This window comes from Passer domesticus, chromosome Z (assembly GCF_036417665.1).
Source record: "Passer domesticus isolate bPasDom1 chromosome Z, bPasDom1.hap1, whole genome shotgun sequence".
Classification (NCBI taxonomy): domain Eukaryota; kingdom Metazoa; phylum Chordata; class Aves; order Passeriformes; family Passeridae; genus Passer; species Passer domesticus.
In genome coordinates, this window is record NC_087512.1 from 5017730 (window position 1) to 5161908 (window position 144179).

A 144179-nucleotide genomic window follows, 5' to 3' on the forward strand; every position below is an offset into this window, starting at 1 on the left:
TACTTTGGAAATGTTGATCAGCTTAAAAGAATTTTAATAAATATGCATCTGAACTAGTTCTTTTGTGTCCCTAAACCAAAATAGCTCTACTTTGTGGAAAATAAATGCAAACTCAGGAAGTTCTGTCAAACTGACAATGATTTATCTGACTGATGCTCATTTATGTTCCCTTTATCAGAAAATGCAATCCATACACTTCTAGAGTGTCACTACTTTTCCCTCCATTTCACACTGAGATTTTCTACACTCAGTAAATAAGTCAAACAAGGATCATTAAAACTAAAAAATTACCTACAGTCAAAAGGTGTATAACTGTGAATTTACTAGATATTATAATCTCTTAAATGCTGTCAAGGATGTTAAAAAAATTTGGATAAAAAAACCAGGGATAGATAGTTGTTGGAAACAATGCTATTAATATTTTAATAGTCTGTAATCTTAATATAGTTTTGGTTACACAATAACGCCTATCATACAGTAAAGGGCAGTTTTGCTCCTGGATATGCTATCATTCAGCTGTAACATAAAATTGAGATGCTGATCAAATGTGGTCATGGTGATAGTGGAATAATTAAGAAATATTTTGTGTGCTCAAATTGTCTTGGACCATCAATTAAATAAAATTAATTACTCTGTTTCAGAAAGTCTATCTGTGATTATGGATTTTTTTTTTTCATATATTTTACTAAAGCACAGATGATGCTTCCACTGAACTTTGCGCAATTACTTCCTGTAAATAACTGGTAGCTACCAAGACAGATTAAACGGTTGGTGTTGACTTGGGGGTGTTAATACTAAGAGTGTGTGATTTTGTTACCAACTGAGTGTGACATTCAGAAAGCAGCACACAGAATCGGTTTTTTATACAGTTTTATATTTTTAAATAAGGCCTTTTCTTTGCACAGCAAAACAGTGGACACAAAGGACAGAAGGTCAACCAGGCAAATAGCTATGAGATTCAAGGAAAAAATTCTTCAGTCTGAGAGTGACAAAACGCTGGAGCCACATCCCAGGAGCTTTAAAGAACTTCCATCATTGAAGACATTAACAATCATGCAGACAAGGCTATGAACACCTCATGCATGAGAAATTAAGGGTTGTTGCTTGAGCATGGCACTAAGCTGGATGTTGCCTAGATGTCCCACCCAACTGAAATTGTTCTGCAATTCTATGATTCTGAACTTTCAGGTTGTCCCTTCCTACAGCGTGGAGGCATCCAGGATTTCCAAGCAGAATGACATTTCCCTCCTGGGCAGCCAGGTTCAAAGTTCAGCTAATTCACACTGAAACCACTTCTCCACAACAGCATCCCACAGCTCACTTTTGACTAAATAGCTTGGCATACAAACCCAACTTGGATCCTAAACTAAAAATCTAGAAGAACAGAAAATTTGCTGATGGATAACTGAGTTTCTGAATGCCCTTTCTGATTCACTGTAGTCTTCACAAGCATTACAAAAGGAGAGTATGTCTTTAATGGGACTTTTTCATTATGGAAATTTGAGTCTTATTTCCAGTCCTCTAAATACTTAGTTTGGATCTGGCCATGACTCTTACTTCTTTCTCACAGGCAGAAAGGGGATGTAGCAGTTACCTTTCCTAAATGCATGTAGTAGAGCCTAATTCATTTATTTTTATTTGCTTTTAGACCCTTAAATGCAACCTGGCATGCTGAAGTATAGCTATAAGGTGATGATAAAAGGCAGATAATTTTTGAGATTATGAGAAGGAATGACTGCGTTTAGAACGACTAGGAAAAATGTACTATTTAAAGTTATTTTTTCTCTTTTTCCCCCTTGAAAGCATGTCCCCCCCTCCAATCTCTCTGTTCCTGCTGTGTATGAGTACTACCTTGCTGTCTACCTTTATTAGATCTCTGTAAAAAAAAAAAAAAGGCAATTAATATTTTAAGAGACCTTCTTTTAAAATAAAGGCTAAATCAAGAAAAAAATAACAATATAAATAAATTATGAATTCTGATCTTGTTCTGGAAAAGCTAGTGCCATGTAAATTTAAAGCCAGTGTTGTAGCATTTTCAAGTTGCATTTGAGAAGTTACAAGGTGTACACCTGACTGCTTTATTCATCTGTTCTGTGGAGGAAAATCTTGTTCTTTCAAAAACAGTTGTTAATGTTCCTCTATTTATAATCTCAATTATAAATTAAGATTAATTAATGTTGTGATTATTGCTAATAGCAACTTGCTTTTGTACTTTGGGTTTTCCTTCAACCCAAGTTTGATGCAATAGGTAAATGGATGATGTCAATTAAAGAATTACTTTTGATCCATCACCTTAGGAGCTATTGCTAAGGACAAAACTATTCATTTGCCATATGTAAGTACTCATGCCTAACTTTAGGCAGATATATTTTAAAATAGTGACTCTTTTTTAAATAAACTGAAGAAAAAAAGGAATATCAATGTTTTTTTAAAGCCAAATCATCACAATACTTGACTGTTAAACAATAAAATTTTGAAAAAGTTTCATCCACAGCAACCTTATGCTAATAAATGCCTTATAAATATTAATTCACAAAAAGTTAAAGAAAAAAAGCACAGATGTTTTCACCTTTTGGGAATAGTATTTAATGATCCTCAAGTAAATTCATTTGGCCAAAAAATAATCTTGCACTTATTCCCTATTTTGAGAGCAAACATGAAGAGGATGTTCAAATATTATTTAATACACACAAAATATTCTCTAATTTAATTTTTATTTTAATTTAATTTTAATTAAATCTCAGCTGTAATAAGGAAAGGGTAAGAATGTTCTAGCTGTACAGAAATACTATAAAGTGCACCATTCCTCTAATTCATCCTTACACTGAAGTAGCAGTCTTGGTTCCCAAGCTGAATACAAAGTTGATGGTTTTATATTAAACATGACTGTGGTGTAATTGGAATTACACATGCATATGTTTGGCCCAATGACTTTATTAACTTTCATACATAGGCAGTTATTGAAAAGAATATTGCCAGCTCTGCTTACTTAAAATGAAGTGTGCTTCCTGTTTTGAATCCTTCTTGGATGAGAGGAAAGGGAAAAAAAAAAAAGTAATGATTTGGCCTGTTCCCAGATTCTGAACACTGTGTTATTCAATTTCAATTAAAAGTAATAGGAAAAAAAAGGTGGGTTTTTTTGGTATTGTTGTTGCTTAGCAAAACATGAAATAAGCTCAGGGCTTGCTTTCTGCATCTTGTCTCTCAGATATGTATTTTTTTGTATTTCCAAATATGAATCAAGACTTGCAGCTACATTGAATCTTGATGTTGTTTGGAATAGTATCCTTTCATCCCATTTTACCAGCTTTTTTGTCATCATGACTATGACAAGAGTAGCTCTTGGTATTTAAATGTTGATGAAAGAAAATTAAGCCTGGTCCCATCTTGTGCAACTTCAGGTCTTTGTGACAGAGCTCCCCATTTCTCAGTGGTCAGCTGCAGTGGTATTTCCATCCCTTTTCCTGTCCATGATCAAAAGTAGGTACTCTCAAGGTGCAATCTGTCTGAGCCATCACAGATATCTCTGTTGAAATGACATGGACCTAATTTCCAAATTATATGTTCCTTTCATTGTCACTGGAGGGAAAGTAGGAGTGCCGATAAGACACAGATGTTGGGCCCCTGAATACCAAAATTTGATTACATAAACCCCTAGGTACTTTCCTGATTTTATAGTTATTGTAGCACATTCATGCCCTAATTGAGGTCAGGGCTCCATTTTGTGGGTGCAGTCCCGAAGAATAATGGGATCCCATTTGTATTGATAAAAAACAGTCTCCTGATAGACAAGATAAACAAAGTAAAATGGACATAAGGTGACCTGCCCCAGATTAGTGGTAGAATCTTGGAGAAAGCTAATGTCTCAGTTCAGTACCCGAACTATAGAAATACATTACAATTTGGGACACAAATCACTGAAATCACTGAACTGGCTTGCAGTGCATTAAGGCAGTGTTGCAGCAGGATATCTTTGTTTGTTATAACATCCTGATGAATGAGGTTCTGTTGATGCTGGGTGATACTAACCCACACTCAGATTCTTCCTTCCAAGAAGTGACTCCATACACAGTGAGACACAACCCATGGGGATCAGTTTTTGTCCACATCATCATCCTGAGAGACATTTTCTTGAGTTGCATGTTCAGCAGGAAGTGATTTCTGACCAAAAGTTTTGTGGGAGCTGGGACAATGGGAAATCATGGACTGAACCAATGAACTGGCAGGTCCAGACACATAGTGACCTGAAAATAAAAAGGTCTGGAAGGGAATTTCACTGGGAGAAGATGGAGTTCCCCGAAGGTGGAAGGGAGAGGATGCTGACTTTAGAAATCAGGGACATTGCAGTGTGGAGAGAGAAGGCCTGATGTATGGAATAGCTGCCTTTGATTGATGGTTTAATAGGTAAGCATAACTGCTGATTATATTGGCAGAGTGGATATATGGTAAAACATTAAGAATAGCCAAATTCTGGTGATTTACTAGTCACAACTACTTGCAATAAATATAAGAAAAAAACCTGCATAGAAGATGCAAAGGGTATAAAACCATCATTCTAGGAAATTTCACACCAATTTTCCACTAGGCTTTAAAAAAAAAAAGTGCCTAGAATGATAATTATGGAGTTGCATTCAGAATCTTCCAGAATTATTGATAAACGATGATAGATTGCACCAGAAAGGAAAAAAAAAAAGAAAGGAAGAAAGAAGAGCATAAAAAATCCACTGTCAGTTACTTGATAATTGCAAATCTACAAAAAAGACGAGCAGGGAGTGGAAGAAAAAATCCCAGACTTGTATCTTTATTAGGAGCTCAAAATGTCACATATAAGCAAGGAATACTACATAAAATATTAAGCGACTCTAATGCTGACTGGGAAAATTTATAGAGTTGGAGCTGTCTGTCTTAAATCATGCCCTCAAGTTATCTGTGCTTCATCTTGCCTAACTTGCATTCTCTAAGGACTGTGCAAGTTTTTAATTCTGTGTATTTATAAAAAATTTACAAAGGATTAATTTAAGCACTACATTAAGATAATAGTAATAATAATGATAATAATCTGAGATGCACACGGGGAGGGAGAGAGATGTTGCAGGAAGGAAAGTTTACCAAACAGTAGTTACAAAGATATAGCTTTATTTTTTTCTCTTATTTGTTTGCTTGGTTTTTAATGAAAACTGATGTTTTCACATCTAGAAAAGTAATTATTTTGCAGTTTGGCAGTTTCTTGCTCTATTATGAAGAACTACTGTATATCATTGTGGTTGAAACTAGCCTTTCATTACAGCTTTAATAATGATTTTCTACCGGCCACTGCCAGTAAAATCAACTTCAGTGAAGATTCTTATAGACTTGCACCTGACTAAATTATATGTTTTGGTGTTTGTTTTTAGGTTTTCTTGTTGTTAGGTTTTCTTGTTGTTTCTTTTTGTTTGATTGGTTTGCTGCTGTTTGGTTGGTTGTTAGTTGTTTTTTTTTTTGTTGTAGTTTCTTTTATCACATTTTTTTTACAAAACTGATAAAATAAAATAAATAACATGTCCAAATTTATGGGACTGCAGTGGAGTAAACTCACTTTTTGTGTATATATTCCAAACCTTCATTTCACAAATTCTCCAAAAACCTTGAAATTTCCACATAAACCCAAGATTTGGTGATATTTGGCACGTCTTGGCTTAATTAATTAGAGCACTAAGTGCCTACCTGTGGGTTTACTGTTATCCCAGACAGTGTAAACCCACAAGTGAGATCCTAATCTCCAGCACTTCAGCTCAATAAGCATCATGGACAGAAAAGGGCCAAGCTGGAGAAACCACAAAATGTATTAAACTTTCCATGACGAAGTAGTAAGGGGAATATACAGTTTTACATGTAAGAGGAAATTACCTCTAGAGCTGGGATATGAGCAAAAAGAATAAAGACACTCCTTTTTGCTTATAACAAATTTATTCTGAGAAAAGAAACCCAAACTCCCAAACTCCTAAATCTCCAAATCCTCCAAATATGTCCTTTTCTGCTTGTCACAAGCAGGATAGGAGTCAAGTAGAGGACATGAATGTGTTGACAGCAATGTGAACTTTTAACTTCAGTGAATTCTGTGTAAGATTCTTAAAACAAGCAACAAATCTTTTGAGGGAAAGAAATTGTTAAACTGGGAATCACAAGTTCAGGTGTCTAACTTGGCTGAAATAAAAATTCTGTCCATGTAGGATTGATTTGCAAAGTTACTCTTGTTGTTTTCCCATGTATTTGGAATAGGAAAACACAGCCTTAGAAGCAGGAGACATGCAGGGAACATGTGAAACAGCTCTTCATAGACTTCTTTAGAAAATGCATTCCCCTTACAATCCTCCACATGATATCTCCAGGCTATAACTCTCAGCAAGCATTCAGAATAGTCAGTTCAGTCTATCCCCGCACAGGGAAAACATTTAAAAATCTATCCGTCTTAATTATTTTTGTTAACAAAGGTATTCTGGTCTTTCAGGGTTTTGGGTTCTTGTTTCAGGATGAAAGTGATGTGAATACATTAGACTTGAAAACTCAGATCTTTGACCAGCTCATTTTTCTTATTGCTCTTTCATTTTCATTCTTACTTTACTGTGGTATGGAAAGATGAAGTTCCTTAGTAGGTAAATTATACACATTGAACCTTGTACAGGAAGATGAGAAGACAGTTTCTTCATGGGATTTCTTTAAGATCAGATCAGTTACAAAGATGTTGGAAAAAAGGGAAATGTTATTATCCCCTGGATTATGGTTAAGGAAATTAGATTACAGGAGTTAATTTAAATAAAGCAATCCAGAAGCACAACTGTGGTAGAAGCAGGAACGATTTGTCAGAAAATATCCTTGGCACTCTGTCTTTAAATAATTCCTTTTTTATTTTCTGAAACCTAAGCTAACATTTGTGGCACATGGCCAAGGCTGAGAAGATCCCTCCTTTGCCAGTGGAACCTGAGTGTGCTGTCTGTTCCATGGCCTGTAAGATCCAAGAGCCCTCTGCCATAAATCACACAAGGATGGGAAGAGACCTTTCTTATGCACCCCATAAGGCATGGACTTACTTGTCTAGAATATTTCCCTGTCTTCCTTAAATACAAAATGGTGTTACAGAATAACAGGGATTCGTGGAAGAGAGGGAGGGAAAAGAAAAAAGGAAAGAGAAGAGACAAGGTACCACCCCATTTTGTAAACTGAAAGGACTTCAGCTAATGCTCCATAAAAACTGGCTTAATATACAGTTTTTACAAAGCTTCAGTTTTTTGACAGATTAAGTGCTATTAAATCACTTTGCTCTGAAGGCACTAAAAGGTCACAAGATGAATTAGTTCAGGCCGTCTTAGCCTACTCCTCAAACGTTGCTTCACTCAGACGAGAGAGGAGCGAAAAAAAAGAAAACTGAACTGCAAATTATGACCCTCTAAATGTCTACAGGATGCGAAGCTGTGAAGAATGACAGTGCCTTGTCAAAAGCAGGCAGATGGGCTTTTATCAGCTTGCAGGGCAATTTTCTTCCCTTTTCTCTCTCTCTCTTTTTTTTTTTTTTTTTTTTTTTTTTTTTTGAGTAGCTGTTTTAATAGGAAAACCTCCCCTTCTAAGGGGGATTTTACATGTGTTTTTGGCAAGGCTGGCACCTCGTGCACAGTGGTGTTTTATTTTTTTTGTTTTTCTCAGGGCACCACTGAAATCTGACAAAGACTGAAGTTGTGTGTTGTTACCAGTACTCTCTTCTCCATGCAGATTGATCACTCTGCCCTCAGTGAAGTTATTCCAGTTTTGCAAGGTCAGTGTAAATGGGATCAAAACCAAATCCTTGATGAAGCTTTCAATAAGTTACTGATACATTTTTGGCTTCAGCCTCAGCAGGAATGGCCCCTGCCTTTGGGAATTGCATAGTGACACCGTTAGGGGTTTAATTTCACTCCAGAAATCAGAAAAAGATTGGTACTCAAGAAGACTCTGTCCTTAGTTCACCCCACTGGGGCCTAAAAGTTGTCGATGGCACATTGTATTTCTGTACTGAGCGTTTGAGAACAGCAGGGGATCTTTACATTCAATAGGCCATGAGCTGCATTACTTCAGCACAATTGATGAAGAAAGGATGGAACAGTGACCTTCTCTTTTTGGATTTCTTTACATTTTTATGGATGAATGTCATGACTGTCACATCTTTTCAAGGCTGTTTTTTCCATTATCATTCCTCAGGGTTTTTTTGGTTTTTTTTTTCTCCTTTCTTTCCATTTTGTGGATCTAAGCCTTACTTCCTACTCACTAATGACTTGCTCTCAGCAGCTCAGAGGGCACTGATGCTCTTTGTGCTAACCACCTTATTTTACAGCTAAGAACAATCTTGACTCAGCAAAGTACTTAAATATGTCCCCAACTTTACATATACAAAGAGTGAGAGTAAAGTCAATGGAAGTAATTTTGGCATGTGTTTAAGTACTTTTCTGCACTGGGTGTTCCTGTGTATCAAAAACCTGTTGGTATGACAGCACCCCTCCCTCAAAGCCCTTATTGATCACCTGGATCAATCTTTATCACAGATAGAGGAGTAATCATGTAAACAAAGAAATTCTGTGTTCTCCTCCTGAAAAATGAAAACACTGTTCAAATGAGGCAGCTCCCTCTTTAACAAACAACCTGAGTGCTCAAGCAAGTGTCCAGCTTAAGGTGAGAACATTTGCAACAGAAGTAAGGTAGGAGTAAGGAGAGATCAAGGGCAATCCAAGGCACAGCTGAAATACTGGCACATGAAGACTTAGCTTCTAAATCCAGCTGTTCTACCAAAGCTACTTTTTGATCCCAGTTTCCAATAACAGGAATTCATATGGAGAGACATTTTTTCCCCCATGGAAGCAATCTCAACATTAAACATGTATTTTCTAAGTGCAGAGATTTGCTCGTGCACAAAAAAAAATATGCAGAAGAGTTATAAAAATATGCTGAATGAGAAAAAATTTACATGAAAACTTTTAATTGCAGTAATTTATTAAAAGGAAAATTCATGAACAGTAACAACTTGGGGAATAGATTATTTCCATCTGGATTATATCTTCTGGTGATTATAATATTCACAATTTATTTATTTTCTCACAAAAAAGACTAACAGTATTGAGCCCTGTTTCTTTGAAAATCATTCTTTCTATATTGAGTCCTGTCCCCTAGAGACAAGTAAGGATTGACACCACTCTAAACCTAAACTAGACTTTCCCAATCACAAACTAGACATGCAAAAGTAAAGTCTTACCTACTCTGGACAGTCATCACTATAGATGAGAAAATGAAATTATAGTTGAACATCACTTCAAAAAGGACAGCTACTTTTGCCTAATCATGAGACTCAGCTTTTCAAGAGAAGCCCTAAAGCTTGTCTTTTCCCATTAATTTCAATGATCTTTTGCTCTTGGCCTGACTAATAATATAGTATATGTTACATATTTTAGAAATTAATTGATTGACAGTTAAAGCACTGTCAAGAAAACACATGAAGTAAATTTTCTTCCGGAAGAAAGGAAGAAAGGAAGAAAGGAAGAAAGGAAGAAAGGAAGAAAGAAAGAAAGAAAGAAAGAAAGAAAGAAAGAAAGAAAGAAAGAAAGACCTTTTCCAATAGAGATAAAGGTTTTTTGGGTGGGGTTGACCACTTTTTTTTCAAGAGAACTGTTGATCTTCCTGCAGATATTAAGGATTTTGCACTGTAAAATTTTAAATTTTAATTAAAAATAATGGATTTAGTCTCAGATGTCACATAAAAATAGGAAAACCTGTATTTAGATTTAAAGCATGAAGATAACCACTGTATAAACCACAAAGAGGATGTATTCTGAATCACAGTGCTGATGCAGAAACAGGGTCAGCCATAGCACCTGACTTTCAGTAAAACTTATTGAGACCTTGTAAATTTCTGGTAGGACTTACTTAGATTAAAAACTCTGAGGTTGAATAAACTAAATGGTAAAAACTAAGCAGTAGCAGTTCATCTGGACTGAAGCAGCTTGGGTAGATTGATATAACCTGAGTGTCAATCTAGTTAATTTGCACAGTTGATGTGCTAATATGGTCATATTGGCCCTTGCTCCCATTCTGGGACATCAGAGGTTGGTGTATGGGTTAGTCTGGGTTACACAGATTTTTCCTGAGGTGAATTTGCTCTCATGGATGCATTGACAACACTGCTAATGTCAATATTAGTTGTTTCTCTGCTCATCTCTTCAGCTGATGAAAGGTGAGATAGGGGAAAGAAATGGAAATTGCTGAAAACTAAGGGAACGCCATGAGGAAAATAAAATGCTGCAGTGGGACAAAGAAAAGGGTATGAAGCAGAGGAAAAGAAGGCAGGAAAAGAAAAGGGCATTTCTTGTGGCAGTAAAGAGGTTAATAAATGCCTGGAATCAAAGAGAACTCTGACAGTATTCCAGACTTGACCTTTGTCCACTGCTATCAGCTGATCTTTTCTTATAGTTGGGAGTGATATTACTGTCTCCAGTTTCTAATCCTATCCACAGACTTCTATAAAGAAGTTTGACTCTTCTGTCCAGAAAGTTTGATAGCTATGGCCTGTGGGAGTCAAGAAGCACAAGCTGGGGTACCCAGTGGTTGTCATTTACACAAGGTTGTCATTGCACAAGGTGAGCAAAGCGCAAAAGAGAAAAGATGAAACTCAAACTCCTTAAGTTCAAAGCAAAACCAACACGTTCCCCCCTGCCAAAGTTTGTGTAGCATTTTTTCCATGACATTTTCTTCACTGAAAATGGCAACAGGTCCTAAAATCCATACTAAACCACAAATTCCTCTCTTTATGAATAACAATTCCACTGGGGGACATAACATACAAATATGAAATTGACATTATCTAACACTGTAAAACTTTCATGTGATCTTGTGATTTTAGAGTCAACAAACGACGTGAAAACAAAATATATTTAATTTGAGAATTTTACTCTGCTGTTATCTCTTTTGAAATCTGCATGTATTCTATTTTATATTTATCCTCATAAACACTGCTGCAGAAATTTTGAATTTTGACAGATACTAATTTGCTGTTTTAATTCACCTTAGGAGAAAGGCAAAAAGATTAGCAAGTAAAATTAAGCTTATTTAAACATTTTTGCTCTTTAAATGAATTCCACTTCTTAAGAATGGGCAAAAGTTCACTAACTACAAGAGAGATGGATTTTCTCATTAACACTGTGAATATTTGATGTAGTATTTTTGAACACAGACCTCTGAGCCAGGTAAATGTTAGTCAATAAAGAAGCTTTCTGAAAGATTACATGTGGACTTGTATGCAAGCTGCCCATTGCCTTTAAGAAAAAATGTCTATATGATATTCTAGCAGTGATTAAAATGCTGCAAATTAGCGCACACAAGCCAGTAACAACCATGACAAATCATGGAACTAAGGTCATGCAAAGAAGAAGAAAAAAAGAAAAAATAGTTTCTTAGAGATTGAAGTGGCTCATTTCTTCAGGTAAGAGGCACAGAGAAAGCTGGTGACAAAACGACTTAGACTTACAACACAATTTAGTACACTCTGGACATGGCATTATCTGAACTGGGGTGCACTGGAATAATCCATCCTCAAGGGTTAATTTGCTACCATAGTGAGGGAGACACAATTGCTCACCCAGAAAAAAATCTGTGGTGTATTACAGAGGGCTTACACGTGTATATACAAAATATAATCTCAGCCTTTAGGCAGTGGAGAGCAGAGAGACTGGTCCAAGTTGTATAACTGAGCACCTAAACTGGTGTCAGCTTTGGATGATCTCTAGTGGGGCCTCTGCCTCCCTCCATTGATATGGATGTGGCTCAGAAATTCCATTTTTGTCAAAAGCATCTGGATCTAATAGCAACAGGAAGGCAACAGTGTCACTGTGATATTTTATGAAAATCCTTTCGCGTGGATTTTCTCCTGAGAAGCTGAGAAGCCTCAGAAAAGAAATGTGAACAATAACTATCTGATGGCTGTGGAATGTGGTCTGGAGATGCTTTACTAACAGGTGCATCTGTGATTGGTCTCATGTGAGCTGTTTTTATTTGATGACCAATCATGGTCCAGCTGTGTCAAGGCTCTGAGCAGTCACGAGTTTTTATTATTCATTCTTTTCCTAGCCTTCTGATGTATTCCTTTCCCTCTATAGTTTAGTATAGCTTTAGTACAACATTTTAAATATAACATAATAAAATGAATATAATATAATGAATATAATATAACAAAATACAATGCAATACAATATAATATAATACAATATAATATAATAATATCAGCCATCTAAGAAATATGGAGTCAGATTAATCTCTTCCCTTGTCCTGGGACCCACGAACCCACACACAGAACAGCATCTTGGCTGGCAGAAGACACTTAACAACCAGTGAAGAGCACCAAAAGCTCACACTGGAGAAGTTTAAGCCCAATTTGTTTTCCCTGATATGTCCATGGAGAGAATGTGAAAAAGGAGAAAAAAAAATAGATTGAGAAGACTTTTTTGGGGTTTTCATATACAGCTGAACAATCTTGTTTCTTTAGGTTTCTAGATTTATCTTTTTCCTCCCTCACTCTCATATCCCTGTCTCTAAAGGTTTATATCCTAATTGTTCCACTTTTATTTTTTTCTGATTTCCCAACTTCCCTCCCTTCTGTTTCTCTCATATTTTTAATCAATGCATTTAATTCCATTTCCCCACTACATAAGAAAAATAAGAAAAAAATAAGAAAAAATATTATTTTTTAATTCTAAGGTCATTTGCTATGCAAATACTATTCCTAATTAGATGGCAAGTTCTCTGAGGACTCACGAATTTGAAGAGTACGTGATTTAGCTCCAGTCCTGATTCAGCCCTCCAGGCATAACTGTAAACAGAAATTCCTGGGTGCTAATCCTGTCACCCAGGAATGATATTTCTGCTACCAAAAAGGAATTGCATGCATGCAAAAAGAGGAAAGGCAAAATCTCTTTATAGTCAGCCTCTCAAGTTACTTCTTAAGACACATATAAAATCAGGCAAATAGATTGCTTAGCACTGTTATCAAAAAATATGTACTTGTGAAGAAATAAATATATTTTTACTTCAGTGGAGTGTCAAAATAAAGTTTTCTTTGTTTCTTTATGATAGAGATAAGCATGAACAAATCTTTGTTTTCTGCACAATCCTAGGCACTACTGAAGTCAATGGCAACTGAGACAAACCAGTACCTGATGGGTATTACAATTTTTCTTGTTATTTTATCTTGCCCTCCTGGTCTGGTCTTTTGATTCTCTCTATATTTTTCAGCTGTCAGTAGGATGTTAATGTGTTATAACATACTCATCATATCACAAAGGAAAAAATGATTCATCTCAGAGATCATACCTATCTCATAATTATACATAGACTATAGCAAATCAAAATAAATTATTCCTTAGAATACACATACACATTATACATTGACTACACATGAGCACCTGTGGGCATGTATGTGTGCAGGGAACAATAAAATAAAATTAAATTAGAATTGCAAGGAACTGGTGGTTGACATATCTCAAAAGTAAACTATTTGAAATATCTCATTTTTTGACAAGGCAGGTTCTATATCTCCCCTCTTCCCTTGGTGTCAGGTTTCCCTGTGTCTAAAATTTCTGGGTCTACCATAGCTCACATGCACACACATATGCACACACACATATTTCTCCTGAGGAAAGGCTTTAACTTTTGTAGCAAAACTGAAGAAAGTGTGTCATGAGGCTGTTGGGGAAACAAAAAAAAAACAAACAAACAAAAAAAAAAACAAAAACAAAAACAAAAACAAAAACAACAAAAAAAACAAACAAAAAAAACCCGAAACAACAAACCACCCAAAAACAACAGCCAAAAAAAAAAACAGTTTCTGTCCTACAATTGTATTTGGATTCTGCCCAAAATTCACCCTCACTGCCTTTTACTCTTGACACATTTTCCCCATGGAGTCAATTTTTTTTATTATTATTTTTTAAACAACTGGCAGATTTTAGGTTGTGCACCTCCATTGCTGTCTGGGATTCTGAGACTCAGAGAGCAGTGACTCTATATTCATGTCGATATTAAATAAGCATGGCATTTAAAGACAACTGTGGGCAACTTTTTCTTTTGATGCTATCTTGGGATTTTTTTAAAAGGGTTTTATATAAGACATCAAATAGTTACGAGGAATGTGGCTGTGCTTTTTATAACACAAGAAAGGTTAAGAGCAGAAATCTTTATAGACATTGTAAGAAGTTCCAGGGGAACAGAAAGCTCTGTGGACTCAGAAGATGGATTTCACCTTCAAGACTAGGATTCAAGTTCACCAGAGGAATCTCAAAGTAGCAAGTGTTTTGATTTCAGCTCAGTTCTTCAGGGTTTTGTGTGTGTGTATATGTGTGTGTGTATACCTGTGTGTTGGTTTCTCAGAAATGGCTATGTTTTTGCATCTAATCTGAAGAGGTTAGTTCCCTATAGATTAAAATTCAAATGACAGGGAAAATACTTAAAGCTTCTCTGTAGACTGAAACCATTCAAAGTTTTGGGAGAACTCACCTGCTTCCAGACATTCCAGCTTCATGAACTATCATTAATTGGCTTTGGTGCTGCTTCTCTTTCCTGGGCGTTTGGTTGTTCATGCTGCTTCTACCTCTCTTGTGTTGCATGGATACATATCCATCAAGAAACTTGAGATGGGTTTGAGTCTTGATATCAAGAAGAGAAAAAGGAAAGAAAGCCTTGTGTAGGCATGCAAAGGAATGTGACCATCCTGGACTAAAAAAGAGAAGGAAATCAGAGTGCAGTGTGTTGGCTCCATTAAAAGAGGCAGATACTTAAGGACTACTCCATGAAAGCAGAACAGTCTTGAAAGCAGGTTGTGGAACAGGTGAGATAAGGAGAGGCATTTCATTTAGCATCTGTATGCACTATAGAGGAAAAAGAGTCTTTGAAAGAAAGATCAGGTCCAGGGAAGAATATAAAGAGTACTTGAGTCAACCCTATGAACAGGCATGGAGAAAGCACAGACTTACAAAAAAATAAAGGAGAGAAAAGGAAATGGTCTCCAATGGGTAAAATGCCAGTGAACAATTCTGCAGTGAGCAGAAGAGATTGTTAGCGATACTACCAGGGGAAGGCCATTAATTAGTTGGTTTTCAGACTAGGAGATTGCTAACTCTGTACATAAACACATAAAAAATTATTAATATGTAAATCCTACACAATGTCCTATTTTTTGAGATTCTATTTTGCATTTATATTTGCTAAACCTTTCTTTTCATGATAAAAAATAATAAAAAAAAAAAAAAAAAAAACCCAAAAAAACTCCAGATTAATACAAAGATTAATATATTTCTGGGTCTTCCCCTTTGTTTTCCTCCAATGTTCTTCAAATCAAACAGTTTCTGGTCAGAGCAAAACCATACCCAGTGTGATTTTTCACCTTTCCTTATTTCTAAATTCCACTAGACTTTTCAGTGACTCAGAGAAATGATAAAATGTGGAAGAAACAGAGGTGATGGAAACCAGATAACTACAGATCAACACTGGCTCAACAAACCAAACTCTGGAAGGCTTTGCCTGATTTAGATGAGCATCTAGAGGTCAATGCACTAGAAGTTGATTCTATATGGTGGTGCAACCATGTTCAACTATGTTTAGGTTTAGCAAGAACAAGTGGGCAATGAAGATCTCAATTCAGTTGTCTGCATTTAGGCGTCTGATGCCAATGGTTGTGACTCAGGTTATCCTGTCCTTTGTCCAATAGCCCCTCTATCAGCTGCAGGTATCCCTTAAAAGCTATGCCACGTGTACCAGTGATATTTAAATATTTTGGATGTTTCAAGCTATCACCAACAGGTACACATGCTTAAGCTGTCTGGTGAGATCCAGCTCTTGTCTGACATGCCAGTGTCTGGGTGTTGACTAAATTTTGGCTGCCATTATGAATATTTAAATAACAGAATATACATTCTGCTATGGGATAGCAGAATCTATTATCTCTAGACTCTGCTGACTGCACTGTCAACAACCTCAAGTCTAAGAGGACTTTGGAGAAACAAAGTGCATGTAAAGAATCTCCTGCACCAACAACAGCTAAAACTAGCTGCTCAAACCTACAAACTGAATCCCAGCAATTTACAGTCTGACCTGTGAGAGCCTGGACTAAATTAATTTGTTTAAGCATAGGAATCTAGTCTTGTTTGAGAAGCCCTGAGCTATCTGAAACATTCTCTCAGATGTGTGACAAACCTCACAAAAGACTTTGCAAAAGATTTTTTGATGGCCAGGTGGGAGTCTGAAGACAGATAATGTAGTCCAAGTCGTGTCTATAAATAAGTGAATCAAGCTTCAAATATCTGAGCTTCAGTCAGCAAAATGTTGTCTACCAGAATATAAATGGAAGGGAGAAATCACCATGAAACAAAGAAAATTGTTAAGGAATGATGCCTGGTTGTGGTTTTGGAAAATTACATTAATTCTTATTAGCAAAATAATCATTAGTCCCTGATTATGAATATGAACTGCATTTATTAATGAAAACACAAGCTTTTCAACATATGCTCTGTCAGAGAAAATATTAAATTGAAAAGAAAAATAGTCTGGGGCAATCATTCTCACCCTGGGACTTAGAAAATACAGGTTTAATTGCCAGCTCTGCCACAGCTTCCTCATACCATTCTTTTATTATTTGTATTACTGTTGACTCAAGTATACCTAGTCATGTTGCGTTTTAAATTCTTTGCCCTTTAGTTTTACATCCCCAGAAATTAGAACAGCAATTATTTTTTTGATTGTTTTGCATTTATCATATTTATTTTGTTTGCAATGGCCTTCGTGTGGTCGCTTTCTCAAGTCCTAGTTACTAGGACTAGTCGCTGTGTTTTAGTGGCAGCAGTCTCCTGCCTGGTGCACTGTGGGACAGTGCAATTTCTTTTACACTGGAATAAATTGCTCCTATGGAGAATGGGTTGAGGGGACTGTGCTGGTGAATGAGAAGTTCAATGTAGCACAGCAATGTGCACTGGCAGCCCAGAAAGCCCCAGCTGTGTCCTGGGCTGATCCCACAGCATGAGAAGAGGGTCTGGGAGGCAATTCTGCCCCACACCTTTGCTCTGGCTGACACCCACCTGCAGTGCTGCACCCAGATTTGAGGACTCCAGCACAGGAAGACCAAGCCCCAGAGAAGGCCACAACACTCTCAGAGGGCTGGAGAACCTCTGCTAAGCAAATGGGCTGAGAGAGTTGGGTTTCTCATCCTGGTGAAGAAAAGGCTCCAGGGAGAACTTAGAGCATCTTCCAGAACCTAAAGGAGATCCAAGACCTCTGAAGGGGGACTTTTTACAAGAGCCTGGAGTGATAAGACAAGGAGGAATAGTCTCAAGGAGGAACAGTCTCAAGTCTGAAGATGGGTAGGTTTAAATTGTGTATTAAGAAGAAGTTCTTGGCTGTGAGGGTGGTGTGACACAGGAACAGATTGCACAGAGAAGCTGTGGCTACTCCATCCCTGGAAGTGTTCAGGACCAGGCTGGATGGGGCTTGGAGGAACCTGGGATAGTGGAAGGTGTCCCTGCTCATTGCAGGGTAATTGTCCCAGATAACTTTAAGAGGCCACTCCCTATCCCTATTCCCCATCCTGTTCTATGATATGCGAAGCAGAGATCTTGTGATTTGGCAGTTTGCTTCCAGTACAAGGTACAAGTCACCTGATATAGCCCCTTTCTACCACACCGATGGAGCAGCTTGCAACTGGCACCATACTTTTTACACATACACAGAATGACCTCATTGTGCAATTGCATCTCTCAGAAAGCATCCCCAGGCCTCCCCAGATGCAGCAGGACTTCGCAATCTCAAATTGTATATGCAGTCTTGCCATGCCCTTCCCATTTGTTGTAAAGGAAAACCTTACCTTACTACAAGAAATAATAATGAGCATCTTTAGGACAATACATGTGTGTCCCAGCTATTTTTTCCTGGCAGGACATGCTAATGAGGAATTTCCAGTCTTTAAATCCACTGGAAGACAGTGTGTTGGTTCTGGTATGGTGAGTTACATTGCTCTACCACTGTGGTAGAAGAAGCTGTAGTGTTTGGAATCTGAGAATTTTAAATTTCTCAGGAAAAGTTATCAACAGAAGAATTATAATTTTTAACCTTTTGGGACAGCTGAGGATGGGTTTGCAAAACAAAAATGTCTGGATAACATCAGCCTAGTAGAAATAGCTGCACTGTGTTGTATTCTGACACAGAAACAGTTAAATGGATAGATTCAGGAAATAAAAAGAAAGCAGCAACTCTGTAATATTGCAATTGTTGACACAATATAATGCAGATGTTGGCAAAACACCATGTTCACAGGGAGAAGTGAGTCAGTCCACACACCATCTGACCATTCGTTGCACCATGGAAGCCTTTGGAGTGCATTCAGTACAGCAAGCACAGCACTGTTCTAGCTGATTAAGTTGCACCCTGTATTTCAGGCTCTCAAGGCCATAAGACAGAGATGCCAACTTTAACAAAAAGGTTTTTCTGCAGGAAGGAAGCAGGGTATTATTATATATTACATTTCTTGACAAGGCAACTGGAAAAAGTGCCTGCATGCTCTCTGACGCAGTGCCAGCTTGTTAGCTGGATATGAAACAAAGGGATATTGAAGATTTTCTCTGTTTTCAGAGTATCTAGGAGCAATGGGGTACTTGCTCCTGTGTAATGAAGCCCCTTTGCATCATGGTCCAGAATGATCTTTGGGTGGCACCATGAAGGAAAGAGAAAACATGGGAAAATCCAGGGATGCTGCTGGGATTAGTCCATCAGAAAGCTCTGGCTGTTTGGTGGGTTTCAATAAAGTCTGTCCATATTTTGGACTGAGAGAATACCTCAGTGTATGGGGTAGGCACAGATGGAGGGAAGAGACAAAAAAATGTCAGTCATTCAAGTCTTCTAAAAAACATTTAAAAATATCTATACTCCTTTATGCAAAATGAGACTGATAACTTTGGCAGCAGCAGGGAGGGCAACTCTTTCTGTGAATGATTATTTACATGGGTGGAGCTGCCACAGGAAGTTCTTTCCTTCTCCCCTTCAGGAAGCCTCCATAACCTGCTAGACAGGAAACTCTTCCAAGAGAAAATAAAATTTGTCCCTGTATCTGTGGTGGGTAAGTACTCTCAGAAGCAGGACATCAATTCATGTTTATCTTCCAGTTTGGTGAAAATCTTGCCTTCTTATATACAAATAATTACTTCAGGTGTACTTCAGACATGTTTTCAAGTAATTATTCTCAATTCTCAGGGCTAAGAAAATGACTTGAAAAGCAGAGTAGACCCCTTTGCTAACTCATGGAACTCCAAGAGCTAAAATCTATCCCCACAGGAGAGTCTGCCCAGTAACATGAGTTACATGTGACATTGTTATGTTTGCATACACAGATTCAAAGATTTTTAAAGGGTGCAAGTAAAAGTATTGTTAGAACTTTCAGAAGCTAAAAAAGAATATTCTAACTATAATTTTAAGTATATTTTTTCTTTTAAATTTGAACTTTAAATTTCAATTTTGAGAATTGTTTCGGTTACCTGATGAATGGTTTTGCTGGTGTATTAGTAATCTTATGCTGTAAAGACTTTCTTTTAAAATAACTTATAAAGTACTCTTTTTCAATACAGAATTGTGCAGAGCCCACTCTGTGGTAACCATACAATAAATAAAGAAAACTCCCAACAAATAAATAATAATAAACATCATTCATGGTGTTCTCTGAACCTCTAAAGCATTGTGGCCTCTAACAATCCTTTTTCCTCTGGCATCTGTTCCTCTAGTGATGCATTTCAACACACTGAAAGAACAGCTTACTCTTTTGACACGTTTTTTGTAATATCCAGGATTGCTACTGCTTCAGTGGTGCATTATTGTAATACTTTATCAAAACAATGCCTGCCAGGAATCTGTCCCAGGAGAAATTTTATATAGTTCTTTTAAATGACAGGAAAGAAAGCCCAGTTTATGGAATTTCTTGGTGATCCTCACATAATCGTGAACACCATGGAGTCATTGTGTCTGGAAGCCTTTCACTAAGTTATTTTGCCATTTCATCCTGAAGAGGAAACTAAATTTTACAGACAATTTGCTGTAGAAAAGAGACTAAATCCTTAAAGTCTGGGGAGCTTTCTGAGACCTCAGATCCCCAAGGTTTCTAATAAGATGATGAAAATGAGAATAATTCTGTTTTTCATCCTATTATCGAGCCAAGTTCTTCAGCAAGAATACGAAGGTTTTGCCCCAGAATTCTTCCAAATACAGCTGTTTTTTTCATTGAGTCTTCCTTACCTGGACACAATTCCTGTGCATTTAGGACCTATCAGCAGATTTTTCTTCCATATATTTGGATATTGTCCCTTCACACATGTTGAAACTTTTATCATCCATCTTTGGAAAGAGTTACACAGGTCATCTCACAACTGTTATTCTAATTGAGTGAAGGCAGAACTCCTGCTACATATTTTGAATCCTGGTCTTGGAAGCTTACTTTGATTCCACTTGTTTGTTTTGGTTTTTTTCTGTCTTTGTTTTGTTTTGGTTTGTTGTTTTTTTTTCCCCTAAAGTCAATGAACAACCAATACTTACTTCTCATCACCAAAACTTTCATGATTATGTTGGGTTCTGTCACAACTCCTGTACCTCAACCCTTTTACAAAGTAAAAAATAGTGGAAAATACATGATAACTTTTACCACATGCACATGTTATCATTTTATGATTCTTTTAACCTGTTTTCCTCATTATTATGATGAGGATATAAACACACACAGAACTGCAGATATGCTTGAACCATTTCTGTTTCCAAATGTCTAAATCAATTTTCTGTTTCATTTTCCATTATTTCCTAATGATTTTTAGCATTAGATTTGCCTTTTTCTTGACCACTACTGAACACAGAGCTGACATTTTCATAAAACTTTCTATCATAACCCCTAGGTCTCATACCTGAATGGTAATGATCATATCAGAAGAGTGGCATTTAAGAAACTACATTTAACCTACATTCAAATGGCAAAATAAACAGCTTGTACAAAACACCAAGGAAGGTTTTCACTGGTAAAAACTCTAAAGCTGCCACCGGCACCTGAGGTGTTCCACAGCACATTCCAAGAGGTGTCAGCATTTTGGTTGGACCAAGAACCTTAGGAACCTAAATTCATTTGGATCCTGGATATTAGGCAAACTCCATTTTCTTGCCTAATCATATACTCACAAAAAGTAATTGAATTAAGTAGAAGGTATGTCCACATCCAATTTATTAAAACCAGCCAACCAAGCCTAACAGTCTAAGGAGCGACATTTTTCTTAAATTAAGCATAAGCAGCAGCTATTCAGAAGTGGCAGAAGAGAGTATTAAAATCTACTCGCCTTCAGGTTTACAACTCCAAGTTTAAGAAAAAATCCTTAAGAAAATTATCCTTAAGAAGAGGCCAATCTAGAGGGAGTAGGTCTAGATGGGATTATGCATTTCTCTTCCCTCTAATGTTGGGTATGATATATTCTGCATATGAAAAGAATAATTAAAAATAGTGATAATAATAATAATCATAGAAAACATATAAACATGCATTGTTAATTATATGTAAAGAGATATAGCTGTAGCAAAGTATAAATTCAGATAGAAATATATGTTGAGTTTTGTTGCAGGTATTCTTGGAAAATACATAGAATCATTGAAGTAATAGAAGGTTTTGGATTGGAAGAAACCTTAAAGATCATCTCAATTTAATTCCCCTTCATGGTCAGGAACACCTTCCACTAAAGCAGGTTTTTCCAAGCCCCATTGAACCTGGCCTTGAGCACTTCCAGGGATGTGGCAGCCACAGCTTTTCTGTGCCAGGGCCTCCCCACTCTCACAGGAAACAATTTCTACCTGATATCTGCTCTAAACCTATTATTTTTCATTTTGAAGCTCTTCCATTTGATCCTATCACAACGTGGATCAGATTACCCTGTCAGACCACTTAAAAGAGCTTCTGAAAGTACCCATAACTACAAATGGTGGCGTTTTGTCCTCGAGGTGTCATTGATACATCTTGATATTGGAATTCATAGGTGAGAGGCCGCTGATTAGATTCACCTCTACTAATAGTATACCTCTTCTAACACAATGCAAACAAGTCACAAATGAGAGGTTGATCCATAGGATGAGTCAGGGGTGGAAGAACACAGCCTTGAAGGAGTCAATTGTCACTCTGGAAGAAAGGTGGAGCCAGGCATGGACATGTCTCTAAGTGAGCCATCTTTCCTGCAGCAAGACTCCATTCCACTCTGACCAGCTACTGGTACCAAGGATGATTAAAATGAGTAAAAGTGCATAAATATTGACCTTAAGACAATGCCATCAAAGCAAACCCAATTTTACAAAAACTGAGGACCCCAAAATCAATAGTAAAGAACTCATAGGTGAGACTGTAGGCATGTGTGGATACAGGATCTGTAAATCTTCACGTTGCTTTTGAATGCTTGTCTAAAATATATTTAGATTACAAATAATGTTAGGGTTCAACACAATAGTAATGACATAAAATGTGATGGCCTGTGATGCACAGGACATCAGACTAGCTGCTTTAATATCTCATTAAGAATATATGAATCTATGAAAAATAAATCACTTCAGGGGAAATGATGCATTGTAACTAAGTTGCTCTACTTTTTTACTTCCAGCAAGCACATGCACTGTACCTGTGTACTTGCTTGCTAGCTCTTTTCTGAGGCTCAGGCAGTCTTATCATTGAGTTCAAGGTAGTGTAAGACTGAGGGTAAGGCCTTTTAAAAATCATGCTCTTAATTGTTTCTGAAGTCATTTAAGTATGCATGTACTTCTGGTTATAAATGAGATTAAGACATTAAGATACTTAAACTTTCTTTTTTCATATGTTTTTATTTTTTCTTTAAAAACATGGAAAATGAAAGCCAAAAAGAGCTACAGAGTTGTAGCTGATTCCTGACAAGTCTGATACATCAGAGTGTCAAGTGATCACAGTTGATAAATATTTCCACAGCAAAACATGGTCAAATTTTTAAAGAACTGCTAAGCTTTACTGTGCGTGACTATACCTCAATAAGTCAATATTATGAAGAAGGAGCTTTGATACTTTCTAATACATATGTATAAAAATATATATATATATATATATATATATATATATATATATATATATATATTTGTATGTATTTCCAGATACTTTAACTGAAGTGTATCTTCTAACTTTATATCAAGTTTGAGAGTTGGAACTCTGTGATCTTTTAGGTCCCTTCGAACCCAAACCATTCTATGGTTCTGTGACCAAACTCAGTTATTTTACATCCTTTAAGATTAGATAATTATTCCAGACATCAAAATGAATGTAAAGATCTGAGCAATTTAGAACCCGGCTTAAAAAAATATTACACTATATAAATGTTAGCAACATGGTTGCTTATTCTGCTTCTGGTTATAAAACAGCCATCTCCTGCAGGATGAGGCAGTGGTATTTTGTATTTTACCAAATTTCAGAATAGCTACATAATTTTCAAATTGTATTGTTCTAATTTTTTTTACTTCCTCAGTACAAAAGCCTGTTCAAACTGAGACCGATTTACCACAAAATAATGCTATTCAGGACTTTTTATGCCTGGAAACTGAAAAGAACTCTGAGAGTGTCCAAAGTCCTCTGGACTATAAAAGCCTTCATTACTGGTGTAGTGTGAGCTCCAACACTTAAGCCAGCTGCTTCAACGATGTGTGAGGAGGATGAATTTCTTTAAGTGTTCCCAACTGTCTGTTCAGAGCAATTGACGCAAAGACAGAAAGGACTTCGGGAGCGTGGTCAGACGTGGTGATTCTTCCTCCAAAAGAAATCTGCAAAGCTCCTGAGGGTGCTCATCAGTGTTAACAATGCACTTGAACCCAGTGTTCTGTGATTGCCTTGATTGCCACGGGAGTACTGGTGAGGAAAACAGTGTCAGACGGTGTCAGTTGTCCAGTTCATGGTTAAAAGAAGCAGATAAAACTTGGTAAAACAACCCCGCATTAGACCAAATCTGCTGAAGCCGCCAAAGCAAACTAAGAGAGACAAAACAAAGGGCACATCAACATAATGTACATATTGTTGGGATTCTTGAAGGTCAGAGCATGCTCTTTTACTTCTTAGTGACATATAATGCCAATATTTGTCAGACCTTGATGAAGACCAAAGCTCAGTCAGAAAAAAAAGCACTGCATGACATTTGTTCTCAGACCTCTACCTTTGAACAGCCTTTGTTGTAGACACCTGGCTATGAACATAGTTTATAGCTAGAAAGAAAAATAGAGTCTGGGTTTGGAGGCAGGGAGAGGGCTTCAGCTGTGATGGTGTGCACTGATGAAACAGTCACACAAAAATAGAAGTCTTTTCTCTCCACAGGCAACAAATTAATGGCAGGATTTGTCCCAATTAAAATTTACTCTGAAAATCAACTAGAGAGCAATCTGAAAAACTATATGAATTTATTTGGATTTCATATTGATAGAATGTAATGGAAAAAATGAGGAATTCAATTTTAACAAGTTATCTAAACCCAATAGATTTTCCAAGTCTTTGTCTATCTGTAAATCTTCAGGGTACAGATCTCCATATAGACATTAATCTATTCAAAAATTCATTATTTTGAATTAAGATGATTAAATTTAAATGTAATCCACCCAACATGGAGAGTTGATTATTTTTTTTTTCCTTTGGTTTTTAATTAAGTTAAGAACAACTCGAATCACTTTTATGGAAACCTCTGACTACATCTAGAATCAAATATTTTCACAGGTTATGACTATTTGTGTATACTTGCACCTTGTGAACAACTTGCTTATATATGAGTGAATTTCAGAAAGGCTTTTAAATTACCATTTCTTTTTAATAATTTCTTTATATGGAAACTGGCTGCAAATAACACTTTCTAATTTGATGGCATTAGAAAACAAGGAAAACAATGAAAAAGTTTAGCTTAAAAACTTTAGTTATTATTCACAGGAATACCATTGATGAAGTAAATACTATGAATTTGAAGATTTCGGTTTTTTATAATTTTTTGTTAACTTTATCAGCTCTGCTGAAGAAATAAAATTATATAAAATGACATGAAATGGAATAAAATTAAAATATAAGAAAACAAAATAAAATAAAAAAGATAAAATAAAATAATGCAAAAATAAATAAAATCCTTCATCTGCCCTGAAGAAGGATAATACAGAGGCTTGCTTCTATTAGAGAAATGCTCCAAAATTTTATAAGAAATTTTGGATGTGAACTGTGTTCCCAGATTTCTGGTGATCTCAACATTAAGATGAATCTCCAGATCATTTAGTAAAATCAAACCAAAGAACCCCTCAGCTACCACAAACAGAATGAATTATTGTCTAAAATAGTAGAAATCTCATAGTACAAATTGATGAAGCTATTTTACTTACTTCTTACTGAGGAAGCATTGTAGCAGGAAGGCCACTTAGGGATAACTCAAACATGCTGGATATGTGAGAACTGAATGCTAACTTACTCTTCAGCTCTGTCAGAAGGTTTTGTGAAGGGTTCAGCTCAGAGGCAGAAAAACCTAAATCTACCATTTAGCTCCTCCACAATAATAAATAATCACAGAATATCTTTCTTGGCTGTAAAAATAAATATTGAAAGTACCACTTTCTCATCAGACTGATCTAGCATGGCTTCATTTCCCTTTCCAGCCTGTCTATGAAATAGAGCTGAATATATGGCCATAGTTATTTCTGCTTGTGCTCAGATGTGTACCTGTAGCTGTCAGACTACAGACTTTCCCCAGTTTTGGAGCCCATTAATCACTTTCATCAAATCTGATCAGGGGTTTGAAAACTTTAATGAAAATTGTTACTCTAAAAAAGAGCAAGAAAATATTAATTTCCTCAGCACATGTGAGGATGCAGTTTCTAAACCCTTCTGAAATGAGAGAGAACACATCTTAAACAAATGTGGCTGCATCTAGAACGTGCATTAATCCTTCAATCCAAAAGCAAAAAGATAAGTTCAGTGTATGTGAGAGACACTGTGATATCAAAAATAGTTTGAATATGACATCTTCATGGTTTGATGCTGAATGTTTCCTGGTATTTACAAGTGTTCAGCATTTCACAATATCTGGGGGTTTCATTACAATTTTGCAGTGAAAAGGAAGCACAAGACACTTGAAAATGTAATGTTATCCATGTCTATTGTCCTGTGAGCAACAGGTACCTTTTTATTATCAATGGTTAATTAAGAAGCAAATCTACATCTTATCTCCAGACACAGTTTTAGTAAGTGCATTAAAATGGCTGTGACAGACAAGAAAACATGTATGATAGTGATGGTAAATTTTCCAGGTTAATCTCATTTCTTCATGAGCCATGATCAGTATTTTACCATTTCAGCTAAAAAATTACTCACAAGCATGGCAACAGGTACTGAGTGATGTCTTTCACCATTTTGTTTGTCTCCTCTTTCCTCTGCCTAGCACTAAAATTTTCTTTTCCACTGTGGAAGCCAAGCAGAGTTGTATGTTACCTTTTAGATGCCACACCAGTTTAATCACACTGATAGAGGGCTATGCAATCAAAGTGACAGTGCAATGATGATTTGCATCATGCCTGACTCATTACTTTGTGAAGGATTTGGCATGCCAATCAATGGAAAATGATGTGCAGTCCCTTGAAAAATGACAGTAATCCATTTTCCACCATTTGGCAAGAGAAGTCCTTGACATGCTTACAAGTTAGGGCCAAAGCCAAAAATTATTTGGCACGCTCCTCACTTTGCTGCCATTTTGCAAATCCTGAAGGTATTGATCAAAACAGCCACTTTTTTTCTTTAATGTTAAGATCCTTATACCCTACAGGATTTTCTTCTTCTTTTTTTTTTTTCCCAGGAAAACCCTTGAAAATACAGATGTTCTGTGTGTTTGTGTTGAATTCTATTATGACATCAAATGCTTCTAAATGAGCACTGCCAGTTGTTAACATCCTAATAATGCTAATAACAGCCTGTGACAGTATTGATAGCATCCTTCAATAGCATCCTTGTCCATTTCCCAGAGCAATTGTACTTACCTTCTGCAGAAAGCTTTGCACAAGTCCTTGATCCTTCCTTAGGAAGGTGTTGGACAGAATTTTTACAACACATCTGCATTCAGGACACATCTGCATGGGCCCAGAATAATGGTCTGCCACATTAAACACCTATTTTGGTTTAAGTTGAGGAGTGTTCTGTTGGAGTTTAAGAGAAAATACAGCACTGCTATCACCTGGAAAGCAATGGAGGTTTCTTTTAATATCTCAAGAGCTGTGAAGACACAGCTGAGCACTCTGGAGATTCCATGCATGGATCCTGGTTCACCTGTAAATGCAGGCACCAGTGCTGGTTTGGATTTTGTGTTACTACAGAGCTTCAATCCCTACACTACAAGACCATGTGGGCTGCCAAAAAAAACAGAAATGTGTGTCAGTTTTTAATATTAGGATGAGTTTAATGCCTTCTGAAATGTCTGCCTTTGTTCATTGATTCTAGAAATATTAAAAGTGATCAGGTTAACCTGTGACTCCATTCTTTTGCACTGGTACTAGAGGGGAAAATGCATCCTATGCATCCTCTGCTTCCTCTGCAGTGGTCTTAAATATTTGCTTCTCCTTCTGTAATGAGAGTTTGGTCCTGTGCATTTCAGGGGACTGATCTAAACAAATATGAAAAAAAACAAAAAAAAAAGAATAAAGAGGAAAGCTTTATTTTTTTTCCTTCATTTTTTTCTATTTTTTTCAGATGCAGAAACATTTTACTTGAATTGGTTTTTACTTTGACATATAGTCCAGACAGTAAAATTAATACAGAAAGTCATTGCAATGTTGGGCCAGAAAAATAAATAATAGTACAGTGTATCTGAAAACAATATTAATGTTCAAGTGAAATTTAGGTTTCACTTGAGACAGCTAAGTATATATGGTATGATTAGTTCTGCTAAGAATTCCTTTCTTTCATCTTTTTTAATGAATATTCTCTTAGTGTGAACAAACATAGTGCTTATTTATGTCTATTTTAAGTCTAAAATGGAGAACTCTGTCATTTATATGGGAAAATGATCTGGTGAAATTTGTCTATTACTAGGAAAATTCAGCAAATGGAGCTATGTGTATGCTAAATGTGATATTTATTAAATTCTCTTATTGTTAAAGCAGAGAGATGTTATTCCCTACTTATATTCACTTGCTGTCATTGGTTTACAAGTCTAGTTTTGAGATGTGGTATTTTTAGGATGTTGCTCTGCAGTGATGATTTTAAAATAAATATTATCAGGCAGCTTTACAAAACAAGTGAGTGAGAGAAAAACATACTTTTTTCAGTCATAGACAGTTATTGCCACATTACTTTCCAACATAAATAATAGAAAGCAGACTGAGTTTTGCATTTTAGTTTTAGTATATATAAATATTTTGAAGGAGAACATCTGCAACACATTTTTTACAAGAAACTTGGAAAAGTACCAAAAATGTTTTGAAAATTAAGCATTTAAAGACAACAAAGGGGGCAGAAAGAACAGAACATCGAGAGGCTTAATAATTATTTTTCTTCAAACATGCATAGCTGTGCAAAACTTGAAGCTAAAACTTTTTGTAAGAAAGAATAGAAAGTTTCAAAAATAAAGCTTTCAAGGCTCACAGTGGGTTTTTCTCCAATTCTTTCTCTTTTCCTTTTCCAGTTAGATCAAGAGTTCTATTCTCAATGGCAACACAGAACCAACCATGTGTAACACAGTTATAAAAATGCACATACAACTCTAATGTTGACAGTTCTGGTTCAAGTACCCATTTTACCTGGTTCAAGTCCAGATCCTGAATATCCTGAATTTTCATTTCCCATGTACCAGCTAACTTCAGGGTTAGTGGGAATTCAATATGTGTAAGCTTCTCACATGCAGTGGTTTATATTTTTCACCACCAAAAAAAAAAAAAGAAAAAAAAAAGACAGCTTGTATTTTCCTGTTAAAAATGTTGAAAATGTCTTTAGGGCAAAAAGCTGTTTCTCGCCTAGATCTTCGTATTGATTTATTAAAATATATAGGTCTGTTCTGCACAGCCTGAACTTATACATCATTGGAGATAAATAATACTGCAAAGAGCTTATAGTATAAACAAACCAGATGAATGGAAAAAGAAAATATTATCCCTACATAATAAATGGGAGTTTGAAAACAAGCAGTCTGCCTAAGGAAGTCTGGCTGAGTGCTGAACTGGAATCTTTTCATCCAGAATCCTGATGTCTCCAACACAAAGCTGTCATCTCTTGTGCAAAGCCTGTAACCCTAGGTTTGATATACAGATCTAGCTGAACTTTTTTGAAGAGAAAATAAAATCAATCTAGTCTACTCAGTCAGTCTCTATGGCATTATACAGAAGAATTCTGATTTTTCATATTGGATATATCATGTTGTCACTAAAGCAACTTGAGCATTTTTGTTATCTACCCTCTTTACCAGATGACTATAAGTTTGCAGAGAAATCAGAGGCAATATTTATTGCTTGAATGATGACACTCATTAAACCTGACCAGCTTTCCCAAATTTAGGAAAGTTCTGTATTTCATGTGGCTGACAGGTAGTCATAATGCAAATTTGGTGCTGTGATGTGAATTTATTGCTCACACATCACAGAGGACTGATGCATATGTACCACAGAAAGAAGGAAAATTTTAAAAATTAATTCTTTGCATAGCCCAGCATGTATTAAGAGTCTTATCGTCTATCTTTATACTTTTGGATATATATTTTCAGTTTGCTGATACTTTGTGCTCTGCAAGATCTGAAGTGAAAAGGCATATGTAGAAATGGACTACTCAAGTACAGAATGTGGCCAACCCTCTTTCCCTGTTAGAAAGAAGGAATATTATTACAAACTGTTTCATATGCTTAGCAGAATATTTTTGTGTTGTCTTGCATAAACTCCCTTTGTTTCTCCTTTGTAAAAGGACATTGACAAGCCAGAATCCTCTTAATCCAGCACTTCTGGATTCCAGCATTTGTGCAGTTACATCTTGTTTTATACAAAGGAAAATAAATGACGACAAATGAATTACAAGGTTGTAAATCAACTGAGTACTTTTGCTGAGATTCATCTCAGGGAGATTGCAGAACAGCAATGTTAACAGAATGTGGATGGAAATACAGCATATTTGTGTCTGATAATTCATGTTTTCTATCATCAGTCTGAGAAAAGTTTGAAGTATAGTGCTTTGTCAGCATAATTATTTGATGCTTGTATTTGAAAGCCATTATCATAAGGGTGTTGTTATTCATATGGAGATTGAATGAAAGTTGGATAATCCTGAAGCACTAAAACAACAGAAAACCTGATCAGATTTACTTTTATTTTTGTCCCTGAAACACAAAAGTAACTTTCAAGGAAAGGTGGAACTTTGATAGTCTTAGACTATCAATGAAGCCCAAAATTAGATCTGTGTATGGGGTAATCTGTGCTCTGACTGTGAATCACTGTGGCTACTTCTGTGCCAGGGGGTTCCCAAATCACAGAAGCAGATTCAGAGCCTAGGTGGTTCAAAATATATATTTTAATCACCAACAGTGAATGAAGATCACTGCAAACTCTTTTCTCAGCTGCAGCTGTCTTCAGTTACAGTCTGTATACAGGCACAAGTGCTGAAGATGTTTATGGCTTTTCCATCTTGGTCTGGGTCGCATTGGATTTTGCTGTAACAAAAGAAATGCTTGAAAAAAGGATCTGGTTATTAACATGCACAAGGAAAAAGAACAGCAAACCCTCATCAAATGAAAAAAAACAAAGGAGGAGGGTGGCCAGGCACTGAAAAGGCTTCCCAGGTCAGTGATCACAGTGCCAGGTCTGATAGACTACAGGAAGAGTTTGGGCAACGTACCTCAGCACATGCTGTGAGTCTTGGGATGTCCTGTACAGGGCCAGCAGTTGGATTTGGTGATCCTTGTGGATCCCAAAGTCGGGTTATTCTATGATTATAAGAGGCATCAGAGGCATCATCAGCTGGTAGGAAATTCAAGTGCAGAGATGTATCCCTTGTCCTTTCAAAAAGCAACCTCTTCCTGCGGGACCAACAGAGCATGATCTGACACATGAAAGACACTTGGTGCCTCAGTTTGCCTTTAGTGCTTTTTGTGAACGAGTGACTGCAGAACTCTCCACAAGGAGAGGCAGACCTAGGGCTGTGCAAACCCTCTGTCCAATCTCCAGCTTGGCATTTCAGCTGCATGAACAAAGGGGGACATCCTCAGCAGGAGAAATGGCTCCATCTAAAGCCTCACCTCCCCTGGGATATCTTAACATCCCACTGCAGTTACTGTGTCCCCTGGGGAAACCACTTTCACTCAAATTGTCAACAGCGGGGCTTTCTGCAAGGGGCCTTTCATGATGGAAGGCACAGAGAGAAAGGAGGTGGTGATGTGTTAGACAGCACAGCATGGTCAAGAACATGAAGAAACATTGACCACATATGTGGAAAATAGCAGAATTTAAGATAGTGGGTTATAACTGCAGTGATAGTATAAGCAAGTGTCTCAGTCACAAAGCAGAGCAGCAGAGTTTTGTCAGCCTGTGGTCTTGTGATGCTTTGATGGTTCTCATTAAAAGCCAAAATCCATTCCACAAATGTAGTATCTTGACACAAGAGATGCACTGCCCAAGAATGTGATAAGAGTGTTTGAAATTGTCTCTATATTCTAGCAGTACTTCCTACCTAGCTATGATAAATACTTCCAGCCTGAATTTCATTTCACATTTTTCTTTTTTTTTTTTTTGTTGCAAATATGATAATAATTCTCTATTCTTCACTGTGGTCTGCCTGAGACAGGTATTTTAAAGTCAATGATTTCAGAGGGCAAAGTCAGATAAGCTAACCACGGTTACACTAATTCCAGTTATACAAAAGTATACTCAGGTTTTGGGATATGATAATAGACTGTTGACTTCAGAAAGACTTGGGCGCCCCATTGAAATTGAGGCTATAAAATTGAATATATTGTTAACATGACTTTAGTTTGGATCCAGACTAAATTCCCTTTTGTTCTCTCATTGTTATAAATTTCATTCAGTGAAATCAGTCATGCAGCTATTGGTGGGTGAAGAAATTGTATTTAAAAATGGAGGATTAAATTAAAAAAAAAAGTTATACCAAGGCAATGCAATTATAAAATAATAATAAAAAGCGCTGCAAATAAATAACAGCCAACCAGAAACAGACTTTTAAAACATAATTGGAATTAAAAGAAATAAATGTGTTTTGCTCTTATCTAATCTATCACTAGAACAGTAATGTGGTCTTTGAATTAAAACATGTAGTTGGATGAGAACAAATCCATCCTTACTGTGACTCCATTAACACCAAGTGTTACACTATGTGGGCTTTGACAGGAATATGCATGACTACCTGAGGCAGGAATATGAATTCAGTAATGGGCCAAATCCTGTCAATGACTCTTTTTCATTAGCTGGAGTTGGGTCTAGGCACCAGCAATTTTAGACCTGAAGGAGACTCCGAATAAATTGGTGACATTACTCCTGTGGAAATCCGAGGAATTGTGGTGTGATTAAGTAATGTATTACACAGAAAATCGGTGGCAAAATTGTGAACTGATCCTAGATCAGGTACCTGTCACCTGCCTTCCTAAACACAGGAAAACCTGTCTGCTCAGGGTATCCAGGGTGGTTTCTCCCAGTCTCTGTTTGCCTTAAGTATTTAAATTCTTAATCCAACAGTGCCATGACTGTCCTTTGACATCTGTTTGTAGAGTGTTTGACACAAACCACCCTGTCTTGGAGGGGCCTTCATGGCTGCAGTGCAAATAGTGCTAATAACATTAATAATGCTACAAACAATGACCCAAAAAGTGGCAGTGTAAATATTTGCATTATGTGCAGGGACAGTGTATATGTTACGGATGAAGATAAGCATTCATGTCAGGCAAAGTAGGTGTTTGAACAGGGATTTTCAAAGCCTGCAAAGGTGCTGTCCCTGCAGTGCCAGGGCATGAAAAACCACTCATATTTTGTAAATACCCAGCACATTCACCAAATGCTGCTACCTGTGAATCACTACCTCATTTCCAGTATGAGATCTACCACAAACTCCCTCTTTGGGGTCTTGGCTCTATACCTTTTGGTGTCTCTGTTTCCCTAACTGTAAGTCAGAAACAACCACACTTACCTGATGCAGTTGTAGGGAAAAAAAAAAAACAAACTAATTTGGACCAGCTGTTTTGCAAATGACTGCACAAATGTGACTCTGTTAAGTACAAAATTTTATTAACAGGTAGGAAAAAAGAGAACTTTTAATTTACCATCAAAGTATACCAATTTCTTTAAATTGCATTCAATTACTACTTGATGGGTAAAGCCCCTTTTTTCCATACCCATTTCTGGATTCTCATCCTTCCCATATCAAAATCCACTCTAATTCTTCTACTGTGGAGCTTTAAAAATAAGCTGGGGAGTCATAAAAACTATCCCTCTCCAGATTCTATAGGCAGCCTAATAGAAAACAATTAGCTTGAACAATAAAAACACCAAATAACATTTGGGACATAAATATTTTCATCAGAGATGCACCTCATCATTGCAAAGACTTGTGCAAGTCAGCAGACCGGTGTGTTTGTGGAACCTATTTTGCACTCCCTTTACACCACCAAAGATCTGAAAGCATCTTGAGACACAAACTTTTTTGTAAGCTAAGGCAGGAAGAGAAACAGGAGAGGGTTACTGACAACCCTCTGTTGTACTATTGTACCCTAGCTTCCATGATATGCTCTTAATAAAACAAAAGGGAACCTTACGATAAAAATATCTCCCCGTTTTATAATGTAAAATACAAGCAATTTTATCAGCATTAACGCTGATTGGCTTCCATTAGCCTCTTGCCTTCTAATAAAATTTATGATACCTTTCAGAAGCACAATTTGATAGAAAGTGAAGTGATTACACCCTGCTTAGATATCTCTCCAGCATCTATTCCAACAATAATGCGGTAATTTTATGCATGAAATAGCACAATTGGCATAAATAGTTATAATACTGAGTGCTGTCTAAGGAACCTGGCTGCTGGAAAATTAGAAAGAGCTTCACACTTTTGAAACAGGTAATTAGGATTTCTCTCCATGCTCATAGGAGGCAGACTGGAGTTTCGTTTTATATTTCATGTTTCATTAAAATATATGTGTTAAAAATAAATGTTGAATTTAAAGCTGCAGAGATTATGAAAATTAAAGGTACAGCACTTCTGCAGAAGATAGAGTAAAATAGGGCATTTTAACTTCTAATTTTGACTCTGCCAAGAGTTTTAACACTTTCTGACAGGTAAATCAGCCTTTCACTGTTTTCAAATTGTTTAGTTCAGCAATAGCTGCATATGGCTGTGGTCAGCAAGATGAAGTTTTACTGATGTAGAGTTATGTCCCTAAAACTAGTCACAATTTTAATTTTTGCCTGCTCAGAAAAGTGGATGCTTAATGATATAGGAAGCTCTTGCAAATTAGTGGTTCCAGGGCACTTCTCCCTGACCTACCTTCTATTTATCATTTCGTTGATCAAGGACTGTCTTCAATGTCTTCACTTCCCATCCTAACCATCAGTGTCTCCCTTTTATTTCTTTTTTAACTCCACCATTTCCTTATTTTCATTGAACATAGTCAGGGTCAACACCTTAAACTAGATGGATTTTCAAAGAAATTCAGGCTTAAAACAATCAGGAAAACAATTTCAGGCAAACAATTTAATTTGTGATTTTGGCAAACAACAGATAGTTGCTTCAAGCTCTCCTGAAAGAGACAGAAGAGTTTCCCTGAGCCACAACAGTGCACATTTTTTTACCTTAAAGTGCTGAAATGCATTGTTCTGTTTCAAAATAATAATTTATGCTGAAATATTATCACTTTGCAAAGCAAACAAGCAGGGAAACATGGAAAAAAACCTACACAACAGTACAAAAAGAAAATCCCAAAACCCCAAATCCCCAACGAATCCCCAAATGCACACAGAATGAAGACAAATAGTGAATGCTTTGGTTAACTAAACCAGGCCAAATTGTACATTAAATGTAGAGTTTGACTTAAAAACATAGGTTTAAAGAACAGGTTTGTCTCTAGAAAGGACCTTGAAACTCATTCAAACAGACAGGGTCATCTTCCACCAGACCATACCCTGTCCAATCTGGTCTTGAACACTTTCCCAAATTCCTGTTTATTTCCTCATCTTGCCTCTGAAATTTAAATATTCTAGTTTCTCTATGTGTGGAAGTCCTTTCTGGGTGTAGTTTGACTGTTTCATGGGAACCTGGATAGTTGCAACCCCAATGAAAAAACAAGCAAGTTAGGAATGACTGTGGCTCAAATATCACTTAGGCCTGTAAAATCAAGGCCTATTCATCATGGTTCAGAAGCTCCCCTTTTGTGAAGGTGCAAGGTGCATTTCAATAGACTGATTGTGAGGAAATGTTTCTCAGTTGTGATTTTTTTTCCCTTGTAGCCAAGGATGGCTTTTTACGGAGAAAAAATTCAGTAAGGAAGAAAAATAACCCTTTATTGTAATAGGCAGAAAGGAAATACTCCCTAAAGAAACCATCAGCAAAAGGGAAACTTTATTATCATTTCCTTGTGGGCATTCAAAATCTGAAAAGCCTGACTGAAATTAAGCATCTGTTGTACAAAAAAGTAAAATCAATACATTTAAATTAATGATAATACTGCCCCTGTTCTAATGAAGAGGGAATATCTCTTCTGCTAGCAGATGCAATCAAGAAGGCACTTACCCAAACTGTCTTTGGTCAGTGGAAACAGAAAGAAATTTATTGCCATAATATTAAACTTGAAGAAAAGGAAAATTTCTCTTTGTGTTTCTATGCACATCCTTGACTGTGGTCTGGTAAATAAATTACAGCACTAAGAATCCCCCAACTATGAAAATGAGAGCAACATTTCACAATGTTCAAGCAAAATCCAGCAAAGTAATCTTGTTTTCAGTGCCTGAGATCTCAAAATTTGATTGCTATTGTTCTCTCACCATTTATAGGAATCCTTACAGAAAATGGGGAAGATAAGGTCTCAAATATTAATATGAACAGAAGAAAAAAATGAACCAGCTTTCAGAAAATAGGCAACTTTAAAACAATATGAGGGAAAAAGAATAAAGCAAAATAATTAGCTGTTCACAATATAGAGCAGGAGAATTTTATTTATTTTAAAGTTTTGTTTTCTGTACATTGTTGGCTGGTTTTTGTTGTTTATTTTGCTTTTCTTATGATTTTGTTTGGAGGGATTGAATTTTTTTTTGCTTGTTATCTTGGGGTTTTTTTTTGTATTTAAACTTCTGTCTCCATCACATATTGCTTCAGCACTGATTTCACCAGGTTGTGGTTGTATTTTAAATACTGGAGATTGGCACACAGCCCGTCTGTGCCTTGGTGTCTGCAGCTCAGCTTGGAGGGAGACAAGGTTTTCTCCAGACATTGCAGGTCGTGCTCCAAACCCTTGCGCTCCGTCCTGCTTGGGGCACAGCCAACTTCCACTGAATGCACGGCGCCTTTTGGGAATGTGCCACGGGAGAGGGGCTCCAGAGAAACCACGAAAGCAATCTGAATAATTCCTGGGGAATAAATTATTCAAGAGTTTTGGCCTTTGTTCCCAAGCCATTCCTGAATACTATGAATATGATAGTTATGCGTAAGTGTTTACCAAATAGTTTATACAAACAAATCGCGGCCTATGGATGGCTTGTGAATTATTCACTTCAGCTGCTCATTCTCTGTTCTTCCGTAAACTGTGCTGTGCCCCTGAAATCATATGTTCCCTGATTGGATGACTGAAAAATTGCATCTCACTGCTCTCCCAGTGGATAACTGAACTCCCTGGAAGAAGGGAATTACACATAATGAGCAGCAAGCAGCAAGTCTGCGGTGCAGCCGCACACCTTTTGGGTGGCAAAGCTGATTTATAAGGCTCATTCCCACCTCAGCTCCTGCCTCCTGTCTTTATCCTTCTTCAGTCACCTAAATGTATAATGCTGGCAGCTAATTTTGCAGTCATACAATTCCAAATGTATGCATGTTAACTGTGCCTGCATCCAAAAGGTTTCAGTAGTAGCATTTTGGGGATAATGCTTGGAATTTTAGCATAGGAATCTGTAACCATAGGCAGCTGTAACCTTTTAGCCCTGAAATATGGTACTGCCACAGCTATCTTGTTATTAACACTGTTGTTAGTGAAAATATTAGTGAATGGTACTACTTTTTGTGTGAGTGCAATTAGAATTAGAGGCATTTTCAGCTCTATCAGAGAACACAGTTCTACTAAAAAGGCAGAAATATCCAGCCACAAGTATTAGACAAAGGGGACTAGGACCATCCTTTTTATTGTCTCTCATCAGCCTAAACTGGTTATGAAGTGCATCTTCCAGACATTGATAGATTATGGTAAATGTAGATTGTGAAAGTGCGTGACTCTCACAACCATTTTTATGGGCAAACACTAAATGTGTCTTAAATATAAAGCCAAGAGTTTATTGTTGGCATAATAAAATCTTAGTTGCTTAATCATTATCAGCCCTCATCTAATTAGTGTGGAAAAAAGAGAGAACACTTCTGTGCAGGAAGTTTCAGCACTAATAATTCTATGCTTGAGAATATACACAAAGCTGAGTTTCTGTCACTTTTCCTGGTGTTATGCTCACACATCTCCCCCTCTGCTGGGGCTGAAGGTGAATGGTTTCATCCTGGTGGTGTGTGTGGCTCCAGAGTTGTGAGCATCTGGAGCTTTTGCCAGGAGGAACATGACGGTGGTGATTGTGGTTTCTTCTTTTTGACTTCAGGATCCACTTGTGGTCATTTTTACATGCTTATTAGCACAACCGTACACCTTATTCTTTTTTACTTGTACTGCATCTCTACATCTGGATGTACAGTGCTTTCCTCATGTATTAGACATGATTTCCTCTTTTACTCCTAAACCTGGTTTAATCTATCTCTAGGTCCTTATTTTTTTAAGTTACCTGAGCAAGTTATTTATAGCTATGTGGTCTCCAGTGCCAGTCCCATCTCTTATCACTCCACTCCTCCACTTATCATCCCATGTCCCCACATCTTAAGGCCTCTCTTGTCTTAGCAGAGCTGCATTTCTCTATATCACATTGAATTAGAGTTATAAAACCATGGTGGTAGCATAAAAAGATAAACAGAAATAAAACAAATTAGCCATAGCCATCTGGTCATTAGAAAAATTGCAGTTTCAGCTAAACCAAGCAAAACAAAGCTGCAGGGGGGTCAAGAAAAGTTCAAACAGAATAAAGATGTGTCTGAGGCCTTGCAAACTCAACCCAAAATTGACAGCCTGCTACTAGCACTAGCAATGTGTTATTAAAGGGCTATGGGTATACAAGTAGATTCCACCAGCTGGGAAAGGAAAAGGCCTGGACAATCTTGTACTGTTGGTGTTATTTGTGTGTATGGGGAGTGGGGGCGAGGGGGGCAGAGGTTTTGCTTTTTAGGGGGGTTTTGTTGCGATAATTTTTTTTTTTCTGTTGGAGAAAAGTTTCTACATGAACATTGCTCCAGAAATGCTTATAATTCATGAGGTGCCTGAATATTTTGGGGTAGAAGTATTTCTGCTTCTCTAGTAGATACTAAAACTCTTGTGAATGGGCAGATTATGTATTTATCTGACACCTCTGTGACAGGAACATTTGAACATTAAAGGTGAGTTTGTTAGGCTGGTCCATTAAGAGGTCTGTCGGGACTTTCAATCCCCACAACTGCATTTGCAGGCCCAGAGAAATTAAATAGTAACCTTCTTCCTAAAAGCACATGTTGGAAGAGAAGAATGTGATATAATAAACAATTATTTCCTTCTTTACCTGAGCAAGGTACAAAGCCACAAAGCCCAGAAAGCCAGAAAGAAAAAAAAGAACAGGATGTTTTGTCCCAGAGAAGAGGGCACTCAGCAGGAAGTGATAAGACTCTCATCTGTGTAGCTTCAAATCACCCAAGGGGAAAGAAACTCATCCTGCACACATGAAAGCATCATTTGTTAAATTAGTTTTCTGCAAACTTGAACAGAAGAACAATTGTCATCACAACATGAATGAAAGAATAGCATTACCTAAACAAATGCAAACTCTATGGCTGATCTTTCTGTGATGGCTTCTTATGAAAGACTAGTCACAATGAAATCTTCCACCACATATTGTGAATAGAATCTTCAGAAGAACCAAGACAAGAGCTGGTTCCAAGACAGGATGGTTCCTTCCTTAGATTTCCCTATTTAATTTTAAATTCTGGATCAAAACAAGTGGAAAACCATAAAACGTGACCAAGAAAATTTAAACCCCACAAAAGCACAATGTATAGAGACTTGGGATGTAGTAGCTCATTCCTGTAGAGAGGAATTTCTTGTATGTACAGGGCTGCACCCTCTGGTTCTCAGAGCACTGCAAATTTCCAAGGGCTTTCCTTAGGGACGGGGTAGAATTTGAATTCTTCATCTCATTCCTCTCCTCCCACCCAGCTTGGCTCTGGACCCCAGTGCTGCGCAAAGAAAGGGTGCAGTCTCACATCCAGCTTCATCTTGCATTCACCCTGCCTCCTTTTGCTGTTGGAGTGGCACATGCCTCTTCCTCCAGCAGCTGGTGGGCTCATCTGGCGCAATGTGCGAACCGACTCTCTCTTTTGTTTTCCTCTTGCTTCCCCTAATAACTTTGCCAGCCTTTTCTGCACGCTGGCAATGAATGTCATAGAAATGCCTATCAGCACATAAATTAAGCAAACACTGGGGGTGTCCTGAAGAGCTTTGCAAAGTAATGTCTGAGATGCCAGCGGGGTTGTGTCTGAGTTAGGCACAGTTTATTATGCGCTCAACAATAGAGCTCATGCACAGCTCTGGATGAGGAGCAGGAACCCGAGCAGGTTGTCGGCCATCTGAATTTTACTTGCTGAGTTATTTCCCCAGATAGAGTCTTCAGTCACAGCCTGGCAGCCGCCTCAAGCACTGCCAGAAAAGTCGCACCACTTTATTAGCATAACTAATGCCACTGAAGAGGATCTGCAGATATGGAAATCATTCTGCTTCGTATGAAATTTCAACATGCCATCATTTAGCCTGTCCAGACAGCATCACTTATGAGAACAGCTACCTGGAGAGGCTGTCCTCTTATGTCTAGAAATGGCAGGAAAAGTGAACTCTCACATCACCTCTTCTCTCCTTCTGTCTGCGGCTCACAACATCTAAAGGGACAAAGGAAAATTGTATTTCTGGTGCAGCTTTTAGGACTAAAAGCAAACAACAAAAAATCAGGAGTTGGCTAAATGGAACAGAAAGATGACTGGTAAACTGCATCAAAGAGGTGAGAGAAATGCTTTTAGGGAGAGGTCTCCCTGATTAAAATATCCTGCTAGATCAGAGAAAAGATGAGAGGGGACTCCTAACATAAATATAAAAGGAAAACGACAGGAAAAGTTCTTTACATGTGCATTTTCAAGCCACATAAATTTTTCTGTATAAACTGTATTGTAACAGAAAATCAGAACTTCCTTTTCCTTATCCAGCTAGTGGACCCCTCAATCCACTGTGTTTGTCAGCAACAGCAGCCAAAAACAGCTGTTTCTAGAGAAAGTTTTAAACTCTGTGTATGTGCCTAATTGTGACAGATTGGGGTGTACCTGACCCTAGGTACTGATCAGTTTATGCCCTGAAGCATGAGAATACACAGCTCTTGTAATTTTTATCCCAGCTAGCAAAACTGCAGATGTTCTTTTTAATTTAAAAATGTGCTGAGCTTCCCTCATTCAACCTATACGTCCTTTATGCTCATGCCTTGGGCAGGCCGTATCTGCATTTCTGTAGGGACATTGAATACCAGGAGACAAGACAGGGAGTAAGAGGAAAAAATTACACAAATCAGTGGATGGGTTTGCAATAAGTCATGGCTCCAAAGCTCTCCTTGTGATAATAATTTTTTCCCCCCAATAGCGAGATGGTACTGAAGTAGACATGTAGGCCATCACAAAATCCCATTCACATAATGATGAGATTGGAGAGAGGTTAGGCTTAAATGATAGCGCTTATTTTAAGGCAAACTGTTTGACACTAGGGGTGCCTGGGGTTCACCTCTCTGTGCCAACAAATGTGACCATATGTCTGATCATATATCCCTGGGCTGCTCACTGGTGTTGGTCTTTAATTCCTGGAGTATGGACTGTTTATGTATGCTCAGAAATGTACACCGATGTGCACTGAAAGAGAAATGAGGAAACTCCCTTCTACTTTCAACTGTCTTTGCATCAATCTGTATGACTTTTTGCCAGGTGATACCATGGGGTAAAGGGGAAGGACTTGTGGGGGCAGTTGTTTGGAGGGAAAGGTCTGTGAGAGTTTGCTATGGTCAAAAGAGAATTTAGGATTAAAGTAGGATTTGTGCTTCCCAGGCTGAATATCCTGGTGATAGCTGGTGTTTAATAGCATGGGGTTAAATGCATTATAATTTTGATCTGCAACTGCAATTTCTACCCTCTGTATTGCAGAGTCCTTTCAGCTGGCACAATGACACTTTTCCCCATTTCCTCTCTGCAGCTACTATTTATAATAATGTGTTTGCATCCTCTGAGAGTCCATCAGTGAGTTCTAGCACAGACCTTCCCCACTCATTCCCATTAGTGTCATTGTCACTGTTAAGCAATATGCCCTCTTGCAAACTACTGCTTTGAGTTCCAGCCTGTGGCTTCCAAAACTCTGTTGAGGATGCTTTGGAGTACAGAAATCACTGGTTTTCCTGATGGAAGAGTTTCAACTAAGACTTAGAAGAATTAAAAGCTATGAAGTTATGTTATGCATTTCTTCTCCCTCTTCAGGATTATCTATCATCCAGATGAATTTATCCCACATCTCCCAATCTTGCAAGTATTTTAGCCCTTGGAACACTTCTTTTCTTCCCTCTTCTAAGAATTGCACTTTTTCTTTTTGGAGTTTTCAGGTCAAGATTTTACAGACAGTCTGTTTCTGAGCTGCCAAACACACACCTACTTCTAGTAAAGTTAGTGAGAGGTTCTGTAAATCCAAAGGTCTGATCCTAACTATGATTAGAAAAAGCAAAATCCTGTTTGGATATATTAACTTTTTATGGAAATGTTATTTTTATTTACATATTTTAAGCAAAAGATCTCAGATAAGCTAAACTAATCCAAGATTATGAAGTATTGAAGCCACAAAGGAATACAGTATAATAGCAACCAATTCCAAGAAATAATTAATACCACCAGAACAGTCAGCCTGACCAGGCAGAACAAGAGAAGATGGATTTAAAAGGAAAATAGGTAGAAAAAACTGCAGCAAGAGAGGAGTAGGAAAATGGTATTATATATAGAATATTACCATTCTCATTTATAAGAGACCTCTGACTAAAGGGAGCCCAAATCACATGTGTGTACCTTTTCCAATTTCCTTCTCCTCAACTGGGGGAGAGAGGTGGGAGGTGCCAGAGGGTGCCTGAGGTGCTGGGATGGAGGAGGATCCTGCACCTTGTGCAGGGCACACTGACCTTTCCCCACCGGGGATAAGAGTGTGCTGGAAGTCAGGGACACAGCAGGGACTTTGTCATGGTCTTCTCTTCCCTTTGCTTCTGGAACAATCCTACCCTGGGCTGGGAGGCTGATTTAACTGCATCCCCTTGTTAGCTCCTATGGGATCCTGCTGCTCCTCTGCAGACTGTCAGTCATGAAGTGCTTTAGACACTTATTGGCAGCTAAATCAAGAACTTGTTTCACCCATATCTCTGCTCAGCTAGAGGAATGCAGAGACTGCCCGAGGGCTGCATTTCAAAAGGTAAATTCAAATGTGATGCAATCCCATTACAGGTTCCCTGTGCAACTTGGAACTGGGGAGAGTTGAAAGCCATCATTTGGTAGGGAGGAGGCAATATGGATTCAGTGTCACGAGAGAAGACTCACAGCTTGGTCATCACATCGCTTCTCTGAAAATATCCAAAGGCAACTGCAGAACATCAGGTGACTGATTATATTTCTGTTTCTGCTGTTCATGCAGTATTGTGACTTTGGTCAAGACAGTTAAAGCTGGATATCTTGCAGTGCCTCTCTGGAAATTAGTTTAAAAAAAAACCAAACTAATAAAAACAAACCAAGAAAAAACAGTTGAAAACCTATGTCAATGAAATATCCTTCATATGAACAAAGATCATTTATTCTTATCATTATAATACTAAATTGAAACATTCCATGGAAGATAGGTGCATAATTGATAGTGATGACCTTCACAGCAAAGTAGAGACATGTTTCAAGCTAAGCAACTGGTCTATAGTTATTGATGATATGTTATTGAATTATTTAGCACAGCCTGAATGAAGGAAATTATATTTGCTGTTGAAAACTACAGCAATACAGTAACAATGGAAATTCTTAGAGGAGAACTGCTAGATTTCATATGCAGAGATGATGTTGAAGCAATATGCATTGTATATAATTTCAGATGTGGGGGGAGGCTACCAATTAGGCAAATTATTAAGCCTAGTAATTTAAAAAGAGAATGTTAGGGATAGAAGAGAAAATAGGTGCATTAGCAAACCCTTACAACAGATGGCAAAGTGTCCTCAGATCCTCTAGTGGTAAAAAAAATCCGATATATATAAACTTTCAAAGAATATTTTATGTGATGATATCATCTAGAATGCACTGACTCTGAGGACTCAGAAAACTATCTAGGAGACATTCAACTAAATTATTTAGCACAAGATGACAGGAAAGAATTAACGAAAGAAATTTTCCCATCTAAAAGTTAAAGCAACAATCCACTCTGTATCCACTGTTAAAGCTCAGGGTCCAGATGGTTGCCCAATAGAATTTTTAGCAAACATTTGGAGAGATAATAAGGCCTGTAACAGTAGATAATTACTCACTTCTATATGGCTCAGTGCCCCCCTCATCTACATTTGTTTCTGTAGCAGGTTTTTTGCCAAAAAAAAAAAAAAAAAAGTAAAAAAAAGTAAGCAGGCCCTCAGGTTTTTGGGTTTGGGTTTTGTTGTTTTTTTGGGTTTCTTTTTGGTTATTTTCTCTTTTTTTCTTCCCTGTAATTTGTAATATTGTCTCTATTTTATCAATTTAAATGTCAAAATCTAGGTGTTTGTCATCTTGCAATCCATGGGACAATCTTGACAACTCAGAAAGGTGAGTCTGCCTTGAATACAATGAAATTTGATATATGGAATGTGACTTTAGATTATGTTTTGGTTTTTGTTGGTTTTTTTTTAAACTTATTCAGTCCATGTGAATAAAGAGAATGTGCACCACAGAGCTACATAAACTGGTCGTATAATTCCCTACAGTAAACAGTAGCAATACACTGTGTTTTACACACATATTTTGCAAAATGGTCACACTTGAATAGAAAATGAAAGGGAAGGGATAGACCAAATGGTTCAGGTCAGAAATTATCTCTGCTCCTTCCAGCAGTTAATGGGGAAAGAGGAAATTCAAGTCTGTTGTTCTAAATACTTAGGTGTAAAACTCCTTGCCGGGTTATGGGAGTTGCTATACATTTGCAGTTAAAATTTATGCCTCAGTCCTGAAAAGCACTAATGTGAAATGTATGGGCTATGAACCAAAACCAGTGTTACCATCAGCAAACTGAAGTGCAAAAGCAACACAGTTAAAGTCAGTAGAGCTGTGGCAATGTCCTAGATCTTACTGTTTACTTGATATTTTTTTCCTCCAAAACCAAATGTGCATGTCTAAAGCACAAAGATGCCGATGTCTTTGAGAGGGCCATGAGAAAGAAAGTAAATGGTTGGATGCTGCTGCTTTTCATTTTTCTTTAATTGGATAGTGTTCATCTGTAGAGCCAATGGGTAGCCAGCTTGAGCTTTAACATACTTCAGGTAACAAACTTCAGGTGGGTGAACAGATTGGAGATGTGCTTTCCTTGAGCTTGGGCTGAGCAGAGCTCCAGGCTCGGATTCTCGGCTGCTGTAAACTGGCACCATTTCAATTAAATCAATGGTGCAGCACCAATTTGCAGCAGCTGATGGCCTGACCCCTTCATTCTCTCACCCTCTCAGCTGCTAAGGAGTGAGATGGCCATTAGTCCAGTCGTTAGTGAATCATCTGGACAAGACAGTTGGAAGAGGATACTGCATAAATAGATAAAATGAGAATTAGTAAAATTCAGGGCAGGGGAAAGACATCAGAACAAAAAGAAAGAAAAAGGGCATGGAACACAAATTTCAGAGGAAAACTGAAGATAATAAAATAGTTCTGATTTACTGATATGCTTATACCACTTTAAAAGGAAAAATAAAAAGCTCTATGAAGAATTAAACCAGCAATGTTCTGAACACTGGAAAACTAGCAAGATAGCAAGCAATATAGAAGACTTTAATCTACTGTTTCAGCTATAGAGAGGATAAATTCAATAATGAAACTCTTTTTGCCTATTTTAATTAGAAACAAAAAAAGAAAGCTCCATGTCATTTTTTCCCTTGCTTTCTCTGCTCTGGGCTGGATCTGAAGTGAGGATTTATGCTGAGCCTTCCTCCCACTCCCTGCTCCACAAGGCCAGATTCTGGGTGTCCATCATCCTGCTCATTTCCATCTAGCCTAGCAAAGTGGGCTTACGGGACATCTGTGCAGAAATCTATCCAGACCCTCAGTACCCACCCTGAACATCTGACTGACTCTTTTTTCAGATCACGTGCACAGCATGGTTTTTCACGTTTGTCCACAGGGAAACTCTCACCCCTCCTCTCAACACCTTGCATCTCAATTTCTATAATATCCCTTTTATCTGGGTGTGAATGCTGCAGACAACTTTTCTTTTGACGTAAAAACTGGTATTGTATCTTTTTTGCCCTTCATGCCTTCACTCTTTCCCTGCTTTGAAGAAGTGCAAAAGGCAGTCATGGCTCAAGATTGTTTCTGTACATAATTTCTCACTGCTCTCAAGAGGTTAATTCCAACCTCCAGCTGGCACGTGGTGTTTAACCTGCATGATCAGTTTGTGGAATTTTCAATTATTTTGTTCTTTCCACTGTACTTATCCCCATGGGGTTTCACTGGCTTTTCCTGTGAAGAAAAGCCACAACATCTCTGCAGTCTTCTTCAAATTCCTTCTTAAAGCTCTTACTTGCTGTAACACCTTTGCAGAAAGGCTGTCAATACATTAACAACAATAACCAGTAGTGTTCTGTTGTTCCCAGTATTCCTGAGGGGCTCTTTAGATTTTGCCTTTGTCTTGCCCAGTATTTCGAGGGTAGGGACCATTTTTTGTCTCATGTTTAGAAAGTAGCTGACACAATGACATGTTTCTGTAATTAATGTGCTCAAGTTTTTCAGTAAAAGAAATAATAATGAACATCTGAGCTCTGCTGAACTTGTTCAAATCATGCCTTTTCTTTCTATCAATGTTGGATAAACTTGATACAACTTGAGACGAAGTTCACAGACATGAGCACAGTGTATGACCATGGAAATCATAAAGCTGCCCTACAGGAATGGAGGTAAAACAGACTGAGGTGTTGCACGACTGAAGTTATTGCTTGGACCCCTTTGATTAGTGAATAAACTCAGGGAAGCAGTGATCTTCCTTAGAGTGTCAGTCCTGAGACGAGATAATCAGGACAGGTCCACATGGGGATACAGCTGTAAATATTCAATTCATTCACCTTTTTTTTTTTTCATGCTGGAAATCAGAACATCAGAAATCACAACAGAGAAAATATTTTTTTCTGCACTGACTACAGCACTGGAAATTTTTGTCATAATGAGGAATGTGAAGAATTATGCTTGTTAACTAAATTCTGCATCTTAATCAAGCTAAATTCAGCCTATGTTTAAAGAACAGGATTCATTGTACTAGGTAGGAATTTCACTAACTTAGAACTACAGTTAAACCATGAGCAATGCAGAAAAGTGATGAAGTTATTCTTATCTGACTGACTGCTGAGTCAAACCCCAGCACAGTGCTAGATAGCACTCTGACACAAGAATTAAAATCTTTGGGATTAGACAGAGCTTGGAGCACTTGGTTTTAGACAGTTAATAGCACTTTTCTCACAAGAATTCAAGACATCAGCCCTTTTAATTTGACCACTTCAGGAAATATCCTTTCTGGGATGTGGTACAAGTGACATGGCTGTGGACTCTGTTTTGGCTGAGCACAGGCTGCTCAATACTGCTGCTCACACTGCATCAGAACTGCTGGGGAAAGGAGCAATTCAGCATCATCAACTTTTAGGACTGACTGTTGGTGGTGGTCCTTCCATGATGGAGATAATTTATCCCATTTCCCAGCACATTCTTTCGGAAGGTGGGGTAGAGTCACAGCAGAAGCAGTTTCAGCTCAGGCAGAAAGATCTGTCTGCCAAGGAAAGACTGGACTATGGATCCAGCTATTCATTTTGAGTACAAGGTGTGTCCTGATTCCGCTTCTCAAACCACAGAATTTCTGTATTTTCTTGGGGGTAGGGAGACAAAAAGAAAAAGGGATTGTAATGGGTGATGTTTGTCTTCTTACCCATACCAAGAACACATTTCTGACCCCACCATCTGTCAGACACATAACCCAAAAGAGAGGAGATACTTCTTTTATTTCCCTTTTTTAAAAACTAGAAACATGCAAAAAAACCATTTGGTCACTCAGAGATGGACCCTCAAGGGTGACAATCCTGTGACAATATGTGTCCTTTTGGAATGCTGGTGTGTCTGGTTTACTGCCAAAGATATTGTTGTGTTACTCTCCCAACTGTGCTGTGCTTAGCTCTTGAGTGAGCTGCAGTCAGTGTCAGATATACTATACAGGGGTTATACAGACATATGTCCACCTATGTATGTAAAAGTTATTGTTATTTCTGCATTACCACAATGAACAGTTCCTCTCTGGGTTGCTTTTTTTGCCTTCTTCTTCCTTAACAGCAGAGATTTTTTAGCATATATGACACACAATTTGGCAAAAGTCAAAGCAGGACAGCATTGCTGAGGCAAAGTGATAGCAGTATGTGCTGAGCCTAAGGCTACAGCCAGAAAGCAGCTGTCAGTGGACAAGTAATAGATGCACTGGAAGACAGAAAGCCCACACAGTTACAAAAAGTGGCATATTCCTTGAATAGAGTAACGAATAAAAATGGCCAGGAACTACGAATCTTTGTTCCCTAACCTCCTGGCTTTTAATTCACAGATTTCATCCAGTTCTTTTCCAAGCCCTAATTGCTTCTTATTAGTAAAATTGAATTTATATCTGTCTTCAGCAACATTTCTTTAGGCTATTATACTACACTTTCAGGTTTCTACCTGAAAATAAGATGCAAGTTTGGATGGAATTTTCATATTCAAGGTCAAATTCTGTGCCAAAATGGAACTTTTCAAAGTGAGAAAAAGTTCTCACTCTTAAATATTACATTTTTTTAATATGTCCTATTCATAGCTTTTAGCTGAGAGCTGAGGAAAAATAATTTGCATAGCTAGGTAACAATGAATGCTCATCTCTATGCCAAGTTTATGGAAATTGTGAAGGGATGGGACTCTGTCATTCTGAGCTTCACCTCTTGAAAATGCTACAGTGCTTCCAATTTTGATGTTGATCTAGGAAAGGTGGAAGCACTGTGAGAACACAGGCAGTTTAATGAGCAGTCTTTTCTCTGTGAGGGGCACATTAGCATTTCTAATCCTGTGTAGTATCACACCAGTTCCAAAGCTCTGTGTTCACAGGATGGCACAAAGTCAATTTACGCAAACCAGTTACTTGGTTCAATAAATTTCCTTCTGACCATGACTGGAAATATGCTTATGCTTTGAAACATGTCTCTTTTCTTGTCAATGTGGGAAAGATAGGAGCAGTCAGTTTGGAATCTAGGGGCTGGGTACTCTGGAGACAGACACAGAGGAGCCCCGAGGCTGCACCTCAGTGTGTGCAGGAACAGCACCTGACCCCAACTCATTCCTAAGCACCTGAAAACACCATGAGAGAGAGTGGAGCTGCTGGTGTGTGGGAAAAAACATCCTCCCTCCTCTGTGACAGTGTAGCTGGGCAGTGTAAATATTTTTCTGGATTCTTGGAACATGCTCAAAGTACTAAACCCATAGTCCATCTGCCAGAGACCAATATTTGCCTGAACATATCCTACAGGCCAAGATGATACAATCTTCTTGTAAGCCAGATCTACGCCCTCTATATCCTTCCCTTTTTACTGGCTAGTCTATATTGAGCAGCCTTTCAGACTGTTTAGAAAGAATGGAAAATGTTCTGAAGTGGCTACATGATTTGAAGGGCAGTAATAAATGAAGCTTTTTGTCTTTATGTACTGTACAATAGTCAGCATATTTCCTAAAAAATTCTGCCTTCTGCAGTTGTTTTCAAGTGGGATGTGAGTTTTCTCAATTATGAGATAATTTTATTGAGATTCATTGTTTCCTTTATTATGAATTCTTTTTCCCATCAGTAACTATTTATATGTATTTCCTTTTCCCCAGTGATGAAGAAGTTGTTGTTTGATTGCTTGAATTTCAACATTATGAGGTCAATGCCTTTGCTCTCCACTTATGAAAGCAGGTAGGAGAACACTTCCCTGTATATTATATCTAATGAGGTGAGCATGAAAAATATGCCTAGGGCTGCAGAAGGGCTCTCTATTAAAGCAGTTGTCATGAAATTCCTAGTAAAGAGAAAAATGAGAACAGTTGCCTTGATCAGCAGATGCAAAAAGATAACTTTTTCTTGTGACAGTGGAAAGGTCTCTCATTTTTCCAGGCCCTACAAACTAATGAGGAATCTCACATAAAGTCAACAAAAAAAGTTGCATGGAAATTGCAGTGGGAAAGAATGGGCATGTACTGCCTCATTGAACAAAGGTGATCACCCAGATGATATCAGCACAGAAGGACAGTTTCCCTTTCATCTGCAGCTCAGAAGAAGACACGTGCCCTGAAATATTTAATATGTGCAATCACTGTGGATGGAAATAAATGATATTCTCATCTTTCTCTCTCTTCTGCCCCTAGTCATCTAGCAACTCTCATAACTGGCATATGCTATGGCTCAATGACCTGGCTTCATTCACAACCAAATCAGTACTAAAACAGTCAAAATGATAGATAGCAGCTTATCAATAATTGAGAAGAAAGGCTTAGAGATGTCCCATTATCTAAATAATTAATGCTGCACATGGGCTTTGTAATTCCTTAATAAAACTGACTGATTGATTTGCTTAATTAATTCCTTCTTTGACAGGCTTATTGCTTTTTTTGGAGACAGGGCTGGACAAAAAGTTAAAAAAAGGCAAAAATAAAGAAAAATAACATTAAAAGGAAGACTCAAAATTCAGAAGGAAAAGAAAGATTTAAAATCTTTCATAACATTTAACCCTCCACTGGAGAATAGAAGAGATGTTGGACAGTTAATTCTGCCTTACATCCCAGACTGCCCTCAACCTCCTCTATCTCTTGTCAAGCACAAAAATGGCTCCAGAAATGGAAATGTCGACAACAGAAAAAAACACCCAACAGATTTTTTCTGCCTCCTTTGCATTTCCCCTTGTTTCATGTCCCTCTGCAACTGATCAAACATTATGATAAACCATAAAGTGTCCCATGACCACACCAGTAGTAAACTTGGTTGAGCCTTAAACACTTTTGAATAAATCGATCTGAATGAAATGTTTAAAGCCCTCTTCAGTTCAACAGCAATAATTGCTTTGAAAGTTGGCTGCTGCCACCGCTGCACTGCTCTGTCATAAATGAAATGTTTCCTCAAGTTGGAGGGTTTATCTTTGGGGGGAAAAAAGTAAGTGCTGGCTCAAAATCAGCAGGCACTGTCAGCTTGTTGTCTTTACATTTTTACTTTATTGTATTAAATTTGCTTAAACTGCTGTGGAACTGCTGTTGTTATCTTGTGAGAACCTCTCCAAATATCAGTGGGTTTACCCTTGCTGCATCTCCTAATCTGGGTAAAAACAATGTGAACATGATAAGGGCAGCCACTGGAACCTGCCCATAAGGGTCATCTAAGCAATTCCTACATGGTGAACACACCCAGACCATGATTCAGTTTATGTGTCTGAGCAACAGTTTTGATCCAGACACACGTTGCCATGCCTCTAAGTAGATATTTTACATATTGGGCTCCATGCAAAGCTGAATTTATGTCTAAAATCTGGAGACACCTTGCCCTAAAATAGGACTGTGTAGACCTGAACTAGGGATGAAGCAATTTTTTATTTCTAGAAAGCTCCTCTGTTTCTGAAAGCTCCTCTTTAACCTAGACAACACTGACCCAGACCTCAGTTAGCACCTGCTGCTAAAATGCTATTTTGCATTCAAATACCTTGCTTGGAAAATCTGTTTATTTAGGGTTGCCTTAGGGAGATTACCCCATTATCTTCCTCTTTACTAGATAGGGAAAAAAAAGCAAAGAGTGAACTGAACCTGCTGAAAAGTGAGCAGAGTTAACAGGTTGTGTGCCCTGTGCAGGCTTGGCAGGCCAGCATGCCATACTGTGTGAAAGCAGTCTGCAGGGAAAGTGTAGATTACTGTGCAGACATGGTTTCTGGTTTAATTTCTGTTATATGCTAATTCAGAGACCCTTACTGTATAGTGAAATCTGCAATGCAGACATTCTTGTAGGTTTTAACTGTGGAGAAGGGATCATTATCATGCTCTTGACAAGCAAGGGAAAAGGAATGTGTGGACAAGACGACTCAGATCAATATTCATCACTAACTGTGTTGAAAAAAAAAGGTAATAATTTGACTAAAAATTATCCCAAATTTTTCATGTGATAACTAAATTACATTCCTGGTTTTTCTAGAGGATCTGGGCTTTGGTTGGTTAGTTGGTTTTTGTTTTTTTTTTTGTCAGAAATATAATTATTAGGACAGCCTCACCCTTTTCCTTGGAGCTTGATCCCTTTTAGATGAAAGACACTAGAAGAATGAAAAACATGAAAATGGAGAAGGTTAATGTGAGTTGTTGTTAAAAGTTAACAAAACTTTAACTACTTCAAGGTTAGTTGAGACAGGCAGCTTCAGGTTAAGTGTTGTACGTCTTTCTCAATCTATTGAGAGTGAAGTAGAAAAAAACTGTATAGGCTGTCTGAGATGGATGGGTAATTCTGACCAAGATTTCAGGTGTATGGTATTTCAGATATGTCTCATGTTGGCAGTGGTGTACCATTTTCTTTTATGATGATTTCACAAAACAGTCAAAAAATTATTTTTTCCTGAGGACCAGGTCTGTGACTGGTCACTGGCCTACAGTGTTTATATTCAATCAGTTATTCAACTCTTGTGTATGTGTATGAGGATCTGAATCTTGAATGATACATTAAATTGAATGCACAGCTGAGGGAAATAATTAGCAAAAGAAATGGCTTTCTTGAGACTCATGATGAGGTTTCTAGGCTCATCATAGGGGAGATTTTGACACAACCAAGACAACTCGTTTTCAGCAGTTCTTCAGCTACATAATCCACTATCCCTCTACTCAGCATTTCAAACCACAAAATCACCGAGACTTACAATTTCAGCATCTTTCCAGAGCCAGTGTCTGACATCAGCATTACTCACTGCCTGACATGATCAAGCCAGTTATTTCCTTCTGCCTCATTTGTTCAGGATGGCAGCACCCCTAGAAAAAAGGATGGACTTTTTAAGCTAGAGTTCTCATGCAGAAGGCGGAGCCTGAAAATTTAACACTGTTTAAATAAGATTGCTTCTCTAGCCTGTTAAAAATGCTGTGACAGGAGAATTGGTGCATTATCTAAGTCACATGGTTTGAAAACAGATACAGTGTCTTTTATTTATAGGAGATTATTTGCCAGTATCTTTTTTCCCCCATGGACACAAGGGTGTGATTGTAACAGGTCCAGGCAGTATTGAGATATTCTGCTTGCACTTCTCTTCCTCATGCTCCTGTGTTAATCCCATACAGAAGCGCAGGAAAGGGCTTTGTCTTCCCAGATTGGATTTCAAAGTCTAGCCCTAACATACTCTAAAATCCTAGATAAGTATTTCCAAACAGTTTCCACTTAGTCTTCAAGTGGAAACTGGAAAGCAGTGTTTAATACTCAGAAGAAGTTTGTAAATAGTGTGAGGAAATTAACTACTTTTGAAATGCCAATCTAAATGGAAAACATAAGCTATTTGTACTGCAAGTCTCCCATAGTGTTCCATCACAATAGCTTATGTATGTGTGCAAAGTATTCTCCTTATGGTCTAAGATATTTTCTCAAACCATGAAGATGTTCCAGATCTCTCTCCAAAAGCCTGGAGTTGTTTGCTGTGGCCCCCAGCTCAGCTGTGGCAATGGATTGCACAAACTGCCTGACTTTGTCTCGTTCTTCTGGGTTGTTTTTTGGCTCATGGAATTTGTTTACATGGGCACATAGAAAATTGGTCTCATTTCCAGTCTCACGGGAGGCTCTCCTTGGAAATTATCTAGAACAGTTGCTGTTGCCTAAAGAAGTTCATGCTGGAAGCCCAAACACAGAGCAGAAATATTTCTGAAGCTATTTATGATGTCCATATTCAAAGTCTCCCAGGGGACTGGCTCTGCTGGGTCAGGCAGATGGTCCATGACAAATGACAAAGCAAAACCTATGCTGTTTTCCTCAGGGCTTCCTGTTCTTCCCATTTCAACTGAGCTGCCTAGTCCTGCTCTCCACTTTCCCCTCACTGCTTGTAACTTTGGGTCAAATGAGAATTTCTGCAGCACAACTCCTGTGTATTTTATATTACTGGAATGGACCATGATGTCTCATGGTGCTGTGTGTTTTGCCTGAAAGGTATTACCTCTGCACAGGATGGGAAAAAACTTGGCAGTGCCTGTCAAGTAAGCTGCAGTCTCAAAGACACAGCCTTCAGCACAATATTTTGGGAGAAACTAGTCATCCGTCTGGTCCACTGGTCTGATACTGTTTTCTCTGAGCTGAATATGAATATGAAGCTGAATACCTGCCAGTGGAATTGCAATCATTAAGGGGGGAGAAAATAATGAACTCTAATTTTCAATTTACTGATTAGGATGTTTGTTTATGTTCTGCCTCTAAGGCATCTTGTAACAGCAAACTATCATATTTTAGTTCTCACAAAGCTCTGCAGTACAAAACAAAGATGAAGTGTTTACAATTTTGTCTTAATGAAAAAGAACATCATTACATTAACTTTCACTTTGATTGTATTGAAATCTTTATTTCAAATTAAAAATAAACCCTTTTGCTTTAGTGTAGACATGCATATGCATGTATATGTGTATATCAGAATTTCGGCATGACTTGTATATATACTCACATATATCCATATACTTACCCATATTTTCATGAGTTGTATGTATGTGTGATTACTTATTTCCATACTTATTCCCTCTCATCTTTCTTTTTTCTCAGTGTTTAATGCCATATTCAAAATAAATTAATTCATGCAATGGGGACTAGTGTTTATAATTCAAAAAACTGAATTTTCCTAAAAATGTAGCCTTTATACTTACCAAAATAATTAAAATTAAATCTTTCAAAATTTTTTTAGAGGTGGAAAGAAATATAGAAAATGAAAAAAAGCATTGTGTTTTTTCACTCCACCATTAGGCAACTTATAGTTGTGCGTGACTAGAAATTGTTGCTTCTTTTTCTTTTACAGAAATTGGATTTAGAGAAAAACATAAAGTTTCCCAGTTTTCCCAGTAGCAGTATCTCAATTCTTTTTAGTACAGGGAAACAGTCCTCAAGACCTTATAAATAATGTCAATGTATAGATTATTTATATATCTTCATTTATATACATACATATATACATACATACATATATATATACACATACATATATACACATACATACATACATATATATTTTTTTTAAATTTTTTTTTGGAATTGTTTTCCTGGGGAAATAATAATAATGCAGTCCAGTGATGCTAGAGATTTTATGGGTACCATGTATGAAACAGATGCTTGCTTAATTATTTCTGGCATATAAACATGAGCTGAAAAATTCAAGATCATAGCTGCTGTAAAGAGGCTGATCCTAAGGAAAAGAAACTGAGATTCTTGAGCTTTAGCTATGGGATAAACCTTTGATCCCAAAGGAGCAGCTGACCATGTTAGTGCATAGGGCAAAATTAACTTTGTGCATCAGAAACTAGTGGTGCACACAGTTACTTCGAAATTATTTGAAGGATTGAGAAATACGAGGTCTGCCTAAATCTTCAGTGGAGTTGAAGCAAATTGGGACTTAAGGAAAAAGAAGCTGTAGAACAGGATAGTGTGCAAGTCACCTCAAACCCATGAGAAAGACATCCCCTCTCATACCCAGAGACACTACCTACATGCATGCATAGTTTTACTGAGTTATTAAGGATATCACATAATCAAAATGTGATCTGGAAAATGGTCAAATGCAGCATTTATGGAATTTTGATTTAATAGCTAAAGCAGATGCCTAATAATTATGAGAGTCTGAATATGTGCTTGGTGCATAGATGACATCCTCCTGCATCAATAATCTTTAATGGACACATATCAGAAGATAACTAACATGAGCACAGTTCATAATGCCCAGACATCTGTATATAAACAGTACTGAGATGATGATCATTGCTAAGTTTACAAAACCAGAGACATCAGGACCAGCCAGTCTGATGGGCTTTGGACACATATGCAAACTTCTATATTTATCTGAACCCAACCCTTTTAGTTTTGACCATTGCCAAGAAGAGCATTGATCCATATCTTATTTCAAAGTGGAACCACAATAAACATCCAACTGAAAATTAATAAAGTTTGTTAAGCCATCAGTTGCTCTCCAGCAACACTGAAGAATTTCTGAACTGGCGTTTATTGAAATGCAAATCACTGATCCTAAGTCCCACAGCCTTCATAACTATCATTTAAAAATTAATTGCACAGACCAAATCATCTCAGTGCTTGAGTATCTGCCAGTTGAGAGTTCTTTAACTTCTGGTGTTGATAAATTGCTGCAGTCCCTTCCTGTAACACGTTCTGTGCTGACTGCAGACAGTAAAGAGGAATTAACTGGTTTCAAGGGAATAAGTTTCCTTGTCTTACTGCATATGTTCACTCATAATATAAGGCATGGAGCAACAGCAAACCAACAGGTTGCACTGCCCATGACTTTTCCAATACTGAACTTATGTTATTACAGCCTGAGGCAGTTATGGGTTTCCCTTGTGGTTTACAGTGGAAGAAAGCAAGTTCAGGACAGCTCAAATAAATTTCTCATTCCCTGTGTCACTTTAGAGGGCAGAAAACAGCCATAACATACTTTGTTGTGGCCAGCCCTCCTCTCCAATTCCTGTCTTCTCCTCTTATACAAACTCCTCACTATAAACTGAGACTGAGAGGGATCTTAATCTCTTCACATAAGTTTTCACTGATTGGAAAGGCCCAGAAAAGAAGCGGGCCAATCCTTGGGCCTTTTACCATTTCTGTCCTCTATGAGAAGAACAAAAGAATTTTATATGACTTAAATATCAACCTGGTTTATATATATATTTTCCTACCTTAATCTGTCTGCTGACTGTACATTCTCCTAAATCTCAGTTTGCTGTATTCTTGAAAGCCTCTCCTTGTGCCTTTGGGAAATACCTTTCATCTTAATGCCTCCAGTTTTATTCCATTTAATGTTTCTCCTCTTGACTTGCAAACATCCTGGTGTCAGATGAGTGAAGAAAGTGTCATGTTAACCTAAATGATGCCACTGCAGCACTAAAAACAACACAGCCCATTACAGGAGAGGCCAAATGCCCCATAGGGAATCCTGAGACAGGAGTCTGTAGTGTCCGTGTATTGATTGCTTTCTCCTAAGTTATTGAACGAAGAATATATTATATTATGACTCTGGAAAATAGAATGTCCATTAATGTTCAGGGACTCTGCATGGATTATGTTTTAGGTCCTTTTGAAGACTGGAAATCTCTGAAAATACAGTGCATTTCTAGCTGATTGGGAGTTGTGATTTTTTTGTGTGTGTGTGTGTGGTTTTTTTGTTGTTGTTTTTTGTTGTTGTTGTTGTTTATTGGGGGCTTTTTTTTTTGGTGTGGTGTTTTCTTTTTTTTCCTAGGTTTTGTTTGGTTCAGTTATTTGGGGTTTTTCCAATAGTTTTCCGCAAGAAGTAAAAGCTCTAATAAGACACATCATGCAATGACTAATTATTTTGAACAAACATATAATCAGAGTCTAATTATAATCCAAGTTGACCAGGCTTACATTTTATGTTTTCTTTACTTCATATATAAGTTGCTAGCTAAAAGCAAATAAAATGTTATCACCCTTATCACTGCCATCATTAGGAGTTTTGCTTATTGTTTACATCTATGGGCTCTATTCTCACTTTGCAGTTCCACTACAACAAAGGTACAATAGGGAAAAATAGACAGTCCTGCCTCAAATAGTTTAGATAATTAATTTAATGGGTAGCAGCCTGACAGGCAAATACAAGAAAATTACAAGATAACATTTATGGAACAAGAATGCCATTATAGCCTCCAAGTAAAGATTCAATTCAGTTTTCAGTAAAAGCTGTAATGAAATGTATTCATTTCTTTCGTTAAAAGCATAATCAAACTTAGATCTAAATTTTCAAATGGGCTACTAATTTTGACTGTTTTTATTTCCAGGTAAAGCCCATTTAAAGGAGCCTACTTTTCAGCACATGGGAATACAGGCCATGTATAAAATGAGATATTTTGAATTACTAATAATTTTGAAAAATTCAGGCCATATTTGTTAATGAAAATCAAATCACTTAATTTTAAAAGGAAGATTTAACTATCTGGAAAATTTTAAGTGAGTCCTCTAAAGAGTTTGAACGAGTTTAGAATTATTCCTTTGGGATATTTTATGGATAACTCAATCTCTTTCCTGCCTTTCTCACAAATGAGTTTACCTTAACATTGGTCATTTTGGGTATATATCAGATGTTAGAGTTGTTGTATGTTGCAGCTTAATAAAGCAACAGCAGCAACTACAATGAAACTTTAATCCAAGCTAGTTTATTATAATTTTTTTTATTAGTGACGTCATTTGTGTTAGAAATGTTAATGAAAACATGCTTATCTTTTGCAGCAGTTCTGATTAAAATTTGATCTCTAAATGGAGAATTTTCATTCCTAGTTTAAATGGGAAGTGAATGTCTGCTGGAATTTTCTAAACACTCGCACAACTAAGGGCTTGCCACTTCTCCAGAGTAACAAATCACTCAAAATCCAGGGCATTAAGTCAGACCCCTTCCACAATTCACTGTTTATTTTGAGAATCATCCAAATATGGAGCTCTTATTTTTCCCCCAGCCTGCTCTGTGCTAGTCTCAGTCTCCTCTGAACCTTTCCCTGTCCTGCAAAGAGCTGCTGTGCAGTTCCCTTGGTCTCTCCACTGAGTCCAGCCAATCCCCAAAATTTAATTCCTAGTGATCCAAGATGGACATTTAAGCAGTTGTCTTACAACATGGGAGTTCAGAACCACTAAGAGATCATCAAGTACAATTGTTAACCTTACACTGCCAGCTCTATCAACAAACCATGTCTAAGCATGAAAAGGTCTTTGCCTTTATGTGTTGATTTTTTTCTTTTCCCCCCTCGGGGAAACAAAACAAAACAAAAACAAAACCAAAACAAAACAAAACATCAAACCAAACCAAAACAAAGCAAAGCAAAACTGTACAGACTTAGGTTACTGAATGGGCAATTTTCTATCACAAAACCAAAGAGTCAGTCACACATATCTTGGAGAACTATACAAGTCCTATGCTAAAGTGGGTCAAGATTTCTTTATTGACAGTAGTTAGTGGCCTTGGTTCCTTGCTTTTTTTAATAGACAAGGACTTGTTCTTGTGAAACACTCCATAAAGCCTCCGGTTGTATCCAAAGAGCATTGCACCTGGTTTCAGTTCAGTAAGGTGTTTCTGTCAGTGCCTTTTCTTGCTTTCTAGAGTCATTGTGCTGGGCCTTAGCCCATGTGCAGAAAAGGTGTGACAAGATTGCAGAGGCTTTTAGATTTTTCTTTCCTGGTCTGTTGGTCAGTGGAGTACTAATGGACACTGGTGCAAGGAAAAGAATGACAAATCCTAGGACCTGCTGACCAGGCAAAATTGTGTCACCCATACAGGCAACTTGTGGCTTGATATAATCTCCCTGTAGTTAAACTCCATCTGTAAAATGGATGTTAGGACACTGCTATGGCAGGAGCTGTTGTGAGAAGGAAAGGGTGCATAATTAATAGATGACTAAAGGCTGGATGGCAAAATTCATTTGATGGTGGGGAGGTTCATAATGAATTTCTGACCTGGGGGACAAACATCACTGGTACTTCATTACTTCAGTACTGGGATGAAGAAAAGACCCTGTATCATTAAGCAGCTGGGAAGGAAGTGTAAATTGGGAGAAAAGAGGGAAGTAGATAATCATCTTTTTCAGTACAGTGAAGGAAAGTGGCTCCACTTTGCAGGTAAGGGGACTCAAACACTTAAAGGCAAGTTAAAACCACAGTTTAATCTATTTTCTTTACCTTTCTTTCAGGATTTATGATATTACATATAATATATCTTACATGTAATAAAATCTGTTTTACCCATTTGCTTTTTTTATCCTCTCTTTCTGGTCATTTGCACTAAAAACTTCATGTGACCTCTCATCAGAAAACTCACCGGATGTCCCTAAACCCTGGATTCAAAGAGTCTCACCTGTCCAGTCTTATCCATATTCTTTTGTAATTGTCTCTAGTTTAGAGGGCCCCTAATAATGAATTTATTTACTTTCCCTTGCAAAGGTTTCTATCACCTTTGTATAACTGAATATTTTTTTGGTCTTGGGACTTAAAGGTTAAGGTGACTTTCTCAGCTCTCTGATTCAGAAATAAAAGAATGTTGTTTCTAAGCATACTTAATGCTGTCTGTCATTCTGTAAACAATAAACTTTGAAAAATAGAATGGCAACAAGTGTTAATTTAATTTGGTGGATACCATCTGATTTTAAAAAGAACGTGGTAAAAAAAAAATTGCTTCTCTACTCAGGAAAAAAATGTAAAAACTACAAACCCAAGAAAATTGTCCACTCCCCTTTCATATGCAAGAATAAGTCAGTTGTAAGCAGTGCTAGATTGATCAAAGCATTTATTTGAAGTAGGCAGTGTTTAATATAGCTTAAATTTACACTCACATGGATGGTCTCTGTCTTCTGCCTCTTTAGTTGCCATTTGGAAAATATGTAGGGTGTTGTTTTAAAACATAAAAATTCTGAAGTGGGTGTCAGATAAATACAAACATTTCCAGCAAAAGTTCTGCTCTCTCCAAATAGGGCTATCTACTAGATATCAGAAAATCCCTTGAGAAAAAAAAAAGAAAAAGAAAAAAAAGAAAAAAAGAAAAATAAGCATTTCAGGTTAGCAGAACACAAGATTTACCCAGGGAAAACAAAGATTTTCAACCCCCAGTCCTGCATACTTTAGATGTTTTCCTAAGTTCAGTATTCTCCTTAGTTAAATAGGTGTTTTTCAGAGTGGCACAATCCTGAGGGCTTGAGGAAGACACATGGGTACAGCACTGGAGATATTTTTAAATAGTGACAAATGTCATTCCCCAGCTTTTTTTTTTTTTTTAAACAACTTTTTTTGAATCTTTGGTAGATTTTTTAGTCACTCTCACAAAGTGGATTGCACATAGAAGTGTCAAGGAAGAGACAGAATGGTGAATCTCCATCCCCAGGTCTCAGGTATATGAAGATCTGTTCATCCCCTGGCAGAAAACAAACATTATACAGGGGTTACATTAAGTAAAACCAGTGGTTTTGACTAAACCAGCATTAGTTCTATGGAATGCAATAACACTCCCTCAATGGCCTTTTTTGGCTATTCTTCATGCTAACCTCTGTAAGAAGTAATTACCCACATCATTACTGAAACTGGTTTAAGGCATCACTTCAGAAGGAAAAAGCAACTTTTTCAAGTTATTCCTCTACTGAAATGAGAAAATGGAATAGTTCCAGGCAAGGAAAAAAAAAAGTATTGCAAGGTGAATGAGGAAGGATATCAGCAAGATAATTTGGTAGATGATGTAATGGTAGCAGTATTATTTCTTTTCCTATTTGTAACTTTTTGTTTTAATTGAAAGATTGGACTAACTCATGTCACTAATCCCAGCCTTCTCTCATCCAATTTTCCATGTGATATATTTCATATTCAGCATTGTAGAGCACCTCTTATCAGCCCTGTTTAAATGTTTGTTCCTGTTGTATTTCTGTTGTTGTGGAACCTCCACAGATTTCCATCATGTTCTTTTGTCCTTTTGAAAATACTACCTTGTTCACAATTTCTTTATCTCATTCCAAATATGTGAATGGAAGAAAATAACTGCAAATGACTGTAGTATAAGTTAAAACTGCTAAATAAATTATATAGAAAAATTAAAAGCTGCAAGTATGCAGTATAATGCATATTTTATTATTTCCTCCTTACAATGTTGTTTAAAAATACATAACCACTTGATGTATGTATATTTCCTTGAGGAAGGTGCTCTGTAGCTCTGAGGCAGGATAAGTAGCATGTGATGTGGCAGCTGTAAAGTAACAGCATATTTTCCCATAAAAAGCAGAGTAAATGGGCACATAAATTCCATATAAACTGTCAGCATGTCAGCTATGCTAACACTGGGTAAGCTACTGCCCTTGAGCCTCACACACTTATGCACCATCATTTTTCAAACAATTCTCTCCAAGAAGTGATACTGCTCCTGAGGAAGCAACACTCTGACCACCCTTCCTTTGGCCAACTCAGCTGGCTTTCGTCCTATGCAAGACACAAAAAGGGATGAAACCCAGCCTTTATCTGGTATAGGTGATGTTTTCCTTGGTGTCTGAAACTCTGCAGGGAGTTTAACTATATTTTCTGATAGATTATCCCAGTCCAGGTTTCATCTCGTCTGGCTTCAGGTATCAGCAGAGCTCTGCATTTGAGCAAGGCTCACCCCAGGCTCTGCAGGCACTCGTGGCAGTCAGGTGGGGTGCTGGGCTCTTTTAGGGAGCAATTAATCTCATCTACTTTAGCTGTGTACTTTAGCTGACATGCATCACACCTCGAAAGAGCCTAGGGAATTTAACAGGCACCACCAACTGCATTATGAGTGTCTAAGCTAGAAGGCATAAATCAACTCTTGAATGCCTCCAGACCTCTAAAATAAAAATAAAAATGTTCTGCTAAATTATTTTTTCATTTGTTTGTGTGTTTTGAAGTCTATTTGACTACCCTACATCTTTGGAAGGAAGGATACACGTAAGTCCAAGTATCTCACACAAATGGCCCATCTTAGCAACCCCTATTAAGCTACCCATCTCATATTTCTTGTCTATATAAAGGAAATCTGAAGATTGCTTGTGTCTCCCCACACAGAGTGAACTGTGGAATAGGTAAAAGCTGTAGAAAGAAGGAATTATGATACAATTTTGATGAACTTCATGCAACATTGAAATGCAATTATATTCCAAATACCACACATGTCAGGAAAAAGATGCAACTGTGCATGAGTTGACCAAACTTTTTAGGCCAAAAATTTTGTAATTGTGTTTTATCAAGTTCATTATTTGTACTACTTATTTCAAAAAACTATTCTTAAAGTAGGGTGATAAAACATGTTGCTAATTTTGCAATGAAAATTTCTGTATATTAAAAATTCTTTCTTGAATGAAACATAACAATTTATGGATAAAGAAAGAACACAGGAAGAAGAATCCTCCTGACAAATTTGAAAAAGCCTTTTTTTGCCTTCAAACTTTTCAAATATATTTCAGGACAGGGAACCCATTATCCAGAAAACTTACAAAGGAATATTTGCTGACCACCTTAGATTAACTTCACATGTTCTGGACTGTGACACAATGGTCATCAAAGAAAAGCAATGTCAGCTTGAAGCAGTTAAAATTGTTGCATCAACAAAGAAAATGAAAGTCTCCCACAGTCACCCTTCATCTTCAAGGTCAAGCGTTCTCTGTCGACCTCTTGAAACATGCACACAACTAAATTATACAGGCATATCATTGTTATCATAAATACATTATGTACGCCTATTTTCATAGTTAATGTAAGAGGGTCAGAGAAAATTTTTACTTGATAAGGCGGGTCACTAACCTGAAAATGTTGAAGAACACTGCTTTAGATAGATGGACAAGGAAAGTCTTTATGACCTGATTTCCATGAACTTTAACTGAGTTTCAAGTGCTGAGGAGGTATTTTAGTCTACTGTAGAAAGCAAGCCAATCTGAAGATGTTTCCTAGGTTGCTGTCAATGAACTACTCAGCATTTCTCCATGTCATGCTTTCCATGTGACTCAGGTGTCCAAAAATATTTCACTTTTAATTTGAATCCTTCAAGTAACTGTTGTCAATTGCTGTTATCAACTAATGAACATAGTCTGAAGGTTTAATAAAATCAAGAAAATTCATCTGATGCCTTGAGTATAAAGAATCTTTCTCAATGTATTTAGCCGAAATAGAGAGCAAAGGAGATGATTTGTCTCTGAACTAGGTACATTCTACTTGTTCATTTTGAATGGTTTATTGTGCAACAGATCTGCTCTTTGATAAAGCATTTTAGGCAGCCTTGCAATGAAATAAAGTTATACAGTGAGAAAAGGAAGCCAAAATCATCAGAGTGAATGTCTACAGTTTTAACACATCCAGTAATTTTAACACATCATTAGTAATTATTTATTTAATTAAATATTACTATTTAATTGTCCTTATTACAATTATCTCTCACTTTTAAAAATACTTTAACTTATATTAAGAGATTTGTCTTAGTTTTTTATTAGTTTTTGATTTTTGTTTTGCTTGTTCAATTTTTTTAGTTTTGTTTTCTGTTTGAAACCTTCTAGTTTCCTAGCTATACACTAACATTTGAATACTGAAATATCTCATCAATTTGTTTTTTAATATCAGAAAACATAAAAGGAAAAAAGATGTGTTTATTGACTACAAAATATAAATGTGGAGTTCTATGATATTCACATTAAAAAACTTACCTTTCAGACCCTTCCAATAATGTTCTGAGAGGTAAACCAAAGTTACAGCCACAGAGCTGGCCTATGGAAGGCATAAGAAGGAAACGTAAATATATTGGTTATATTTCATTGCACTTTCTAGGCATCCAATAAAACATTATGCACATACAATTATACTAATTAATAAACTGAGAAAATCCCTGTTATGACAAAAAAGGTGGTAGTCACTTTTGATACTCCTACAAGAACTGAGCTAAGGTAAAATTTATCTGACGTTCTGGCAAAGGTTTGTTTGATCTCACACCCTACAAATGGATCTACTAAAAGATAAAGAAATTCTGACAGCTGACTAGACTGCCAGTAAACTTCAAGCATCTTCATGCCCTTAGGTTTGGTGGCTTGGATAGTAATCCTCATGAGAATTCTTTAATCTGTTTGCAGGTTGATTTTTATGTCTTATGAAGTGCATACAGACAGTAAGAAAGTAAATAATAGAAAAAGAAATAATAATATATTGTTATAAAAGTTGTGTTTCTTTGCTTGTTTGTTTTTTCTTAAAGCTGAGGAGAAGATTTCATTTTAGGATGTGTTTTAAGATTTAAGCAAACTTTGGATCATTGTATATATGCTGTTTCTCTAGCTAAGCCTCAAGCTGTGATCCCATCAGATCTCCTGGGGCACTTCCAGCTGTGATCCTGTCAGATCCCATAAGCTAAGTAGGTTGGGCCAACTCAAGCTGTGATGCTGTCAGATTTCATCAGCTAAGCAGGTTTGGGATGAGTCAGTGCTTCAACAGGAGACTTGCAATGAACAGGTTGGTTTCTAAGGACGTCGTGGCTGTGGTAACTCCACAAAGGTGGGAGATGTTCCCTGCTCCTGCATTGATCTCAGGTAGAAACTCTGCACTCCCAGTAAGTCACACTGATGAAAGAGAATGCTTAGGAAAAGGGGGGAGTGGGGGAGAGGGATGACACTGAGGCACTTCACCAAATCTCACCATAAACAATGAGACTGGAAAAGATACTTGCTTCTTTTTTGTGCCTACAATATGTGTATCCCAGAAAGAAATCATGGAGAGAAATGTATGTCAATGGAATGGGTGAGTGTGGTTCAAATTATTTTTGGACAACTATGTGTATATTTTTTTCACTTTGGAAACTGCATCATCATCTGTGCTGACAAGACTTAGCAAGACTTTGCAGATGCAAAAAGAGGGAACAAGTGCTTTCATTAGTTTTTTTCAGATAGTGTCCACTGCAATGTGTTAGGATAAGACCCCTAAAGGATCAGCTTTTCCTTCTCCCTAACAAAGAATACTGTATATTCTGCTGGTGATACTAGTCCCTACAGAAGCCTTCAGAAGCTTCTTCAAAGTTCATGTTTGTATTAAACAAATGCAGTGAAGAAAAATAAATACATGAGGTTTATAAGGTTTCATGTGTAAAATACCTTTCTTAATTTATTTTTTAATTAATTCTCCCCCATTTAATTGTGAAACTAAAACAAAAATACAAAGAAGGTTGTGAATTTTTTTTAATAAAATCATTTCTGGAAGAAAAGGAAAATGTGTTTTGAAGTTGTATCCATTTTTCAGAGTTAATATTGGATTTTTTGTGTGTTTATATTTGTGGCCTTTTCAATAGATATTTGTTACAAAATAATTTATCTATTAAATAGTTTTCATCACAAGAAGTCACATTTTCTTGTTATATATTTAACTTCATTAAATAGATAAGGCAAAAGCTGTGTCATAAAAATGAACTTGATAAATAGAAGTGCACAATTTCAAAGAAAACATTAATTAAAATAAAACATTACAATGATAATGGTGCAAAATTTTTCACTACATATTTATTTTCTACGTAAAATGAAAGATATTTTTAATGAGGAAAACTGCTGTTGTGGAGTGGTTTTTGAGCAGTTTTTAGGAACAAGATCTTGTGCTGAAATAACCCATCTCTCTGATGAAAGGCTCACTAAAAGACAGGAATTCCCTTTCTGGAGAATAAATCTTTAGAGATCCTGTTGTCTTAATATAGTAAAATGCAAAGATCTCTAAAGAAGTACTAAGAGTGCATTCAGTCATCTCCTTGATCCTTTACTTGTAATGAATTGTAGGACAGAATATGGGGGTTTTTTTAGCACTTCCCAGGAAGTCTCCTGATTTAAAACTTTCAACTGTTGTGTGTGATGATCAGTTGATCATGTACCCCAGAGTAACTTAAAAAACAACCTTCAGAATAATGGGGATGAGACCCAGCTCACCATATTAGGCTGGCAAGATCTAGCAAAGTGAAAATCTGCAGTCAGCTGGGACTCCTCTCAGTCAGAGGATAGGAAGAGGAAACCCAGAAATCACTTTTCTGGGCAGCTTTTGATATATGCACAATAAAAAACTTTTGCTTTCTTTCGGTTTACTTGAAAGGGAGACTTAGCAAGACTTTGCAGATGCAAAAAGAGGGAACAAGTGCTTTTATCTGACTAATAGAGATATTTGCATGGATATCCCTATCAGGGATATCCATGGGATATCCATGCAAATATCTCTATTAGTCAGATAAATGCAGCCCATATTTTCCCACAAAAATGTGCACCACAGTATACAAACAACTTTTCCTTTTTGTTTGACTGAATCCAAGAGCTGTTATTTCTCCTCAGCACAAGCAGTTGGCTTAGTCCCTTGCCACTGATTAGTCAATAAAGGGAAAGCACACCTGATTTGCAGTAAAACATCTGAGATGTGGTTTTAAGTCCTGACCACTTTGCTTCTCCTCCAATGTCCCTGCATGCTAAAAGACAGCCACCTTTACAATTCAGATGGTCTCAGCCCCCATCCAGGTTAGAATGAAAACATGTGGAACACATCCTGGCTGTGTTGCTGCCTGCACGTTCAAACTGCTCCTACCATCACGGTGAGATTTGTTTCATCTTCTCATTGTCGTCCTGATAGTCACACAGAGTAGAAACTGCTGGGTCTTTTACCAGTGTCTTCTTTTACCTTGACATGATTGCTAGATTGGGGTGTGGCTACCCAGGAACATGCAAGCTCATCATGGCAGTCTGTGCCCCAACCCATCTTGTACAGGGGACTGATGCCTGGAAAAAGCTGGATTCTTTGCCCTGGACCTCAGGGCTGATAAAGTTTTCTGCTTGCTTATCTCCGCTTAGAGGCACAAGGATATTTTCCCTTCCTCCCTCACCACCCCCACCCACTTTTTTTTTTTTTCTTTTTTCTGGATGCTTACAAATTCCCGTTTGAAATGTTAAACTGTAGATGAAGGTTCTGATGTTTGTGTCGAGATTAGCATGGTGGGTGGGAGGGAGAGTGATATGTTTTCCTCAGGAGCAAAGCCCTCAACACATGAGAGTACATCAATAGAGATGAGGGGAGTCTCAAGCATAAAGGTTGGCTTTTTAAATGGCTGAAGTCAGAAAGAGTGCTCTTTGTTAAAATGGTCACAAAGGGAGCAAAGTGTCTGCACCAGAAAGACTGAGTGACCTTTTCAAAGCATTAGGCATTGTTTATTTTCTTTGAATTAAGTGTGTATGTGCATGTGAGTGTGTGTGCTGAACAACTGACACATGCTGCAAATTTTTTTTCTTAAACTTGCCAAGTCTCTACTACTTAGAACTGGGATGGAGCTGTGTTTTGTAATTCACAGTTAAGTTCTTAATTTTGAAATACTTCCCAAGCCAAAATGGACACAAGTAGGCAATTCTTCCCTTCTTAAACCTGTTACCAAGCAGATTCTGGAGGAAGTTTTCTTGGTTTAATTCAGCACTTCATTCACATTTCAATATATTTTCTATATAGTATTCACTTTAACCACCTTGATGTTGATTGGAGGGACAAAACAACAGAGCAGGGGCAACCCAGCAGGTTCCTGGAATGTGCTGATGACAAATCACTTCTCTAAGGGATAGAGGAACAACAATGAGGAGGCTTGCTGTGCTGGACCTTGTGCTCAACACCAAGCAGGGGGTGGTGGGGAATGTGAAGCAACAAGGACACATTTCCTGCCCTGGGCTTCAGGAAAGGGGACTTCAGTCTCTTCAAAGAACTACTTGGTAGACTGCTGTGGGAAACAGCCCTGGACCCAAAAGAGACCCAAGAAAGCTGGTTAATAATTAAGGATTACCTCCTTGAAGCTCAACAGTGATGTGTCCCAACAGAGAGAAAGTCAGGAAAAACCAACAGAAATCCTGCATGGATAACGGGGTGATTGAACAAGATTTCAAAGTGAAAAATGGTAGGTTTAGACCAAGATATATGGGAGAAATTTACTTGGAGGATAGAGAAACATTTGAGAAGGTTGTCTAAAAAAAGTTGTGGCTGCCCTATCCCCATAAATGTTCAGGACAGGCTGGGTGGGGCTCTGAGCAATGTGGCCTAGGGAAAGTGTCCCTGCATGGTGGAACAAGGTGAACTTTAAGGTCTCTTCCAACCCAAACCATTCCAGACCTCTACAACTCAATATTGTGTGCTGTGGTGTTATGTAACATGAAAAGTGAAACGAAGATCACACCTCTACTAGCAAATTATATGTGCACAGAGCTGGATTTGGATGCAGAAGCCAGCTGGCATGGAACAGTCCAGCACCTTACTGGATGTTCTTCTGGGTGGTCACATCCAAAATGCCTGTTGAGAGTCATCCATTTTGTCTCCTGAACTGTTCCCAGAAAATGTCTGGGGAATGCTGGCTACCAAATGACAAAACTGTACTAGGGATAAGTTTAACAATTTAACTTTATAGGCAATTATATTCCAGAGCACAGGAATATTTTCTAGCACTGAGTAGCTTAGAAGTGCAAGTACATAATTAAATCCTTTGGACTGTGCTGTCCTTAATTTGGTGAAAAACCAAAAGAAGAAGCAGACCTTATTGTGTTACACTCTGAGCTTTAGATTAGCCTAAAGACAGTATTCACTGTCTTGGCTGACAGCTCCAGGTGATAGGAAAATTATCCTTCATGTGTCTCTTACATTCTTCTCTGCAAACAAAGCTTTAGGTTTGGACAGAAAAGACTATATAGCTAAAAACACAAGTCAAAGGTAGCTGTGCATTTGTGACTCTTTGAATGTAGCTAAAATATGTATTAAATTCCCTTGACCTGATTTTATGCACAGGCAAAACTACTTTACCTTTGCTTTCATATATCAAAGAAAAAATTTTGGATTAACTAGATTAATCTTTATATTAGAGTGCATTTTAATTTTGAGCGTGTTGTAGCAGCAGAGAAGATGCCATATTATGTAGTTCAACCCAGATGTAGATGGATAAATGGATAGATAAATGGGGAGATAGAAAATGCAAATTATGGTTTGTTTTTTTGTTTGGGTTTTTTTTTTTTTTTTTTTTTTTGGTTGAATTTTATTTTAGGAGGTAAGATCCTAGTTTTTTTTCTTTTTAGTTAAATTTTTCAAATATTTTGTTGCTTCCTTCAGATAGTGAATACTGTTTCAACTAAAGATGTTTCAAAATATATGAATAAATTACTTATGTTGTCTTATCATATTATAGGTAATACAGAATTACTGGTGTACAGAATAATGAAATGCTTAGACTAATGCAGAATCAAAGATTTCAACATGATCTAGTTTAAGGTATCCCTTCTAATTGCAGGGGGGTTGGACTTGATGGCTTTTGGAGGTCCCTTCCAATAAAAATTGTCCTATGATTCTATGATTCCATCAGTGACCTGAGTGGCTGGACAATTATACTCGTGATTCTTACACAAAGTCCCAAAACCTTACTCTGGAATGGGCTTTAGATGTAGGCACTCATAGATCAGTTTATATGAACCCATTCAAAAGTCTCAGCATCTATTTAAATATTAAGTATCTATGTAAACAAAAGTTGTATTTCTAAAAGCACTAACTTGTGAAATACTTTTAAAGTATCAAACTTGTTTTGTTTTGTTTTGTTTTTGTTTATTTCTCTGTGTGTAGGACCTGAGTTGCTTTAAAATCCTGCAATAAATCTACTGGAAAAGAGTTAGAATCACACTGAGAATGATATTTAGAGCTACACTTTCAAAACTAGTGAATAATTTCTATTGATCATCCTGGAAAACAAAATCCATAGATGTCAGGCATTCCCACATATCTTGGAAATCTAGGCAGCTGTCTTTATGGTGAGGAACAAATTTTTACTGCTGTTTCTGGTGGAATGCCAAATTTGGAAGAAAGTTTGTACCCTTCTCATCCCCTTCTCCCCCCCTTAAATATACAGAAAAGCCACAGTGAGTCCATTTTAACTCATAATTGAAACCTTCATCTCTCTAAACAGAAGCGCCCCTTAAAATAAAATAAAATGCCACATAAAATGCAATTCCTACTACAATATAAAATGTGCTTTCACTCAGGCTCCTTGTAGCATTATCTCTAACTGCAGTGTAACTAAAAACTAATAACCTCATTTTTAATTAGCTGGGTTTGTGGCATTTTGCACCCATCTCACAGTTGTTCTTTCTGCAGTGTATATCATTATTAACTCTGGATGTCTTTGAGGAGATCTTAAATATACTTTACTTGCTTTCTCCTTTTTCTCCTTTGTAAAAATTGTTCTCAAAACACTCATATTCATTAAAAAAGAAAAAAACCCCAACATTTTAACAGTGATCTTAAGCACAGTATGAGTGATTCTGATTTTATGTAGCTATTCTCTTTGTTCTTCCATTATCTGAATTCTTTCCTCTTCTTTTAGTCAATAGAGTGGGAATATATTTTTAAAATATATTATGGTGTTTCAGTCTAACTGCCCTAAAAATGTGTGAATTTAGAAAGGAAGACCACAAATATTGTGCATTGGTTCCTTTGATGTCAAAATAGTACTGAGTAATTACAGAGGGTACATAATATGTTGTGGCTTTCAGTTCTTTTAGAGACATTACTTATACTGAGGGCTGATACGAAAGGACACTTTTATATAAAAGTGTTGACTGCACAGCAGTGGTGTAAACAGGAAGCTCTCTCAGTTTAGAGCCCTTCATCACAGCTGTCAGAGAAGACAAGACATCCTGTACACATTTAGGAAAAACTTGTAAACCATGGAAAATCTGACCTGAAGCATGCCCTAAACCCAGCTGGGTCACGTCACTCACCTGTACTGAGCCTCACCAGCCAGAGGTGCAGAGTGTGGCCATTGCACCTCCACCTGTTATCCCATCACCTCTCAGGGCCCTCTTGGAGCTGAGCAGGGCTGTGAAGAGAAGCATGGTCAAGCCATGAAGGGCAGAATTCCCTGTCCATAGCACAGGTTTTGGAATTAGTTGGTCTGTAAACATCCCTTTCAACCCAAACCATTCTGCGACTCCGTGGTTCTAGGAATAAAAAAGGATAATGGTCTGACATACTGACTTGTGCCACAGGGACAAAATACGTACTTTTTTTTTTTTTTTTGGTCACATTTAGACCATTTGAATTATTTCCAACTGAAATTATTCCTTATTCTTGAAAAAAAAAAAAAAAGAAAAATAAAAGAAAAAAGAACCTATTTGTAAGAATCTGTGTTTGAATGCATGTAAGGAGGAATGTTCACACCCCTGCTTCTTTAGAAGGCCTTTGTTAGTGATCAGTTAAATTTTTTTGCATCTTTAGCATGCAGTTATCTATATTTTTAGATTAGAAAACACCCCTAAGATTGAGTCCAACTGTTAGTCCAGCAGTGTCAAGCCATGACACTAAAACCCACTAAATGGTTTAGACCACTAAACCATGTCCCCAAGTGCCACATCTATGTGGTTTTCAAGTTCCTTCAGTGATGGGGACACCAACACTGCCCTTGGCAGACTGTTATGCCTTGTCAGCTCTTACTGTGGATAAACTTCTCCTGTTATCCAATCCAAACATTCTCTGATGCAACTTGAGGCCATTTCCCCTCCTCCTGTCCCTGTTCCCTGGGAACAGAGCCCAAATCTCCTGGGCTGTCCCCTCCTGTCAGGGAGTTGTGCAGAGCCACAGGGTTCCCCCTGAGCCTCCTTTTCTCCAGGCTGAGCCTCTTACCAGCTCCCTCAGCTCCTCCTGATATTCCAGTCTCTTCCCCAGCTCCATTCCCTTCTCTGGACAATGTCCAGCCCCTCAATAACCCAGGATTTATGGTGCAGCCTCACCAATGCCCAGCACAGAGAGGGGTCACTGCCTGATCCTGCTGGTGCACTATCGTTATCCTGTGCTCTGCTGTGAAGCCACATCCAGGGAAAACATGCACCTTGATATTTTAGCAGTTTGGGCAAAGGTCACAATGCAGAAAACACAGAGACAAGAACTGCCTCTTTCATTGTGAAAATCTGATGCCCAGTGCTGGAGCTGATGCAGCCTGAACACATGAATTTTTTTCCTTCCTCATAGATAACAAGTAAAATAAAGCAGAAGCTTAAGAAGGAAGTGGAAGTTATTAATTTGACTGATTTAAAGTATCTATCTAAAGGGTCTGCAATTTAATCCATAGGATGACTCATTATACAAATTTTCAGTTTCTCACTTGAACTGCTCTCTCAGGGATTTAATCTCATGCCAGATTAGGAATTTATTTTGAATGTCTATCATCTGGCCAAATCTGTACTCTCTTCTTAACTTTATAACTCTTATAGCTAGAGCAAATCTGCTAAAGTTCTTGAATTTGAACCTTAAATGCAGGAAACACATAGTTTTCTTCCTATATGTTTTTCCTTGCAGGAATTTATGCTTCTAATTGTCATTTGCACTATTGCACCTAGATCCAGGTCAAAAAACTTCTACATGAATATGAAATCTCTGCTACAAGGATAATAAAACACTGAAGGACAATGGGAACATATTTGAGGAACATTTGTAAGGTTTTGTAAGAAGCTCAAGAAAATATCTTGCTTTGTATTCTGCTTCTTTTTCTTTCTTAGTTCTTACTGACTGTCTCCTTTTTCTGTCTCTATGTTCTTATGTTTTTGGGGTTTTTATTAGATGGATTTATAATCCTGTTTTTAGAGTGTCCTTGAATAGATTTTTACAATTAGCAATTATAAATAGAGATATAGTCTTGGGTTATGAAGTTTACTTTTATTGACTGCAACAGAAAGTTTAAGTTCAACTTCCCCTTATCTGATTATATTTACCAGAACTGTGGGAATTCACTGTGCTATAAAAATGGACCTTGCTGCTAGCTGGCATACCCAAGAACATTTAAATAAAAATAGCAATGAAAACCCAAGCAAATATTATTTATGTCAGTTAGATACCAATGAAATCTAAGGCTTTCAGGAGTAGACAGGATCGATTTTTAAATTTTTTTCTCTCTCTCTCTCTTTTTTTTTTTTTTATATGACAGAATGACACACTCTTCACTCAGCCACTCAAGCTGAAGAATGACTCAAGAACCCTGTGAAGGTCAAATGCATTTTCACCCAACTGATGCTCTTGTAAAACTGACTTAACCCTCCTTGTGCATTTCTGCACAGCATGGAAGTTAGCTGTGCAGCTCCAAATCAGATGAAAGTGCGGTGAGACCTTCCTTTTGTAGAGCTCTTTTGTTTTAAGCAGAACAAATTCCCTATAAGCAGAACTGTAATTTGCACATTGGAACGCCTTCTGCCTATAATGATCTCGCCGGCAGAAAGCACTGTCATTTCACAAATGGCCCCACAGTGCTCCCCAAAGCTGTGCAAAAGTGTACAGACACAAACTGACAAAGAAACTAATACAGGCCCTGATCCTGCAATGGACATCTAGGGTACAATGAGGGCGGCTCTATCAGATTGGAGAGATAACACTTTGCTCGCAGTATGCCACAGCAGACAAGGCAATGTGAGAGAGAACGGAAAGGAAGCTTGGATCCACTGTGGGCCGGCGGAGAAACATGTTACATTAATATTTAAATGTGTTTCAGTAAGTGAATGTAACCCACTGAATGCCATCTGTGTGGAGGGGGAAAAAAAAGGCAAGACCACCTAAGCACAGTATATTCAGACCTGAGAAGTCCACAAATCAAAGAATCACCGAATTTGTTGAGTTGGAAGGGCCTCATCAGGTTCATTGAGTCCAGTTCCTGGTGCTTCACAGGACACACCAAGAATCACACCATGCGCCTGAGAGCTTTGTTCAAATAATCCTGGAACTCTGTCAGGCTTGGTGCTGTGCCCATTCCCTGGAGAGCCTGTTCCTGTGCCCAACCACCCTCTGGGGGAAGAACCTTTCCTGATATCCAACCCACACCTCCCCTGACATAACTTCGGGCCACTCGCCCAGGTCCTGTCTGTCCCTGGTCGCCACAGTGCAGAGATCAGTGCCTGCCCCTCCTATTCCCATCTGACTTCCTTATGCTTTTGCAGAAGAACAGAGATGACATAACCCACTGGCAGATCTTTGCAGTGCCAACCACTAATTCCCTGAGCAGGGAAATCAAAGTAGCTGGGGGACCAGCAGCCTTAATGAGCCTCACACTGAAAGAAACTTCACTAGAAAAGGGATGGTGCTTTTCCAGGCTCTCCTGCACATCTCATAGTGTTCCACAACTTTCAGGTTGCAGATTTTTCCTCGTAATGCTGATCAGAACCATGAAGAAATACCTATGTTATACAGCCATATTCTCAAACAGCAGTGAGCGCTGCAGCACTAAGAGGACTGGTGGCAGAACATGGCCCTGTAACTCATAGTTCTGTGCAACACAAGTTTTTCTTGGTATTATGACAATATTGAGTTCTGAGCACACATTGAAGAAACTTTCCTTCAAGTTAGGATAGCAAAAAGAGAGAATAAAAGCCACTTATGCTGAACTTCCTGGTTGGATCTGGACATTTATACTACATTTCTGATGGTCTCCCTTGCAACAGTCAAAGATATCTGTGAAGAGGATGTAGAAGGAGAAAGAGATGAGGAATAAGACTAAAAAATACAGAAACAAAAAACAGTCAAAAAGGATTAAACTTGGTTCTCAGAAAAAGGAAGCATGAGAAAAAGGTAGAAGAAAGGTCAGTGCGAAAAAACTGTTCTTTACAAGATATCCATTCTTACAAGTGTATTCTGTGCTTCCTACTGAATTTAGTCCTATGAAAAAAGTCTTCCTTTTAACTTGTAAGTACATGAGTAACAATAAAGAAAAGAATATAATTTTCCATATTTGGGGGAATATATGCAAAATACAAATTTTGGAAAATGGAGAAAAAATAATCAGTTATGAGTTTTATAAAAGCCTAGATTTGTTTTAACTGCAGGGTTAGGGTTGGTCTAGAATCTGCCACACCAAAAGTAAGGATCTGCAAAGGAAGTAGAAGTTCTGTTCTGCATATTTTTTGTATCATAAAATATGAGAGGTTTCAGCTCACATCTCCTGGCCTAACAGTCTAGACTGTGATTTTCTTGTTCATGATCCCTTTGTTTCCATGCAGGTTCTGTTTCAATATGCCTGGGATTATCCCAAATAAATTTGGACATTTAATTGCAATGCCAAATGTAGAAATTCAGTGACTATTGTTATAGTGAGTAGAGACACAAATAATTCAATCCTTTTAAGATCCTACTTATTGAATGCTCTTCAGTAACCTGTTGAAATTTTTGGGTGATATCTATTTCCACTAAGCTTATTAAATTCAGAAACAGTGGCCCTAATTTCTATACTATTAAATATCCCCTTCTATCTTATATTTTTTCCTTTAGGAAAATGAAGAACACTTATAAGTTTGCACATTGCCCAGCATGTAAATCATGCCATGGTCGCTGCCTCATTTCCCTCAGAGCCCTCATTCTTCTCATGTTTGTGTCTCTCCACTGTGCATCTTGGCATGAGAAAATATTCTGGAAGTTAGAACCTTGTCAGCTCTAAGCCTTGCAAAGCTGAGGACCTTCCTCCTGCACCCACTTTTCACTCACCATGCAATAGCTTTTATCAAACTACCCAAGGCTTCTGCCTCATTGCCATAACCATGGCACCCCAAGTGTTCTTATGCACCTTGCACTGTGAGATTCTCACCAGAATCCAGTGCTCAGTTTCTACTCAAACCTTTTTTTCGGTGAATGTTTAAATAGTTTTGTTCTTCCTCTGTCTCTTCACATTTCACCTTGTAGCTGCTAATCTTTGCTTGTGTGTGTAGATCCATCCGCTCTTCACCCTGCGGGTTTTAGTTCGCAGTTTCATATTAAAACAAAGACAGCTTAGGAGAAAATGAATGATACTAATTTTAAAATCCAGAAAATGTTATCAAGAATATGCACACCAAAACTTAATGGCCAATTAGTGTGCAACACCTGCACCTAATCAGGCATGCTCCAACCAGCACCGGCAGTGACATAAACAGTAACTACCAATGGGGAGATCTGAGCAAGTCTTAATGAGAAGTATAATTGTACTCTTCTTTCTGAGAAGAAAACAGGAAGAAAACACTTTTTTAAAAATCATTTTCAACTTAATCATTGCCACCACCTGCTGCCCTGCAGACCTGCAGAGGATGCCTTAAAGAGAAGGCTTGTTTAGGGTAGCTTATCATTTTACTTTCCATCTGGACTTGGGGGAGAGGGTTAATTTTTTTCTCTCTTTTCTCCTCCTTGTTTCATCCCCCACCCTAAGGCAGCTCTGAAGGCTATTTGTACTGTCAGCTGAGGCCCCCAATAATAAGCTATATCCATGTAAGCCTATTTGAACTTTCACTGTGCAGCAAAGGAAGGCATAAAAGGCAGGGCCAAGTAGAGAACAGGAAGCAGAGACGGCAGGACTGGATTTCTCTGAAGACCAGTTAATGTCCTTGGCTTGGATCATTAAACTTGTGCCAGAGTCAGGTATCTACCAGGGGAATAGCAGTCATAAACCAAACAGTTTATCCAAAAATTAGAAACTTTCCTTCCCCCTTCTTCCTGTCTGTCTGAATCAGTAATGTGAACATCAGGGGGCCCTCACATCTCCGGTCAAATTGTTTTGCTGATGATACTTTCCCAGCATTTTATGTTCTTAAACTCTTAGTCACCTCTTTGAAGAAGCATTTTAGAGGCATTAAGCTGGAAGTCCAGGGGTAATTGTATCTCTAGAAGGTAAAAAGGGTGCCACTGACAAGTATTTCAAAAATACAGCAGGAGCATCCACAGAGGCAGAACACCTTTAATGTGAAACTTGTTTAGACACAGGACTGGGGAAGACAAGCTATTTCAAGACTCATTTCAAATACTGGAAGAGGACATGTTTTTCCACTATGAAACACAGATATCTGGAATTCATTTCCATGAGAATGTGTTAAGTATGATAAAAAATAATTTTGTTGAAAAAAAACAAGCCAGAAAGTATAACCAAATAGAAACACTTTCCACCTTGGAGAATGTTGCTTGTTTGTTTGTTTGGTTTAAGTTATTAATTTACAAATAGATTTGTTATATTTAATCATAATATTTAAAGGTTGATAGATCATGAATAAATATTTATGAGTGCTGGCCATCATTCAAGGGTCTAACTGTGCTGATGAGGATGGATAAAGGGAAAAAGCAGAGTGATCTGAACAGAGGTAGCACATCTGACATTCACATCATAGCACCATGCACAGGTGGGAACTGAAGAGTTCCTCATATTCACTTTATGATTCAATGGTTGTAAATAATAAATAAATAAACTCATTTCAGGGGTTAAAAAATGTTCTGCCCCTTAGCCAGCTGTTGCCTCCCTTCAGATGTAGCATGAAAACCACTAACAGGATCTCTTCTCGACTGATACAGTGCAAAGTTAACAGCTAACTTAAAACACCATCATTCTTGGTAATCTTAAACCTCTCAATAAAGCAGCAGTTTGATAGCACTCCTTCAACTATATCTCATATTGACACTGGAAAACAGTGGCTGAAATGAGGACAGCCCCATGACAAGAACAGAGTTTATATTTTCTCCTTTTCTCTCGGGCATATTGTGGAGAATGAGGAAATGATGGATGCAAACAATATTCAGGTAAACATATTTTATATTTACAGTTCCAGAAAGGCCTCTGAAAAGGAAGGGAATGTGTGCTTTACAGGAATTCAATCTTATGCAATACAATTTACTCAAAGGAAAAGGGTTCAGCTGAAAAAAAGAAATTATAAATTTGTAGAGTAAAACTCATACCTATGTAGTAAAGCTCTTTACAAATACGTATGAATCTGGGTTTGCTTACTAATGTGCAGAGGAAACTGAAGTCTGACATTATTTTAGGGCCAAGTACAATTTCAGGTTAAATTTTAGCTCTGTGTCTAGAAGGAGTGGCAACCAATACTGGAAAAGGATTCCTGGCTTTCCTATAGATCAGAGGAGAGACCAGATTATTTAAAGTTACTGGACAAAAACTTGACTTTCATCTGTTTTATTTCTTTTCCATGAGAAAGAGCAAACCTACCTCAGTCTCTCGATAGCTGAAGGTGATCCCTAAGTGTTCCAGAAACATCCAGTTTTTCTCTCTAGGGGCAGGCAGCATCTATGCTTCACTCTTTCCCCACTTTTTATGATACTAAGGAGCAAGCTTAACTACCTCTCCCTCTTGCTACGTCAGAGGAGTGTCACCTCAAATCTGTGCCTGTCATGTTCTAGGTTATGTGCTGAGCATTACACATGCTTGTCTGCTTCCAAGAGGGGATTGGTGACCAAAATTACTTGAGAGGAGGAGGAGGCTGTGCAAGCAGCAGGATAACCTGCTCAGCTCACCATTAATTGAAGCAGAGGAGTACAGAAGACAGACTTTCCTGAAACCCCACATACAGTGCTTCCTGCTGATCAGGACAAAGTTTTAAGAAGGTTGCTTTTTGTTCTTTTGTTTTGTTTAGTTCAGGTTTTTTGTCAGATCCATGGATTTGAACCTTTCCAATGAGAAGCAAAATGAAACCTGAATGTGTGTATATATATCTCTATGTTGTGATATGTAAATACGTAATATTTAAGGGTTTAGATGTAGCTCTTGAGGAGTTGAGGAGTTTAGGAGTTGTCTGCAAGGCAGGATTATGTAATGTAAGTAGTTGTGGTGTTATGGTGGTAAGATTTACTGGTCAGCTTGACCCCACAGCTGGAAGTGAGCCCAAATTTCCTGGTTTCAGATGCTGAAACCTTACTGCAATCCCAGCAGTTAAGGGGGAAAGAAACCTTGGATTGGTGAAGGAAAAACTATTGCTTTATACAATACCATGAAAGAAGATAAACCTGTGAATTATTATTATCAATTAATTTTTTTAAGAAAAGGCCATCTCAGGAGATTTCTGGTAAGTTTTGTTTTAAATTGTGTCTAAAATAGTGTAAGAAAACGTCATCTTTCCACACAGCTGTTTTTGCACTTATTCTTCAAATCCCAGCCGATGCTGGGGATTGCAGATGAGAGTGAAAATGGGAATGTGTATCAGAAGTACATTACAGAACAGTAATGAGGTTTTATCAGCATGAATTTGGAGAAGCTGGAGTGCTTAGGATGCAGCAGAGCTGTGGGGATAGGACAACATGTGTTTCTGTTCCAGTGACATTAAAACCAGGATCTCTGAACAAAAACCCATGTGGTGAATTGAACTCTGTATACAAATTATTTTCATAATAAATAAAACCACTGAAGTCAGTAGTTTGGCCTTTAAGGAATCTGGATTTAAAAACTTACTTGTCATTTCAGGTTAGATCACAATGGGGACATCCAAATTACTTAACACCAGAAATATTTTTTTAACAGCAAAATTTAATTAATTACATCATTAAATTGATAGAAAGTTCTCTGGCCTGGTTGAGATACAGTTTAACGTTACCCTCTGTACACTGTGCAGCCAAAAGCTAGCAAAGGAATGTCGGTGCCAGATTTCTGGGACTGTATTCAATTACTTAGCGCATATTTTTCTTTATTTCTTTGCTAACTTTTCATGTCATTTATGATCTTGCCTCTTAAAGTTAAAATTTTACTTTCTCTCATGATGCATCTGCCTGAACCCTTTCTAGTCTTGTTCCAAGATTTTTATGGACTCTGTCTGCTTCCATGACTTTTCTCAGTTTGTTTTTAACTTGGGTTCTGTCTTGTTCCTAAAGAATTTACACTGGCTCTCTCTGTCCATCTCTCTCTGTCCTCTGTCTCTGTCCTCTATCCATGTCTTTGTGTAGTTGCTGAGAATTAAATTTCCCCTTTCTTTCTCTTCTCCTCTTTGATTGTAGACTAAAAAAAAATCACTCTGGGCTTGACAGTTCTATATTTATCTGTACTTTTACCCCACTCCCTTCTAGTGATTAATTAATGAACATCCCAAACCTGTCCTGTTTTAATCTTGCACTGTAGTATTTGCAGCACTTTCTTGCAGGCCTCTAGTTCTAGATAACTTTGGTATTTAATGCATATATTTACCTGATCAGGATTTAAGGCACTCAAAATATTTATGTCACTTGAAGAGCCTCATCTGCTTGGCAGCAATATACTGACCATATCACCACAAAAACTGTGTTAAAGGAGTCTCCCTTTCATCATCACTGCTGCCAGGACAGAGACAGATGTTCATGACTGACTGCCTCTTGAAAACTGGTCTAATGATGAAACACTTCCTCTAGGACAGAGAAAACATCTTCTGGGGCTGCGTAATGCATAACTTCCCACCCTCCAGCCCCTTTGTCCTGTACATGTCCTAACCCTCAGGTTTATGAGACGTGAAGGAGAGATGTAATCCTTTCTGCTGGAGATGGGCCACTGCAAGGAAGGGCATGGAAGATTCAGGAGGTAAGAAAAAAGAAGTCCCAAATGTAACTCGGCAATTAAAGGCAGCCTGTGGATAAGAGAGGCTCTTAATCTGGATCTCTAGCTCCTGTTCCTCAGCTAGCCTCACTTTAAAAGGGAAAAATGAGCCTTCTAAATACATAAAAGTGGTTTTCCTCATGGGAGCTTTCTGGGATGAGGATTTTGAGAAGACAGAGAGAGTGACCCCTCCTGCAAGGTCTTCAAGTCCCTGTCTCCTGAGCCCAGATACTCAACAGACAAAAATGACTGAAATGCCAACCCTGCCTGTGAGAGCACATACCCAACGTAAGCACACAGTCCAAGGGAGCAGGATGAGCCTGCAAGCTGACAGGGGGGAGGGATGCACACTGCAACAGCAAGACAATTATGATTAGTGTGGACAATTATGATTATGATTTAGCCGTAGGATCCCCAATAGCCATTAACATGATACCACATTTTCCTGACAAAAAAAATTAAAAAGGAAAATTCAGTGGCTGAGCAGCAGCACTGAAACCCAGGGGTAAATGTTTGCCTTGAACAGGGCTGTAAGCCACACAAGAGAGACTAATTAAATGAGTCTCTGGCCCTTAGTTATGACAGAAATGAGAGAAAGGGGGGATTGTTTGGGGGTTTTTAATTCCCCAACTGAGGAAAAGCGATGTGGGGAGAGGCATGGGGAAAAGAGGGGAAGGAAAAAAAGATATTCCAGGGCAAAACAGGATTTCCAAGGTTTCTTTTGTTTGAAAAGCCAGCTAAAGGAAAGGAACGCTTCGCCTCCTCTCTCCCAAAGATGGAGCTGTTGGAACAGGAGAGGAGAGGCTGTTCGAGCTCACAGGCAGGCACACAAAGTTCTGCATTCTACAGCAGGACGTCCAGGCTTCTCCGAAAACACGACTGCTTCCTTTCTGGAAGGAGAAATAAAAATCCGTATTATTATAGCAGCTGCGTTATTGCAAAATTCTACCCAAACACAACGACTGATATTAAGTATCTAACCCCTCTTAATTGTCTATTTCATGGGCTTTAGATTTCTGGATTGCTAAAATAACCATCTGAAGACAAGACTTCAATTCATTTTGTTTTATTAGTATTATTATTTCCTTACAATAATAATAACACTTTACACTTATACAGCACTCTTCATCTGCAGATACAGACAATAAGGACTGGATTGCTGCTATTATCCTATCATACCCCACAGATGAGGGGGGATGGGAAATTCTCTGGATAGAGATGGGGCTGAGGGAGAAATTTCTTGAAACCCTGAGGCCCAGGAGTGATTCAGAGGGAAGGGTAACTAACTCTGTGACTGAAAGATCAGCTACTTTGTTGAATTTCTTTGTTGGTAAATATTTCCAAAAGATTTTGGCATTATAATTTTCATTGAAATGTTAATTAATAATAGAAACAGTTCAGTAGTGTCATCTGAGCAGTCTTGAAGCCAAGAATTTGGGGGTCTGGTTCGATTTCTTTGGAAATATATGCTCCAGTTGAAGGAGAGTTGGACAAATGCAAAGGGAGGCAAACCATTTTATACAGGACTCCAGCCTTGACATACAAAATGCACTGTTTACTTTTAAAGTCTGTGAAGAAATGAATGATCTGGTGGTCCTAAGCCACTCACTTATGAATTTGTGGGGACTGTATGGAAGTTAATGATTTTGAAACAAATTTTTTTAAATTCCTTTTCTGTTCAGAAACACATACATTTTGTTGTGAGAAATGACAGGGAATGCAGCAAGTTCAATCCCATCTCCTTTTGCCTTGCAGCCTAGACAGAGACAAGAAGTGTAAAGAAAAAGGAAAGGGGCAGCAGAAAACATGGGGTTAACATTTCCCTTTGACTGTGTTGACGTGGGTTCTCTTCCCCAGGCTGGCTAAAACACCGTCATATAAAAAAGAAGGTGACAGCAAGATGATGAAGTATGTTATAATTAATTGTTGTCCCATTATCTCAGTTTATACATGGGCAAACTGTGGCCTGCTGTCTAACACCAGATTTCTGTAATGTGGATTGTCATCTGAGCTCCTCACCTCTGGCTTCCTATAACATAAGGATTAAAACATCCGGCTCTTTTAGCTCATGGTTTATTTGTTAGCCAAGAGGTGCCTGTTCCTCTCCACTGACAACTGGGGAAAACAAGATGAGCCAGGATAACCCTACGTGTGGCACATTCTGGTTGTGAGACCTGTGGCTGCAAACTTGGGCATGAGAGGCACAAGCAGCTGTGAGTGCCACCACTTTCAGGCTGTCCTTCACAAAATGACAAGGTGAAAGCCAAAGTCAGTTTGTGTAGACAAGAAGAGTCAACAAAACCTCCTCTCTGGAGGACAGAGTCATCCTTGTGCAAGGCATAAGACATGCACCTTCTCAGCTCCAAGGGAATGGAGCAGCATCACACATGGTGATGATCACAGATCCATGGTGGAGGCAGAGAGGGAAGCCAGAACTTGACTCCCAAGCCTCATCTCACCCTCAGCCACATTCCCCTTCTTCAGGGTCTTGACTTAGTAGCTCCATGTGCTCCCTGCTGCCCCTGACACAAAGGGAGCAAAACTTACGGCAGGGATGGAATCACATAATGCAAACCACTCTGCTTATTTTTAAAAATAGGTACAAAAGAAAAAGCATGCTCATTTGACCTGGCACATGGCTCTCCCCTTCGGTGCTGCTATTATTCCCATCTTAGACTTTTTCACTTTCTCTTTTGCCAGCAGGAAAGAAGTAACACAGAGATGTTTTATGCCACTGAGACAAAGAGGTATTGATCCTTTTTGCCTCTGGAAAAGGTTTCTAATAATTTCCAGATATATCGCAGATTGTGGTGCTGCTATCTTTAATTAAAACATGACACAGAATAGAAAGCAATTATTTGGCGTATTTTTCTTTTCTATTTTTTTTTTTTCAGATTATGTTAGTTTCTTTTATTTTAATGGGCTGTGGTACCAGACCAAATGACTTGCAAGTTGAGCACATAGAAACTGGAAAGTAAGAGGAAGAATACTTGTTCTTGTGTTTCTTATTCATGACATTTAAATATGGTGTTTTGTCCTTCATATTCAAAGAATTTCATAATCTGTGGCTTGCCCCTTGGCCAGAGAAAAAAAAATGTCTTCTGTCCAAAGGAAGTCTGTGCTGGGATCAACAAAACATTCTTCTGTCAGCACTGGCCCTTTTCAACAACTGCAGCAACACCTCTGTGCACAGACCTTGGCCCTGTGGATTTGGGAGATAGCTGTTGGCACAACAAAAAGGATAACATAAACTCAGACTGATCCTGTTTCTACACAAACCTCTTCAGGCAGAAGCAGAAGTGAAGGATTGACTTCCCTGTTGTCTGCATTCAAATCAGAGGTCCATTCCAGTCAAAATGGTGGGTAAGATACACAGGATAAGTAATACTGGTAATATTATATTATAATTATTGGTAATAGCTACATGCTGGGGAAATTTGTCCATGGACATTAACTTCTTCATTGGTTTTTTTTCTTACAATTGTGGCAATCGTTGGTTGACCAATGAACTGCTTAGGATCCACCAAATCCACCATGGAAAAATAGTTAAAACAAGGATCTGTTAACATCTTAGATTATATTAACATTTCTAGAAACTCACACAGATATTATGCTGGGTTTTCATATGCTGAATTCAGGTAGTTTAAGGATTTTAACCTGGAAAAAGATAGGACAAGGGTTCAAGGTACTTAGGGTACATGTAGAGTTTATTATTGTTCCCTGTTTACAGAATAAACATTTCCTGTTAAATGCATCAGGCCTGAGATTTCGCTTTGTCCGGAACATCAATTACACTCCTTTCCATAACTCCAGCCTCACAGGCATTTAAATTTATGATTAATCTTTTCAGGAACACATAGAATTGAATCAAAGCAGCACTTTGCAAAACAAGCCTGTACAAAACACACAGTTCTCTCATTAGCAGCCCAAATGAAATGCTCTGAGTGTTTAGGAAGAAGCAGATATATCCATGCTGTCCTGCTTATTTAGGAGTCCATGGGCATCCTTTGAGTGGTTAAAACCTGCCACAGATTTCACAAGACCCACAGGGCCTCGTTTCCCCTAACATCCAACCAAGTCTGGGGTCGACCCAGTGGGAGAGAGGAAGACCCTGCTGGCTTTCTCCATGGAGCACTCACCCCTGATTCCAGATTCTCTTCCACAGGGCATCTTTGCTCCCTGCCAAGTGACCTTCTATAAAGCTTTAAATGTGGACAGAGGATTCAGGTTTATTTTTGGTGGAAGTTCCCCTGTTAGCATAAAGATGGAGGAATTTATTGCCACAGACTCTCTCATTGTAACAGCTACAGAAATGCTGTGCAGAAATCAAAATGGAGGCACATAGCCTCCAAAGAATTTTTTCCTAAACTGTCCCAAAGCATAAATGTAAAGCAGATATTCATGGGGAGCTGGTGACTTCAAACACTGATGTTTGGGTGTAGAAGTTGCTATTTATTAGCCCAAGATCACTTCATTGGTTGTCATGTTTTCAAAACAGCAGCCCTTGTGGGACCTGAACAGGATTTTCTTTTTTACTGTGGTAGTGATAAGAAAAAAAATCAAATTATTGGTTCCTGTATTTACCTATACGTATAACATCTACTTGAATATTCTTCTGGAAATCTTGCTGTATTTATTTCCTTCTCACATAAATATGTCTTTTCTTTTGTGCCCTATTACTCTGTATATTTTATTCAATAATAAAATTAAATGCAGCAAGGGGTTTTTAGTGATGTCTTTCTCTAGCCTGTGAAAAGGATGCTGATTTCATATGCCATAAAGGTTAGCTAAGTGATGAAGGAACTTTTATATGCTTCTGGTTCAGATAAATATTGATAAACATACAATGGATGTGTATTCAGCATTTACCTGAACTAATAGACTCTCTTGAATCTGAAATTTTGGTCTGAAAATGTCTCAGGAACAGAGCTGTTTCTTGAGAATTCCACTATTACCTCCTGTTCCCTTAAATCGACAGGAAATTGAGAACAAAGGTAATAAAGAGCAGAATTTTTGCGAACCTCTATGAATGATCAGTTTGGGTCAATGTCATGTCTTGCATACAAGTTAGAGTGGAATAAGTTCTTATTTTACTTGAATTCATTCAGTCACTTCTTGTGTCTGAATGAATGTTGTCAAAGTGTCAAAACAGAGAAAGACAAAGAAATCCTGCCACTATGCCAAAGAAGTGGCAGCAATACATAAGCAAATAAATAAAGCATTTTCAGGTGACCAAACAAGACAAAAGCAAAACCAAAAGCGAAACAAAAAAAAAAAATCAAAACAAGTAAAACAAGCAAAAAAAAACAAAACAACCCAGCCAAATAAAACCAAACAATAACAAACAAACCCCAAAACAAACAAACAACAAAAACAACAAAAAACAAACCAACCAAAAAAAAACCCCTAAAAAACAAGAAAGAAAACCAAGCTGAAGGAATTTCTTGAGCTGTGTCAAAGAAGAAAGGAAAGCAAAGCTGAATGACAAACAATGAGGGCTAAACTAATATATCAAGGGATGAGCTACAGGAATGGGAGCAAACCACACCATTGAACTCCTGTGAAAAAGAAACATGTTGCAGACAGTAATGGCTCATTTGTGCGTGCTAGAAGGGATTTGAAGAATGCACCCTCTACCCCATGTGCCACAGAGGAGTAGACCTGAACATGTGGTCTGGAGCAAAAATAATTCAGCAAACCCAAAGATGACAAAAAATGTGGGAACATAAAAACGGCTGAACCTGGATGGTGCAAATACCAAATTTCATATGAGGATGTTAATTTGGAAATCATCAGTATGGAAAACCCCATAAGGTTCTGTGGGCCTGTGGATCTGGCCACTTTCTGAGGACACTTCATGCTTTCTGCTGCTGGTAGCACAAAACCCTCTGACTCCTCCCTAATGCGGAAGAGCTTTGCTTTAAATCTTGATAATTTAGGGAAGGAAGGGAATACCAGACCTTATATATTATCAATTGAGTTAAATCTCCTGTTTCTTGTCATTACACTCAGAAAAAAAAACACAAAAAAATCCCAATCTCAGTATTAAGTACGTATAAAATATATTCTCTTTCCTAGAATACTTTTTCTTCTAGTCTTCTGTAAAAAGTAACCCATATTACTAAAGCCCTCATCTGCCATAACCTAGCAGTCTTTCAAAATCCAACTGGAAATGAAGCTAATTTACTACAGGAAAGTGATTCTCTTTACATTTTCAAAATCTTATTTACAAATCCTCCAGAGCAATAAATCTCCTGTGCATCTGCACATTGTTACTGGTTGGGATGCTCAGCACTATCCTGTAAGATCATATTTGGCTTGAGTGATGGTAGCAAGTGTTGGAGTCATTGTCATGTCCAGTGTGATTTGAGGTGACTGTTCAGAGAGTAAAGGGATTTTGGAAGATTCAGGGGTGAAACAGCAATACCCATGAAGAATATGGAAAGGAAAAAAAAGAGGAAAAAAAAGTAATCTGCTCATTATATCCTCTGAAACTTCTGACTTTAAAAGAATTGTTAAGAAACTTCTGAAGTGGGTAGCCAGGAGTTTAACGACTCCTAAAAAAATCATAAAAAGACATTTAAAAAAAAAGAATGAATTACCTGTAAAAGGAATTCATAACATATGTTACTGATGCTGCATCAGATGTGAATGTAATTTATGGGTAGAAGATAAAATGGAGGAGTTTGGTAAGACTAAAGATGCTTTTTCAAGTTTTATAGAAAAGCATCGCTAATTGCAAAATTTTAGTGAATTGATTACTTGAATTGAATCTACATTTCTTAAAAAAGAAAAGGCAAATACTGATATTGCAGATCAGACAATGATGTGGAGAAGAAAGTTAAATTTATTATTTGTTATGAAGGATTCTTTTATATATATATTTATGTATGTATGTATGTATATTTGTTTTAATAGCTGATATTTTTCTCCTTGTGATCCTGAGATTGTGAATGCATAACATGTAACAGTGCACATGTTTGCACAGACACACACAGAAAATGCAAAGGATAGCTTCTGCCTGGGATATGGCATTCCATGTTGGTAGTTGAGATATTCACTACAATAAAAGCTGTTGAAAGAATCTCCTCAAAGAGATACTCCCTGTTCCTAACACTTCTGCAGGTTAAGTGCCCTCTAAATCCTCTAAGAAGATGCAGATGTACCTCTGAGGAAATCCACAAGTCAGTGCAGAGTTTTAAAAGGTCATTCCATCGGCTTTAATCTCTCCTTGTAACTATTTTAGCCGCTTTAGATATTCCACATTGGAAAGAAGCACATATGAGCCGAGAAACATTTGCTTAATGAAAAGAAATTATTTTTTACTGACTCTGATGATCTATTTTGTACCATATAAGTTTTTCCAAACTTCTGACCCAAGACTGGGTCTATTTCTGTGTGTCTTACCGGAATCTTCCTTCATAAACATTTTCAAGACTATTTATATATATTTATAATAAAATGTATGCAAGCATGTAAGGTAAGTTTAGGATGTTAGTATTTCTGTGATTGTTAGTAGCTAAAATCAATAGATGATATTAAAGGGTGGAGAAAGGAAGGGAAAAACACCTCAGAAAATAAATAAATCTTGGTCAGAGAGAGGGGTTACACATATTGTACTCAAAAATAGCACATTATAGCTCCAAACACTGAAGCAAGATACACCATGAGGTGGGAAACACCCTGATTGTATTTAAGAAGCTGCAGCATTTTGCTGATGGGCAAGATCATATGTAAGCATGGGCATTTGACTTCTTTACATGTATGTCTTTCTGGAGGTGAAATGGTTAAGCCAGTGGAGCCAAAAAGAATAGACGAGGTTAAAGTGCTGGGGAAAGGAAATAAAGCATTCCCTCTTGCTGATGATAAGCTGTACAGAAAATTCTTTCCTTGACTATTTATCATGCACCTAAAACCTTCAAAAAACACTTTTAGCTATAAAGAGCTTTAAGTCGATGGACAAGGCTTAACTTGGTCCATGAGTCTAGTGGGTAATTCACCACCTCCCCATTGATCAGGAGGCACAAATGTCACCACCTGGCTTGATAGTGACCTGTGTTCTTCTGCTGCCAAAATCTGCTGAGCAGAGATAGCAGAATCAAGGTTGTTCCTCTCATAAACAGATGAAATCAGGAGCTGATATCATTATTCTTATATATGATCTCAGTTTTCTATGGCTGATAATACAGTTGTCCTCCAGCACTCACCCAAATTGATCAACAAGGATCAGAAGACCTTTATTTTCAGAGGGAATTATTTGACTTTGGAGATCTGTCTGAAAATTATCTGCTTCTAATTAATCTCTGAGGGTTCAAAATTACTGATAGACTGTAAATGAAACAGCAGTCCATTGACTGAAAGACATAATTATGGGAAAGTTTCTATCACACTAATTGAACAGCACACCTTATTGATGAAACTGAGACTTTTCCTGGTATGGACACCTTGGACTTTGGCCCTGAGGAGCACAGCAGAGCTCTGTTGTCTTTCCCAGACCTGTGCATTGTGCAGCAGAGTGGTGTGACCACACAGGAGCAAGCAGATCAGGCGTGGCAGATCATGAAGTCACGCAGGAAAACACCTTGTGTGCTTCTTGGACCAACCACATTGAAAAGGGAAAAGATTTTCATCTATTTTAATATCTCTGGAACAAAGCAAGTGAAACACCTACAGTGTATAACAGATGCACAAATTTACCTTGGGTGATTAATGTATTTTGAACAGGGAACTGTCATATCAGGTCCTATATGTTTTTATCTGCTTTAGCACTGTACACCTGTGGTTTGTTGATAAAGCATTTACTTTGCAATGGAGACAACTGCCAGGTTTCGTGCTTTTGCCCTTTAATTACCACCTGACTTCACTTCGTACACGTCTGCACATGTGTACACATCGTGATATGCTCAGGTAAAATTACAAAAATTAACAAACCATGACAAGAAAAAATAATAATAACATACAGGGTAAAGCAAATGCACGATTTGTGAACAGTGTGAGGTCTTTAAACTTGTGTGTCTCTGAGAAACCGAGAGGACTGTAACACAGGACCCACAGCTTTACAATATCATCATATGCCTTTCTTTACTCACACCTTGGACTGGGGTACATATTAAGCTTCAGAAAAAAACCTTAACAATAACCGGTCATCTCAGTACAGGAGGACAACTTCTCCTGTTTTGGTAAGCACAACAAGACTTATAAAAACACAACAAAAAAACAGGTGTGGGACCAAAACAATAGGTTGTAAGAATACAAAAAATTAAAGTGTCAATCTGTCTTTTTATCACCCACATGGTGATATGCTTTTAAAGTCACAAATTGTCCCATCTAACTTAAGAAATCAATTTTTACTTTAAGTATGAAACTTTCATTGATTTTCACTTCAGAGGAGTACATATTTCTGGTATAACTATTACCACTGCATTGCAATTAAAAAGATAAAATAGCACCTTTTGTGAAGGTATTAAAATTGAAGAGCTGGACATTTAAGCTTGAAATGTAGTTTGCACTGGCCTAGAAAACAACATTGCTCACTGACAAATGACTATGCAGTTCTTGTGAGTTTATCTCCATGGAACAATAATTCTGCTATAGATCATAGTCATAAGGTCCAAAATATTGGCCACTGCATTTATGCGACATGATGTTTCATGACCTATCAAACCAGATCACTGTCATAACCAGCCACAGATAAAAATGCATGTCTGCAATTTCTGGAAATTATTTCAATGGATGATTTATCTACCTTAAGGCTTTCTGGTAAAATACTCACATTACAGTTGATGTTTGTTAAAAATATATATACAACTGCACATTTCATGTGTATTTACATACTTGAATGTTGTCATCACAACATTCAGGTATGGGAAACATGCAAGCTTATTTTCATCACTATTTGATTATTATATGGATTCTTTCTCTTTTTCAGAATGGCTTGAGTTAATCCACATTACAATCTTAAATCACTATCTGAGGTCTCAGTTGCCATGGCTGTATTGTTTAAGGTTCATATGGAGATAAATAACAACAGAAAAGAGAAAAATTAAGAAAAAATTCCACCTAAAACAAGACAAAATGTACCAGGGAAAATTCACTCACCTCTCGTGGAAAACTTAGCTCTTTTATGTGTATATGTGAGTGAATGTTGATTCTCCAGTCTCCATTGAAGTACACTTTCCTGCCTAGGTTCTTGAAAAGGCAAGAGATGGCAGTATTGACACATATATGAAAGGCAGCAGTTCATTGAGCAAACTAGAATATTAGGATTCTTCTTCACATTTCATTTTTATAGTTTCTTTTTTTGTGCTCTTTTCACCACTCTCAATACATACTTTCTTAAAAAAAACCCAAAAAACCCCAAAAGTAAACCAACCCAAATGTTACAAACTGAAATAACCCCAATACTCTCCTCACCACCCCCTTGAAAAATTCTCTCCTTCAACTCCTGCTAAAACAAGGGAAATATACAGAGAGGACAATCTGGAAGATTTTCTGTTATGTTGAAATAAAGAATAAAAACCAAACAAAAGCACAGGGAGAGGGAAAAATGGGTGGGAGGAAGCAAGCATGATAAATTACTGATTACTAAATGGATTGTTTCAATCAGGAGTTTAAAAAAAAGCTGGGGGGGGGGGCAATGAAGAGAGGAAAGAATGAACTTGCTTCTTTCCATGATTCTAGCTTTGTGCAAGAAGATCAAATAGATTTATGACCTGTGTCTCTGAGTCTGATGCCAGAAAAGAACATGTTCTCATTAATAGTAATTTTCTCATCAAAACAGAGCTTTTAGGCAGATAATGTGCAAAGCTTTTATAAAGCTGATTGTTGACAAAATTATCAATAAGTTTCAGTGCAATGAGTGGCTCACAGAGAGGAAAACTATGACGGTGGCTGATAAACTGCAGTGCATTCTGCAGGAAAAAGCAAATCTGTTTTGAAAACCAGATCCCACTAGTGAATAATGTGAGAATCTCAACTGTTTGAGCTTACAAAGAGAGATTCTCACTGGTTTTTGGATGGTTTTTGAGCAAAAGTAAAAGCAGTCAATTTTTTGTTCTGTTTCTTTGAACTTCAGTAAAACTTCTTAAAACTGGAAATCTAGAGAGAATAAAGCTTCCTCTTGAGATTTCCTGTTCATCCAGGTTTCAGATGAGTTAGTAATACAGGCATCTGGGGACAATCTCCCATGGTATATTACTGCATAATTAGTTACAATATGGGGATTTTATGCCTCCCACTTCAGACTCCAGAGACCAGATACTGGGTAGAACGGGCCATTTGTTTGTTCTGGTATACTGGTCCTTGTTGCCAAAGAGCCAGTCTCACTCTGCTTAGACAGAATTTTCCAATCTTAAATAATAACAAAATGATCTGCAATTATAAAGTTAATATGCAAGAACATTTTCACAATTAAAGGAATATAGGATGTAATGCACTTGTGTTTGAGGTTGGGTTGAGGACCTGGTCTGAGTCTCAGCTCCAGTGTCATCCCTATTGCAGAAGTAAGTCCAGCTGAGAAGATTCCTACTCCTGCCTTTCTCTGGAAACTTGTTCCTTCATTTTGCTGATTGACCTCTGCTTGGGTGTTTTTCAACTCTCTAATCTGGTGCTGTGATGAGGTCTGGTTTAAGCAAATGTATCAATCTTCCCTTGAAACTAAGCTTTTGCTGACTTTTTTTTCAAAATCAGCATATTTTACTGAAGTGTTTTAAAGAAATGTAATAATGTGACTACTTTTGAAAACATAGAAATAGGCTGAAACAGACACATGAGCAGAAACTTAATGTATCCTCATTTATACATTGATACTGAAGTCTTTGGTGGGTTTTGATTGCTGTTGATTTTTTTTTCTTTGTTTTTATGTGGGTTTGTTTGGTTTGGTTTTTTTGTTTGTTTATTTTGGTTTCTTTTTTTGTTTTCTTTTTAATCCTTTAATACAGAGAAAATACTCTTGTATTTTCTCTGTATTGTGTATTTCTCTGTAAAATGTGTTGTTTAAGTCTCATCAAATGTACACAATGCTTGAGGACTGGAGGAACTGCTAAGGGAGAGATCCAAAATGGACACAGCACAGCACAATATAAGGTATACAGTATAAGATTTACAGAACTATAAGTGCAACCCATTTGATACAAAAAATAATCTTAAGGCATTTCTGCATGATGCAGTTGTTCTTACATGGGTTGGAAGCAAGCCCTGGTGTAAGACTAAGGAAATAATAGAAGCATTTTGAGTTTCTGTGCAATTTTTTCTGGCAGAAAAGTACCTTTGATGCATCCACTCTCTCTGCAGTGCACATACAAGGCTGTGCTACATACAAATAGATATGTACATGCATTTATTAATACAAAAATACCACAGATCACAGCAATCCCAGGATATTCTGTGTTGGAAGGGACAGAGAAGGGCCATTGAGTTCACCTCTTAAGTAAATGGCCTGTACAAGGATCAAACCCACAACCTTGGAGTTATTAGCACTGTTCTCCAGCCAACTGAGCTAATATATATCCATATTCAGATTTGTGAGGCAATATACAGATTGTGAGTTTATACTGTGGGTTTAGAGATTTACTGCACACCAAACTAGTGAAAAGGAAAATTATTGTTGAAGGCCGTATTTTTTTATAATTCCCTCTCTCTCTCTTTTGCTTCACAGCTCTTCCTATTGTCACATCTTGACCTTTTGTCTAAAGGCAGGAGCAAATAAGCAATCATGAAAAAGAGAAGGAAAGCTGTCTATTAACTTGCTATGTCATGGGAAGGAATGTAGCATCAGATTAGGTCTTTAGGAGGCACCACTGGTGCAGTACTCCCACAGCACTCAGCAGTACTCACATGGGCCTTTCTCCCACTGCACTAATTACATCATGCCATAATTTGCCATATTTCTGTTCCATGGCATCTTCGGTCTGCATGCATCAGGTCTCTGCTACTCCCTGTCTAGTTCTCTGCCTTTCTTTCTCTTCCTCCTCTTCCCAGAGGTCTGCAGAGACCCACTTGCCACTCTGCTTTAGAATCCAGATAATCATTCCCTGGAAGAGGCACTAGCCTACATCACCAGCTGCTGTAGGTTAGGGTATGGAAACAGTGAAATTTGAAATTTCTTGTGCTCAGAGCACATAACCACATAAGCACAGAACCTGGGTAGATAAGCTGTTTTGTGCCAGTTTATGTGGTAGGTGTACATTTGTCAGCCTTCAGTACAGACTGGACTGTCACACTAGTTTGTATGGAAGCACACTGAAGGAAACAATTGAAATATCTAATTCCAAAGCTTGTTTACTTTGTCTGCAACCAGTAAGTGTTAAGACATGGCAGAGCATTCAGTAATGAACTGAGGAAAAACATTGTTATCATTCCTGGCCCTTAAGGAAATTTCTAGGACAAGGAAATACTTGTCTGTAGATTTGAAGAAAGAGAATGTGACACATGTTTAAGCTAAGTGTCTTTTTTTCAGACTGTTGTTCAGTGTGTCTTCAGCATTCTCATTTCAGTACCACAGAAAGCACTTGGCTGACAAGAACTTGAAGGACAGTAAAAAATTCGGCCTGCACCAGTGTCCTAATTTAGAAATCATTGCAAGTATAATAGGTTTGTCATAATAATTCCTAGTGTTCAACATTTTTCTACACCATCAGAAACTCCTGACTTCATCACATTCTAATTTCATCAGCTGGTATGAGGGACATCAGTAAATAGCAGCCAGGAAGGATGTCGAATAACAAGCAAAGATGGTTCTTGGGATCAAATTAATGACTGAAGCAATGAACCAAGCCTTGTGCAGCTATGGAAAGAGCAAGTGGAAAATTTTGTGACTGCTAACAAATACTTAGTGCCAATGAGCTCTCTTTTTTTCCCCCCTCAGTGCACTGCAGCAGAATTCTGTCTTCACAAACTTAATACACCAGGATACACCAAGAGATGAGTTTTCTGTAAGAATGATGCATCTCAGCTTGCTGAGTGGTGACTGAGTATAAGAATGTTAAGATTTAAGAAATGTTGTGAACACTTTCAAATACGGGGCCTATATGTAGCTTGTGGAAATTAATTTTATGCATCATTATATGTATCACTGGAAAAATGCTCTTGTACCTTCCCCATGTTATAGCAGCACATCTGTGAGCATGTTTTCACTAGATGAAAATCTACACATTTTAATTTCATAAAGTAAAGTCATTGCCACAAATAAAGTGAAAGAAATATTAAACTTGTTTGGTTTTTTTTGTTTTTTACAAGTGGGTTCTGAGTTTCATTCTCAAACGACAGTGATTGTTGGACTCTTTGTTAGAATTTCCACTAGCATTTCAAAGCAAAACTACATTTTTCACCCTTAGAAGTACTATTTAGAAGGTAGAGATGTATTATTTAGATAATTAAATGTCACTAAAAGTTGCTAGATGCAATAGTAAAAAACTGTGTATGAAGTCTAATGATAGATGAACCCTTATTGAAGTATATGTTGATGTATTAATTGAAAAATATGCCTTCAAAATGGGGTATGTAGCTTACAGTGCCTCCAACTGTAGTCAGGGGAATAGAGCTGAGAGCTTTTTTCAAACAGAAGCAGGGTTAGAAGAATTAATGCTATGCTTCTTCATTGCAGAGCTCACATAATAGAAGCAAGTAGCTGCCTTATATCTGTTGTGATTTAGGAACAGAAGACACTGAAGAGATTGCACATATATTAATTTACAAGGTGAAATAGGGAGATGCAGAATCCTCTCTAACACTTCTGATATGGAAGTGAGATCAGTCCAACAGCTCAGGCATATATTTTGTAAGAGGAATGAATAGATGAGTGTTCTTATAATATTCAAAAGGCTTCATATAGCACTTTTTATGCATGGAGTTAAAGTGTTTTAAAGTAAAAATATAGGCCATCATCTCAATATTATAGCTGGGCACACCAAGGCTCAGGGATTGAAGACATGTATGAAAAGTGATTTAGCCAGGACTGTACAGGAGAGCCTTGTTTGAGTCAAAGCTGAGACTCAGCTATCCTATCTGATTTTTATCAGATTTATATTCAGTCACCCACATGCAGGGGGAGAACTAAGTCATTTTCTTGTTTGTTTCTACTTTTCATTTGTGTCACAGTTTCTGGGATTTATTCCATAATAGATCAATTTATTTTGCAATACATTCTTTTTATTTTTGTTTTAAACTGGTGACTTCTTTTTGCAAAGGTAGCATAAAACTACACAGATATTGTTTTGTCCATCCATCTGTCTAAGCCTCAGGGCCTGATTATCATTTTCACTGAGACTACTTTATACTGCTCTAACCATGTCAATGAACCTTACAGTCATGGCCATAAATGTAATTTACACCTACTTGAGAGCTCCTATGCTTGCCAGAGAGATGTATCTTAGGAAGAAAGGGCTCTAGTAAACTTTGAAATCTAAATGTTGATCTCTTTTGTAGAAGCATTTCTTGTATATTCAAGTGCACAGTCCAGAAGATATAGGTAACCTGCTCTATTTGTGATAATCCTGACAGGAATACCATATAGACTCCTCTACTTCTAATGCAAAAAATTATTATGTTCTTTTTTAAGGTAGTGTCAGCAAGAGAAGAGTTGTGGAGAAAGAATAAAAATGGATGTCTGCAATTCCTGGAAAACATTTTATCCTTACTGACATTTGTGACTGTGATAATAAAAGTAAAAATAGATCCAAGCAATTAAAATCAACTCCAAGACAAGATGCCATGACAAGCTCTAACCAGTAACTGGATATGGAGTTGTAAGTCTACAACCATGTGTACTCTGAGGGTGGTGAGACACTAGCACAGGTAAGGTGTGGACATCCTATCTCTGAAAGTGTTTGAATCCATTCTGGATGGAATTGTAAATTCCTCTGGTCTAGGGTCATTCCCATGGCAGGGGTTGGAACGTGATGATGTTTTAGGTCTCTCCTAACCCAGGCTATTCTATGATTCTATGATCACATTACTTTGCAGAACACTTGGTTCCAAAGGGAGGCCTCCTCTGGAGCAGCAAGAGCTATCTCTGAGCACCCAGCACTCTGAGAAGGCTATACATATTGTTGATATAAAGCACATGAGGCAGGCTGCTTTCACTTAGCCCCTGGAGTCATTCAGTTTCTTTATTAGGTGCCATATGAGCAACTTGGCTTCATTTTTATTTGCTGACCAAATCTACTATCAGAATCAATAGAAGTGGCACTCATCAACGACGACTGTCTTTTCATACTGAAGACCAAAAACTGTAAAGAAATATTTTGCAAAACAAATTTTACACTCTTCTAGACTCCTAATGTCTAGATTTCATCAGGTCATCTCACTGTCCTGACGTACAAAGGAGAAATAAATCTGCAGAGAAGTATTGTAACCACCAGCTTGTAGCAGCTGTGTTTGTCTCACTCAGTAACAGAGCTCTAGATGTGGTTGACGACAACAGGTGCAGAATGATCTCTCCTAGTTTCACGATATTTCACTGATTTTCTCTTCATGTCCATAGACTTTTTAATTCACCTTGATATTTATGGTATTAGTGATACCCTACGCCAATAAGTATCATAATCCATGTATGAATAATGTTTTCATGTTGATTAGCTAATAATGAGCTGGCTTGCAGATTCAATGAATATCTACTTCATCTTCTAGGCAGTCTATTATCTCTGCCAGACAGAATGAGAGATTTTTTTGCTTTGTCTTCTTTCACATGTCCTATGAGTCTTTCAAATCTCAAGACAGAAACAAACAGGCCACTGAAATGTTGATCTATGGTTTTTTTTGCCTTTTTTTTTTTTTTTTTTTTAATTTTCTGACATTGTTAGTTAGGCTGTATCTCAAGAAAGTTCAGTAGAGAGCTCTCTCCATTTTTTTAAAAGTTTCTGAGATCTAGGACTCACAAGCTTTGAAAAAGCTTTTTTTCGAAGCTTGCGAGATCTTGAACCCTGAAGCACTTCAGGTACTTCATGATATCATTACCCTGGGAACTCCCATGTGAAATAGACAGACTAAAACATTTCAAAAATCTTTTAAAGATGACAACTTAATTATCTCCTTCAGAAGAGTTAAGAGTTTACATGTTCATGGTCAAGAGAAATTATCCCAGACCCAGGTCTGACATTTAAATAATCTTGCTCTGGGAGGAAGCTAGGTTTCCTCTGTCACAATCCAACTTTCCTACTGGAAGAAATTTATAATTTTCTTAAATACATCAGCAGAAACACAAGGATTTTGGGAAGGAACTTGAATTATAGTTCCAAATACTAAACTCTTAGTTTAACCAATGAGTTTGGGAAAACATATCTAATGGGCATCCAAGTTTGGTGCAGTTCTCATTTCCTCACCTCCTCATTTTAGTCTCACAAAGCAGAAATAAACAGAAATCTGATAGTCTACTCTTTGTATCCTATATAATATGCCTTTAACTTTATTTTCTGGTCTGTTGGTTTTAACTGGTCCAGCTTAAAGACCTTCTCAGAAATGTTAGTCATGGATGAGGATTCCTTGTCTGCCACCCACACAAGGATATCATTAGCTCTCCTTAGAAATCTTTCCAATGGGGAGACTGTTACAATGCAAACTGCAGCCTGGACTCTTGAAGTCAAGCCTGAATTCCCAGCTTTTTCATTATCAGTGTTATATATTGTGTGACCCTGGCTAAGGCACTTAATTTTTCCGTCTGAACCTGTAAAATGTGGTAATAATGTTTCCTTCTTCACACCTCTCCTCTCGCTCCTCTGTTTGAAACCTCAGTCATGTCATGGGCTGCGTGCTGGAAACGACCTACTGTAAGTTAATTGCAAGATCACAGCTATGGATTGTAAAATCCTGGTGGGAAGGGCTTGTAATCTTTTTTAATAGCATCTACCAGACTGGGGCACTGATCTTGGCTGAGGCCTCTAGACCCCAACCTAGGCTTAAGGTAGTAAAAATCATAATGTTACATCTAGTATTCATGTAATGGGAGCAGATATTTTGCCTTAATTTTTACTTCTCTTAGCCAAGCTTATGTCAGATCAGAGTGCAATTTTCAGTCAAGGGTTTTGTTCGTTCGTTTGTTTGTTTTAAATTAATTTTGTGTTCTACACGACAGAGCAGACTGCGTTTTAATTAAAATTTATGTCACCTATGTGGGTGTGTGTGTGTATATATATTTATTTATTAGTTATTTTTATTGTGGGTTGTTATTGCCTATTTGATAATTCCATTCAGAACACAGGTGCAGCAAACAAAACATTAAGATTGGAGCTGGCTTTGAACATTATATTTTCCTAATTTTTCTCTTTCTCCCTGGTCTCTTTCAGTTACTTCCCTCCAAAGCCATCTCTTGTGCCTAGGAACCTCTCTTGCATCAGCAAAACTCTCCAACATTTTGCAGCAAATTTCCCATCCAATAATTTGAAGAAAATACTGTTGTGAACAAGTGAAGAAAAACTTCATTCTTGCTGCAGCATTCTGTTTCATTCTGATATAAAAGAGAGAGAGAGAGAGAAGGCAATGAGGAAAGAAGGGAGAGAAATAACCTCTTAAATCATAAGCTCTCCATGCATGTAAACCCAGTACTTAGTACACAGCCTCGTCACCTTGACATTTATTCAGCTTGCTGGAGACTCGTGTGCCCTCAGTCAAAGCTAATTAACACTTAATTGACTTCATGAGAATTTTGTTCAGCAGTTCTGATTTGCCACTCATTGTGAAACATGTAGCTGTAACTTTTGAGAGCTCAGCAGTTGTAGGAGGTTTGGCAGGTGTCAGGGGAGTCGGAGAGTGAACAGGGAAAGGGGAATGGAGGAGTTTGCGTCTCCCTCTTTTTTCTTCCTCTGTCTCTCATTGAAACTGATACAAGGGCACAAGAGTAACAAAATAAGGCATTCAATAAATTGTCATTGGGGATACATTTTATTTAGCTAAAAGCACAATTTACAGTAGTTGAAGTTTGATTGATCTGTTGATAAACACTAATGTTTTGCAGTTGACAATTTTTCCATGTTAATTTCCTTAACTTTGGCAGTCCTGGCTGGCAGGACCCTATAAATAGTATCAGTGTCATCATCCTTTTTAAGTTATTAATGAGCCATCGTGTTTATAGAGGTTGGGATTTGGGGACAGGCTGTGCTTGACTGCAGTTTCTGACATTGATGCGTTAGCAGTTGGAACTGGGGCTAGATTAGAACAAGGAGGGGAAAAATGGAAAAGAAAAGAGAGAAAAGAAGCTGGTGCTAGCCAAATGCATTTGGAGTGGACAAGAACTGTTAATAATTAAAAGATAATTAAAAATATAAAGAAAATTACAGGATACCATACACAATCTGCTCTGATGCTGCTGCCACTTGAAATACACGTCTGACTAATTATCATTTCACCTGTGATGGAAGATCCTTTTTTTTCAGCCCTCCTTCCCACTGTGCAGTGCCTTAGCCTATGTCCAGACTTTTAGATTGCCAAGGACTGACAACACACTTGAGAAGGCATGACTAATTAACTAGGCCAAGGCATCCACTGGCTGGATTCACAGAAACTTCAGTCAAAGCTGCCAAGCATGTGAGTACATGTTTGGATAAGAATGTCCTTCTCCAAATGTCTTCTAATGAGACGTTAAATATTTGCTGAGTATTAAGTGAAAGGTGATTTTTGCTAGGAAGTAGCATGGTATCATTATTTTGTATCCCTTGAAAAGTCAATGCATGTTTCTCTGTTTTGTAGATGGGCACGTCACCACTTCCTTCTGCCACTGAGTAAATGACAAGCTGATGACATTGTGATAGCCTCCAGGCTCTCTAAGAAATTCTGGGAGTGTCCTTTATGCTGCAGTAGGATGACACATGTCAGGAGAGGAACCTCTTTTCTTTTCAAAGGGCCATCAACATTCTTGGGTGCAAATCCCTCAACTAGACAAATGTCACCTATGGTTCTTCTGCTGGCAAAATACACAAAACATGGTCTTCCAGAATCATTTGCACTCTCTGGAGATTTCCTTTTCTTTCATTTTCATTATACTTACAGAGAATTCTATTTTCTTTGTATTTAGTAGTATTTTTTAATAGAGCGATTTGTATGTATATGTGTATACATGTGCCCATTTGTATGTTCTGCACATTTATGTGCCCAAACAGAAACACACGTGCATGTATATACGCAAATCCAAAGTTATGAAAACAAGTCAAAATGTATATGAAAACCCATATATAACAGTACTGATGTTTTAAGGAGTTATCGAAAGAGTAGTCTGTAAGGAAAGGCCTAGAAGAGACCATTAATATCACAAAATATAGTGCTTTGCAATTTAAAAAAATCCTATTTTTGTGGATAAGATAGAATTAATCTAATTCCTATTCTTATTTAAGTATGTATTTACTTTAGGGCAGGAGGGTGTTTGTTTATTTGTTTGTTTGAATTTGGATCAGGAGTGCCTTTCCCAAATAAATTCACTGTTCTTCCTCACTGGCTATGCTTTGGTTCAAATTGTGGAATATACAAACTAGATTGGCCACAGATGGAACCGCACTGTAAAATGTGCTTCTAGAGCACACCCAGTGTAACCCAATCCCAAGTGGACATTCAGCCCACAGAACCACAGCAGAGGTGATCTAACATGGACATTATGGACACCCGCTCCTCAGCAGCACCACAGCTCAGCTCCTGTTGATCTTGCCTCCTAAGGCAAACATATCTCAGCAGATCACAGATTTAATGGTTCCTCTTTAGAACACAATCAGAGATCAATGCCTACAAGGCTGCTGCATTTCACTCACTGGGAATATTTACCCAATGAAATAAAGTTTCTGTACAGAAGTTGTGCTTTAGAGGAAGTGTGGAGTCTGAGAACTATTTACTGGTGAATTTAAGATACATTTCTGTTAAACACCTTGATCACCTCTCTGAGACAGCTAATTATCTCAGTGCACATAACAAAACACAACTTAGCATTAATTTACTTTTGAGGATCAAGGGAGTGAAGTGTAGGTATTCAATCACACAATTTTGCAAGAACTGACAGGTTTTTTTAGATTTAGCTATAAATTCTATAAGAAAGACATACTGGGTTTTGTATATATGTGTTTGCATAGCACCCTCTGCAATAGTTTCTTCGTTACAGAACCAGCTTAAAGATTGGTACTAATATGAATATTAGTATTCCAGGGTAAATAACCTTTTCTGATCTAGCAGAAGGAAGCCTACATCTTAAGAACAAGAGTACAAAAAACCAGATACCATATTTTCCATATAAATTAACTGGTATAAACCAGTTAATTTAATTGTGTAACATATGGGACAAGACACAATGAAAATCTCTGTGAAGAATGAAAAAATACAGTCTAGAATTCAATATGGATTCAACTAAAATGCTTAAAGCTGTAAGAAACACACCAAAGAATAGTTGTGAAGTCTTAAACATTACTTTTATCATTCATTTATTTTGCACGCCACCAAGTACTAAAACATACATCCAGTACCTGAGGCAACTTACTTCACCTTACTGCAGTAAAAGATTCATAGGGAGCTCAATTATAAAATGATTGGCTAATTTCAATAGCTTGTTTTAGCTATTAAGCCCTCCACAAAGACTTTATGAATGTTCTAATGAATGCCTTGCAAGACTTTCAGCGTAATGAAATTTGTATTAAAACACTAAAAGGAGTGTCCCGCAATGTAAGGTCACTTCCATTTGTTCTCATTACATCCCTAGAAGGACAAAAGAAGAATATCTAGTTTCCTTTTTCTCCCCTCCCCCCCCACCTCTTTTTCTTTGGTGGCAAAAGGGATGTTAATTTTGAGCACATAATTTGAAGTGTTAACTTGTAAGTAACAGCATCACTGGCTTATGGTGACCTAGGAGGTTGCTGGATAAAATTGCCAAATTGAGCTTAGCTAGGATAAATCCACCTTTTACTTTTTCTTCAGGTAGCAGTACAAATGCTATTCCAAAACTCAATATTGAGTTATAGTAGTTGGGGGATGGTGGATGATCCTTAACAGCTTATACAAAATAAGGATAAATGAGGGAGATCATGATTAGAATTAAATGATATATGAATACGTATCTGTTAACCAGTGCAAAGAACTACGTGAGAATTTCAAGACCATCCATATAATTTGAGAAATAGCATATAAAGGCATCCTGACTCACTAAAAATATGACCAGTTATTCAGAGATGATAAGCCTAGCAGGCTATCCTCAAAATGTGGACCTATAAGAAGACACTGCTCAAATATGTGGAGCGTTAGTTATTAAAAGAAATAAATATATATATTTTCACTTTCAGAACATTGATTCATATATTTTAAGTGGCTTCCAATGGAAAGTCTCAGGACATGCCCATGTAGGCCTGAAGATTTTTGTCACTTCTGATGGGGCATAACTGGCTCAACTGCACCTTCTGAGAGGCAGCTGTCATGTGTTAGAAGTTGTCAAAAACATCAAATGTCCCCAGAGCACCCCAGACCCATCTCTGGGGCCTTCTACTACAAGACTGTGCGTGACCCAGGCAATATACAACTGCCCCTCAAGAAGGGGTACCTGTGTGTTCTCACCTTAACCTGAACATAAATCAACCCACTGAACTTCATATTGTGGGGGCTTCTTCCACCTTTGATGGTCAAAACTGCAACTACCAAGTCTAACCTCTGGATCCATGGGTGGTGATATCTTTCCTCTCTGCTATCTACTCTTATCTTTTCTTTCTCTTTCTCTCTTTTTCTTATATATGTTCTGAAGTGATAGATCTGTGATCAGACACAGACAGCGTTTGAGTTGTTATCTTTATTTTCTTATATAGACTGAACTTGTGTTCTTACTTTTTTCAAGTTGTAGCATTGTGGAGCTGGGAGGGATTTGTCTATACAGAGGTAAGACACTTGCAGAATTATCCTGAATTAATTATTAAAGTGGATTATTTCAATCTCATTAAACTGTCATGTGAATCTCAGACTGAGAATTAAAGTGGTCTTACTTTGCTTTTTTTATTCACTTCCAAAGTTACACTGAATTAAGATCATTTGAATTTTGAGTAAATATCAAAAGAGAGATCTTAGGGCATTCCAGAATAAATTCACTGATAGATGCAGGCTAAATTGCATCTGCAAATGGACCCAGGGGAATGAAAGCAAATATGGATCCATCTCAAGTTTGTTATATTTAGATGAATGTTAATCAATTATTGGAATTATTTGTTAAATGCTGTTCCTATTTGAGCATGCAGCAAGCACAATAGGATTACATGCATGTGGCCACTTATGCAAGTTCAACTGATAAAAATGGACTAACACACTTTTGTGATGGATGGCATTGCCTCATGGTCTAGTAACTTCTAAAGTCACTCAAAGGTGTATTAGAATGAAAATAGGTTCCTGAAGCCTCTGAAAGAACCAACCTTCCTTCCTTCCTTCCTTCCTTCCTTCCTTCCTTCCTTCCTTCCTTCCTTCCTTCCTTCCTTCCTTCCTTCCTTCCTTCCTTCCTTCCTTCCTTCCTTCCTTCCTTCCTTCCTTCCTTCCTTCCTTCCTTCCTTCCTTCCTTCCTTCCTTCCTTCCTTCCTTCCTTCCTTCCTTCCTTCCTTCCTTCCTTCCTTCCTTCCTTCCTTCCTTCCTTCCTTCCTTCCTTCCTTCCTTCCTTCCTTCCTTCCTTCCTTCCTTCCTTCCTTCCTTCCTTCCTTCCTTCCTTCCTTCCTTCCTTCCTTCCTTCCTTCCTTCCTTCGACACTTCCTTCCTTCCGACACTTCCTTCCTTCCTTCCTTCCGACACTTCCTTCCTTCCGACACTTCCTTCCTTCCTTCCTGCCTTCCTTCCTGCCTTCCTTCCTGCCTTCCTGCCTTCCTTCCTGCCTCCCCTCCCTCCCTCCCCTCCCCTCTTTGAAGTGCTCAGTCTCCTCCTGCCTGTTTGCATCATTCAGCCATGCTGTACATGTGCCTCTTCCTCATGACTTCTCCTCAAAATCTGCACCTGACTTCATGTCCAGGAGTCTGAAGCTGTGGAAGTGATGGGAAGTACTGAAGTGATGTGGAAGTACTGAAATTGATTAAAGGAATAATTTTATTTTCCTCTGAAATGAACCAAATTATTCCATGTTATATCTTTACTCTGGAGCAACCATAAGTGCCTGAAGGCAGTAAAAGGAATTTGAGGGGCAATGGCATCACACATGCCTCAGAGCACAGAGAAGCACCTGCCAAACATCTGCATTGGTGTTATGTAAGTAAATGTAGCTCTTGCAATACTGACATCTGCTTTCAAGCTGCCTTTATATTTGGAGAATATTTGTATGAGAATCACACCATCAAAAATAGATTTCTAAAACTATGTCCCCAAAATCCTTCTTTCTGGCTGCTGATTATACAAGAATGCACGATTCTTATCTTAGGTACACAGAACTAGTACAGATGAAATGAACCCCTTTTGTTTGATTGTCTTGCTGCTGTGCTGCATTATTGGGTTATTTTTTCACTTATGATATATTACAGCCTTGTTTGCCATGAGTGAGAAATGATCAACGCATGACAGTCTCTTCTAAAGTTAATTTTAAAGATGAAAAAAACCTTGCAGTTCAATTTCCTCATAATAAGAGGTGCCATTTGCTAGGCTGTTGCTTCTTATCCATTTACATAAGTAACAATATACCCTGTCAATAAAACCTTTCCTGAAAGGTATTTCTGGAAAAAATGAGTGAGCCACAAAGTGGTGGGGGAAGTGACTTTAGACAGGTTATAATTACCTGAATAAAAATAGTGTTTATTCTCACAGTTGATATTAGGAAAAGGTAGTCATGAGACTTATTCTGACATTCAATTCATTCTGGTTAGGTTTTTTTAGCAAATAGTCAAAGAATAAGTACCTGACTGATGTCTGCTCCTTCTACATCTGAACTCTTGATTGCTTAGAGGAGGAAAAAGGACTTGTAAGCCCCAGATAAAATCTTACAGTTCCTAGAATGTAACAATATTCTGAAATATATTTTTTTCCTCTTAAACTACATTTTTCTATCCAAATTCAGGAAAACATAATGCTTCCATTCTAGAATATGTCACCCTAACCAAGCCTTATTCCTTTTCCAGTTTTTGCTAATTTCTGGAGTTGAATACCAACCAGTTTTGCAGTTTTCTGTCTTCATAGAATTTTGCAATTTGATTTTGCAAAAAAAATCTTTTGAAGAGGACAAAATACAACCAAAGACTCTTTTACAGAAAATATAAGGAGGGTTTGGTTTCTACAGTCTCTGTTTGCTGTTTGGAGCATCCATTGTTATTGAGACTAGTCTCTTGTTAGAAAGTGATTAAGCTGAAATAATTTCTATATTTTCATTCAAATTCTGAAAACCTGACCAAAAATTCCCTTTTGATTTTGCAGGAAAAAATTTTCCAGCATGTTCCATATTTTCTGACATATCTTCTGACTTTGGAAAAAGCTGACTTATATCTTCTATAAGTAAATAATCTTTGATGTTTCTCAGGAGACTGGTGGAGAAATGACAGGTTAAAGATCCTCCTATGGGCATTTAGATTAAGCAGCAATCCAGGTGGATTTGAAAAGATGGACAAGAGTGTATTGTGTTTCAACAATCAGAGTTACTCAGAGACAGTGGAAAGGATGAATCCTGACCATTCTACTTCCTCAGGAGTCACTCCAACAGGCCACATCCTACTTATGTTGGGAACCACAGAGCAGGATGCAGCACTGCAGGTAGAGTCTCAACAGAGAGGAGCAGAGAGGGAGTCCCTTCCTTGACCTGCTGCCTGTGGTGCTTTGGATGCAGCCCAGGACACAGCTGAGGCTTCCTGGGCTGCCAATGCATGTAGCTGGGTCATACTGAGCTTCTCACCAACCATCACCCCCAAGTCCTTCTCCCCAGAGCTGCTCTCAAACCATTCTCGTCTCAGCCTTTACTTATGCTTGGGGTTGATCCAACCCAAGTGCAGGACTTGAGGCTTGGCCTTGTTGAACTCCACGAGGTTCAGACAGTCCCACCTCTCCATCCTGTCCAGGTTGCTCTGGATGGCATCACTTCCCCCCACCATTTGACCTCTCCTCACAGCTCAGTGTTGTTGGCAAAAGTGCAGACAGTGCCCTCGGACCCTGCTGTCCATTTTGACAGCAAAAAACTCAAGCAGTGTCAGTCCCAGCTCTCACTTGAGGTGTCTCCACTATGACATCAAACCACTGACCACAACCTTTTGAGTCTGACCACCCAGTGAATTCCTTATCCACTTAATATTCTATCCTTAAAATCCATTCCTCTCCTTTTGAGAAACAATTTGTCATGTAGGACAGTGTCAAATATTATACTCACCAGATTTCCAGCTTATAAAGAAGCATTATTCTGAAACATATATTGTAAATCCCGTCCCTGTGCTCTCAAGAGGGCCTGAAAATACTAACATGGGTGTCCAGAATGGCATAACCATGCTGAACCCCTAAACACAGCACAACAGTGAAATTGTTTTTGGGTTTTTTTTTTTTGCCATGAAAAGACTACTTCAATCTGAATAACCTGTTCTTGAATTTTTCTTGTGTGTGGAGTTTGAACATATGAGGGAGAAATAGAAGACAAAGTAGGGAAAAGGAGAGTTCAATGAGAAAGTTTTGGTGCTGATTGACACTTAAATTTTGGTGAAAAACATTGCAATAGGGATGTGACACTAAAGATTTTATTTCTTCATGAAACACAACTGGAATCAAATTAGATATGCACATTTCACTGGGAATAGCTCACAAATAATTCTCCATGGCCATATGCACTTCATTCAGTCCAGAGTTAATTTTGCATTTTGTTATCCTCAGAGGATAGTTTAACTTTAGTTCTCTTCTAAGGATGTAATGAATAGCTAAGAGAGTGGTTGTGTGTGTATGTGTACATGAAAGAGAAAATACTTTTTTCTTTTAAAAAGGAGGGGAAAAGAAAAGGAGATGGGTTTTCTTCCAGCTTCTATTCAAGACACTGAGTTAAGAATCTCTTTATTTAAGACAATTTACTGTAAATTCTGGATTAAACATATGTGTGTCAAAACAGCAATTCCATATGCTCAAAATGCCAATTTTCAATATATACTAATCCCAATTTTTCTTTAACAACTAATTTCTTTCCACTAGCTAACTGAACTGTTTCCACAGTAAAAATACTGCAGTAAAACCAGATTTCACCACAAACAGGAAAACAACAGAAAGTTTTGTAAATCAAGGTTTTACATTTGAAATTAGATGTGCTAGTTTAAGTTATTATGAGAAGATCTATCATTTAGAGAAAGATGAAAATATCACACAGGAATAACTGCATGGTCTTGAGGACAGAAGAAATTGAAACAAAATTAATTTAACAGACTGAATTGCCATACTGTGCTCTCCAAGAAAGATAGTAAGACTCTTGCTTTTAGAACAAAAACTGATAGGGATAAAGATAATCATCTTGGGTGGAGCTATTTTTCAGCAATTATTATTATCAGTTTAATTTGGATAGCTGTAGGATCCTGGAGATACAGGGAAGAAGAAATGTCGCTTGTATGATGTACTCCTGTGCCTTGATAAGAAATACCAGGAATAATTATGGGAACAAAGTCAAATGGGAGAATGCACAAAGAGGGACTGTTACAGAGACCAGAGAATGGGGAATCCATCAAACTACTGTAGATGAAAGCAGCTGGGTGCTTTTAGCCTGGCAAAATGAAAGATGACAGAATATGACTGCAGAAAATAAACATTTTGAGAGGGTAAACATTAGAAAGCTAGACAGGCTACTTAGAGAGAAAGAGACATGCCAGTAGAAGAGGAAATACGTATATAATGGCTGGAAAGCAAATAAGCCAAGGTTTTAAATTATTTTCTAAGAATAGGAGAAGGAGGCTCAGGAACTGACTTGGTAATGTGGTCACAGAAGCAAAACAAAGATAAAAGGGTTGAGTTTTCAATGTTGCCTGCAAAAAGCAAGTCTGGACTCTGTGTCTCAGGAGGTACCTTACTGCCAGTGTCCTGAAGCCTGTGGTAGCTTCTGAATTGATAATTCAATTTTAGAAGGGAATATTTGAGCAATATACAATACAACCACAGACAACTGCATCAACATGACAAGGAGCATGAAGTATGCCACCTCCTCGAGTGGGTAAAATTGGTCCTGAAATAACCCAGATGACTGAAGCTTGCTGAGACAATGCATTAGAAATGAGTGGATACTTCCAAAGTCAGGAAACATCACATAAGTCTGAAAGCCACAAAGAAGGAAGTGCTGCATATTACACTCATAACATTGAGAACTGAAAATAACTTTGAATATAATTTACAAAAAATAATGAGTAAAATTATTTTTATCTTAACTACTTTTTCCTTTTTTATACTGAAGGAAAGTTGTAAGAACATAGGCAGAACAAGTCACTCTATTTGATTTCATTCTAATCACTACTACAATTATGAAAAATCCAGGACCACTTTTTAGATGTGAATGCAATTTTTATGGATTACTTTTAAAATGAATGAAAATAATCCCTAAACTGAATGAGAAAAGGATTTCCTGAAAGTCTATATAGTTTCACAAAAGGAAAAGAAGAAAAAAGCAAAACAAACCCACTCTGAATAAATAAGAAGGTCTCAATTCAGTTTTGTCAGCTTTTGTGAAAACTGTTCTTTGGTTTTTGTGTAATATTTGATGCTGTACAGAAGTTCCACACTTAGCACCTTGTTGCTTCTCTGCTTTTATCCTGCTGGCAAAAGCTGTTTTTTTTACATATGGTAACTGCTCATGGGACACTGGGCTAAAAAATAAAAATAAAACTGTTTGAAATTCCGACGCATATGCTGAGAAACACTTGATTGAGAAAAAGATGCAGATGAAATTTGGTTTCCAAATTTTCAGCTTTTTAAAATAACCATCAAGCAGTCCTGGTCCCTAAAGGTTTTTTATTTTTCATGCATGAAAATTCAGTTTATGAGCAAAACATTTTGTAGGGTTCCAGTCACAGCTCATTGGGTGTTGTTCTTCATTTGTCTTCACCACTGGAAGCAACTGTCTAAAAAAGCTCTGCACTCTATTGACTTCATAACATTGTGAGCTTGAACACCAATAGGGTGTCTCAGATTGCCACCTGTGATCTTTTCCTCTGGAGAGGACCTTTTGATTCCAAGGCTGTGCAGCATATATGGAAAGCAGCATTGAACAAGTGTGTGAAAGCAGCTGTTTCACCAAGGGGAGTGGGTTTTTTTACCTATGTGTTAAAATCCTCTTACCAGTTCCTAACCTCCTTGGGGTTAATGTGCTATGCTTGGGAAAGGTTTCCGGTGTGGTATGGAAGGTGAATTTTGTAAGTGTGTGTGTGTCTGTGCGTTTATTTGTATAATTTTTATATATTTTCAGGAAGATCTAAGTGAAATAGAATAATGGAATGGTTTGGGCTGGGGTAGAAGGGACTTTGAAAGTTATTCCAGCCATGGTCAGGGACACATCTCCTCGCACCTTTCACCTTCTCCATCCAGCCTGGTCTTGAACACTTCCAGGATGGAGAATAGACTCCAAGACCCAGACAAGATTCTCATCCAGATCCTTTTTGGCTGAAGTTTGGTCTCTATCTGGCCATGATGGTTACTTTAAATAATCAACCTATCTCCTCTGCTTGCTACATCCTGTTTCACTTACACCTGGCCCATAAGAGGGGAGTTGTGTCTAGGTGGTCATTAAGGTCTCTTCCAACCCAAACCATTCTATGATTCTCTGATTTGAAGTGAATGAATAACTAATGGACATTCTTCTTCTTTACAGGGCAACAGCTAATAAGTAAGGCTCCTTGCTAAATTTCGTCTCCTAAAGAGATGTGGTAGGTTGCACAAAGTTCTTTTTTATAATGAAAAATCTTTACACATAGATTTTGAAGACATATCTTCCTTGGGAATTGAATGTGGGAAACCCCTGATAAGTGGTTGTGTTGAATGTGAATCTTCTCCCAGCTTTTTCTGGTTTACATGTCAAAACCTGCTTACACATAGATGCAAAAGGCACAGATATCAAGGAAAGCTTTTTCTATCTTTTTGTTAAGAGATACCACAATTGAGAACAAGGCAGATAAAGGAGAGAATTGTTCTGCTCTGCTCTGACCTGGTGCACCCTCAGCTTGAGTCCTGGGAGCAATTTTAGGTTCTAAAATATAAAAAAGATACAAAACCATTAAAGAGTGTCCAAAAAAGGGACACAAGGGTAGTGAAGGTATGTGAGGGGAAGCTGTGTGAGGAGTAGTTGATGGCACTGAGTCTGTCCAGCTGGAGAAGAGGAGGCTGGGGGTAGACCCCAGGGCAGCCACAGCTCCCTGTGAGGGAACAGGAGGGGCAGGCTCTGATCTCTGCTCGGTGGTGATAGGGACAGGACCCCAGGGAATGGCCTCAACCTGTGTCAGGGGACACAACACTGTTGTTTAGATTGGGATATTTGTAAAAGGTTCTTCCCCCAGAGGTGGTTGGGCATTGGAACATCAGGGCACTGGTCACAGCACTAAGCCTGCTGGAGTTCCAGGAGTGTTTGGACAAGGCTCTCATGAATCTGCTGGGATTTTTTGGACTGTTCTGTACAGGGCCAGGAATTGGACTTAATGATCCTGATGAGTCTATTCCAACTCGGCATATTTTATGGTTCTGTGAAAGGAACCATCTATACTTCTGAGCACTGGTTCTGTGAAAGATTCAAAAAAATGTTTTTCATGAGGAACACAGATAGTGGTGTGGAGAATGCTTTCCTGGCCTGGGCTCAGTGGCTGATGCAAGCATGCAGAGGGAGAAAAGGGTTTTGAGAGATAAGCACGGAATAACTCTGAATGATTTCCTAATTGTGGTGTGTTTAGGTACAGAAAAATAAAGAAACAGTGACAAGAGCTGTTGGCATTCCTCTAAATGATGTTAGCCAGTCTGGATGCATAATAAAGAGTTCAGAGAAATTAGGACCTGAACAAAAACCTGGCCCATATGTTTGTCTTTATCTTGTTCCTCCAAAGGGCAAGTATCCCCAATTCAGAGCACAGCATAGATAGTGACAGAAAATGGCACACAGCATGCAAGCTTGTTTACCAAGTAGTACAGCTTCTTTCCAGTTTTGTTATCATGGGAAAATATTGTTGTGTAATCAGGAAAAGAAATTAACAAAGTTCCATCACACTTTACCTTTGTTTAGAAACACAGATCCTCCAAGAACAATGCCTTTTATTTCACATTAAGGGAAATATTCTTTTCTTGCTGTTTGAACCAGATCTGAATATTAATAATATAATATTGGCTTGATAGTTTCTCAGCATCTTCTATTTGATGCTCTGCTAGAAGACCATAAAGCTATAATAACAGAAGACAAATCTCCCTCATGTACCAGTGTCTGAAATCAAAGGGTTGTCTGCTGTGTGGCTGTGCTCTTTGCACTGCTGCTTCTGTTTTCAAGGCATTTCCAAGGCTAAAGAATCTTTTCTCTCCCTCTAGAAATTAATGCTGGTAGGGATGTGCTGATACAGTTTTGTACAGAGACAGAAAGTGACTTAATGAATAATATAAGTGCACGGTGCAGAAAAAGTGAATTCCAGCTGTGGCAAGTTCAGCAAGACTCCCGCTGGCTTTGCTGGCAGGAGACCCCACTTCAGCAGAGGGTTTATTATGTCCTTACCAGACACAGCAATTTCCTAAGGACTGGGAGGTTCTGCTTTTGGAGTTAGCCTTGGCCATGTTTCTTTCACATGGAGTTAATGAATGGATAACAATATTTATATTAGAATTTTCAGTCAGAAAAATGTCTTACACTTATCTTAGTTGTCCTTCCTCCTTAGTGATGAAGTAAATCAATTATTTCAGTTTTCTGAAGGATGGAAGTGCACAAGTCTGGACAAATACCTTTTCCTCTCTCTTTAAAACTACAAAGGCTTATAAGTTTTCTCTCCCATGTGAACATTTTGGCAGGCAGCAAAACCTTCAATTGGAACATGTTATGACTCCAAATCAGACTGCGCCTTAAGAATTCCAAATAAAGGGCCTGATGGTCAAAGGGACTGATCTACAAAACATAACTCTAGCATCTTAGCCAGTGTTAAGAAACTGCATGTTAGGCTCTAGTTTCAGAAAATCTTAGTTAAGAGGATTAACTAGAAAAGGAAGGTTAAATCTGCTTTAATTTCTGGCAACAAGTGTGATGAATTCATTAATAAAGAAAATGCAGTAACTGAGCTCTGCAGAAAAGCTTTTTTTTCCCAGAGTTCTTAGTAAGGAAAAAAAACCAACAAATCAAAAACAAAAAACAAAAAAACAAAACAAAACAAAAAAACCCAAAAAAACCCAAAAAAACACAAAACAAACAAAAAAACCCCAACAAAACCCAACAAAACAAAACAAAACAAAACAAAACAAATAACCAAAAAAAAACCAAAACCCCCCCCCCAAACAAACAAACAAACAAAAAAGATAAGATTCTGCCGAAACCTAATTTTTTTGTTTGGAAAAGCTGATATGAAGCATTTTTATTTTTTTGTTTAGTTAACATATGGTAAATACTGTTGTTTTACAGAAATATCTGCAAGCTTTAGGTTCAAGCAAGTTCTTAAAATAACAATAATGAATATATAACCCAATATATTATTTGTCATTATTCTGGCTTTTCTTATTGAAACTCTGGCTCTAAGATCTGTGATATCAAATGGCTTAGGCTTTCTAGAGGATTTTATTTAAAGTAAATATTCTTTCTGTGGTTCACATTTTCATATTTACAGCTCACTCCTGTCTAGAACAACAACAACAAAAAAAGGGTCTGTACAAATAGCTGAAGATCTGAGTGGAGTTAATCAGTAATTTGTTGCAGAAATAATTTTTGTCTTTTAATATACTAGTCAAATTTCCTTTCTAATCCATTCTTGCCCCTTATTATCATAACATAAATTATAAAAAATTAATATAGTCTCTCATTGGACTGTTTTGCTGTACAGATGAGATGATGGTGGAGAACATTAAGTCAAGGAATAGCATCTAAATGTAAAAGGGACAAGTTTTGATGAGTTTCAGAAATCTTAGAAATCTTCTCATTGAAATTTATTGACCTGTGCCACAGCTCTCTAAAGCAGAATGTTTTCCTCTTCAGAGTTTGGGGTCCAAGCTGCACAGGCAGTGCTGCCCTGTGTTTGATTCTGGCACTGTCTTTGCTCATTATTAGTGTACAGATCCATTGTGGAAGAGAAATATTTATGAACTGAAAAACAGAACCAAATATTCCTTTTCCTATTCTACATGGACAGTGAACGCCACAACTCAAGCTGGTTGGAAGCCTCTGCAAAAATTTTCGGTCAAAAATTAAAGTATTTCCAGGTACGTTGGGTGTATTAGAGAAATACTTTTTTTTAAAAAAAAAGGTCATATTTCAGTTTTCCTTCCTATGCTTGCCATTTCCTTCTTTAAATATGAAACAAGGGAAAAGAAAATAAGAAATAAAGATCCATAGAAAAAAAGTTGTTATTTTGATTTTAGAAAAAATGGTAAAAGCAACCAAAAGTGCAAAAAAATGCTCATTAAAGAAATCCATAAAAATATTTAATTTAAAATGTTCACCAGTTTCAACACTGCAGTAAAGATATGTTTCTATATCAATTCTGACTTAAATGTGCATGGTGATGTTATGTCCCATGTTTTCTCCTGGCCAGATAGTTAGTGTGTATGACTGCTAGAATAACCACCAACTCTTGGGTTCTTAAACAAATCTTCACTTAAAATTCCTATTTCAATGTTCTGCATATTTTCTGTGTTAAACTCAGCTGAGCACCATCTGTTCCAGCTGCAGAATACAAAGCTCCAGTTGCTTGAAGATACATAAGGAAACTTATGCCTTGTGAAGGCTGACCTAGAACAGAGGCTAGATGGAGTTAAAGTAGGGATTTATTAGGAGGCCTCAATGGTTTCACCTTGGGCTGTACAAGAACTCAGGGCTACACCCAAGATAGACCCAAAATGTTCACAAAATGGATGCCTGGTCACAAGTTCTCTCACTTTTATAAGTTCTGGTCCATTTTCATATTGGAGTTAATTGTCCAATTATATCTTTAACCCATGAAGTCCCATCCTTCTTGTTTTACTCCCTTCATTCTACTGTTGTTTCTGCTCTTGGGCATGAGATTTGGCTCATTGCTCCTTGGTCCCCAGCTAGAGAAGGAATTGTTTTATCTACCTACATTGTGAAGAGAACTTACCAACCCCTAATATGAAGCTCAGAATGACACACTAAAGCAGCACAGAATCCAAAAAACTTAAAAGGTAAAATCTGAGGCATCAAAAGTGTTATTCCAATAAACATTCTATTGTAAATCATTGCAGAAGCAAGTTTTTGTTAAACACCCTATTTGTTAAACACCTTGTTAAAACCTCTTTAATTTTCAATCTTCAATTTTCAATTTCCTGTGGTTACAGGACTGTTTTCAGGCTTGCCCAATAGCTCCTTGGGACTGGACCAGCTCTGGTACGGAGTTGTGTACTCTGGGCTGAAGAAATGTATAAAATATTATTAGCAGAATTTATGGCAAATATCTACTTAATTCTTTCTAGGATAACTCATAATGCATAGGACTTCACACTTGATATTATGTTTTAATTCAGGATATTCTGGTTTAGTACAATATTCATCATCAAGAGAGACTGCTTGCTCTGTGAAACACAGCCCTTTGTGGTATTAAGGGTTTGTGCAAATTCTCTTAAAGTAATATGAATATTTCAAGTGCCTCATTGTGCTTTGGGTCAGTTTTCTATTATTGAAATATCGCAGAATTCTCTCATTAGGAGGGACTGCATCTTACGCAAGGACAAGGCAGCGTGAGCATGACTGATGAAATTTTGCTAACAGATACTCACTTATCTTTAAGAAAAGAAATAAGCAACAAACCTTCCTAAGCTTTTACATTTGTGCTTTTGCCTTTGTTTTGTAGTGGAGTTTCTCTAGAACCCTAAGTCTCAGACTGTCTTCCTGGAAGAAAGAATCCCCAGATACCCTTGAAAGATCATAAGTGCAATAGGTGAATATATCACTTGGATGTTCACCATTCAGAAATCTGTGATAATAATGCATATTTTAGACTCTGAAGACAACTGGTGTCACAGGTTTTCTCACTGAAAAAATTAAGTGTACACTAACTTCTTTTGCTGTTATCCTCTCAGGCTGTTTTTCATGTCCTTAAATTTAATTTAAATTATAAACAGACATATATGTATATTCATATTCTGTGCTTCCTCTTTGCACCTCCAGAATATTCATTCAATTCTATATTAATTTTAATTTCTTTTTTTAATTTTTTTTTTCAGTCTGGGTTCCAACTACTTACCAATTTATGTTTAATAGACTAGCTTTCTTCTTTAGTGACATAAGTAGTTCGTTTCCAGGAGGAAAAGAATGAAGAATATTGCATTAATTAAGGAAGCAAGTGTATAATAAGAGCACCAGATAGGTAGGAATAAATGCAATATATGTTCATAATTTATGAGAATTGTTGAAGAGATAATGATACAATATTGCATGTTCTATGTCATTATTTTCCATAAAGGCACAGAAAAATAAAGCCAATTGATTTTAATTCTAATTCTTTTTATTGAATCGAGTCTGTTACTCATTCCATAAAGCATAAAAGAACACTATAGTACAGAGCAAGGAATTAGGCAATATTTCAAAGGCACCTTTAAGTGAATAAACAGCCACAGGCAGGAGAATGGATGGTACCATCAAAGGCAGAGCAAAAGCTGTTCTTGAACCTTTTTCAGGCTGAGAGCAACAAAATAATGGCCCAGGATTTATTTTTAATAAAACCCAGACTTTTTCTAAGAATACCAAAAAATAAGTAAGTATATAAATAACTGTGTATGAATTCATGAACACAGGTTGCAAGTGGATAAAAGAAAATATCAGAGGCAGCACAGAAGAAAATGGTGGGGAGGAGGAAGTAGAAATTCTAAACATACATACAATAGACTCTATGTTCTCAGGAAACCTTGCTAAGTATATCAAATAAATGAATTACAGACAGGTATAAATAGTGACATTTCAGTAGACACCTGCTTTGTACCAGAATTTGTCTGCTTTTGATTCTGGAGACTGAGCTTAAATCTGTCTGTACTGCAGAGGGGAAAAGATCTTTTCGGCAGGTTCGTGCAGAAAGGAGCACATAACTTTGGGGCAGTGCTCTGAGGAAGCTGTGTACAATAATCTGGAAGTAGAGATAGGGAGGAATGGTCCATTTCTTGGTTGTTCTGGTTGTGCCAGAATATTAATAAGCCCAGCCACAGACTTCTGCCTATATTAGCACAGTGATCTGGAAATCCCTGATGTCTCTATCACCTACTGAGCCTTTGCATCACTACAGAGGACTTAAACTCACCTTAGATAATTTAGTGTTTCCTGGAAAAATGAGTCAAAATGAATTGCATCTTAAAAGACTCTGTTCTCAGCTTCACATGAGATTATATTCTCAGATGCTTTGGAAACACAAACCAAAAAACTAAAATAAAAGCTAAGATGATATTACCAACCTCATGTTTCAAAAGTATTACTCGCCTTGCTGCATAAATGAAATGTTTCCAGCAGTTTCCTACACATGCTCTTGAAAATGTGCATGGGGAAGTTGTGAGTAACAGAGAAGAGAAACAAGGGCTGGATCTATTCACAGAACAACAAAAGATAGAAAATAATAAAGGAAAACAATTCCATAGGAATCAAGAAATTAATCTCTTGCCAGTGATGGCAGAAGACTGGACACAGTGACAGAAAACAGTCCTTGCTATCATGTTGCTATAATAGCTCAATTTGTGCAGTTTTTTCTGCAGTACAAAAAATAAAATAAAATAAAATAAAAAGAGTAGGTGATTACAATTTTTTCATGTTTTCCTGCTTTTGTAATTTTTAAAATATATATATTTGTTGGTTAATTAATAAAAATGAATCATGATAACTTATCAAACACTTTCGTCAGTATTTTATCAATTCTAAAAATGTCAAATTCCAATTGTATTAACATACTGAAATACGAAAAAAAGAATAACCTGGTCAAACTATCCCTTTTACTTCTAAATTTTGATTATTGTTAAAATGGGATAAAGCAGAATTTGTGTCAGTTCTGGGAATCTGCCAAATAGTGAGATCTATGAGGCTGTGCTACTTTTTCTTTAGGGAAATAGCACAATTCTTAGACCAAGGAAAGATGAATTACAGAAAACAATATCGTGAGAATTCATCATGGAGATGAGCATTACATAAAATCATAGGACTGCTCTTTCTTTTCTTCCAAAAGAAAGTTAGGGAACAAAATGGAGGAATATTTTCTGGAGGAAAAAAAAAAAGTGGCTTTAGTTCTTCTCCAGTTTTAATTTTCTGGTTTTCAGACACAAAAATAGATAAACAGACAGGCAGATAGAATGAGTACAAGAGAGAAAATACAGACTACTTAGATGAAATGCATTGATAGACTTCCTTAGTTCTCTCAATCTCTAACTGGACTATTCAGAAGCTACTGGCATAACTTTAGACTTTGTTCTTATCAGTGATCATGGTAAAACTCCCAAGAATTTCCAGCAGATTTATGATAATGCACTAACTTTTCAGATTTTTTTGGTTTTAAAAGTTCAATCTGACCTGGGTGTTTCTGTTATCCTTTTTTTTATTTTTCTTTTCCCCTCTTGTTCCACATTTTTCACAATTGCACTTCACATTGTCTCCCAGTTAGTTTTTTCCTGAAGCTTTTGTCCTGAGCTCACATATTTTTTAAAAAAACCACTTTGGCAGACTCTGATCCCAATACTAAGAAGCACTGAAGTATGTTCTGGACATAACTGGACCATTCCTCTAGCTAAAACATGACATTTACCAGATACATGTCTAAATGGTTCATTAGCAATTAACTAGACAAGTCTTCCATTTTTTAATAAACCTTGCCATATTTTTTTCTTTCTTGTCATATACCTTGCTTCCCAGATTTCAAATAAAATTGAGTTACATTTTCTTTATTTATTACTCTCAGTTCTCCTTTATATCTTTTCTGTTTTTCATTACTTAACTTCTCTAGCAGTGTGGTACACAAGAGCTTCTAAAAAAACCTAAATTATATTGTCCTGGAGTAAATCAGTGGACTCAGTGGAGTCTTTCTGTCAATGCCAAACACTATATACAATCCTGATAATTTGGAAAGTAAGTCTGCATATTCTCCCCAAAGAAGGAATATTTTCTTTTCAGAAGAGCACCTTTTGTATGTATTTATTAAGTGACTGAGCTATAAAAGTTTGAAAGAGTTGTATTGTGCTTCATGCTGAACCGTGTTCATTCACATATGGCTGCCATATCATTGCTTGTGCCCATAAGGCCCTGGTTTGTGTTATTTAAACCTTGCAAAGACTCTCCCTTTCTAATTGATAATCCTCAATATTATTCAGGAAGCACACAAACATGTATCACGTTTGTAATTCAAGTGTGAGATTTTCTCAACAGCCATACATTACTCAGTGCCAGATAAATTAGCTTTTCGAGATGGTTTTGAAGTAGTATTCCAGTTTTTTAAACAGAGATCTTAGCTTATACCTTTCACCTATTCAAGGTAAAGTTTTAAAAATACTTGATTCCAGTTCAGTAGTAACAGGCATTTTGGAAACATAAAACCAGTAAGGAATGTTTATTTATTTTCCCCTCTGGGTATCTGGACAATTAGTTTGGTTATGCATTTATTCCAGTTTAATTTTTTTTTCTTCTTCATTTATTTATATTTGAAGGCAAAAATCTGAACAAAGTCTTTCTTGAAATAAAGACACTTTTATTTACATTTCCAAATAATAGCAATAAAACTCATGAGTTCATCCATTTCAATACTGCATTTAGCTGATCAAAACTTTCACACTGACTAGTATAAAGCTCAAGACCTGCAGGATAAAGCATCTAGGATTTGTGATTTGCATAAAATAAGCAACTATTTGAAGTCATAGCACTGAGTTCAGTGTTCACTGGCATCAATGGAAAGCTCCTCACAAATTGAACAAGCCTGGATTGCCTCCATATTGAATCACAATCATGTGTTAATTTTATTGTTTTTTCAAAAACAAATCTCAAATCTCTGCTACTCTCTTCACTGTTACTGTGGTCATCTTAATCCATGAATGCTCTCCTTCATGTTGAGGGCAGTGTCAGAGTGACAGTGGGCCCAGAATTATGAAAACTCTGTAGAAGCAGAGGTGGTAAAAGGAATAAATATTAAATGTGTACTAGATATATATAGATTTTCCATTCAATTTTTATTATGGACAGTGGCTATGGTAACCCTGAACACAGGAACTGCAATGAAACATCTGAGAGGCAAATTGAAAGCAGGCTCTACTCAGCAGCACTCAGGCCATTTTTTTTGAGAGAATATTTCTCTCTCTTGACCAGCAGAAATTGCCCTCTAATTTAGGCATGTAATGTGGGAGAATGTGTCTCTGCCACAGTGCCAGCCTATTAGCATGGATCCTTCTCTCATGTTGCTGCTGATACCTGTGGGACACTCCTAAAGAGGGTTTGCCAGGTCATTTCCTTCTTCAAAGATACACAGAAGTTTTCCTATTTCTTTATGACAGTACCTTGTTCTGTTCAGATCATTTCTGCTCATTTCTGCACTCTTGTTTCTGATATATTACCTCCAGCTTCTGTCTTCCTGCTGTGATTCCTGTTGCACATATTTAAGCCCCAAAGGCAATACTCGGATAAAATTATCATTGTCAGGGCACTAACTTCCATTCCCATCTCCACTCATTATTTACATTCTTTGTGTTGCAAATTACACATCAGCAAAGGAAGTCTAGTTTAATTTACCTACCTTAGAGTTATTCTCTGAGGTGTAATATGTTAATAAAGAGAAGCAAGTAATTAACAACTAATAAATTACATGACTAATAAATTCTGGTGTGCTTTTTTTCTCTTGTGGAATACCTACATAAATTCTAATACTTCTTATGCTGGCTTCAGCTGGGATAGAGTTAATTTTCTTCCCAACAGCTGGTACAATGCTGTGTTTTGGGTTTAGCATGAGAAAAATATTGATAATACAATGATGTTTTCAGTTGTCCCTAAATAAAGTTTATAAGACCTTTTCTACTTCTTACCCCACTCCACCAGTGAGAGGTCTGAGAGAGTGCCAGAAGCAGGGATGGGACACAGCTAGGACAGCTGACCCCAGCTGACCACAGGGATATTCCACACTCTACAGTGTCATGTTCACCATGTACAGCTGGGAGGTAAGGATTGAGGAGACACTTGGGTGATGGTGTTTGTTTTCCTGAGTAGCCATTGCATGCAATAGAGGCCTGCTTTCCTGGGGATGGCTGAACACCTGCCTGCCTCTGGGATGGGTGAGTGAATTCCTGGTTTTGCTTTGTGCATCTGGCTTTTGCTCTGCCCACTGAACCTCCTTTATCTCAACCCACAAATTTTCTCAGTTTTACTCTTCTGGTTTCCTTTGGCACTCAGAAGTTGAAGTACACAAGGAGGGGCTGTGTGGGCCCAAGCTGCCAGCTTGGGTTAAAACACTTCTACTCACAGTGTATATTCTGCACCCTTTTAAAAGTGTTTTCAGGTCGTATTCACTTAGTAAGACCAGCAGTAGGTTTAGTTTTTACTAGAAAAATGTTCTTTACTGTGCAGGCACTGAAATATGTGAGGCACTGCCTCATCCCTGGATGTGTTCAAGGTCAGACTGGATGAGGTTCTGAGCAACCTGCTTTAGTGGAAGTTGTCCCAGCCCATGGCAGAGGGGTTGGAACAAGAAAATCTTAAAGGTCCCTTCCAACCCAAACCATTCTGTGATTCTATGATTCATTGGTTTATCTCACTGACTTTTAGATACCAGGAAATGTATTTAGTACAATCCATTTTGTCAAATTGTAGATCTTTGTAGGAGGGCTTACCTCAGATAACCAGTTTAGATCAGGTGTCAGCTTTGATATGGTCAAGATTGTTTAAAATATATTTATCCAGTGTATTTATATATATATATTTATCCAAATGTATTGTCCTGTTACTTATTATTTGACATCCAGCTACCATATTTCTGCCATTGTTCTGAAAATCCTTCCTCTGCTATGTCTGGTTTTTGACTGGATGAAAGTGAGCAGTGTTTTCTTAATTTAGTTCTACATTTTTTTTCCTTGAAGTGGAGGATTCTGGGTGGGATGTTGCACATTAACACAGAAATGAACATTTATTTATGTGTACCAGGTTCACATGTGCATTAGCTGTTAGGCAACACCACCAGTAGCTTCCATGACCTGCAAGCCCAAAGATCACTTGAGACATTTCTATTAATCTCTTATGGGCCTATTAAAAATAAGTATTTTTATTCATTACCGAGTTCAGGCAATCCTGGGATTTATTTAGATTTTGTCTTGCATTTCTTAACCAATTTAGATTAGTTTTAATTAGGATTTTTCTCTCTTCAATACCCCAGCAACATAGCTGGAGAAATAGAATATGGAAATATCCATAAATTCATAACAGTTAAGGGTGTCTGCTAAATATTCATGGACTATTGTATGAAAAAGCCTTCTGAATTCACATTTAGTAAGTATTTCAGTTTATAAAATCAATTTATGTAATAGTTGGTTGAATTTTTTTTTTCTTTTTTTTTTTTTTACTGTAGGTGACTTGAAGTTCAAACTAGGCAATAGAACTAGTTGCAGCAGGTGAAGGAAAAAAAGGAAATTACAAGTCAACATTATAAAATCAGAATCCTTAGTGTCAGACAATTATATCTAGAGTATAAAAATAATGGTGTTATAGGTACTTACTTTGTATGCTGACTTACAGCTAATTTTGGGTAAAAACATGTTGCTTTATTAGGAGGAGTTCTTAGTTTAGTTGTAATTTCACCACTATGAACCTAGTAACAGAGTTGGGAATGAGGAGGTAAAGCATTTTCTCTTGTGCATGGAAAATTCTCTGACTTTTTCAAAAGCAGTTTGGAAAAAAACAAAATCAACACTACTAAAAAAACCCACAAGCCCAAAATGCTGTTTAAAAAGGGAAACTAGGGCATATTGCTCTGAGAATGCAGGACACATCACTGGATTCTTTATAAATACCTTTGGAATTAATTACAATTACCACTGTGTGCATAATGTACTGTACGCTAAAAATTCACAGCAAACTTATCTACTGGTGAAAGTGATGTTGTAAAAAGGTCATGAGAGCTGAAAAATAGTGTTTGGAAGAGTCAAACAAGCAACTATGTGTAAAAGTGGACTTTATACCCATTCCCCATCTTCTGTAGAACTTGAAAAATTAGTCTATAGTTTCTGTTTTCTATTTCTAAATTCTGTTCCCATTTCATTGCATGTAATTTGGGTTTTTTAAAGTGTAGCCTGGCACAATCGCTCCAGAAATAATACAGTCTGGTCTTAATTGTGTTTGCATCTTAGATTAGGGCTTGATCTCATGGTTGTAGTAGTTCTTTATTTGCCTTCACTGGACATTGGATCTGGCCATTGGGACTCAATTTACCCATGTCCCTGTATGTGTTCCCAAGCCTTATATTCATGACAAGCTTCATTAACCCTTTTGAGTCTATTTACATGTTAGTAGTTAAATACAAATGTAGTAAATTTAGAATTTCAATAACAAATTTCTGCAAATTCATGAAGATATTTTTTTCCAGAAGATGACTGTGTTGTGGCTTTCACATCTTCAAATTGTTTTTTACCAGCACATAACCCTGGTACCTCATATCTCCTTTCACTGCAGAGCAGGAATATACACTGCATTTTGAAGAAACTTCACAGTAAACAGTCAAGACAGGTTTGATTGCACCCAGTTTATCAGTTATTTGCATTTCCTGATAATGCCTCCACGTTGTTTTTTTTTTTCTAGAGAGGTTCAAGGTCTCTCCTTGCCAGGAGCCATGTTATTTTCTGCAATACAGAAGGCTCCATGCAAGAGCTAAGTATGCTGAGCATAGATATTGACAATCTGCTGATGTAATTGCTCTGTGTCCAAAAGAGAAACTGGTATTCAACTTCTCATTCCTGACAAACAGTAATGGGCTTGTTTTCTTACAGAAAGCATTAACCCAAATCTTTTCTGTTGAACCGGTCTCAACACTCCAATCTTGATGCCCTTGTGAAAGATATTTCCTTCAGGACTTTAAGACAGCCATTTGGTAAAACTACAGCTTCCATTAGCTGAACTCTCCCAAGCTCTAAATTACCAAGATGCTGCCTACAGCATTCATAAAATAATATAAGGAGTTAAGCAAAAGTGGTGAAACACATCTCCTAGTGTCTGGGGATTGTTTCAGGAAGTGAAAATGACAGTTGCAAAGAAAGAACTCAAATGAAAGATGAGCTACAGAGAAAACTAGTGTGTTTAGGGCTCTTTTTTGTTGTTGATAATACTGAATCTAAAAATTCATACAAGCTTTTGCAGTACATCTTCTTATTGAAGCTCCGTGGATGTTGATAGTCCACCAAAATCTCCGATCAAGGAAGTTTAAAAGAGAAGAAACATAAACCAGCTGATTTATGAAATAATGTGTTTGTCACCCAAAATATAATCTAGTGAGTACATGAATTAGATTCATGGAGATTGATCTTCTTCCATGATGAAGATCAACATAGATTAAAAAAAAAAAAAAAAAAAGAAAAAAAAAAAAAAGAAGAGGGTTAAAAAGAAGTAACTCCCAGAGAAATTAAAAAACCTGTAAATTTTGACCCAGTACTAGCATCACCATAAGTCAGGGGTACAACAAAAGTTTCAGATATCTCCTTTCCTGAGCAGGAATAATTATCTCACTTTCCCTATACAGATATTAGTTTTTTAACAAGTCTGTAATGAGGAAATATAAAATAAAGTCTGTTTAATGTGGAGACACAGCACCAGTTACTGCACCACCACGCTTTCATATACTTTTCCAGACTCAACATGTTTCCTGTGTTTCTGAATTTGGGTGTGCTTGGTTATCTAGTTAAAAATTCACACTTCTTATAATCTTTTTCCTTTGCAGTAATATTTTCAACTGATTTATCATGCTAAGTGGAAACAAATTGGAAATGCTGTTCTTATTTCTTCCATTAATTCAGAAATATTCATCTGTGGGGAAGTATCTTACTTGGATTCAGTCAATAGTCCAGATATACTCAGTACTTGGTATTAAGCAATTAATAAATTCTCTGTTTCAATGTTTGTAGTTTTAAATAGGTGGAGGAATATTTCCTGAGCTCACAGAGATATTCAGAAGATGGGGCTCAACTCATGAGCATCAAATTTTGGAAAAAGCATTATTTTATCCATTTTTGCCTGTAAGTCTGACTATAGAAATCCATAATATCCAATCTTGTTCCTTGCTGTAATATTTAATATTTCTAAAAGGTCTGTCTTGCCACACTAAAAGACTATATGAAGAAAAGACTTTTGTCTTTGATAATTAGTCCAAGAGACGGTCAAAAAACTAACTGTAGAGGCAATGTTATCCCTTTGGGTGAAACTCTCCCAGCTACATATTGCCTATGAGACACCTAAGTCCCTCTGAAATCCTATTTTGAGGACTTGAGTGGGTTTAGGAGGTGCAGAACCTTTGTTCTGAATTCTTGCACAAAAAGTAATTTTATTCTTAATTTATATTTAGGGCTTTCAAACCTGCATGGTCTTATAAGACATATAAATCTTTAGTATTTGAAAATGTGCATTCACAATTTGCACAATTAAATGTATATATATAAATTTCAAAATTATATGGATGAATTCACATATTTTCAGGTATCTATTTTTTGAAAACAGCTCGTAATGCTTTCTGTATTTTCTCCATTTCTCCCCACTCTCCCCCTTTTTCCCCCCCCCCCTCAATTTTTGCTTCAATGTGCATATTTAAACATTCCGTACTTCTGCCTGGTCTTTGAAAATAAACTGGATTCCTGACAGGATAATTTTCTTTCTCTTCCATGTTTTATTATTTCTCCATTCTGGGGGGTATTTTTTTCCTGACTGCCTTTTTGTTTTGTTTTGTTTTGTCTTTTTCTATCCTCAGCACTGTGATTTGAATAACAACTGGTGTAGAAAGAAGAAGTCCTGCAATGCTTTTCATAAATGAAATTATCAAGTTTCTACAATTTAAAGGTTCTATTTGTAATTCTAAAAACCTTTTCCATTCCTTTTGCTTAGCTTGGGGCATGAATATAAGGAGGAGCTATTTGCTTTGCTTCTTGTTAATGGATAAGAGATAACTAAATGCTGAATTTACAAAATACTTACCTGTTATGAGTTTTATGCAAAGGTACCATATTAATATTATCTCCAGATCTTAACTGAATAATATCTGTAAATTCAGTTCACCATGTATTGGGGAAAAAAATCTACATTGTTTAACTCTACACGACTTTTAAATGTTGTCCTCAAGTATTCAGCATTAAAGCCTTCTCTTGGAATTTGAATTGCAAATTCTGAATTTTTCATCCAATGTTCTAGTCTGCCACACAGTCAGAAACAGGTTTGGAATAGAAAAACAAAAGGAAATTTGAAATATATTTAGAGTGAAGTACTCTGCAATGGCATTGGATGAAACAAAATCTAGCAATTTTAAGGTGCAAATGATCTAGGTCAGGGAATGTTGTTAAGTGATTTGAGCCCAGGGTTGTGCGCATTCTGATGCTAAAACTATAGTACTTTTTCTGTCTGTAGCTAATTCTGTATTTCCAGAGGAATATGTCTAAATGGCATTTTCAGACATGACCAATAATATCAGTAGTTACAGCTGCAATTAAATTACCTGAATAAAGCTAGTAATGTCTTTTATATAGTATCGTTGATTGCAAAATACACAAAAGTGTTGAAATGTAGTCATTGTCCCTCAGATGAGCCAGTTAAAAAAAAAAACTGAAGTGGGTCTCCTGTGCCTAACTTTTGTGTGTAACTCATCCATGGATATCTATCATTAAACAATGACTTTTAGGTACTTAAAACCAGGTGAAAACCCTTTCTGTCTGGATGTTTTCAAAACTGCCTCCATTTTCCCTTGAAGAGTTTGCTTAGGGTTTTTTTTAAAAGTTACATTTTTTGTTCTGTGAAATTGAGTAATAAGTTGAGCAACAAAGTTTGGAATTCCTGAAAGATATGTTTGCTGTGCCAAGGAGGTTTCATAGCAATTTGAAAAGGCAGATATTATTAATGCATCTGAAGGTGTGGGAAGAGTGAGTTGTGCTGCTTTAAGCATCTTTTGTACTAGAAAACGAATGGTTTGGTAACAGCTATCTCTCTTTTCACAGGGCCAAGGGAAAACTGACATACCCCTTGTGTAAAAGGCTTCTTCAGTCTTTTCAACTTTTTGCCTTAAAACTGTGCAGATGGAGAGAAGAAAGGAAGGAAGATGCATTATTTTCTTTAGTAGCGAAGCCTGAAACCTTAATGCTGTTATGATTCTATAACTTGTCTTTGGTTGCCTTAAGTCTTCATAAATATTCAGGTCCCACCTTTTCAGTTTCTGCTGTGGATTTCAACACCTGAATGAAACCCTTTCCTTTGCAAATCTCCTACCAAAGTGTGTTGTCATCTCAGATATTTGCCACTAGAAATCCTTTTCCTCTGCACGACTACTTCCATGAGCCACAAGAAAGGCTGAGGATAAAATTGTTCTCATATATTACAGCCCAGTAATGCCATTGCTATCTCACCAATACTGTGCTCTTTTAAAACTAGGCCTATCATCTTTATTTATGCTGACACTCACACTTTCTGTCTTCAAGGCAGCATAGAAGTCCACTTTAGCAATTCAGTTCTGTTTTTTCTCCTATTTTTCACTCCATATTCCTTACATTCCCTTTAGGTTTGACTGACTTATTTGGCTCCAGTGTTTCACTCTGTGGTTTTTTTCAGTACATGGGTGTTGCAATTATTTCTCCTCACCTCACCTCACCTCACCTCACCTCACCTCACCTCACCTCACCTCACCTCACCTCACCTCACCTCACCTCACCTCACCTCACCTCTTTCCAGTTCTCTCTTTTTATAATATGACAATCAAATAATACATTTGAACACACTTTAGTCTGGCATAAATAATATGACTTGTGTCTACCGTCTATCTCTAATAGAGTCCTTGAGTCTATTAGACTATTAGTCTATTAGTCTATTAGTCCTAGAGTCAAGTCCTTGCATTAGTGACAAGGAACAATTAGGTGAGGTTATATAATTTTATTTTTTGTTTTAGCTTTCTAATTGTATTTTTTAGTGTGTTGTACACTAAGGGCATAATCTGTTTTGCAGTTCATCTTAATCTATAGGAATACCTAAGTATTAGTTTCCAAGACTGAAGTAGTGATCAAGAGTCCCTTTACAGTCAATGATGGGAGAAACCAATGTCTACAGGAAGATTTTTGTCAGTTTAAAACTGTGATCCAGCATTGTGGGTTGAGTCCCATTAAGGTAGTTTCAAATTTTTTCTATTGACTGTCAAAGGGGAATACATATATACAAAGGAAATAATATTATAAAAGTTATGAGAGATGTGTGCCACTCCTGAAAGGGAAACTGAAGGGATTTATTCTGCAGTGTTGAACTCTTATGTGGAAACACCCTTTTTTTCAACATCTGCCACAATTCTTCCCTCTAAAGACAACCTGGAAACCTATGCCTCCATCTGTACTTACTCACGTGCATCTGTAAGCAAGTTTCTTTCATCAAGTTTGTATGCAACATGATTGGATACATAAATATGTCAAAAACTGAAAGCATAAACACACCTTTCCTCTAAAAAAAAAAACCCAAAACCAACACAATAACAACAACAACCAAACAAACAAACAAAAAACCCCAAACCAAAACAAAAAAAAAAAAAAAAAAAAACACCAAAAAACCCAAAACCCTCAAAAACCAGCAGCAACAACCACAAAACCGAAAAAACCAAGCCAACAAACAAACATAAAAAACTGAATCAAACCAAAACAAACTAAAAAATCCCCAGTAGTAAAAGTGTTTCATTAGAAGTTGCAGACTACCTGAGTCTTCCTGATATTAAGACTGAGAACTGTAAGAGTACATTTTCTGTCTAACTGGATCAGAGGTTATCTCCTCCTCTCAGAGAAGCTTCTGGATTTTAAGAAGACATGGAATAATTATAAAAGGAATGATTGCATGAGGCAGGTTTTTCTCATGTCCATTTTCTCCATAATACAGGTCTTTATACATACACTCTGATTTAATGGTGGCATACTTTGAAAGACAATCTGATGGGATAGTATTGTCAATCTAATGGGTTAATATTGTGTTGCACATTTATAATCCAAAAGGCTTGTATAAATGCATCACTAACATGAAAAAACCAATGGAATTTCCATGGCATCAACCCATGAGATTACATTGACATTTCCATTTCAACAAATAATAAAATCCATAATCTTTATGCAGCCAGTGCCACACTCCATATGTTAACTCTTATTTTATTAGCTCTTTATATTTTTTTTTCAATTTTGTACACACAAAACAGTCTCATTCACATCGTGAATCAAAGAAACAGCAGCAATGATAATAAAAAGACCTCAGTTTTGATCAAGAATCACAATTCAGTTATTATCGTCCTCTGTTTGTTAATGATCTTGTGTTTCTATACCCTATAGTATGTCTACATTTGAAACAGTGATATTGACTGAACACTGTGTCATTCTGAGCTTGCTTTTCTTTCTGTCTAGACAGGATCCAAGAAAATACAATGACACAGTTATTGTTTGGAATTTAGTTGGGTTCTGTCTGGAGCATTTTTATTGTTTTATTGTTGATTTCAAAACCAAAGTTTAAATTTTTATATGAATAATCCATTTCACCAGTGCTGCACTTCAGCTTTGGGGTTTAAGATCAAATGAAAGATCCTAAATTGCCATCACTAAAATTTATTTATTTTCAACAATATCTCCTGGAAGTGTAAACAGCTAAGATAGGAAACCAAGTAAGGTAGGAAAAGTGATTAACCACAGATTCATGCAGAGGAAGGTGAGAGAAGAGGGAACAATGTACCGAAGAAGTGTAATTCCATTTCACTGTTTCCAGCAGGGTGATGAGTTTTAGCACTTGACCTTATGATCCAACTGTTATAGTCAGATTTATCCTTCCTAATATCCCATTCGCTTCCTGGGAGCACTAAATTTAGGCTCCTGTTCAGCTGTGTTCTTTGTCTTGTCAATGGAAGGAAGAAATAAGCTCCTCTAAAAGACAATTCAGCTTATTTTAGATCTGACACAGCATCTGCAGGTGCCTTTTTTGTCTCCACTGAGTGTAATGGGAATCTAGGATGACTATATGCCTCAATTAGTTAACTTGGTTAAGTGACAAATTCAGAATACCTCCATCAAGCCTTTAATGGGTAACCAATTCACTTAAATTTCAGCAGACATAGCTATCCTAAGAGATTTTGAAAACTGAGCACTGAAGCTAGAAAGAACCTCAGGCAGAGTTGGCAAGGTCATGATCCAGGGTTTCTGCGACTTCTCCATGGAAGGGTGGATATGATAAAGCAGCTGCAGGAGCACTGAACTGATTAGAACATCAGCAGATACACAAAGACATTTCAATAAGCAATAAATATCTATAATTAGGCAAAATAAGTTTTTCTAGATATTAAATGTCACATTTTCCCGTGTCATTCTTCACCAAATTAGTTTACAAACAACCACAATTATAATACAAAGGAGCAGTGGATAAAAACCCGCAGCATTTTTAAGACTATGCTGCACTTCTTGAAAACCAAACGTTGCTCAATAGCTGTGCTGCTGGTGTGCTGAGGTCACTGCCTGGCAAATGATGCACAATATTTTCTTGTTGATCCTTTGTGTTACTTAGACTACTGGCTGGTGTCATATCATTGGTGGTGGTGGACAGGGGACAGCTCTCAAACCTGAACCTTCACCTGCAAGTCCCTATTTTTCTGCATCAGTAGCAGGGCTCCCAATACAGCTAAGCAGGTCATTTAGGGATTACAGTCAGGGAATCTAAGCCTAGAAGAAGTTCATCTGGATATAAGCTTTAAGAGACAAAAATGTCTTTTCCTTACTCCAATATCGCACAAATACAATGAATTCAATTCCATGACTGCATGACAACAATAAAAATAATATAGAATAATAGTAGCTGTAAGTCCTCTGGAAACGTCTTTTTCATCTATCTGTAATAATGTTGCTCAATTACAAATAGGGAAAGAACTGGCACAATATCAGTATAGATAATGTACATTTTATCAGTAAAAGAGGCAAAATCCTCTGAGTTTTTCAAAAGATGATTTTTTAATTGCCAAATCTACAGTCTTACCCGGGGACCTGAATAAAGATTTCCTCATTATACCTGACAGTTTTGCCCTTGCACCAGGTGGAGGAAGAACACAGGAACATAGGAACTGCCACACCAGATCAGACCTGCAGTCCATCTAGTCCAGTCTTCTGTTGCTAATATTGGCCAGCGCCAGATGTTTCAGAGAAAGGTACAATAACCCTTCCATAGACATACTCAGACTTTCCCCTGTGAAAATTTTGTCCCAACCCTCTACACTTAATGATTTTAAGCATAAAATATGCATTTTGAAGCATGAAGGATATACTCCAGACAGGTAGAGCATATCTGTCCCCATATTACCCTTATTGCACTATTAATGGTATAAGAATGTTTTTGTCCTCTGTGTACAAGCTTTAATTCACCCTAGAAAACTTCAGAAGCTTAATAGAGGCACCTAAGTTAGAAGTCAAATTGCTCTAAGCTATCCCTAAAGTTAATGATGCAAGAGGAGTCTTTTAGGTACTCAAGTAAGTGATTAAAGTTTAGAATTGTCTGATATAGGTATTCAAGTAGCACAGATATTCAAATAGTGCAATCTTCCCCACAAAGACAATCACAGCAAAGGAAAGCAACAAGTCAATGAACAGCTCAGGAGTTACTAGCACTCATGTTGGTCATCCTCACTCCCAGATTTTAGACCACTTGCTGTGTACATTGCACACATTTCCTTTAATTTCACCAAATGTCCATGTTGAATACAAAATGTGTCCAAACCAAACGCATGCTTGGTTTTTCAATGACTCAAGTTAAATGGAATGAATGTCCCTTGGCTTTTTTGATGAAGTAACATTGCAGGCACCATCAACATGAAGAAAGGACTGTGATAAAAACAAGTCAGCAATATGGACAAGAAAACAAAAAGTATTACAAAATTTAGGTCATCAACATGTACTTGGTAATCAGAACTGATTATTCTTCTATAACCTGTGAATTTATCAATGAGAAATTACCAAAAAGGGAGGAGACAATATGTTAAATGATCATAAAATATTGATGAGTGTGACCCATTATGAAAGAGATTAATGTAATCTTAGGGTCCTACCTGTCGGGCGAAAGAATTTAAGTACTTTGTGCTGGAACAGTTTTATTTTGATGTTGGCATCCCATGCTGGTCACCTTTTTTAAGAGAAGTTCAGAAACACCAAAAGTAATAGGCTGACAAAAATAAGACAATTTTAAACTAAAATAATTTGACTTAACTGCATGAAGGCTGAGAATGGCATATAACTTCAGTCTGTACATCCAATGATAGATGGTGTAAAATTGGACAATGAAATTTAAAGGAAACGAACTAGCAGATAGCATAAAAATGTATTTAATAAAATTCAATTACAGTTTAAGATTAAAACATATATGCAAATTTTCTGAGTTTTCAAGTTCTAGAATAACCTCAGTGGTACAGAGGGGGTAAAATGTAGTTTTAAATTATGAAATGGTTTGTTTATAAGCAAAGCTGCATGTCACAACTGCATTAAAGACAGTTAATTTCAGATATTATTTTCACAGCTGAGCTAGCTTTATTTATTGAATTTATGAATTTCCACAATACTTCTATAAAGGCTGTCTGTGCATTGTTCATGTTTTGTAAGTGACCAAATAAGAACTGAAACAATTTTTTTTTTTTTTTTTGAGACAATACAAAGTAGGGCACTGATGAATTCCTGAAAACCCCATGTTAGCACAGTACTACTGGACTGATTTAATTCTTAAATTTTCTGAGAGAAACGTATGGAGGAAGATCATGAGGGGGAAGAGGAGGAGGAAGGGAGGATTGTAATAAGCTGTCACAGAAGTGGTGAAAAGATGAGAAAGGCCAAATGTCACATCCCAAATATAAACTGACAACTAAAAGGGCCCAGAATTAATTTATTTTATTTTCAAATAACATATTTTTTAATTCTGTCTGATAGACTGCTGTGTATGGAAAATACTGCATTCTCTCTTTTGTTTTTGACTCCCAAACATGAAAGTAGAGGCAGTATGTTCCACTTTCCTGCATCTACAGCACCAAAACCTCAGATGAGATGAAGGTGCTGGTATCTTGTCCATGCCAAGGTGCTCAGGAATTGCTCAACAGAATGAAGACAAATATATGGTATTATGAACAAATCCAAAGTGATAGCTTACTTTCACATATTCAATTTGGTTTAAAAACATGAGGTGAGACTCCTCAACCACTTCAGCATAATGAGACAAGTAGGTTTTTTTTCAGACTTTTAATTTTCTGTAGTGTTTAAGGTTGGAGGGTAGGACTGACCTTCCAGTGGCAGCTCATTCAGGGTAGCAGCTGCATTGTCTCACAGGGATCTTACGGTTGTGAACGGGAGCAGGCGCAGCTACCCAGCTGCCTAAAATATCCTAGTGGATGTCTCTTTGTCCTCTTTGGCATACGGCAGTTTTAGATGAGGAAAGAAAAGGAGACAGGAGGTGGTGCCAAACTAGACAGAAGTTTTTTATTAAGCAAGAACAGGGACACATCAAGAGAGATGAGGCAGCTGCGAGTATGCCAGCAGCTGCATCTGCTCTCTGAATGGATGATAACATGAAAATGACAGGGCCCTCCAAAGGAGTAAAATTTTGGGAATGTCTGATCATTAATGCCTTGGTTATTTTCCTTCTAAAATGGGTTAGGGACTTCAAAAAAAAACCCAGGCTTTTTTCACCCCTGAAGAACATTTACTTTTTTACCCTGATTTTTATGCTACGGATTTGTGTGTATGGCAAATTTATATTCACTCTGAGATACGATAAAGTAATAATTTGCAATTTTTTTCATTGTCTACAGGGAACTCTTTGTGTTTTCTGAGGACTCTCAATGCTTCTATATTGCAACAATAAACATTCTAGTGAGCTATTTCACTGTGTTGCCCACAGACAGATGGATACACTGGATGCATATCTTTATTTTCTTTGGTGTTTTAGTGGCTGTCCGTCTTTTTTTCTTTTTAAATTCCAAAGTATTATTAACATTCAACAACTCCATTAGAAAGTCACAGGCAGTAAGAGCCCATCTGTGCCATGTTAACATTTAAGGAGGAAATAAAAGAGTAAAATGGACAGGTGGAGTAGACAGCAGGAAACAGCACCAGGCACACAGCAGGTAGGGAGTTCAGCAGAGGAAAATGCCAGACATTTAACAGGTAAATGGAAGGGCAGCTGAATTCCTATGCCAGTCCATAGAGAGTGCAGTGAGGGAATAGTAGCTGACAGAAACAGGAAGATGTCACATCTTCAAGAAAGAGCACTTGCTTTCATTGAGAATATTAACCCAATTAACCCAACTTCTGAATAATTATGATTGCTGTACAACCTGGCTTTTATTTCCTATAACATCTTAGAGCCTTTCATGCTTATGCTCTGAGATCCATGAAGCTTGGAGGGTGATGCACCTGGGGAAGATGTTAAGGGAAACTGACCAGGGAGAATGATGACCCTCAATCAAAGACAAACAGTGGTGGGCTGGCTTGGCAAGGATAATGTGCAGGCTGATTTGGACAGGGTACCACATAATGGACAAGACAAAGCTGCATATGGTGTGCCTCAGTTGGATGCACACAAATAGGGAAGTGACAGCAGGACAACATTATGGGGAAAGCTCCTCACATTCTTTCAGGGGAAGCAGTATGTCTGACTGTCTCTCTGAAATGTCTGTACATTAAAGCACATAGCAAGGGGTTAAAGTAGGATAAATTGGAGGGCTGCATGCAGTTCAGGGCTGCAGTCTCATTAGGAGGGAGAGTTTCCATACCTGGATTGCTGCAGTGGATGGACAGAGGCTATTTAGGAAGGACAATCTAAAATTACAAGAAAGAGGAGTTTCCCTTGATGAGCAGGAGCAGTGGGAATGCTTGAAGCATTGCCCAAGAGCAGATAGATGGTATCTGAGAGTGTGTGAACTATGATCAGCCATCAGACCAATACAGAAGATGTTGGGGGTGCCTGTAACACCTGGTCAGGAAGAATTATGTGAGGACTTCTTCAGACAAGAATCTTCATATTTGCAAGATGTACCTGAATACCTGTACCTGAATACCATCCCAATACCTGTTGGAAGGGTAGCACAAGAGGACACAAACATTCTGTGAGGTTTCTGGAGTACATTGATTATGCCTTTCAGACATGGTGGACTGAAGAACTGATGATGGTAGGTGATCTGCTGAACTCATGCATATAAACAGTGGAAACCTTAGAGTGGATGTGAAGATCAGGAACAAACAATAGTAGTGGCCATAAGATGATTGTTTCCAGCATGCTGACAAGAGGGCAAATAGTGAGATAACAGTCCTGAAATTCAAAGTGGCATGCTTCAGTCTTTTTAGGGTTAGATAAATCCATTTGGATATGGTCGTTAAGAGAAAAAAAAATGGCCCAGAAGGGATATCTGTTTTTTTAAAAAATTTTAAGAATACTCCATCCCAGCCAGCATGAAAGATCCATGTGTATGAACAAAGATAAACTTCAAATCTAAAATGGAAAGTGGAGAAGTTAGAAGTTAGAAAACATCAAGTCACACAAAACAAATATTCAGATAGTGTCTGAGTGTGCATAGATAGGGTAAAAAAGCCAAAAGCCCATCTGAAGTTAAATCTGGTAAACAACGTGAATAGCCACAAAGGACACTATTGGATGTACCATTCTTAAGGGGAAGATGAGACAAAATATGGGCTCACTGTTGAGTGGGAGAGGGAAAGTGGGAAAGAAAGACATGGTAAAGGATATTTAATTCTCACTTCACTGTATTTCCTACTGCTAAAATTTTACTTCAGGAGTCATGGACTCTTGAAATGAGAGAAAATGTCTGGAGCAAGGAAGACTTGCCCTCTGTGGAAGAGGATGATCTCAGACAATGCATAAACTGGTCATATAGGTATCTGCTGGATATTCTTTATCTTGACTTTAGCAAGACAATTTAAAAGAGGAGCATAATAGAAGCACAATTTGGGCATCAGGCAAACAAGTAAAATCTCAGCACTTCAGTGGATGTGCCGTGGGGTCTCTAGGTAACCTTGGACAAGCCTCTTGAAGTGAGTCAAATTAGCTACCCAAATACTATTGAGAGTTAAAGATCGAAGTTAATAAATATGCCAAGTGAAGTGCAACAAACTGCCCGTTACAAGTGGCTGTGTAATCAACAGAGCAATGATAACGTGTTGTTTTCTTTCAGAAAAGCAACTGACACCCCTAATATTGCATGGGCAAAAGAGCAGGGGAGCAGTGTGATTCAGGGGTCTGAGACACCTTCCTAATATGTTTATATGTCCTAACTGCAGAGTGATCTTCAGGTGTCTCTTAATTCCTGTAATAACTTCTAAAATCAGGTGGATGAAATCCAGAACTGAGTTTCCTCTGTTTTACCTGAGGGTGCTCAGGAGCTTTGTAATAAAAATATGCATAGGTTTTATTAAGTTCATTTAATACAGGGTTCCTATGTTTCAGATTCTTCCCTGAACTTCTGTAGAACCAGAATGTGGCCCAAGTCCTGGCCTGGTATTTCTGGACCTCTCTTAACATCTAGGAAATGGCAGGCATGATGGCTCTAAAGCTTGGCACTGCTGCAGATGTGTTCCTGTTGACAGATACATGCCAAGTTTGCTGTCACTTGGCTTCACCCCTGGAAACTGGCAGAAAGAATAAGACTCTGCTAATTTATCCTTTTCAGTGGGGGCAACATTATTTGTCACTTTGCCACTTGGCTGTTCTTGTGCTCTGGCATGTGGTCCCCAACTGTGTTTGAGTGAAGTGTGATGGTTGTGGGGTCTGGAGTTTCGTGAGCAGCTGCCAATCACTGCATGGCTGTGGAGGCAGGGTACTAAGGAAGAGGACAAGGACTGGAAGGCTGTCATCTGACAAATTATTCCAGTGAAAAAAGTGTAGGCACCTATAAGGTTCAAATCGAGACACTCTGCAGAAAAGCTTAAAATGGGAATCAGAAACGTATGGATAACACAAAAAGCATATTTGTTGCCCATGTTCATCCTCTTTGGTTAGCTGTTTGCTGTCATATTAAAAATAATTGTTTATGCACTCATGTTTTTAAAATTTTAGTGTCTCCAAAAGCAAAGCTCGGTAGAATATCTGCCAGAGAAACTATCCGGGCACTTCCCAAAACTGGACTGTCTCCCTTTGCAACATACTGGATTTTAACAATGGAACATGATGTAGTCAGTATATTTTTCCTTATTTTTCTTAATGTTTTTATCATGTTTTCACATGGACCTAGAAATTAAAAATCTAGTATAGCAAATATTAACATATTTAACGTGTTTTTCTTTGCCTCAAAGCCAAAATTAGGATTTTGTCTATTTGTATGACAAACTTGGTTTTGAAAAAGAAGGGAAAATTGGAAAATGGGGAGGGGAGAGGGAGAGGGAGAGGGAGAGGGAGAGGGAGAGGGAGAGGGAGAGGGAGAGGGAGAGGGAGAGGGAGAGGGAGAGGGAGAGGGAGAGGGAGAGGGAGAGGGAGAGGGAGAGGGAGAGGGAGAGGGAGAGGGAGAGGGAGAGGGAGAGGGAGAGGGAGAGGGAGAGGGAGAGGGAGAGGAGAGGAGAGGAGAGGAGAGGAGAGGAGAGGAGAGGAGAGGAGAGGAGAGGAGAGGAGAGGAGAGGAGAGGAGAGGAGAGGAGAGGAGAGGAGAGGAGAGGAGAGGAGAGGAGACCTTTCTCCCAGGGCAGGTTCTACTTTGAATCTCTATCTTTTTTCCATCCCAACATGTTAAACAAGTTTCATCCCACTTTACAGTAGGCTCTTAATGGCAGTGCCTGCATTAGTAAACTACATACCTTAGGCTTTCCTGTACTGAATAGGGAAACACAAACCCTAGAGGCCTCAGATGGACCTTCTTTCCCCCGGGAATATGTAAACAGCAAAAGGTCATAAGCTGTGAGCTGGACAAGTCCATTTGGTACCTAATTATTTATAATGTATCTGTTCCTAGAAGATCCCACATTTCATTCAATATCACTACCCCAGAGCAGCTAACCTATAGAACATTACTGGTGGGCACCTTCTCCATACCTAAACTCTAAGGTAAATTGTAATATTGTGGTTTATTGCTAACTATCAACCTTAAGCTCTTAACTTCAGTGAGAAATGACTGAACTCAACACAGGAGTTTGGGTGTTTTGAAGTGGAATGTATTTACAAGATTTTTTAAGCAGCAGTTCCTTTCTATGAGACTATGAGGCATAGATGCAATTATTCGCCTTTTTCTGTAGGGTTTGCAACAAAACTTCCGTATGTCAAAGGAAATCAATGGTACTCATGGACATCATTGTGTTGTTCTGTCACTTGCTCTGTTATTGAACTTTTCTGCAGTGCTCTGAGCATTTAAAGAACATGAAAATGTAAATCTGAATAAAAACAAGTTTGGGGAGCTCTGAGGGTTCCATAAGGCTTGAAGAAACTTATAAACCATGAAGAAAAATATTCACCAGATTCATCTGAGAATATAGTTGACATGTAATGGGACACAGAAAACATTACTCCACGCATTCCTTAACCTTGTCTCACATTTCTTCTCCTGACAGCAACAAATGGAAACAGAAGAAAAAGAAGTCATTGCTGAAGACAGAACTTAGCTAAGACATCTGAAAGGGAAAGGAAACCTAGATCCCCTTTAGAAATTAAAAATATAATGGGATAATTCATAGCATCTTTATGATTAATTTTATGGGGTTTTTTTAAATTCACACTGCCTCACGGAAACTGCAGAAAGAGATGTGGCCTTGTTGTGGTTGGTGATACAGACACTTAGCAGGACGTTGTCCCTGCCAATAAAGTCAACATTGCAACTAGATGCACTGTGCTTCCTATTTTCTAGATGGGTAACCAAGGCATGGAGTGATAGGATGACTTTTCCAAGGTTGGGACTAGAGCTCAGAACTTCTGCAGCATATTCTTACCCTTAGCAAGCTCTGAAGTTAAGTAGTATTTTTTCTTCTTTCAAGATATAAGACATAAAATCCTTCAAAAATACTGTTCCAAGACTTTAAAAAATCATCTGCTACTATGACAACACTTAATTGCAATTAGGGGTTACTTTCAGCTCCAAAGTTGAAAGGATTCTGCCTGCCTTTGAAGACAAACTTACTGCTGAATTATGTCTATACTGGGATTTTTTTTATATCAGTGGCAGTTTGCAAAGACAGACAGACAAATAAACTGATTAACTGACAGACAGACAGGCAGGCTCCAATTATTCAAAGTCAGACCTTATTTCCCTGTTCTTGTCTAGAGGTGATTTCTTCTCTCTTTCCCTCTGTCATTGCTACAAGGGTTTTATGTTATGATGCAGACAAAAGTCAACGTATGTGTACGTGAAAACACAAATAATAAATTAGAAGATAATGAATAACTAAAAGAACATCCCCAAGCTATTCCTCACAATATTTTTTCCTTAAATTCAGATAAAGACTGAATAGCCAAATCAGAGCTTGACAACTCATGAGCTTTCTTTTATGTTTATTGCTTGCCTTACATACTCTTTCTCATATATTAGCCTTATTTTCAATGTCTGGAGAGATTACTAGTGGCTAGGTCTCCAGGCAACACTCTGGAAGACTTTAGATTTCATATAAATTGTACGTCATATTTTGTCATTCCCATTTTGATGTCCCAGACTTCATAGGTCATCTCAGTAGACGCCTCTGTTCAAGCAGCATAATCTTGCCTTTAATATATTTCAAATTTAACACTTTGTTATCATGTAATTGCAGAAGCAGAAACAACAATTTAATTGCATCAATAATGCTAGAAAAAAGGATTTTTCTGTAATCCTATGAGTGCATTTCCTTTGGTGTATGGCACAGGAATAATTTGTGAAATGTTATTGATCTTTTTTTCACCCACCAAAAAGGGAACACAGAGAGCTTTTTATGTCAGAGGACACAGATTAGTAGAGAATTATGTGATACCATTTTTGCCATACTGATCTCAGTATACTTGGTTTTTAATAGTTTGTGCTTCAAATTGGACTGACACTATTATCAGACACCAATTTTTCTTTGGGACTCAGCAACAAGATTCAGAGAGGACTTAATTTACTTGTTGCCTATTTTGACTTATGCTGCCCTGAACAAAGGCTTAGTCTAAGTTCCCTAGAAATAAATAAGGAAGGTAGGAATTTATTATTTTTTCCATTAGAAGTTGCATCAGGGTGCTCTTAACCGGGTTATATTTAAAGAAAAAAAAAAGGTTCATGTGACTAGAGTAGATTTTCACAGCAATTTATTTTTACATAGACTGGGAACTCTTTTGTTTCTGAAAACCTAGCTCTAGATAAGGATTTCTGAAAATCTGGTCTTTAAGACTTGATTAAAGAAGTCATTGTCAGTAATGGAAATATAACCTACTTTCACCAATAGTTTTTCAGCACTGGAGCCTCAAAAATCCCTGCAGACTTCACATCCAGGAACCTGTACATCCATGTGCATTGTGTTCCTTTATGGAAGACTTTGAGATGGGTTCAATATCTGCACCTACTCTTGATCTCAGGGCATCTCACATTCTAGCAGCAAGCAGATAATGAACGGTATTTATTTATTTACTTGGATTCTGAAGTGTTGTTATCAATGACATATGCATTATTGAATTTGAATAGTATATTAACTTGCAATAAACTCACATGATTCTTCAAGTCCCACAGTACAGAGCACACAGATCACTGGCTTTTCCTTACACAGACCTTCACTGAATTGAATTATTAAGTTCCGCTGACGTTCTATATAGACGTTTGCTTTACATTGTGCTACATTTTTTCTCATTACATTTTCCTATGATTTATTTATGACAATCCTATGCATATAAAATCTATGCTCTGAAGATCACATTGCAATGACCGAGCTGGCATTCCTGGAAAAGTTCACAGCGATGATTCACAAGTGATTCACTCTCTACAATGCTCTTTTCTCCTCTGAAGTTAGTCCTTGGCATCCCATGTTTGCTTAGAGAGGCACTGTCTACTTAAATCTTCACCTCGTGATTTTCTAGGACTGGCTTCTACAAGAAGTGAGTAAATGGCTATGCAGGGATTTTAAAAGCCTGAATGCTGAAACACATCTCCTCATTATTTACTTCTACAAATTTATAGTCATGTAATACATCAAGACAGATGTGAAGCATTTGCATGTCTGTGTTCAAGCTGCCTGTTTTAGGCTATATGCAGCATTTGTCCAAGCAACTCAAAATATTCTGGATGTTGACTCGCCCATACTCTAATTAAGCAAGAGAAATGACAGTCCAGCACAGACAGGGTCTTATGTACTGGCGTGCTGAACACTTGCAAATATTTTATCAGTGAGTCAGGGCTCAGTGTGTAAGTGTAGACAAAGCAGACAACTGTCTGCACAGCACACTGCTGGGGGTATGGTACAGTTGGGAAATGTCTCCTCTGGCTGTACCTGAAAGATCATAAGGCTCAGCAGTATTTGTGGAGAAAATTGTGTGTGTACAGGGCTGAAGATGGAAAAAGAGACAAAGTGTTTCACAAAATACGGGAACAACAAACCATTTGCATGGGCACATAGTGATAGAAACACAATCACAGAATATGCTGAGTTGGAAGGGAGCCACAAAGGTCATCCAGTCCAACTCCTAACCCCACACAGAACCATTGTAAAGAGTCATACCATGTCCTTGAGAGCATTGTCCAAATGCTCCCTGAATTCTGTCATGTTTCGGGCTGTGACCACTACCCTGGGAAACCTGTTCCAGGGCCCAACCACCCTCTGGGTGAAAAACCTTTTTCCAATATCTAATTTAAACCTTCCCTGACACACTCCAGGCTAAAGGGAGGGACATGGTTTTAAACTAAACAATAAGATATGTAGATCAGATATTAAGAAGAAATTCCTTAGTGTGAGGGTGATGAGGCACTGACATACTCTCTCAGGGCAGCTGTGGTTCCTCCATTTCTGTAACTGTTCAAGGACAAGATGGATATGACTTAGACCAACCTGGTCTAGTGGAAGGTGCCCCTGCCCATGGCAGTGGAGGGTTGGAACAAGATGATCTTTAAGATCCCTCCCCACCCAAGCCATTCCACGATTCTATTATTTTTCTAGGGTCCTCAGATTTGATTTTTACCCCAGCTGTTCATCCTGCTCCTGTCTCCTCTGCTTGTCTGAGACCACGCCCCTGATCCTTCTGGATGAGGAGTTTGGCTTTTATGTTGAAATGTTTTTAACTGGCTGGATATCATAGTCAGAGGAGGTTTTGGGTTTGTTGGGTTTTTTTGAGGTGGTGTTTTTTGTTTTGGTGTTTTTTTGTTTTGTTTTTTTTGGGGGGGGGGTGTGGTTTGGTTGGTTGGTTGGTTGGTTGGTTGGTTGGTTGGTTGGTTGGTTGGTTTTTTTGTGGCAGACACTTGAAGGATATTCTATCTCTGAAGATGCTGCTGTATTTGTGATAGATTTTACTCTTTCTTATTTTCAGCTCATAAAACAGTTAAAACTTGTCCATGTCATATGATGTCTCCAGGGAGGTTGAGGAGGAAGAACAACCAGTTCTTCAAGTGGTCACCACAACTCCTGTGGAGTTCAACTGCACTACCTACATATACATCTCCTTAGACAATAAAAAAATTGTGATGAGGGCTGGAAGATAAACTCAATCACAGTCAGTCAAAATCAAAAATATTCAGATGTAGAAGACGAGGTACCCTCAAGAACTTCTCTGAGCCATTTTCAGTCCCGTCCCATGGTACTGTGCTGGGATCCCAAGGACATGCCTTCCACCTCTTGATTCTTAACCCTGCATGGACTTCCTGTCCTCTTGTGTCTCTCTGGCACATACATGATTCTTACAGCTGCTGACCTTGTTAGGGTTTTGGTGTGCACTTTATTGTAACATGAGTTGGGAAAAAACGGTAATTTCAGTTGGAAGGAACATCAAGAGGAACATCATGCTTTCCAGCCTCCTGCTCAAACCAGGATCAGATATGAGCTCAGACTATTCAGAGCAGTCTCAGAAAGACTAATATTTTAATTGTAAATAATAATGATATCTTTTATTAAAATATTAGAATGCCAAGCCTATTCTTTTGCCCAGAATCTACTTGAGCTTTTGCTGGCGTGGTTGCAGAAGTTGCTAACTTTTTTTGGATGCTTTTCTCCTCTATCCATATGCACGTATCCTCCACTGGGACAAGACAGTACTGATGATAACCCCTCTGTGTGATGTGATATAAGACCTATCAACTCAAATATTTCCAGGTAAAAAAAATAAGAATGTTGTAAGTGAAAATGTTTTACTGGGACTTTGATGTTTGGTTTCGTTTGTTTGGGTGGGGCTTTTTTGTTTGTTTGGGGTTTTTTTGGGTTTCGCTTTTAGTTTTTTTCTTGTGTGTGCATACTTTTTATCCACTAGGATCTTTAGAATTTTAAGACCTGGATGGAATGTCAACACCAGAACCCATGTGAAAGGCAGAACTACTTTTGCTTCTTTACCTTTGTAGATGAGACCTGAAGATTCAGAGACAAAGTGCATCAAAAAAATAGATATAATAATGCTTTTTTTGATAACTTGTTAGGAGTTTCCTTTTCCATGGCACCTCCAGACCTTGCAGCACAATGTTGCGATGAGCTGAAGTATATAAACAGATTTCAGGAGGTTCAGAATAAGGAAGAAGCTGGTTAGAGGAGTAAATTGAAGGACGGAGTTAAAGTTTCACTCTTTTCTTGCAACAGGTAGTCAGGATGAAGAATAAAAGGTCTGATTTTTTGATTGTCCTGTCATGTCAGCTCTTAATTGTAAATAAGATTAAATGCATATTTTCAGCTCCTATTCTGATGAGCAGTGTATTGATTGGTTGACTTCTTTTAGCAGAAAAATAACCAAAAGCAGTACAATATGCCTCCCAAATATCAAAATTATTCACAGTTTTGTTTCATTTTTGTATTTATTTTTTATTTGTAAATAAAAAATCAAATAACAAAGTTTCAATACTTAGTTTAAGCTAATACTTAAAATATCTTATCTACAGTCTTTCACTACCTCTAACATTACAAAAGATAAAGCTAATAGATAAATTAAACTATCCTATAATGCATAAATAGACTCCAGTTGATTCTTAATGTAAGTCAGTTGACTTTGGTATGAGTTGCACTGGAGGTGAACTTGGCTGGACGTTTATGCAAACATACTCTTGAAAAATTAAGTTTATAATGCAAACACTCTTGGGAGGTTGATTTGATACATATCCTCTCATAATATTTGATTAGGTTTTATTTCAAATGTGAATTTACTATGGTGTCATCTTTGCAATCTAGAACTGT

The 144179-nt window shown here is 37.6% G+C and overlaps 2 long non-coding RNA genes across 5 annotated transcripts; both read left to right on the top strand.

The window, feature by feature from the left end:
- Positions 1–19063: 19063 nt before the first annotated feature.
- Positions 19064–74966, top strand: LOC135290112 (uncharacterized). Of its 4 annotated transcripts, XR_010352822.1 has the most exons (5): positions 19064–19141; positions 42896–43045; positions 49514–49592; positions 60666–60751; positions 64059–64223. It is a non-coding gene; the product is annotated as an uncharacterized LOC135290112 (long non-coding RNA). The 4 variants fall into 4 exon arrangements; XR_010352823.1 differs by lacking the exons at positions 60666–60751; positions 64059–64223 and adding an exon at positions 73333–74966; XR_010352824.1 differs by lacking the exon at positions 60666–60751.
- Positions 74967–120900: 45934 nt separating this feature from the next.
- LOC135289894 (uncharacterized) lies at positions 120901–127139 on the top strand. Its single transcript, XR_010352627.1, has 4 exons — positions 120901–120969; positions 124798–124908; positions 125634–125722; positions 126868–127139. It is a non-coding gene; the product is annotated as an uncharacterized LOC135289894 (long non-coding RNA).
- Positions 127140–144179: the final 17040 nt, after the last annotated feature.